Genomic DNA, 144179 nt, shown 5'->3' with positions numbered 1-144179 from the left:
AACTTTTTTTTTTAATTTTGGCATCCTAAAACGATAAAAAGTCACAGTGTGCACTGAGGTGAAAATGTGCCTCACTGAAGATGATTTTGTTCGAAGTGCGCGATATGCATTTTGATTTGAAGCCTGAATATCTTTAACGCTTTCTTTGATTGCGTATTTTACCTAGGTTAAAATTGAGTTATTCTGAAATTGAAAAATCTCAATCGAAATGCAGAAAAGCTTGACGTTTAGGTGTGCTTTACATTCAATATCGGCCCTTGAAATTTAATCACCCTTTATATATCGAGTATAAAAACTAAACTGGTTTACAATGAGGAAAAATTTACAAAGAAATAAAATCTAGTGAATAATACCAGCCATATTTGCATCAGAAAACAATGAGAGGCAATCGATATCTCTGCACAAATTGGGCAATTGCGGCAGTAAAACAACAGCTAAGTTTTAAAGGCCACTTCAGATAACTAATATTTAATAAATTCTCTCAAATGGCAGTGGGGAATAGCAAAATGCAAATTATGATCGACCCTCACATTTTAAACACTCAAACACGCACCGCCTACTTACACACACTCAGCCCTAAGCCATCTTCGGCAATCATTATTTAACCACCAACACTTTAGCAACCGCGAAACAACTCTTGAAACATACCGACAACAACAAATCATGATGTGTATATTAAAACATGGTGGCGAATAGCCTAATATATTAACAACAACAAGGGTCGTGTATAGTGTGAACAGAAACCAGAACCAAAGCAATAAATTCAAGTATGCAAAACTCTACGCTCGTTGCCGTAAGTGTAATAATCGGTGTGTGGCGGGGAGTGGAGGGGAGTGCAGGGTATTACCTAATACTATGGAGAGAAGCGAAATCGATTTTGGTGCTTCTATATGGTTTCAAATTTTACGCTGCTTTTACAGGCTCATGTGCACGTGTATGTGTGTGCGGCATAACCACACTCGAAGCCACTTCAGTGAAAGCCAGCTTTATTACCAACACCCTTGTCGTATAATTTTCAGCATAATTTACGTTTTTATGACAAATGATTTTGCACACCCAAATATTTATATGTGCATTCACGAATTTTGTTAAATGTGGAAATTCGAAAATTCAAAAGTGGTTGTGATGCGTAACGGCCGCATCCGGTATCCACAGGAGGCTGCGGTGAGACGCAAATGGTTTTCAATGTAAAATTAAGCGAGAATTCGTAGCATAAAATACCAGCCTGACAATGAAAGCGAGCTGATGAGTTGCGCATGGATAAATGTATATGTATGTATGCATTCGTGTGTGTGTGCTGGTGTGTGCAGGCATATTCGAGCGTATTGAATGTTTTCGAGCATATTTACTTAGGTTTTGCGCACCACTGCTTCCACAACTCAATCTTCCTTTCGCCATTTCGCCGTTTCGTAGCACAACCACCAGCAGTGGCAGCCGCAAAAATCCTATTCAATAAATATTTCAAAAGTCGCGCCTCATCGCACAAACATAACAAACTGAATGGGCATAAAATAACAAGTACAACAACAAAAGCAATACTTACACAGCTAATGTTAGGCAATAAAAAGCTAATAAAAACAATTGAACAAGATATAAACAAGCTGTTAGACAAAAAGGAGAAATCGACCGCGAAGGCAGTGCAGTGAGGCGGAAATTTTATAATGACAAACTAAATGGCATAATTCAAAAATCTCTGTGATAAATGTTGTTAAACAAGAGCGAATACAAAAGCAAATACCAATTGAAATTGCAAATGATATTTAGGTAAACACTTTATGTAGAAAGCCTTGTTGTACAAATCGCATCGTTGTGATGTTGGAACAGCTGTTGCGCTTCTGTTACTCATTCGCCTCGTTGACCTTGTGGGTGTGCGGTGACCTTTAGATGCTCCATTCAGCTTGCGCAATTAGTCCCTTACTTTGGCTCTTAATATCCATTATGAACGCTTTAAAATCGCACACAGAGAGTTTGTCACGATAAAACCTTACTGAATTCCATTTGAACGCATCCAACTATTATCAGCTTTGTTGGTTCTACTCATTAAGAGCTTGGCTGGCTACTTCGTACTCTACGCATTCAAACGTTCTAAATTGATGTGCCCATATCAATTTCCATTCCATTTGGCAATTAGGATAACCACTACGTATTAGCAATCTCATAATTTCATATTTTACGCAAACAGTGAGCCAAATAACTATGGTACAAGGGACTTATTCACAAGTTTTGAAGATTTATTAGTTTCTTATTGAATTTTAATAATTTTGATATGAAAATATAGCTCATTTCCACGCGAAATCCAAATAAATTAAGGGGTTAGGGGTAGTTAGAATTTTCATTTGCATTTTGTGAAAGTATAAAATCTTAAAAATATAGTGGGAAAATTTGAAGTGAATCCGACAAATACTTTTCGAGTTATTCAACAAGTAACAAAGGGCGCTCGGGCGCTCCGGAATCTATAGCAAAACTTTGAAAGCGCTTTTATTAAAAGTATGTTCTTTGAACTGGTGATCACTGTAACTTAAAACCGGTTGGTAGATTTCAATAAAATGTATACTGCTTTTGAAGAACATAAAGAACTCGTGGACAAGGATTTTTTAATTTTTAAATTTCGCTTGTTTTTAAACTATTAATTGTTTTTTTTTTTCTCGAAAATCTGAAAACAAATATCGATCAGGCACAAGATTATCTATTAATGAAACTAATTTCTCTTCTCCGATTGATTTTAGATGAATCTCCAAGGACTTGTGATGATCACCGCAAGAGACTTCTGGAGAAACGGGATCCACACAAATAGCGATAACTTTCATAATTACTAATTTTTTTTTTTTTTTTGTGTGAAATTTTGCTAAAGTTAAGTGGTGTATTAGTTCTATCTTTTTATTTTATTTGAATAAAGTAAGTGACCAGCAAAAAAAATTATTGAAAATTATCATTTTTTCGGGCCTCTGATTACCCCTAACCCCTTAAGCAACCATTTGAATATGGTTGGTCTTATATAAAACCCCGATATATGAATGCTTCCCTATTAACGTAAAAAAAGCTTGTGCACTAAATTGCTGAGTGCGGTATTTTGGGAAAAAACATCTAATTTCACTTGCATTTATTTTGGAGGCAGTTAGTCATTGGCTTTCTTTTAAAGTCCACCAAGCGTGATCGTTTCTCAAAGAACCGGCCCATATTATTGCAAAGATCAAAATAATGCATTTTTGGTGAAATTAGAAGAAAATTATCCACTCTGAGCTGCTTTCATCCGATAAGTACTCAATTCAAAGCTAAGTTGTCCCTAACTGGCGAAATTGAAGCAGGAAATCGATCAGAAATGGCATGAATTGCCGAAAAGAAAGGATGTTATTTTCCACCAGGAAAGCACAAAGTCACGTATCTTCAACGAGGCGATAGTACTCCGCTACATTGAAAGGGAATTTGTACGGCTAAATTTGAAAAGAATTACTAACAACAAAAGTGTATTTCAATAACTCTTACAAAATAAAAATAATAATTATTTAAAAATTATTTCCTCTAAAAATCGATCGTTACGTCATATTATATATACTTTTGGAATCTAACTTCCATACTCGGTGCTACTTGCTGGAGGAGTAACACCGGGATGCCATTAACTTATCAAAAAATATTTTCATTCAGTGCTGAGATGGTCGCTGGGTGTGTTTTTAAGTATTTTATTTTTGAGGTAGCCCAACAAGAAAAGTCCTTAGGGGTAAGATTGGGCGACACGTGTGGCCAGTATATGTCACCAAAACGGCTTATCAGTTTGTTAGAAAAAAATCGCGCAACATCGCATGGTATCTCTGGCCGTGTGTGACGTTGTACGATCTTGCTGAAGCCATGTCTGTGTACTAAAATAAGCATGTTCTCTCATTATTAAGAGAAAATGAGCGTTCAGTGTGCGCCATGCATGCACTGTCCTCTGAAATGCTTGCCTTCGATGATACCCAAAAAAATTTGGTACATACCAAACCGTCACTTTTGACCTGTGAAGTGGCCGCTGGTATTTCAATAGTACGCTCTGCTCTCTAAGTGACCAATAGCGGTAATTTTGCTTCCTTACACTTTCATTTATATAAGTATTTACGAAAGCAAATACTATCGAAAAGTTATGCAGAAATTAGTGACGCAATTGTAATCGATAGGCTTAAGTGCTTACACAAAGAGGGACGTCTAAGATCTTTTTTCAATTTTTATGCAGAATAGTTTTTGGAATGATTTTTGGCCATGATTGAGGTTCTGTTGTCTTTAAAAAGTCGGATTAATACCACCTCTTTCCAACCCTTTTCTATACTTAGAAAAGATATACATTCTCCCAAAAAATATAGGGAATTGTTCATTAAAAAGCACGCGTTACACATATCGCATCCTAAATACAAAAGGGTCACAACTCAAAATGTTCCACACTCGAGCTTGACTTGTTTACAGTAGCACAGAAAACAAACTGTGTGACATATTACGCTGAAATTTGCCATGTAAGCTTATAACAGTCCTACCAAAAAACAAAAAATTTATTTTTGCCATATGTCATCCGCGGACCGTTTTATTGATAACGTCTCGTTCATATTTGAGCAGAAGGGACATTTTGAGTTGTGACCCTTTTATATTTAGGGTGCATATGTCAAAATATTTTTTTGCTGGAATGCTGTCCTCTATAGTGTCGGAGAGTTTGAGCTTGATCTGTCAATTAGCTTGTTTTTGGCATTTAAATATAACAGTCACCCGCTGGTGTGCTCTGCGATTTTCACTATGGATAAAAATATCGAATAAAGAATTTGTCTTAAATTTTCTGTTTTGAACGGCATTTCGTACGGCGAATCACTGAAAATGTTGCAGAAAGCCTTTGGCAACGAATGAAAACGTCGAGAAAGTCAAGGAAATGGTGCTGGAAAAGCATCATTTAAATTTGAGGGAGGTAGCTCGTGACCTTAGCGTGTCTCACGAAACAATTCGCAACATTTTACACCATCGTTGCAAGAGAGTTGAGTTTCTTTCAAAAAATGCATCGGAAGAAGGATGAGCATTCTTGAGCAAGTGAATTCGGACCCAACGGTTATCCAACAGGTGATGAGACGTGGGTATAGGTATGAAGGGTGGGTTTGACATGCAAACGAGTCAATAGGCGGCTGAACATAAGCCGAAACTCAAAAAACCACGTCAAAGTCGGACAAAACTGAAAGTTATGCTACTCGTGTTCTTTGATTATCATGGTGTTGTGCACTCGGAATTTATTCCAAATGGTTCTACGGTAAATAAAGAATATTATTTGGAAGTTATGCGACGTTTGAGAGAGAATGTGCATAGGAAACGGCACAATTTGTGGAAAGAAAACTCATGGATCTTGCACCATGATAACGCACCGTCTCACAAGGTTCATATTGTGAACACTTTTTTCACAAAAAACTCGACAAATATCATCGAACAACCACCGTATTCACCAGATTTAGCCTCCTGTGACTTTTTCATTTTCCTAAAACTTAAATTGCCACTCCGCGGACGCCACTTTGAGTCGATAGAGGCCATTAAGGAGAATTCGCTGAAGGAGCTGAAGAAGATCTCTTCAAACGCATTTAAAAGCGGCTTTGATGACTGGACTAATCGTTGGCTTTTGTGTATTGCTTCGAATGGAGCTTATTTTGAAGGCACCCAATAAATTTTGACGATTAAACAATTATTTTGCGTTTTATTGAACAATTCCCGGTACTTTTTTGACAGAATGTATTCATCTCATCTTGGCATGCTAGAACTATTCCGCAGCCAGATTATTAATCAGTTACCTTGTGAAAAGGGTTTGTTAAATACAAAATTGTTTGCCTCTTTTAATGCTAAGTTAAACGAAATCATATTTTGTCGAGGCACATGACTGCCCTAATATCCGTTCATAGTAAATGTTAAAACCAGAATTTGTTAAACCAAATTAGAATTACCATATCAAGCCAAAGGGCAAACAAATAAAAAAAACTGCGACAACTTCATTAGTTAGTCTACACAAAATCTAAACTTAATATAAAAATCAGGCTGTTGCTATATAAATCAATGATTCAACCAATCTGATAATATGGACTACTCGTATGGGGAACGGCTAGAAAGGCGCATATAGCAAAAATCTAATGACAATAATCGAATACTCATCGAATTTTGGAAGAAAAATGGTGACATTCATAGCACTTTTAATATATGATCACTAGACGAAGGAATCCAAAAGATAATAACAAAATACACACACACAAAAATCAACAAACTTCTCGAAAGTGAAAGAATAATTCAAAGATGTCTAAAAGGAACTCCACCAAGCGACCTAAGGAATGCTACAAAAGAATAAATAAATAAATGTGAAACTGTTATTATGTTGTTGATAAATTGTAATTATGTAAACTGATTATTGTATTGTATGGCTTTCAAATAATTTTCGTTAATCTTAATTTGTATACCATTTGGCGCTCACCATTAAGCGATGCATATAAATTACTTGCCAAATTTTTAAATAGCTTATTTAATGCCCTCAGACAGATTTACTAGACAAGTGGGGAATAAAAATAAAAATAAAAAAAATCCACACAAAATAAATATTCCAAAACAGACACAGCCCTCCTCCTCTATCGAATATGCCCACCGATTGTGATAAACATCTTCTGTCACATTTCAGTCCAATTTGAAATGCTTTTACTGCTAATTTGAATTTCTTAGTCATAATTTGAATTACCATCGCTCTTCGTTTTTGTTATTGTTTAAAAATCACATTTAAGTTAAAGCAATAGACATTTGAAATGTAATCTTGACAAGAGACAAAGCTGAAATAAATTCAGAAAGATGACAATCAGCAAAATTTAACATAAAAATCTGTCATAAGAGACGTTCCACGCACCAATAGAAATTAAAGGAAAAAATAAATAATTACTAAAATAAAAGAGAAACATTCAAATAAAAAAAGTGTAATATTTTTTTTACAAAAAACAAATGAAAATTACAAAAATGGGACAGAAAAACGCAAGTCAGTAATTTCTCTTAAACAACCACAAACAAACAGATTCATATTAGTGCACACATAGAGATGAAGAAAAAACTGCAAAAATCCAATATTGACAACTTCTGACTATTTATTTATTTCTTTCTTAATTTGATTTATTTTTTATTAAAAAATATAGCTCTTTCTATAACAAAAGCATATTTCAAACTTTGCGCAGGACTCATAAAAACTTGAAAAATATGCATTAATTTTCTTCTCGCATTTGTTACATAACGTAAATACGAAGCGCCGTCAAGGTAAAAATTATCAAAAATTAACAAGGATTTCTGGTCCCTTTAAACTTGCATTTTATTATAATAAAGCTAATTAAGGGGTCTCGTGGTTTATAGTTTTCAAAAATTAAGCATATACTGTTTTGCATACTGTATTTTCGATTCTACAGCCTTTTAGCAGGTAGAGTTAGATTCTTCTCGCGGCGACATCAATGGTCGCCTTGAAGGGTACCCGGTGGTCTAGAGCACGAAAATTTCACCTATTTTCACGATTTTTTTTGCCATTAAAAATTTAAAAAACGGTATTTCAACTTTTCGGGCTTATTAGTACGTTTATTGAGCACACAACATTTTTTTTTTTACTTTTAAAACAATATTTATTATTATAAAAATGCCACAGAGCATTACCCTCTCGAAAAATCGAACCCGGGCGGCGTAGATGATTTCGAGACTTCTACTCATCTGAAACACAAAATTCAAGATGATTCTTAATCAGAAAGAGTGCAGTTATGGTCGGAACTACAAAAGAACAAATCGAAAAAATGAAAAATTGACAAAATGGCGCACTTTTGACAAAAAAGTTCGTAAAATCGGGTTTTTTTCACTAGTTTTTTAGTTTATATAAAATTTTATATATAATTTTGATTCTAGTTCCAACGATAGCGATACATGTTCTGAACAACATATCCAAATTTCAAGAGATTCGGTTGAGTAGTTTTTTTGTTTTCATCCCCGCCGTGCCGAAAAAAATCGTTTCGAGATAAATAAGTTTAAAATTTGAGGGACAGGAGCGCGCGGACCACTCTCTACTTAGTTAATGGGCTGTAGAAGCTATAATATTGAAAATTTCCGCATGAAAATTGCACAGTATATTCTTAAGATACTATACTTTGGAAATATCGGCAATAAAAATCGATTGTTTGAAAATTCTAGACCACCGGGTGGCCTTAAATGGTGAAAACTTTGAACTCAATTATCTCAAAACAACTTTTTTCGGTCTGGTGTTGTCAAAACAAAAAAAGCTATTAAACCGAATCGTCTGAAATTTTAATATGTTGTTCACAACATCAATGGCTATCGCTCGCACTAGAATCATATAAGTATTTCAATTATTTCGTGATTTATTTTTGCGTTAAAAAACTGAAAACAACCCCGATTTCCGAACCCAAATTCAACCGCGCCATTTGGTAAACTTTTTTTTTTTTTTTAAACCAGTAGCGGAACATAGCTACAGTCATACTGATTAATAAGTTTTTTGGTTTTTGTGTTTCAAATAAATAGAAGAGTAGAAATAGATACGACTGTCCAGGTCCAATTTTTCGGGAGAGCCATTTTTAAAATTATAAAAAATTATAAAAATTATTTTTTTTTTTTTTTTGTATGTAAGAGAAGTTAAATAAATCATCAAAGCTTGGCGCTACAACTTCTTGTAAGCTTTGGTCCGCTATACAGTACGCTGTGCAGCTCATCACGTTGTTTTCTTCTTCCAGTTTTTCAGTTTGACTTGCCCTAGACCATCCTTTACTTCACCTATCCATCTCTGTATTGCAACTTTTTTTTGCTTTCGTAGTGTATGCCTTCCAATATTTTATAAGAACGTACAATTGTTGGCGTAAGCTGATGATATTGACATCATCGGCCTTAACAACCGCGCTGTTAGTTCTGCCTTTTCCAAACTGGATAAAGAGCAAAGCGAATGGGTTTGGTGGTGAACGAGGACAAAACGAAGTACCCCCTGTCTTCAAACAAGCAGTCGGCGCACTCGCGTATCGGCACCCATGTCACTCTTGGCAGTTATAATTTCGAGGTTGTAAAATACTTCGTTTATTTAGGAACCACCGATAACAATGTCAGCCTTGAAATCCAACGTAGAATCTCTCTTGCCAACAAGTGCTACTTTGGACTAAGTAGGCAACTGAGTACTAAAGTCCTCTCTCGATAAACCAAACTAACACTCTACAAGGCTCTCATCATGCCCGTCCTAACGTATGGCGCAGACGCTTGGATGATGACAACATCCGATGAAGCGACGCTTGGAGTGTTTGAGAGAGAGATTCTGCGTAAGATTTTTGGACTATTGCACGTTGGTAACGACGAGTATCGCAGACGATGGAACGATGACCTGTATGAGCTTTACGACGACATAGACATAGCGCAGCGAATAAAGATCCAGCGGCTACGTTGGTTGGGTCATGTCAGCCGAATGGATACAAACGCTCCGGCTTTGAAAGAGGAAGAATATAAAATATAAAATAGTTTACAGTGCCGATGGAAGAAGCTCTACTTTTTTTGATGAGGCACCCTAGTACACAAGGTGGCGCAAAATTAATCATCCCATTTTTTCTTAAATAACTCTTGTTACTAAATAAAAAAATAATATATTGTGAGGGATGGAAGTTTTTATTTTCCCCTTTAACGCTTCACTGCTCCTTCGCCCTGTTTGTATGCTGCAGCTGTTCAGTTCACAAGTGTCTAATACGATTGATGTAGAGCGGCATTTGCCTTATCAATACCTTAGTCACTTTACGTATATGTATGAAGTGTGCACCTATAACTTGGCAATTCAATGTGTCATTTCAAGTGCTCGAAGACCATGGCTCCAAACTCATGCTGCATATTTGTTGAACTCTGTGCGGCGTTTTAGCTAATCAGCTATTCAGCTCGGTTGAAATTCGCTCGTACGCTGATAAATAGTCACTAGGAATGGCAAGCCAATACTCCATTTCACATGATAAAGGTCACGCGTGAAGACTGTATTCGGAAGACTTATTCAACTCCCCGTAGAGTACAGATGATGCTACTTTCGACATCCAACTGTTCGGAAGAATTGCGCTTAGTCTAGCTGATTAATACTTCCATTTTTAAAAAGAAACCAAAATCAAAGTTTAGTCAATCGTGGGAAATTTGTTTTAAATCATCAATATTTTTTTTTGTGTACACCCCACATTATAAATTTGACCCGCCCAGCGAAGGAAAATTTTCGACACTTGATATCTAACCATATTTATTTTTCTACTTAAACTGACTTAACATTTTACAAGAGTGTCCCAACCTTCTTACGCTTTTAGAAGCACTTCAAGAAGTAGTGCCATTAAAAATATATAAAAACGGCTAAGTAAATGGGCATACGATTTTTCGTAATAAATACATTTTATGTTAAATTTTAATAAATTTACTTTAATTATGGCGGCGCTCGTAGCCAAATGGGTGGGTGCGTGACAACCATTTGGAAGTGCGCAAGTTTGAATTTCCGTGCATGCAACACCACCTCTCGGCAGGCAATGTTAAACCTCTGAGTATATTTCTGCCATGAAAAAGCTTTTCATAAAACAAAAGCCATCTGTCGTTCGGAGGTGACATAAATCTACAGGTCCCTCCATTTGTTGAACAAAACCAAGCCGCACGCCTCAAATAGGAGGAGGAGCTCGGCCAAACACCCAAAAACGATGTTACCGCCAATTATGTATATAACTTTATGTCAGCCGTATGCACATTTTAATGATTCAAATGACATAGGATGATGCCAAATGATAATTGTGGCAAAGTTTATGACATGAAAAGCGAAAATATTTGTTATCGCGTGTCGCTAACTCGCTTACATTGATATTTTTATTACAACAAATCTACATGCATATGGCTTTTTGGCGGCTTATCTGTGTTTGCTCGCACGGTTTATTCATTTTTTGAATTTATTTTACACTGAACTTTTGTTATCTTTGTTTGTATTTTTTTCTTTTTTTATTGGCAAATGATTTTGGTTTTTGCACATCTCACACATTTTTTAAATAATCCTTATTTCCCTATTATATTGATTTTGCTAAGAACTTTTCAAAACTTGTATATATTTAAAATAATAGTAAACTAGTATGTAACCCCCGAAAATCGGGTGGCCTTTTTCCCCACGGAAAGTAAACAGCATATGTGACACTTTTATATATTAAAAGTTATGATGATTAGAAAAGTTTATATTTGTATTCATATGTAATATGTAAGAACTTATGCATATAACATTTTTTTCAGTTAAATCAGTAATTTTTTTTTAAATTACTTCATTATAAACTACATTCAACGTCAAGTTTTCGTTATTGCCCATTTTAACTCGTATATTTTCTCAGGATCTATCCCGGCTTAACGCAACATAAAGTTGGCCGTGAGCAAAGCAATCCTCCTTTAAATGAAACCGCACCCTTGATAATGTTTGCCCCTGGGCCTTATTTATTGTTATGGCGAAGGCTGTCCAAAACTCTTTCTAATTTGCACTGTTACCGTTGTTTTAAGTGAATTGACAAATTCCAAGTCAATTGACAATTCATACCAATTATTGCCATCACAACAAAATTTTGAAAAAAATTCGCAGCACCCGTTGTGACTATGTTCATGAATACATATTTATTAGTAAAGAGAACAAAACAAAACAATTATTGAGAATCCAAATGTATACAATGCTGTGCTAAACAAAGCAAACGAACAAAACAAAATAATACTATAGATAAAATTTGTTCACTTTGGTGTCGTTGAATGGTGAAATCATTTTTAATAGTAGCAAATAAATTATTTTATAACAAATAATTTATAGCAAATAATTATGTTACTCATACGCCGTGGGCTCTATTCCCCTTCGAATATTTGCACTAATTTCTATGATGATTTCATGAAACTAATTCTGGATGCGCAATAGCGGCGTACATAACGTCAAGAATATCCGGGTCAAAATGCAGTATCTGGTAACACTATTCGCCCTTTGGTGTCGAATTTTGGGAGACAGGGAGGACTGCCACCTGCCGTTCATGGACGCCCAACACGTTTCAATGAGCTGATTCAGGCGGTGAGAGGGAATGTTAGCGAGAACCCATATTGAATTTTTTTCAATATTAATAGCAATTCCCTCAAAGTGCATTGGCGACAGAGTTTGCAGAAAATTTCATTTAAACACTTCAAATTGATTGGGTGCTGAGAGGTTAGTCATCTAAATTATCTGAAAAATTCAAATAGCATATCAAACATCCGTTTTATCTTAATTCGGAGTAATATGTTTGATTATTTACTATAGTCATTAACTATTGTTAGAATTGTATTTGAAATTTGTTTATTTATTCACATTGCTTATGAAATATGACTAAATAGTCGCTCGAATGGTCGACACTGAGCCGGATTTTTGGATACAAATTTTGATGGCTGACTCAGAAATCCAGATATGATACCTGCGAACTTCTTTCTTTGCGGTTATTTGAATAACAAAGTATGTGGCAGCAAGCTTCAAACTATTCACGAACTTAAGGCAAAGATTCGTGCCAAAATCACTTGTATGAGATGCTCGAAAAGTGCAAGAGAACGGAGCCAAAAGGCAAATTTTGCTTTGGCAACCATTTTATTTTGTTTCGGTTTAAAAGCTAGTTCGAATAAATTGAGATGAGCTAAATAAACTGAAAACATCTCATAAATAGACATTCGTTTTTTTTTAATATTATATAAAACTCACATACCCGTGCATATACAAATGCATACAAAGTGGCGCAAAACTAATCATCCAATTTTGATTATGAATAAATAAAAAACTGATTTTTTGAGTGATGGAAACTTTCATATTGATCTTTACGCGCTTTACTGCTTCATTGCTTATCTATTTATATACCGCAGCAGTCTGGTGCCAAACATAATTGACACAATTTTCAAAAACTATAAACCTTCGGATATGATGACTCATTTTTCGCCACCTTATATGCAATGTAATGTAATAGTGATAAGAGTAGAAAAATAAACTTAGTCCAGGTTATCCTAAAATTCAACTGATTAATTTCAAACGACAGCTTTACGCGATTTTCTATTTCGAAGCTAGCGCTTTATAGTTTCCCTTCATAATTTTTCTTCTAACCGATTTCAAATAAGTAAATATTTTTTTCGTATATTTTCTAAAAATAAAAGTGACATCACTGCGGTACTAATTTGAATTTGCATTAGCATTGCTTGCTCCTGATCGATACTTTGTTTCCCTTATTCACATTCTCCCTACAAGATAACATTGCATTACTAACCACATTCGAGCGCATATGTTTAAAACAAAGTAAATCTACACAGGATTTGGAGCCAGCAAAATCTGCCCGCCGTTTACTAGCGCCTACACACTTAAATCTCTCAGTCAAGACTGAAGCATGCAACGTTTAGTTGGAGCTCTTAAACGAAAATTCAATGTAACCGATTGGGGCGATTTCAAAAAACATTTCCGAAATTTGCTCTCCGCTTACTAAATCTTTCTCTACCACAACCTTCTTACAATTCTCGTTGCTAACCAAATAGCCTTCAAACACTCCAGCACAAGTAATCCATTTTCGCCTGTTCATTTGTAATTAATTTCATAACTGGCTTCATTGACTGTCCTTCATCGATTCTTCACCATTCGCAATTGTTTAAAACTGTTTAAAATTGTATCGAACTAGAATTAGTCTTCAATGCTTTAGATTTGGATTTCACCCAATGAAGACCTTCTTTGGCTAAATATTTTTATATGAAAAGATTTTGGAAAAAAACGATCTAAGCGTCACTGCGTACATTTGTAAGCATACGGCAATTTGCACTACTTCACTACATCGTGAAAAAGAAATCTACCAGCCTTTGTTTCCAGAAGATGCGTCTTGATGTTGTTCCACAAATGGAGGAACCTACAGTTTCAAGCCGACTCCGAACGGCAGATATTTTTATGAGGAGCTTTTTCATGGCAGAAATACACTCGGAGGTTGGTGTGTGACTACCATTCGGAATTCACAGAGAGAACATAGGTTCAAATCTCGGTGAAACACCATAATTAAGAAAAAAAATGCTTACTTTTAAGTAATTTTGTACCCATCTGTTTGTAGCCATTATCTTATTTTTGTAGCCAATAAACGAAAAAAACATACCTTTAAACGACACTTCTACAATTTCCGTAATTTCGGGCTATCGAGAAAACCCTAAAAACACAATACTATTGCGCCACTCACCCAATGCGCACATTATAAGCCTATGTGGCATTTATTCGCATACATTCAAATGAATTGAAATGAGCCAGTCCGTAAGCCTGGCACGGCGAAAATTGGCCGCAGCTGCATAAATGCAACATCACTCCACAGTTTTATTACTCCTTTCGTACTATTGCCTGCTCGCCAAATCAAAATAAAAAAACACCTCACTTTAGGATTACATTGATACAAAGCCATCCAACTTAATGTTGCCGCAGCGCCACCTTCCCACGCCACTTAGCCTCATTCATGTGCGCTCCGCACCCCGTCCGAGCCATTGCACAAACGTGAGAAGCATGACGGCATCTGTAAGCTCTTTATGTTTACTCAGCATTTTGTAATTTTTGCTGAAATCGCGTACAATGCAAATATTTATTCTTTCGATTTTAATGATTTATGGGCGATTAATTAAAATTTCATTAAGCGATTTCATACGTAACGAATGAAGCGAAGAAACAACTGACATGATGCTTCACAAGCAGTGCGAGTGATCTGAAAGAGGGTATGGGGTGGATGCGCCAAGCAATGAGTAGGAAAATCAGAGGATAAATAAATGAGGCATTGAATAATTGGAAGCCCGAATAAGTGAAAGGACATTAAAGCTGCTGACCTGTGAGCTCTTTTGCAACATGTTACGAAAGTGTTAACAAACATGCGGTGGGAAAGTGCAGCATTGGATTAGGGTTGTTTTTATTTTGTTTTTATTTTTATACATTTTTATAAAGTTAAAATTAAAATTTTTATTTTTTTTATTTTAGGAATGAAACTAATTTTGAAACAAGAATATGCTAAAAATACTAATAAATAATTATCGTAATAAATTGAGACGTTTATTCATATACTCTTTGTGGCATTTAATATTTTTCATTTTGTTTTTTTTTTCTGTATGTTCTTTTACAGCTATTTTTGAGGATTTGAGGATGTCTCAGAAAATGAGTTTAAAATTAAAAATTTACTTTGCAAATTACTAAGGTGCTTGTTACTAAACATGGACTGAAATTGAATAAAAATTAACTGTATGTGAATTTTTATGCTACCATGACAGCTGGTACTCTTTCAGTGTATTTAGATAGTCGTTTGAGTAAAGCAAAGTCTTTTTGGATTGAAGTATTCTTTGAGTCCAGTAGAGATTCACAAGTAAGCGGGTATGTCCACAATGGTCATCTGGGAATTTCATTTATAGAAACAGTATTTCCGAGCAGGCATAGAGAATTATTATTACTTTATTATTAGGCTACTGCGCACTGATAATTTATAGCGCAAATACTACGGGGCTAATTCGCATGGAGTTGGTGGACAATTCGGGTCACTTCAACTAAAGATTTTTTTCCTTGTTCACTCTTCTCGGGATCATAGGGTCTCTCTTCACGCAAAATATGCTTAATAGTGGTATAGGACTTAGCACCGACCTGCTCCATCCATATATTAATTAGGTGTTAAATAAATCCATTACTTTCTCGGCAAAAGACTGTAGGGATCAATACCTCATAATGTATCAAATAAATAAATTAAGGTTTATGCTCATTACCAAAGTGACATTTCACAATAAACAAATTGCCAACATAGAAAAAATGAGGTACATTTTACAGTTTTTCTTTGCTAAAGGGGAAAATGCAAACCAGGTCGCTGAAATTGAGTATGGCGTCAATGGTACCGATACCGTAACAGCTAATTGCGCGCACTTTTGGTTTCGTTGATTCCGTTCAGACAATTTTTAATGTTAAATATGCACCTCACACAGTCAGGCGCGTCGTCAAAGATGTTTATAAAATCACAAACATAATCGAAGTTTACCGGGATGTTAGTAGCTGCAGCACCGGTCAGGCGCTAAAGATCGGCCATAAGACAGTTTTAAACAATTTGCGCAAAATAAAAAATAAAAATAAAATATACGTTCACTCACTGTGCACGTTAAGTCCTTACAATATCGTTTTGTTTGTTTTTTTTTAAGTTTTTTTATAGAATTTTTTAATATGAAGAATGCTCGTTTCTTAAGAAAGAGCATTTAAAGAGAGATGTGCTCTAACTTGCATTATATTTTTATTTTACTTTAAATTTAATCTTCAAGATAATCCTTTTTATAAAATTTTTCTTAATTTTACTGCCATTTTTAGGGAAAATTATATTATTAAAAAAAATTACAGAGTATATTGCAGTATAGTTTCCTTTTATTTAAATTTTGTCTTGATTTTGCATTTTTTTAATTTTTTGAGGAAATCTTATGTAGAATTTTTCAAAATTAAGAAGGCAGGCCCCTATTTTAAAAAAGATGATTTAAAAATCGGAGAGATGTCTTCCATTTTTTATTTTCAATTTCAATCAATTTCAATTTAAAAATTATTTTCAATTTATACATTTTTTCTCAACTTTACATGCATATTTTAGGGAAAAGCAATAAAAAATTGATAGGGTGTCTTGCAGTATGATTTCCTCTTATTCAAACTTTGTGCTGATTTTCCATTTTTTAAAAAAGATCATTTAAAAATCAGAGAGGTTTATTCTAGTTTTTTTTATTTTTAAATTCAATCTAAAAAAATATAAAAAAAATATTAAATTTTTCTCAATTTAACAGGTATTTTTTTTTGGCAAAAGCATTAAAAAATTGATAGGGTGTCTTCCAGTATAATTTCCTCTTATTTCGATTTTTTGATTTAATGTATTTATTCAACTTTATTCAATTTTTTAAGAAATCTTTTATAGAGTTTTTCAATATGAAGAACGACTTCATTTTAAGAAAGATCATTTAAAAATCAGGGAGGTATCTTCCACTATATTTTTTGATTTTAAATTTCTTCTTCAAGGTAGTTCTTTTAATAACATTTTTTTTTAATTTTAACAGGGATTGTTTTAGGAAAACCATTAAAAAATGTAAAAGATATATTGCAGCATAATTTCCTCTTATTTCGATTTTTTAATCTTCCGTTTTATTTATTTTTTGTACGAAATGTTTTATAGAATTTTTCATTATTACGAAGGCCCACTTTTTAAAACGGATCATTTAAAAATCAGAAATGTATTTTGCACTAGATTTTTTTTATTTTAATGTTCATCTTCAAGATAATTTTTCATAAAATTTTTCTCAATTCAACATAAATTTTTTTTGGTAAAATCATTACAAAAATTTCTGCTGAATAATTTAAATTTTTCGGATTTTTTTTTTTTTTTTTGTTTAAATTTTGCATTCTTTATTTTTTTTAATACATTTTTTTAAAGGATTTTTCAGTATATTGAAGTGAGAAATTATTTTGGTAAAGAGCAATTAAAAATACTAAGTGTATCTACCACTATATTCATTTTTTTTTAACTATTAAGACATTTCTTACTCTTTATATTTTCTATTTTCCTATTTTTATAAATTTAGCGCACATTTTTTGAAAAATATTTTGAAAACCTTAACAGCGTATCTTCTGGCATAGTTTTTTTACGATTTTTTTAGTGATTTTCAGAATTTTTAAATTAGAATGCCAATATTTTTATTTAGAACGCCCTTTTTTTTAAAAAGATCAATTAAATTAATTAGAAAACTATATTTTATTTTTGTATTTAAGTTTGAAGACAATTTTTTTCTTAAATTTTTCTATATACAAGAAAAAAAGTTTTTAGAGCACACTAAACTCCATATGTAGTTGTATAGTATATTTGCAGTATATTGCAGTATAATTTCCACTTTTTTCGAATTTTTGTTTTAAATTTTCCATTTTGTGCATTTTTTTTTTAAGAAATTGTGTTATCGAATTTTACAGTATTTAGAAAGCCCATTCTTGAGAAAGACGATTTGACAATCAGAAACGGCATTGTGATTTTTTTTTTTATTTTTCCAGTTTTTTTGAGATTTGTTTTACAAGGGTAATTTTTTTTTTGCCTAAGGGCAAATAGACTCTTCGGGGTAAATAGACTCGAAGCCTACTGCTTTTGTGGGATATCTATCCAAGTGTTGCTCGAAGCAGTTGTCCTTTTGGATAAGTGTTAGTCCCTTTGGATAAATACCTTCATATTTCTAAAACTGAAAAACCAGGCTTCGAGGAAAAAATTTACTGATGATTATGAAATGAAGTCAGCTATTTTGAAGTTCTAACCTAAACATTTTTCTTAATGAACTTTTGAAAGATCAGGGAAGTGAGTTAAGCTTAATATACATTAATGAGAAAAAATAATTTGACTTTTCAAATCACACCTTTACTTCTACATTTCGGGCCTTTTGTTATCCTCCTTCACACTTGCCGTGTAGTTATAAGAGCTTCTAACAGACCTCAGATCTTCCCCTTTGAACTTTCCTTAACTTTGCTTTCAACTTAAAACTTTTTCGAAAATCCGGTTAATAACCTTTATTTCGAATGTCAATAACCAGCACCAGCACCAGCAAGAACAATTAAAAAGCAACAAAAACAATATTCCACAAAGAAAAGTAAACGTCCAAGTAAAAGCCAATAGGAGCGAACAGCCAGCCAGCAAGCAAGGCGGCTGTCAATGGCAAATGCAATAATAAAAAGGCACAAAATGGAAATGGAATTTTCATTTAAAGCGCGCATTCATTTTCATCCGCAGCTGCAAGCTATTAAAACAGCAACAAGAGTTCGTTCCTCACAATTTTCATTAAATAACGCGGTGTGTAATAAAACGTGGAGATATTCTGCGGAATTAATGTAAATCCTTGTGCCATTGCAGTGCGTGTATACTCAAGCAACTTTTTCATCAATTAAAGATATATCTTTTGCCGTGATTGTTTGTATTAAGTGAGGTTTTAAGCTGACATCCGAAAGCGACAGAAATCGCTCGCCTGCAATAATGTCCGGAAATCATAACAAAATTACTACTTAATAACCACCTGCCGAAGTAGTTGAGTGGGATTGTGTATTATCATAACTCGGTAGGTTCTAGGTTCGATGCGTACTATGAACATGAAGCAGCAAATGGTAGAAAACTGTTTGCTGAACGCGGCCACAACTCGCCAAGTCATGGCATTCCCGGCCACACAAAAGTTTCTCACAGAAGCAACTCCCTTTCAGAGGTGGTTTAAAGCTCCGGCATAAGCGACAAACTGGAGCAGATTCGCGGCCAAATACTTGGAAAAGTATATGCGTGTTAAATATGCATACATATTGTAGTTAAATACTTATAAACATATCTACGCTCGTTCCCAGCGAAATGTTTCTTTATTACATCTGTTTATATCCTGCTTTTACAGGTTCCTCAAACAGGGTGCTCCAAATATATGTAAATTTTACAAAATATTGTAAAATAAATTAAACTCAGTCGGTTTTTGGTATCTTCTTTATATAAAAAAGGGCAAAGCCTACATTATTTATGGACCGCGATTTCATTCAGGTGGCTGCCTTGACTGGCTCTTCCGTAGCACTTAACAAAAATTCAGTGTTCCTAGGCACTGTAGGTGTTTTCTAGCTCTATTTCGTGAAGGACTCTGCACTTAAATCGTTCCTTGATTATCCTCATAGCATCTGCGTTTAAAGAAGCCGTGTAATTGATATCGACAAGAAAGCAGATAGCACGATTGGCAGCAATCTTTCTCGTCGCTTCAATATTGAGACTTTTCTCACTTTCGATATTTTCGACGCCCTAAATCACTTCCAGATTATCTACCTAAAATTGTGCCCTACCTACTACTGTTACTACCCAAAGAGGTCAGATCAAAACTCCAAGGTGAACAGTTTACTTCAACTAGGCTCCGGATAGCGGGATTGCCGACAAGTCCGCCCACCTAAGAACTTCATCGAGAATGGATTTTTTTTCTTTTGAAGATACAAAATTTCATAATTGAATTTCGATCTTGAGAATACTCTTCCGCCACGGCACGCTGCAAACGGTCAACGTAAATTTACACCACCACCTCCGTTTTTCTAACAACTTCACAGTGTAATAGAGGTGCCTAAAATGCGCTAAATCTTATATTAAAATTAAGATAAGGTTTTTACTGATGAATTCAACCAATACTCTGATTACATAAACCGAAAATAAACCTGTTTCCATAATAAAATAATATGTTTATGGATGCATCGAAGCTTCAAAGTCGAATTCTCTCTTGGGGGCGTTTTTATATACAAAAAAAATAAAAGCAAAAAGGCTATATATTTCTGAAACATATAGAACTTATGTGATCTAACCGTGTCAATTTTTGCTTATAATTTTAATCACCTATTTACAGAATTTATTTTGAAAAACGTTCTCTTTCAAACAGGAAAAAAATAAAGCAAAGTTTTGAAGTGGATTAGAAAAAAATGATTTTCAAATTCTCCTCCAATTTTTGAAAAATTTCGGAGGTAAGTATAATATATTTAAACTATTTCAAAGAAATTATAGCTGAAACCGACTGGTTTTTGAATTCGGGAATAACCACAGTGAAAATTTCAAAAACAAAAGTGGATATATCTCATAAATTTTAGACTAGACTGTAATATTAAAATTAAAAAAAGTCTATCTTGAAAATGCGTAAAAAAAATTGAGCAAAATTTACCGTATTTTACATATTTTTTTTCTTTATTCTATTTGCATTGTAACTAGTTAACAATAAAAAGGTTAGGTCAAGTTAACCTGGCTGGTTGAAAGCCATCACATAGACCTATTGGTCCTTATTGGTACCAGATGGAGCTTGACCCTTACGCTTCTTTGTTGTAGGCTTCTTGTAATAAACCTGCGCCTTTTGCGAATCTAAATAAGCTCTGAAGCTCTATCCCCGAGAGATATTCTAGCCTCTCATATTGTACACAGAGCTCCTAAAAATTTCATTCGGGTTCTAGCTAATGCAGGGCAGGAACATAGAAGGTGGCTTGTCAGTATACCTACGATAGTTCTGCTTTCCTTTCTTGACTGGGCTAGTACGAATCGAACGTATTTATCTGCATTCTATGTACACAGGATTTTCGCGGTTTTATAAGTGGCTAGATTATTCCACCCCCTGTTTATCCATATTTAAAGGTTTCAGTATGTCGTTTTCTTGTTAAAATTGTATGTAAACAGCGCTTTTGGCAATCTCATCAAGAATTTCGTTTCCTGCCCTTATGTGCGGGTACCCAACAAATGTGTAACCATCTATCTGCGGCTAGTCTCTGGCTTCCCTGTTCCTAAGAACGTTTTTAGATGAAATTTCATATGAATTGATTGCCTTTATTGCCACTTGACTGTCAACGTATATATTTATGTTGAAGTTGCTCGGTGTCCTTGCTAGTGCTATATCTGCAGCATTTCCTACAGCAAAGATCTCTGCTTGAAAAATATTGCAATGGTCAGGGAGCTTCATTGGCCGCCTGATGTCCAGCTCTGCGCAATAAATCCCTGCACCTACTCCGTACATAATTTTCGAGCGGTCAGTAAATATATTAAGAGTATTGGGGCAAGGTTTGATACCTCTTTTTCACCCCTCTTTTTCTATTATTGTTCGGAATCTCTTCACCCAATTGTATTTCGGAGTCATAAAGTCCGTATTGGTCCGATAACTCATACCTATTGAGCTATGTCCGAATATTTTACAGGTAAATTTACACGTTGCGTTAAGTCTTGCGGCAGAGTAGGTAGGTAGGTTGAGTATTCTTTCAAGTGCTGCCGTAGGAGCAATGCAGTCCATCACACTGGAGCACCATAGAGTAATATCGGCTTTACTACAGCTGAGTAGCACCAATACATTATTGAAGGAGATAGACCCCATGTAACTCCCAGCATTCTTTTACATGCACATAGTGCCTTACTGGCCTTTTTCTTCCTCTACATTATATTGTGCTTCTATGTTAGTTTGCTATCCAAGATTACTCAAATGTAATTTGCGTAGTCTTTAAGAGTCAGTTCTACGCCGTTTAGCTCCGGGGGGTTAACAAAAACTAACTAACGAACAATTTTCTTTGGTGTTTATATAATACAATTAATATGATGATGCTTTGCACAAGACTTCCAACAGAGTTGACTACTGCATGAGACGGATGGCTTTTTGCGTTTCACCCTTTAAAACCATTTGTGTTGATCGGTGAGAGCTGAGGCTTCTATGTTGGCGTAATGAGATAGCCTATTCATGTTAGATAGATCATTTTTTCTAAATACGACGGCAACTGGTTCTATGCCGAGAGCGTGTTAAATGTCGCTGATGCCTACATACCAGGGCGCGTTAGTGGCGCAACGCATGCTCTATTCGGGAATCTTCGGATATTTTACATTTGCGTTCCAGTTTTGCATAAGTGGTGGACGTGACTGTAGATCAATAACCATCCTATTCCAGATTCTTACCCTTGTAGGTCAAACAAACCTTGTAGGTGTCAAATTCGAAGCGCATTTACAATAGCTGCCCCAAGAATATCCTAGCCTTTAGCATAATTTATATTTTTCCTTTTCTAATTAGAAGAGTTCCGAGAAATTGAAGCATGTTTACTATTTTTGGCTGCAGACATATATGTATATAAATATTGTGTACTATGGCGTAAGTAAAATACCATCATGAATCTCAATCAATCTTTTACAAGTTAAAATTTCAAGCTTTTCACTTCAGAAAAATTTAAAAATAAAGTAAAAAAATTGCTACCCAAAATTCATAAATTTTTTTTTTATTTTTTGTAAGTACCGAAATAATCTTATGGAAAATATTTAATTTTTTCCAGGAGCGACAATTATTTAGATAGGTAGGTAGGACGGCTATCGCAAGGACACACTTAGACCTTTCGTAGGTCCATAGTGATACCACTAAAGCTTATCTTTACCCTACATGTTCCTTTTCAAACCATCCGGTAGCTTTAATAAACGAGCAAAGCTTCGTTAGTTTTAGATGCGCTATGTCCGCTACATCAGTTAAAAATGCCGTATCAAGAGTGCACAGCATCCTTATAGCTAAGCTTTCACACTCACAACTATTTACGTTAGAATTAAAAAAAAAAAGACTTATATTAAAAAAATTAAATTTTGATGATCTATTCCTCACGTGCACCGTAGAAGTTAAATGTTCTAACTAATAATTGATGTTTTACCATTATTAGGTTAGGTTAGGTTGAAGCGGTTGTCCTGTGGGACACACTCAGGCTCATAGCCCATTGTGATGCCGCGTGGGGAGCTTGTCCCTATCTCTCCTAAAACCAGTGTGTGTTTTTCAAAAATTTTAAAATATCTCTGATTTCTATAGTACTGAGGTCTTCTAGCTCATTAAAAAATTGTCTACCCAGATTAGTAAACCTCCGCCTGGATAGAGCAGTAGACAGTAGCACAGTAGGTGCGAGATTGTCTCTTCCTCCTCCTCATCTTGACAACTTCTACAGAAGTCATGTGTTTGCACACCCATCCTTTGGGCGTGTCTGCCTATTAGGCAGTGCCCCGTTATGACTGAGATCAATGTGCTAAGACTGTGTTTATTTTGGCTTAGCAGAGATTCTGTGCGTTTAGCATTTAGAGTTGGCCAAAGTTGACGGGCGATTTTGCAGGTTGCTTCATTTCGCCATCTTTCGTTTGCTTTCTTTACAATTTCTTCAAAGATGTGTAGCTTACATGTTTGTAAGGGTATCCCTATGTCATTATCTATGTGCTCGTCAGACAGTTTAGTGCCGAGTCTTGCTAGTTCATCGGCTCTACAGTTACCCTCAATGTCGCGATGGCCAGGAACCCATGTTACCTTTAAGTGAAATGACTCAGTCATCTCGTTAAGAGATGTGCGGCATTTCATGGCTACCTTGGAGGTTGTCGACTGTTTTGTGAGGGATTTTATCGCCGCTTGGCTATCAGTGAAAATGTAGATATCATTTCCGGATATCGCATCACACTGTATCAGTGTCGCGGCTTTTATTATTGCCATCAGTTCAGCCTGAAAGACACTACAGTAGTCGGGGAGCCGAAAACTGAAGGAGATCCCCAGATGTTCAGAATATACACCTCCGCCCACCCTGCCCTCGAGCTTTGAGCCATCTGTGTAAACATGGATGGACTCGCCCTGTCTCACGTCGTCCCGTTCCCACTCTTCCCTTCAGGGTAGGAGGGTCGTAAACGATGTAATGGCAAGTATAGGCGGGAGTGCATAGTCCACCAGTTCGGGAAGCCCCAGAGTGCCAGCCAGGATTTTACCGTGGCCATAATCCGTGTTTGACCACTTGTTTAGAGTGTTCAGCCTTATTGCCGCACTGCGTGCGTTATATATTGCCTGCAGATCTACCGGAAGGAAGTTTAGTGTCGCATATAATGCTTTCGATGGTGTGGTTGACATGGCACCGGTTATCAGAACAGATGCTAGTCTTTGCACCTTGTCAAGTTTCTTGATGTTCACACCCTTCTGAAGGGCATCCCACCATATCACCATTATTAACTGATCCTAAAATTTTTGGTCAGCAATAATAAACAATTTTTGGGTTTCAGTGTATTATTCAGAAATTATATTCATATATCAAGCTATAATTTTTTTTTTTATCGAAAATAATACTTACATGTATTTCGAATGTTTTTCTCGCTCTGAAATAATCACTATTAAATTTTTCAGTTTTTATTTTTCCATCAGAAATAATTATTACTTATTGATTTTTATTAATATTTTATTATATGATACTATTATAATAAGCCCCCAGCGAGTCGGAGGAAAGTATACACCGTGGTAAGGTATGCCTGTCGTTAGAGGCTATTAAAATCCGGCAGGTGAGAAAGGGGATCGACTAAAAAGGCCTCATACACCCGACAAGCTCAGCTCAGCTCAGTAAGGCTGTAAAGCTCATCAGATCGTGACCAGTAAGAGTCTGCCTATAGCACTTTACACTGGAAAATGATTCGGATCAAGCAGTCAAATGAGAGCGACGCCAAATTTTATGATACACCAGGCATTTAAGTCGCCTAAGTGGAAAAATAACAACAAACAAATACCTTTGGGTATGTATAATATATTGAATTGGCGCTTATGCTCTTTTTGCGTGTTCGGTCAAGTCCTCCTCCTAGTTATTTTGTGCGTCTTGAATGTTATTCCACAAATGGTCCCTACATTTGTACATTTTTATGCCACCCCGAACGGCAGAAAGCTTTTGTTTTATGAGGAACTGTTTCGTGATAGAAATACACTCGGAGATTTGCCGTTGCCTACCGAGGAACGACCGCTATTAGAAACAATAGTTTCTATCATTTGAGATTTCATGCCTGGGGCTATTACTATTAATTATTATTTTTTACTAATTTTTTTTTCCTGTTCACTCCTCTCGAGAGAATAGGGCCTTGACATCTAGACTTTTCCATCGTACGCGCTTCTGTGCTGTTGTTTTTGCACCGTCCCATGAGATGTCGGCATCTGCTAGTAGCGCAGTATCGACCTTCTCCAAGTGTTTTTTGGACGTTCACGACCTTTGCACCCTTGCGGGTTCTAGTCCAGTGCCATTCTCGTGATGCTATCTGATGGTTTTCTCAATATGTGACCTATCCATCGCCACTTTTTGCATTTGATTTGCCTAAGGATGGGTTCCTCGTTCGTTAATCTCAACACTGCGTCGATACTGATGGTGTTTGGCCCGAATATTCTGCAGATTATGCGGGGGCATTTGTTGACGAAGGATTGTAGCCTCACGCCAAGTATGTAGATGCTGTAGGTCGCCAGCTGTACTTCGAGTTGGGCTTGTGTGGATGCTTCCCTGAAAGTCCTAACGTTCCATTAAGTATTCGTGTTCTGGTACGTGTGCCAAATGTTGTCATCATGGATGAGATCGTATATTCGAGACTTTGTCTTGCATTGGTTACGTTAACCTATTTGATTTCTGACAGGGTAGGTGATTAGCCTGCCGCTACCAGTTCTAAATAGTGGGAATGCCCACCTGTCGTTAAAATTAGTTTTAGAGTAAATTTTTTTTTTTTGGCAGATTAAATAACCCAAAACGTACGTAAACTTAGTCCAACAGACCACAATTTGTCTCACCTGAACTCTTCACACGTGGAGTGGATCTTATAATTATAGCAAAGAGATTTATTGACAAGTTTCGAGAACTTATTTTTTACTTATTCCATATTAATAATTTTTGTATGAAAACATTATTCACTCCACTGCAAAACCCATACAAATCCGAGCTTAAAATTTTTTGCAAGATACACAAAAAAAATACAGATTTCCATCAAAAGTTTTCAAAATTTTTAATTACAAACCATAGAATTCTGTTATCAAAAAGTGAAAGTTTGAAGTGGCTAAAAATCGCGTTAATTATTAAGAATTTCATTTTGCAGACGGTATTTGGAGCTCATACCCAAAATTGCTCAGTATATCGAAATATTTACAATTTACATTTTTGCAAAAGATTTCCATCAGGCAAAATCAGTTTTTTTACTAAATAAAAAGGTTATTCAAAAACTGAATGATTGATTTTGTACAAAAAATTGCCGACCATTCGTTACATGGAAAAAGGTATCCATTTTCGTATAAAATTTATTTTAAGAAAGACATACAGGTATGCTGGGCAAAGCACAGCACTTATTTTCTATAAAAGCACAGGCTGGGCAAAGCACATCGCTAATCTCGGAAATTGCAATATTCCTTTCAAATTGGAAATATTACATAGTGCGTACTCATCGAGTGTCAAGATTTGTAACAGCAAAAATCTGTCAGTGTTAAGATATAGTATAATTCAGAAAGATTTTTCTGCCTGTGGCCCACCCTGTGCGTGCACTCACCTTTCACATATTCTCGCTTGTATGCAATGGATTACTTCTTATTCGCTCACGTTTACTCGAAAATATCGGCACATTGCCGTCAAGTAATTAATTACAATTTATTTTTGAAATTATTTTTTACCTTTCAGTCCAACGAATGGTCGGAATATTCCGTCAATTGTATTTCCCGTAAACAGCATTTCATTGATCGTCCTTCTGCTGGAATATATTATGCCAAAATCATGTTAAGCAAATGTGCGGAAAAAATAATTTCAACTCAATTTACATTTCGATTTTCATTTTACGACGGAGGTTTGATTCATTTTGGCCATAAGCAGTCATAGTTCCATTGATGGGAAACGTTATTTCACTGAGAATGAAATTACTTTTCGCACCAATTGTTTTCCAGTCGTAATATACTCGTATATTATAATTACAACAAAACAGAAATAAGAAGAAAGAATGAAAACACCTGGCGTAGACTGGACGCATATCGCTTTTAAAATGTCGTATAGTGTTACACAAGACGATGTATACTCGAATGTCGTGAGAAAACTCTCAGAAGCTTTCACCTTTTACCACGCAGCAGCAGAACAAGTCCAGTAAGTGCTGTTGTAAAAAAGCGTGGCCCTATTTTATTCAGACCCAAGTAATACCAAAACGAGTATGCGTAATACCAGAGAAAGCTTTTAGTTCATTGAATACAGTGCAAGCTTGAAGTGGCTGAAAAATCGCGTTTATTTTTGGCAATTTTTTTTTCAGGCGGTCTTGTGAATCCTCTCGCTATAACGAGTGTTCGACACTTCCACTCTTCGCACAGATCAGCAAGAGCAAATTATAATAATTTTTAATTAAATTTCCACCCTCTCCGATTGCAGTTCAGAGTTGAGCGAAACGTGCTGTCCAAGGTAGATAGGCAGATTGGCGGAAGTATTAGTTAGCCTCTAGGGCTTTCTCTCCACTTATCGGGAATATGGGACGGCCTGAGGCAACTTTTAAAAATGAGCAGAAGCCACGGTTTCGGCGGAGCAAGCATTCGCTGAAGCTCTGTTCAAAGTTTCTATTTACAAAGTTCGTTGTTGTACTCCTCTTTATGATTCAACGCAGGGTGGCAGATCTATTATGAATACCCGAACTGCCAGAAAAGTGAGTATCTAATACTAAATACAGAGATTCCCTGCTAGACATGGTCCACGAACCATCCGGGCTTTTTACAAATCCTGGGAACATAGGTGACGAAAGCAATACTTTTCTGAGCCTATAAGTCTCCGTACACGCATCAACTGAGCTACAAAACTATCGTCACAAACTATGTTTTACTCTTTTAAGAAACTTTTTATAGATGCTGAGACTATCTTTATGATATTACCAATCATCTACCAGACCGGCTTTAGCCCGGTTAAAAAATCTGTTACAGTCTTCCCTAAACGCACCAAATGCCTTGCTGTAGCTACTGGTGCGTTTTTCTACTGCTTGATTGAGGCTAGTGATTGGGTTTGCACTGTGCATAGGCGCCTCATTAACTGATTTCATAAGGGTACAATACCTAATCGGTCGTCCTAATATTTTTACGAAATCTCGGAACAGGCGCGGAGTCCAAAAGATTAAACTCAATATACCTACTCGTATAATCTGAGAACGGCTCTCCTTACTAACTCTCCGGCAATCTATTAAGATGGAAGTCTATGCCATCTTGAACGTTGCATACTGGATAATTGAAAAAAAGTGGCGGGGTAGCAGTATTGGAAATTGTGGTGATAGTCAAGCTACACTGAAAGCCCTTGCTAGCCCACGCTGCTCTTCGAAATTAGTGGCTGAATGCCAAGCAAAACTGAACAGTAGGGCGGGTCGATTTAAAAATCGCTCATTGCTCTTTGAAAATCGTATTCTAGGGATCAAAATAAGAAACTTTGCCGAAGGAACCATACCTCTAAACCGAATTCTGATGTCCCCCAATTTGGGTCGAACGAAAAATCCCACTTTGACCCTTTTAGAGTGCTTCAATCGAGTCCAAATGTATGACTGACCCCCACTAACTTTAGACGGTCGATCCACCCATGCCAGTGGCACACCCCCTGGAACTCCCCTGGAGGGTTCCCCATACAATCATTTCAAAATATTACCATTTTTGGCCTTTACATGAGAAAAGAAACTAAAAAGTTCAACCCAAATTGGGGGACATCAGAATTCGTTTTAGAGCTATGGTTCCTTCGGCAAAGTTTCTTATTTTGATCCCTAGAATATGATTTTCACAGAGCAATGGGCGATTTTTTTGCCTCCCCACAAATCGACCCGGCCTACTGAACAGTGTTGCAAAACACAACAAAGTTAGTCTTATTTGGGTGCCTGGACATTGTGGTATTACAAGGAACGGGTTAGCTGAAAAATTGGCAAATGAAGGCTCTATAAGTATGCCTCTAGGCACTGAACCCTTTCTAGGTGTCAATTCTGCATCGATTCAACTATGGATTGGCGACTTCATGAGGTCTACCTCATGGTCTGGTCTGCAATGAACTCGTGCCAAGTGCTTTGTGAAAGAACCAAACAGGAAAATAGCGACCTTTCGCCTAAAACTCAGCAGAAAGGACCTGAGAGTACTGGTGGGTGTAATCACAGGGCACAACGTTTGTGGTCAACATATGGCTGCCATGGGGGTCGTCGACAGCCCGATACGTCTTTCCTGTCTTGATAATGACGGCACTGCAGAGCATTTTCTCTGTAGGTGTCCGGCATTTTCCAGAATCAGACTTAGGTTGTTGGGTTGCGTTATACTGAGTACGGACAAAGTTCATACACTTCCTCTTCAGGAATTCGTAAGATTCATCAGTGAGTTCAAGAAATATGTGGAATAGTGAGCTCAAACTAATTTCTCCGTCTTACCACCCACATTTTATCTTTCCTATCTCTATTCTTTCTGCTGAATTCTATCCAGGTGTAGTACAATGGTCTCCTGCCTGCGTGCTTGGACTAGTCCAATCCTCCACAAATCTAATCTAATCTCATCTAAGAGGGAGATAACATCTGAGGCAAATGTGATATCTAAAACCTCTTTCCTTTCTCTAGTGATGCCCAAACAAAGGCTGAATAATCAAAACATGGCTAAGAGAAGTTTATATTAATTTCAAAGATAAGGTACTGACTTATATAGATTTTTGATCTTAAGTGCCTGACAGCTTCATTCCCTCTATCACATCCAAGATTTATTTCACTTGTGTGCCCTTTTTCTATTTGCCTAAGTAGTTATGACGTCGAGTCTTCGAAAATTACATTTATTGTCATTCATTAGCGTAAATAAAAAGATTTTACGTTATTTGTTTTGTAAGCAAATATTTGTCCGTGAAATATCTAATTAATGCCCAAAAGCCAAAAATTTGCTAATTTTTGGGCCTACTCTTTATAAATTCACAAAATTCCATTATGGATGCACACATTTATGCATACATACATATGTATAAATATTTACAAACATAAATTACGTTGTAACCAGTATCCACACATATATACATACACACATCTGTATGTAAATACATGCCATTTGTTCTCATATGCAGAATTTCATTGTTGGCTGATACAAAATTTTCCAACTCGAAGAACAACAGCGATTATCTGGGTCACAATGTCAAAAGTGTCAGCGCTAAAGTACTCGTAAATTCATAAATATAATGTCAACTCTAACATATGTATCTGGTGTCTATATTTACTTAAAGTACATTTTTGCTTTACATACATAAAAATGTATTTATATATTCTCTTCCATCCATATATAGAACGTAATGCCAGTGAGTTTTGTGCTTTGTTTTATAAGCTACTAACACACAGTGGCGGACATCAAAAATTTAACAGGCACTCTAACCGCGATTGAAGGGTCATAAAAATATTACGCTGGCTTTTTGCTGTCTAATGATTTCTCTGTGTATATGGAAGTAGAGGTACGCTGGGATAGATGAACGAGAATACTAAATTATAAAAAAATTGGGCATGGAATTAAAAATACAGGTTGACAAATATCAGCAGGTGTGATAATACATAGAATAATGTGGGATTGTGTGGGATATGACAAGGCAGGAAACAATAGGAAATAATTTCTTCCTTTGAGTTCATAATCCCCGCGCTTTTTGTAAATTACTTTGATTGAAGGTAAAGACACAAATTAAAAAAATTGTATATCTCAATTGAAGAATTACAATGCTGTTAGCTGAACTATTTTTTTATTCATGTTTTTTATTAAATCCCACAGAATTTCAACTTTTACTTACTTTTCTTCCTTCACTTTTTGATATTTTAAACTTAAACTTCCCGCCTGACCATTAAATGCCAATTGTCAAACAGCTGATGGTTATTTTACCTACTACTCGTACCAATCGAATTGCCAAGCTTGGCGCTTACGCGCTAAAACAGAATATACCTAAAATTGCCAATTAACGGAGCAGAGAGCTCGGTGTGAAAACCCCTATTATATTGCTCTAGTTATATATTTTTAGAGGTCTTTTCATCGAGCTCGGTAGCATTATAATTCAGCACTCGGTTCGGGAAATTATTGTCTGGCTCTGAGAATGCTAAAATTGTTCCTTAAGGGGACCCAGTGGTCTAGAACTTTCAAAAAATCGATTTTTTGTTTTTTCGATATTTTGAAAATTTAGTATCTTATGAATGTACTGTGAAATTTTCATGCGGAAATTCCCAATATTAAAGTTTCTACAGCCCTACAGGGTGGAGAGCGATCCGTGTGCTTCTGTACCTCAAACGAGACATAGCTAGAGTCATACAGATTAATAATTTTTATGGTTTTTGTGTTTCAGGTATATAGAAGAGCCAAAATGGACAACACCGTCCAGGTCCAATTTTCCGGGAGGGTCAACTTCAGCGCCATTTCTAAAATTATTAAAATTAAAAAAATTTTTTATTCATTTTTGTAAGTAAAAGAAGTTAAATAAAACGCCTAAAAAATTTAAATATCATTTTTTTGATTGCAAAAAAAATTCCAGAAAATACCCTACATTTTCGAGCTCTAGACCACCAGGACCCCTTAAGAACATGAAAAATCAACGCTCGTGAATTTCGCGTGTTAAAAATAATCAGTTTTTGCAAGCGATTTAAAATTGCAGAGGATACTTGAAGGGGAATTAAGGGGGGAAGTCCATGTAAAATTAAAAAAAAATCGATTTTTTTTTTTCATTATTTCGAAAGTATAGTATCTTAAGAATATACTGTGAAATTTTCAAGCGGAAATTTCTAATATTATAGCTTCTATAGCCCATTAACTATGTAGAGAGCGGTCCGCGCGCTCCGGTATCTCAAACTTTAAACTCATTTATCTCGAAACTGGCATTTTTAAAAACTGCTCGTGTTGTAACTCACAAAGTTATAGACCGATTTCTTTGAAGTTTTGAGAAGCCATCTGTACATTACTATCGGAAGGATAAACCTAAATTTCAAATATATTACTTTTTGTGGGTTTAAAATGTCAATAAAATAGCGCTAAATTCTGACTTTTTTTTCAAAGGCTTATTTTATAATTAATTTAATACTTGTTTTTTAATCTTATAGGTTCATCCTTTCCGTTAATAGGTTATAAAAAAAACCATTTTCATTTTTTGTTTCAGATCGATAGATTAAGAGTAATAAATTGAGCCTCGCGCCGTAGGCACCCGACAAGAAATGATCCTAAGCCGCCATTTTGAAAAAAAAAATTAAAAAAGTTGTATTTGTACTCTCGAAAGGTTAAATAAAGTTGTGTTATAGTTTCAAAATAATGTAATTATTTTATCACCTTTAAAAATATGTTTAAAAAATGACCGATTCGGCTTCTACATGGACTTCGCCCCTTAAGCACACGAAAAGTTCGAAGAAGGCTACAAGAAGGTTGTTTCCTTTAAAGTCTTCAAGAAAAACACTTTTGGCAAGAAAATGCGCAACAAACATTTGGAATATTCAAAAAGGGGTCTTACATATAGAAATTGGCGGAAATAAGACTTCAGAAAGGTAATATTTTCAGATGAATCCAAATTTAATTTATTTATATCCAATGGAATAGCGCATGTGAACGTAAATCAAATGAACGCTGAGTTGCAAATTAATGTTGAAAGTATTTTGGATATTGTCGTAAATTTTTCTGAAAACTGGTTGTTGAAATGAGTTAGACTGATCGACATAGATTGGTGCCATTGTGAAAAGATTTTAAGAATGAGCTACTCAGCAGGCCGTTATTCGGTTCTAAGCGGATTTGAAAGAATCAGCTGATGGCTAACGTCACTTGCAGTCACCAAGCAGTTTCTTTAAAAATTAACCAGTGACACTTCGTTGCCGTCTGCGAACTACTGACGGGGTGAGTATATAAATATGTGTTTTGGGTGTGTGAAATGATCGTGCAGAATTCGGCTGCCGAATGCACAAGTGACGTTCCCCTCACAATATTATTTTTCATCATAGGTGAATAGCAAATCTACGATCCTTGGATTAGTGTTTAGTACTCACCACTTTAAATATCCAAAGCTGCCAGGATTGTTAATGTGGATGATAGAATACCTGGTTGCCCCTCCCGAATTCACCGTGTCTGACGGCCCATGAATAAACGAACAAAATAACGGGGAATTACTTGTTCCTGAAGAAGAAGAGTTTTCGAAAGCAATGAAAACAACCGAACGCAAGAAATTATACCCACACATATGTGTGCACATACTTTCTTGCCACTGCATAAAAACGAAAAAAATATGCATTTAGAGGCTTTCAAAATTCAATAAGCGGCACATCCCTTCATTAGTTTGTTTAGTTTGGATCTCACAATTCACAATATTAGAAAGCCATTCCCTACATTTTCACCAACATGTAAAATCATGTAAAATCACTTCCCTTAGTTTGTTTTGTATTGGAAAGGGTCCCGACGTCAGACTTGTCACAATCACGAAAAATAAAGTAACTGTTTTGGGAAAGCTACACCTATTTGTACTCAGTTCGCCTTATGTTGTAACTAACAGCCAAAAGGGCAGTCAGTCTTTCTTTTGCGCTGGTAATGAACTGGTTATTTGTGTGTGGTAACAAAGCAATGCCTATTGAATTTATTTATTTAGTTATTTGCATATCTAGTCTATGAAACAATAACTTCCTACAGATTAACTAACAATTATGCTTAAATTCAGATTAACTAACAATTATGCTCGAATTCAGAAAATCAGTAAAAATTATTTTAGGCAAAGACAAATCAAGATCGATAGATGTTGATATAATATTTGGTTAAACTCGAGCGAGAGCTTTTTAATGCGAAATATATTTGCTTCTTTTTAATATTCCTAATTTTTTTTTTTTTTTTTTGGACTAAAACATACTTCTAAGTTTTTTTTTTTTGGTGCAAAGTGGTATATTTCATTCCATTTTTTCAAACTTTTTAGGAAAAACGTTTTTTTCTTCTTATTTCATACAAATTTTTTCCCAACCCCAACGTGCGAAAGTCCAAAAATCTCCTGCAAAATTTTTTTCCCGAACAGTCCAAAAAAATACTGGGTGCTGTTATCGTCCAAGCTTCTGTGCCATGCATTTATTAGGTAATCAGAAAAGTAGAGTACAGGGGTCTAATATTTTTTTTTTGCAATTGAGGATTACACAGGCTGAGAAAATATGATTTACTCTCAGAATCAAGAACCAATGCGAAATTTTCTCAAGTATTCTAGACGTGTTAAACTCAAATCTAACTTCTAACTTTTAAGTGCATAAATATGATTTTTGGTAGTAGTTGTAGAAGAATGGCTTGGTGTGTGACTCCCATTCGATCTTGAACTGATAGAAAGATCGCACCTTGATAGACAATGCCTAACCTTCGAGTGTAGTTCTGCCAAGAAAAAATGTCTCTTAAAACCCCCTTCTGCCGTTTGGAGGCAGTATGACACTGTAGGTCCCTCCATTTATGGAACAACATCAAGGCGCGCGCCACAAATAGGAGGAGCAGCTTGCCAAACACCCAACAGAAGGTATAAGCGCCAATTATAGTATAATATATACGCATATATATTTATTAGGCCGGGTCGATTTGTGGGGAGGCAAAAAAATCGCCCATTGCTCTGTGAAAATCATATTCCAGGGATCAAAATAAGAAACTTTAGCGAAGGAACCATACCTCTAAAACGAGTTCTGATGTCCCCCAATTTGTGTCGAACTTTTTAGTTTCTTTTCTCATGTAAAGGCCAAAAATGGTGATATTTTGAAATGATTGTATGGGGTACCCCCCACTGGCATGGGTGGATCGGCCGTCGGTGGGGGTCGGTCATACATTTGGACTCGATTGGAGCACTCTAAATGGGTCAAAGCGGGATTTTTCGTTCGACCCAAATTGGAGGACATCAGAACTCGTTTTAGAGGTATGGTTCCTTCGGCAAAGTTTCTTATTTTGAACCCTAGAATACGATTTTCACAGAGCAATGAGTGATTTTTAAATTGACCCGCCCTAATATTTATATATAAAATCATATGACTTTTTTTACAAAAGATTTTAAAAGTATCTGCGTTTCGAATTCAGTACGTCAAAAACCTTCAGAAAAGTGCTGCTTGATTGTTGTTCAAAATTTGTGCCGACTTGTGTTATTTATCAGTAGCAGGCAATTTTTTTGAATGACTGTTCTGGAAACAGTACCCATATCAACCCCACGCCATTCGGAATTCACAGAGAGAACGTAGGCTCAAATCTCGGTGAACCACCAAAATTAACAAAAACATTTTTCTAATATTTTTCTAATGGTCGCCCCTCGGCAGGCAATGGCAAACCTCCGAGTGTATTTCTGCCATGAGCAAGGTCCTCATAAAAATATCTGCCATTTATATATATGAAGGGATCGAAGATGTTTGGCCTAATAAACTTACACAATCGCCTTTGAAAATGATGGTCGATTCAATGCCTGATAGAATTACTTGAATCCAGTTGCAAACAAGAAAGGAGGTATTAGAAAATATTGAAAAGCTGGTTGAAAAATCTTTTGATGCCAAATAATAAATATATAATCAAATATATACAATATGAAATGTGAAATAATGGAATTGGCGCATTTGGATGGGACTGCCTTGTTGGGTATATCACTGATGCTTTGAAATTTGGAAGGTTAATTGTAAACGAATACTGTTAAAGACAAAAATAAAAAAAATTATATTTATCTCAATTAGAGTCGTTGTCGTAAATTTTTTTGTTATTAGTATTATTTTAATATATTATAATCATTTTTAGTATAAGTACAAAGGAAAATAAGGAGCCTGTCTATCAATGCGTCAAATAACTAAAAAATTTAATAAAAACAACTCAACTCAACTCACATGAAGATAAGGTTAGCTTAATGATAGCCCGCAGGGAGGGCCCACTTACACGAAAAAAATTTGAAGATAAAATAAATCATGACTCTGCAATACCATTTAAAAAATGTCCACTTTATTAATGATTATTTATTCTGTTTACATTAATTTTCAGATTAAAAATTCTTTCGTTTCACAGAAAAAGAATAATTAACAATAAATATTATTTTTCAAGTGTTAAGATTTTTATGTCCGCTACTGTATATGGGATGTGGCAAAATGTTCACTATGCCCTTCTGCTTGTCGTAGATGACATATTTTGAAATTCCAGCGCAGCTGGTTGCCAACAACTAACATCCGCTATCAACACAATTTCAAGCAGCATTTTTCCGCATTATCCTTTCAATTTAATCCGCCTCCAAGTGCCCTTACATACACGTACCCATGCATATGGCCATGCTTGTAGTAACAAATTTTAACGTTAGCTCACTTTGACATTCGTCAACAGAGCGGCAGATGTGCGATGAATACTTGTTTGGTGTCCTGTAGGAAAGCAAGTGGAGTAGTGAGGAAATTTGTGCAGCTTCTAAGGCGTAGGTAGGTGCTTTAAGATGGAATGTAGAGCTTATGTGGATTTTTGAGTCGAAAAATTGTACACCTGTGTAAGGTCTACAAATAAGATTACGTAGTTTTTTAACTCAAAAAAATCCTTTATTATGAAAGAATTGTCCTTTGACTTTTAGTCAAAATTTTTCCCGTTACTTTTTCGCATAACTACATGGAATTAAATAGGTTAGGTGAGAAGCCTAAAATAATGCGAAATTCCAGGTATTTATTTATTTTTCTAGCGCTTACAGCTAGAATATGAAAGAAATATGGGAGTAAGTTATACCTGCAGCGAGAAATAGCCAATTCCACTAGAAGAGTCAAACAAATTATACAACACTCAAACAATTTCGGCAAAGGCATACATCCTTTTTGGGTGTTTGGCCGAGCTCATTCACCTATTTGTGGCGTGCGTCTTAATGTTGTTCCACAAATGGAGCAATCTACAGTTTCAAGCCGACTCCGCACGGCAGGTATTTTTTATGAGGAACTTTTTCATGGCAGAAATACACTGGGAGGTTTGCCATTGTCTGCCGAGGGGCGACCGCTATTAGAAAAGGCATAGGTAAGTAAAACTTGAGAAAAATTTCATGTGCTTTCATTTGGCGAGAGAATAAAGAAAAAATGTAGATTATTTAAAAGAATAATAAAATTTCGCCACTGAGTTTCCAGTTTTCCGTGGAAAAAAGAATCTGAGATATTTCTTCGAAGGAATGCAAACATGTTTTAGGACCTTCCGTAAAATTTTCTCGATAAGCGAGTTGGTTATCGGTATGTGCGCCATACTGAAGCTTAATTGTATTAAAACTGCATTTTTGGGGTTTTGTTATAATTTTGTAAAAGTCAGGAGTTTCTTCCTCAAAGTCTCACTCTGCTTACACAATTCGAAAAATTACATATGAATATACAAATCTGATATGGACATAAGAATATCAAATGGAAGGAATAAAGAAAAAAAGATCTTTCATTTTCAATAACTCTAGTTTCTAGCCAAAAGGCCCTGAATCAGGCTATAAAATTTGTATGTAAAATCGGTCGCTTAGTCCAAAAATCTATACAACCTTTTTTCTCACGTAATTTTCGAGATCACCACAAAATCGCCAAATAATTGTTCTGGACTAAAGAAACAAATGACTGATTAAAAACAAAAAAGGTTCCAATGATTGGAATAACTGGATAATCAAATCAAATTAAATGCAATTAAATCTATCCATATACTATTTTTATACAGGGTGGCTGATGAATTTTGCTACATTAAGAAACTCAAATAATTTTTTTTTTAGTGTATGGAATTCATTTATTTTTTTTCAAGTTGAAGGTCATTAAATTTTATTAAATGTAGCTTAACTAGTTTTAAAAATAATTGAATTTAAATGCCCCCATTGTTCGTTGACACAAGTGCGGCATCTTAGTAAAAAGTTGTTCATTGCTGCTTTGAGAGTTGCGACAGGAATAGCCGCAATTGTTGCCCGAATGGATTGTTTTAGTTCATCCAAATTTGTTGGCTTTGTTTTATAAACTTCTTGTTTACATAAACCCCACAAGAAAAAGTCAGGTGCAGTAAGGTCAGGCGACCTGGGGGGCCAAAGAAATTCGGAGTTTCTTGAAATCAGTTTATTGGGAAATTTTCGTCGCAACTCTGTCATAACAGTCTGGGCTATGTGAGACGTTGCCCCATCTTGTTGAAACCACACAGAGTTGAAAGGAATTCTCTTTCGGCGTAGTTCTGGATAGAAAAATTCTTTCAGCATTTTCAAATAACGGTTTCCAGTAACCGCAACGGTGAGACCATTTTCTTCAAAAAATAAGGCCCGACAATACAGCGTGAAGAAACCGCACACCACACTGTCACGCGAAGAGGATGCAATTCCGTCTCGTGGAGTATCTGTGGGTTAGAAGTACTCCATATTCGACAATTTTGTTTGTTCACATTGCCGTTTAAATCGAAATGGGCCTCATCAGACATGAAAAGGCAGTTTAACATGTTTTGGTCTTCTTCCACCATTTGCAGGATCTTCTGGCAAAATTCCAAGCGAATCGGCAAGTCTGCTGCATTCAGTTTGTTAGCCGTTTGAATTTTGTAGAGAAATAAGTCTAAATCTTTGTGCATTATTGTTTGCAAAGACTGTCGGCTGACACCAAGTTAGGCAGATAAGCTTCTTGTTGAAACCCTTGGATTGCGAACTGTCCGAACTGGTGGGTTTCGATGATAAGGCTTCTTGCAACTGTTCCTTGCTCAACAAAATTATTCACCAGTCTCATTATGGTCCATCTGCTCGGGGGATCGCCGCCAAACATCCGCCTGTACTCTCTCTGTACCAAAACTACGGACTCCAGTGCGTGATAGCGGCGGACTATCCAAATTCTTGTTTGCGTGTCCCAGTTATCCATTTTAATAAATTTTAAAGATCAATCTGCAAATTAAAACAAAAATGGAACAGATAACTTAAAAAGAAAAAAAGTTATTAAATTTTTTTTTGGTAGCGGCTTTCATCGGCCACCCTGTACTTTATTTTTCATTTAGTTACTTAAACTTGAATGCTTTTAAGATATTTACCAAGTAAACAATTTTCTTTTTTTGGAATATGAGAAATGTTCACTTCACATATTTGTAAGAAATATATAAACATTTATTAAACCTAACATAGCTAGAAAATATGTAAGATGGTAAGGAAAAAATGATCAAATGTGTAAAAAAAGATTCAAAAATCCAATTTAATAAGTGACGAAAACAAAATGAACTTTTGTGATATCATTAGTTAATTTTCCCGGTAGTCAGATACTTGGATAAAAAATCATTTATTATTTATAAAACTGTGTGTCTTTGAAACTTGGGAAAAATTTCCTTTGACAATTTTATCTTTTCATGCCATTGATGATATTCTTTTGGCTTATTTAAAAAACATGAATGATGAAAACGACTATTTCAACTTAAAAAATGTTGTGCTTCGAGCTTTAATTCTACCCTTGGTTCCTACCTGGAACCTTAGAAAATAATATTAATATAATATAAGAACAATACCTATAATATAGGAATACGATACTTCCTCATAGTTGAGGACGAAACGCATTCTCTAATACTCTTGAAAAATTGTATACAGTGTACGCTCTTCTCACGGACACCTCTTTAAGCAGATACCTCCCATGAGCGGATACTTTTTCCAGTCCCTTAGAAGTACACTATATACCATTAAGGGGAATTCAAGTTTACCGCATTTTATGATTACATGGCTCTTATGCTTTTATGAAAATATCAAAGGATTCAATATAAGAATTTCAACACACAAGAATTTTTCACATGTTTCAAAACGGATAATTTTAGATGAAAAGGAGATTTAGCAACATTTCCGTTTCGATATCGCATAAGGTAATTTCTCATTGGTACAGAAGAAGTTTCATTTCGTCGGAGGACATTCTACCCAGATACTCTTTGGCGCTTTCGCCATCGAACAGTATTTCTTTTGTTATTTTGATTTCATTTCATTTATTAAGTCTACGGATACAAGAACTTACAGATAAGAAATACAAAATGACTTAAAGAGAGGACTTAAAAGTAATTTGAATCCAACTTAAATAAGAATAAAAATCTAGAAAGGGGGAAAACAATATCAGGGATTTTAAAAATTATATTAATTTCAATAAGGCAACTGAAAATGGGTGCATAATTTGATTTGAAAATTGTAGTATGCAACAGAAAGTAAAAACGTAAAACTCTTCGGGGAATACTGAAGCTTATCTGATCCAGTAGATATAGGCAATTAATGATACCACAGACAGCATCACTGATAAACCTCAGTGTGCGTCGCAGAAAGCCCATCTTGGAATAGGTCTTAGGAATATTGAAACGGATCCGAAAATTCATTTACTTTCTGAGTATCACAAATGGTATAAGGAATCGAATTTCTTCAATTTCTTTCTCTTACACCATTGGTTAAATTGTTTAAGTCACTTAATAACGAAATATAAGAGTTGCGGGTAATTCAGCTGTAATTTTCAATTCATCTGCATAGAACAGAATTTTAGAATGTTTAAAACAGCTACCTCGGCTGCATCATCACGGTAGATGGTGGAGCAGATGAAGATGTAAACTGCAGGCTAAATAACGCTAGGGCAGTTTTCGGGTAAATGCATACAGTATGGGGGAGTTCACAAATCTCCAGGAGCACTAAACTACGAATATTCGGCTTATGCGTGAAGTCCGTCTTGTTGTACGGAAGTGAAACATGACTGGTCTCTAACACCATCACACCGAGGCTAAAATCCTTTATTAACAATTGCCTCCCCATCATCTGCAGAATATTCTGGCCAAACACCATCAGTAACGACGCAGTGTTGAGATTAACGAACTAGGAACACATACTTAGGCAAATCAAACGCAGAAAGTGGACATGGATAGGTCACACGTTGAGAAAACCACCAGATATCATCACGAGAATGGCTCTGGGCTGGAACCCTGAAGGAAGCAGAAGTCGCGACCGACCAAAAAATACTTGGAGAATGTCGATGCTGCGCGAATTAGCAGATGCTGTCTCATGAGACGGTGCAAAAACAATAGCACAGAACCGTGTTCGATGGAAGAGTCTTGTCGAGGTCCTATGCTCCCGAGAGGAGTGAACAAAGAACAGAAAACAGATACAAATGCCATTAATAAAAAGCACAAATAATAATGGGCCAAGAATGATACTCTGATGTCTGATGATCTGGATATACTTTTGTTGTGTTGAACATTCATCCTTAATCACGCGCTCTAAGGCTTTAGGTCCTCCACATTGTGTAAACTTCTACAGAAGTCATTGCGAGGTATTCTCAACTTGGCCCCGAGTAAACAATACTTCTAAAACATATACGAGTTTCTTTCGCAATCCTCAAAGTGCATTAATTCTTTAAGACAATGCGCAGATAATAAATTTATCTTTTTCTTTTCCATTTATGTTCTTTGTTTTGGAAGTTCTTCGAAAGGGCTATAATATCATATAACATGGAAAGGGCTGCTTGCATTTGCATCACCGGAGCCTCTACATGCTCCGTGCCGCGTTTGTTTTCGTTTTGCACTTACTTCCCATCGACTTTTACGTGATCTCCATCACTGCTCAAAGTTCAACCAGGTTAAAGGAGATTGGCCACTGGAGACAATCTCCCAAGGTACATGGTAGCATTTTCGGCCAGTTAACACCGTATTTCTCCAAACTTCGTACAAATCTTTCAATCCGCAAACTGGTGTTTGAGGGTCGTGCCAGGGCAATCTTTCCAAATAGGCAGGATTGGATCGATGGGAAAATCTGTACCGAAGCTTGCACCTCTGTCTTCACTGACGTCTCCAAAATGGAGTCGTGAGTTAACGCAGTGGTTTCCCCTTAATCAGCCAATTTATCTATCTCCTTTGAACTGCCGAATACTGCTAGTGTTTTTCGAGCAGAAGTCTTTGCGATCCTGCAGGCATGCAAAATACTTAGAGTACGCGGGAGTGGGGGAGATATTAACATTTTCTCCGATAGTCAAGCCGCGATAAAGGGTTTGACAACGCCATGGTGGAGATCCAAACTGTTCAACTCTTGGGTGTGCAGGTAACATTTGTCTGATCCAGGAAATAGGAACACAGAGGGAAGTGAAATGAGCTTGGCAGGAAGGAGTCGACGGAATTGGCCTCAGGGGTTTCCTACCCAGACATCGGCATCTCCTTGACTGTTGTTGAAGAGGAGCTGCACAGCTTATTTCTCAAAAAAACGCAGGACATTTCTTCATGTGCGATTTCGAAAACCCTGTGACCCCAGTACAATAGACGGAAGATTCAGAGAGTCCAGCGGACTACTTGACATTCAATTTCTTAACTTGTAACTGTGTTTACCGGTCAATAGACAATGGGCACACACGCAGAAAGCTAGGTTTACCATTTAGTACCCATTGTAGAAGTTTTGAAGGCCTTTCAGAGAAGGTTGCTATTGAGCACTTCCTCTGTCAATGTCCGGGTTTGGCTGCCAAATGAATAAAGTTACTGGATGCTTCTTTTTTCGGACTCTGGCAGTGCGCCAACCTAAATCCCATCAACCTAAATCTATTATATCAACAGCTCTGGCTGGCTGTAGATGTATGCCTGTTAGAGGTATCAAAACGGCGTTTAAGTGCTGCTTGGAGAGGTGCCAAAGTGGTACTTCAACCATTTCGCTTACCTACTTGTTTATTCTTTTTGAAAAAGCTCAAAAGAGCCGAATTTGAACAAAAATATTTTTCATTAACTAACGAATTGATCACTTATTTGAATGAATATCTACAAACAGGAAATTTTAGCTTTATTGAATATCGGTAACAAAGCCTATGTGGCAGAAGTAATCACATTTATTAATGGTAAATTTTCCTACATGGTATGTACCGTTAACGTAAATATGTGTTTAACAGAAAAAATGCTGCAGCTTTGCTTTAAGTGGGGAAGGAGCATAGCATTTGGATGAGATCGCACGTCATATTCCATAGACTTCTTCTGTGCGCCTTTTATTTGAACTAAATTTTCACAAAGGGAAAACAAAACAAAAACTGAAAGTATTTTCATAGCAAACACACAACGGGGCTAGCAGTACAGAAGCCTGGTTGAAAAGTGAATTGGACGAAAACAATTCAATGAAATATAAGACGCACTTTATTCATTAAACTGTCACAAGTGTATGCAAACATAAACACACACACACACACACACACCCCATACACACAAAGCTACAGAAGTCGGAGTTAGGGTTTAGTACGTAGGTGTACTGTTTCGCAAGTCCAGTTTAGTAGTAATACTGACTGTGCGTGGTCCCGAATGAGGTGCACCCTTAGCGATCAGTATGAATCGTGCATGCCATCTATATTGACGGTATCTATGTAAGATTCCCCCTTCGGATAAAAAAAAAAAAAAAAAAAAAAAAAAAAACACCCCATACACACGCGCCCACACACAAATCCAAGAAATTGAAAATGCACGTATGCAAAAAAGGATTATAAGAGACGCGGATGCGGTAAAGTGGAGAAAATGCCAAAGTGATGGGCAAAAGATTCGGTGAATCCTACAACCGTCAGCTGCTTTGCAAATGTAAAGCAAGAAAAAACGCGAAAACAAACAAAAAGCACAGCTCAGCAGACAATTTGTCTGCCAAATTGATATGATTGCGGATAAGCGCACACAGTGTCACGCACCCGCAGAAATGCTTCCTACATATTTACATACATAAATGGTGAAATGGTGACATGCCATAAAAAAATTTGTCTGTACACACATATATGTACATAGTATATATGTACGTATATGTCTATAGATTGTAGAATGTAGAATGACGGCCGAGGGCCCCAAGCAGCGCACTCATCATTTCCCGCCATTTGTTTCTTTTTTCGCGCGCCAGCAGTGTTTCCTCCATAGCAGTCAGTATGTCAAACGTTTTGCCTTTTGCCAGGATTACCAATGTTCATACACACATACGCGCGCATTTATGTACGTGCATAAAAGTCGCCCACACATACACGTACACACACATACATACACATGCAAACACATTGACGCGAGGGCATAGCCGCATTTTAGACGATGAAGCGGATTGTATGTTCGCTTAACCCGCAGTTCCGTTAAATTTTTTCCACTTGATTTGCTGCAATTTATAAAAAGCGTTGTTATTTAGAACGGCATAACCAAGAATGAAAATAGGATCAAGAAAAAGAAAGCAAAGACAAAAAAGCGCTACAGCACCACATCTGTGTGTGCCACTGTGTCAAGATCTACTTTCGCTCACTCTTCCTCTCTTTGTCGCTGCTCCTCTGCAGCTAAACCTAATAGTGATATTAGTCCTCCTCCGCTACTTTGACACTCCCTTCATTGTTTTTCAACCTCAACAGCCTTACAAATTTGATGCCATTTATTCTATTCACAATTTATTGTATATTTGATGGTGTTACCAACACTTCGTTACCGTCCACTTCTATCCCCACCTCCTTGCAATGCTTAGATTATCGACATAAAGAAGTCTTTATTTTTATTTATCTCGCTTGACTTTTGACATTTTTATTTTGTTATTGTTGAGTGTTACAATCAAATATTTGTATTTCGCTTAAATGTGTCACAATCTATCTAACTACAGTCAGCGTGTGGCAAGTTGTTGCTGCATGTCAGTGTAACGAGTACTGCTGGCTGACAAGTAAAGAGTAAGCAAGTCTATTGCTAATACCACTACTCTGTTTGAAATTCAAATACTACCAGTGTCACTATTTCAGGAGGCACAGCATTGACAGCTCATAATTTTGACTTTAGAAGAGGTGAGGAGAATATAATTTTGTTTAACCTTTCCACGCGAAGCGCTTTTAGAGCGTTTTGTTTGAAAATATATATATACATTTTTACTTATTTTATACATCATTTGAGATGGCATAAAAATATATTGGACAGGATAGCCTGGGAAATAATACAAATAAAAATAGAAAGTAATTGTATATGATAGGATAGGCTAAGGCAGACAAGGTTAGGCGAGTGTAGGATAGGGTAGAATATAATAGTTTAGGGATGTAGAAGACAAGATGAGATGAAAATGCAATATAAGTAGAATAAAAAAGGCTAAAATGGTAAGTGAGATTTACAAATTCCTCGAAAAACTAAATATTTAGAGAAATTTTATTTACCCAGCGATCAATCTATTTTTCCCAAACGTCTGGCAAAGTGACAGGCATAAAAAGAAGTGATCGTCCTCGGCTGGTTCTAACCAGTACAGCCAAAAAAGCCGTTCGAGAAAAAAATCACATAAATCCCCTTAGGAAGCAGAAAATCATGCCCAGAGCAAATAAAATATAGGTAATATCCATGTTCAAGTCTCGACTTTTGTCTAAAGCTACAAAGTTCACTATGTACAAGACTCTTATTCGACTCTTAAGGTTGATGATTGTGCTCAGATTGCTCGAATGGAAAGAAAAATTTTAAGAAAGATCTTTGGCCCAATAAGAATGGATGATGGTACCTATAGAACCCGATTGAACTCGGAACTGAACGATCTAACTCAGAACGAGACAGCTGTGCGTTTTGTTAAAGCGCAGCCCATAAGATGGCTAGGTCATGTGATCCGTATGCCTGTTGACTGTACCGTGAAGAAAGCCTTCACAGGAAAGCTAATGGGCGTGAAGGCCAAAGGCAGACCGAGGAACCGTTGGATAGACGCAGTGAAACACGATCTTAAGAAGCTGGGAATACGTAACTACGAAGCAACAGCTCAAGATAGACCGCTTTGGAGGAGCATTTTGAAGGAAGCTTTGCGTTGTAACGCTATGAAAGAAGAAGAAGAATATCCATGTCAAGACGAATTAGCGATAATCTCCACATGAAAGTCGTCCGTCGCTCAACTGGTCAAGTTTTGAAAACACACTTGAAGAAAATTAGCCTTGACCGGTGCAAGCAGCTCCTTCGGTTGCACGCGATCAACACATATGAAATTATTCTTTCCACAGATAAAAAATTGTCACTGTTGAAGAAGTTTTTAATAGGTAAGTAAAATTACAAAATCTATGTTAAAACTTCTAAAGACGCAAAAAATCTTATTCCAATTGTTCAGCCTCCGCAATGGTTTGGTGGAGAGTGTCTTGCAAAGGCGTTACACCTCTTCATTTTTGCGAAAAAGGGATTAAGACCGGGGCAAAAGTGTACCAGGAGGATGTCTTAGAACGCCTATCGAGGACAAAACGAAGTATCTCCTGACATCAAAGGACCAGTCGGTGCACTCTCACCCGTCAGCACCCACTTAATTCTTGACAGTTACGGTTTCGAGGTTGTAAGAGAATTTGTTTATTTAGGAACCACCATTAACACCAATAACAATGTCCGCCTTGCTGCTTTGGACTAAGTAGGCAATTGAGTAGTAAAATCGTCTCTCATCGAACAAAACTAGCACATGCCCGTCCTCGTCATACCCATCCTACTAATAGCAACACGACTTTGACGATGACATTCTCCAATAAGACATCCCATGAAGTGTTTGAGAGAAAGATTCTGCGGAAGATTTTTGGATCTTTGCACGTTGACGACACCGATTATTGCAGGCACTGGTACAATGAACTGTATGTGCTTTATGCAATATGGACTTAGCGCAGCTAATAAAAATTCAGCGACTTCGTTGGTTGGGTCATGCCATCCAAATGGATAGGAACGCTCTGGCCCTGAAGACATTCGATGCGCTACGAGCTGGTGGTAGTAGATGAAAGGAAAGGCCTCGTTTGAGTTGGAAAGGTCAGGTGAAGAAGATCTTGACGTGCTTGACTACTTGCGTGCTTTGTTAAATATTGCCGAAATCGCGTGAACGGTTAACGCGCTAATCAAGAAGAAGAATTTTTTAGAATTTTTAAATTATAATATGTGAGTCTCGAGGACTCAGGGAATATTTATTAGGCAGTGCTATAAGATTTACGATTCGCTAGTGTGCTGAATTCAAGTTTGTGGTCAAATTTAACAATTCAGAAAAGCGGAAGTATGACAAATTTTTCTTATTTAATATTAATTTGGGAAAAAGAAATCCTATATATATTATTTTAACTCTTTGCGCAAATGGTTTAAAACTCTTTTATGGTCTATGTATAGCTCCTGGGCGATGCTACTAACATGCAGGACCACTTCGATTATTTCTGTGATTTTATCGACTTGTTCGACGACGCGAGGTGCTGACTGTACGAGGTGCATCTTTAGTAATAGAAACGGAATCGATGAAACCAAAATTGTACGTAATTAAATTCGTTGATCGATACTTTACGAGGTATCGATCACTACCTTAAGAGGTTATATACTTTAGGTTATATAAGGCGTTTTTCAATAGGTGCGCTTCAATTTTTTTTCGATAGGGAGGGCGAACGACGCAATATTTTTTTATTTTTCGCTTGTCATTTGTAAACTTCATTAGTATACATTTCATCATGGAACGCTACACACTTGAGCAACGATTACAAATCGTGCAAATTTTTTATGAAAATAATCGTTCTGTTGCTGCTACTTTAAGAGCATTACTTCCATTTTACGGCCCATTTAACAAGCCGTCCCGTTTTGGGGTTATATGAAGTCATTGGTCTACAGTAACAAGCCGGCGACGATTTGTGAGCTCAGAGCCCATATTGAACGCGAAATTGCTGAAATTTCGGCCGATTTATGCAAAAGAGTGGTCGAAAATTGGGTTCAACGATTGGACTTCGTAAAACGTGCACGCGGTGGTCATGCAAAAGAAATCGAATTTCATACTTAAATGTATATGTTCAAACTCGATAATAAAAAAAAATTAGTTAAAAAAGTCAAACCGTTTGTGTTTTATTAAAAAAAAAAGTTGAAGCGCTCTTACTGAAAAACGCTTTACTTTGCACCAAAAACACGATTTTTAGGGGTTGAAAAATTAAAAAAAAAAAAAATAATTCCAGCGAACTATGCAAATATTTATAAAAAGTGAACCGTTCAGATTCACGACTTTATAGCTTCAAATAATTTAAAAAAAGTTTATGCAAATCGGTCAAATATTTTTTGATAAATAATGATCACCGCGACGGTAATTAAAAAAAAACACGACTTCGAGATAATCGCGTCTAAAATTTTGCGTGCACTTCATTTATCGAAAAGGTCACGCGCTTCCACGGTCTGTAACTTTCGTTCTAGTGCTCCGATCTTTATGATTTTTTGAATTTATATTTTTAAGATGATGTACTTTTAGAATATGCCATAAAAAAATGTTCGATTTTTTAGTATACCTAAGACAAGGTATATAACCCCTTAGGGGCTTTTAAAATTGCGTAAAATTCGTAATCAGCAACTTCAAAAACGTTTTCGATCTGAAGCACAGAATTTCAAAAGAAAATTTGCTATGTTTGTCTACGACGTATTGAATTTGTCAATTTTAAGCCCACATTCGAGTTTTTCACATTTTGTGTAAACTTCTTTCCCCTGCGTAGCCGCTGAAGGGTTAAAGAGAGTGTCAGTAACTCCCTAACGTATTTATGAAAAAAATATTTCTATAAAATATCCAAGTATTTATAACTAAAATAAACAAATTTTAAATTTCCCATTATCCAGTTATTTTTGGAATTACTTTTGCGCGTGGCTGCAGAGTTGTAAAGTTATATTGGGCGCATGGTAAGGTGAAGGCAAACTGAAAGCGAAACTCAACTTCAGACAAACGAAATGGCAGCTATGGATCTCCATAGAATACCTGTTTTACATGTATAAATACCTACATAAATGCATGCGAGTATGTGTTTTTTGTTTATTTGTGGCTTGGCAAACCCAAAGCAAATTTAGCACAAAAACACAATAAAAATTGTGTTAAAAAAACACTCACCAAAGTGAACGAAGAATTGTATTACTACAAATAAATGGTAAACAGAATGAAGTGGTGGTCCTGCAGCTGCCCTGCTGCTACTACTCCCAAACTTATGCCATGAAAATGCTTAAAGTTTTATTAGTTTGTTGCGAAAGTTTTGCATGTAAAAGCTTGGTACATTTTCTTTATTCCCACACACACATACACGTGCATACGTTCACACCTCTTACACTACTCACAACCCCATCCATACTCGTGCCCTTTGGCAAGGCTAAACTTATTTATCTGTTTTCTTATTTACTTATCTGTATTTCAGACGCTTTGTAGGTGAGTGCGTGTTTCCTCGTAACAGCTGGTACCCTCGGCGGCCAAAAAGGCAAGTGTGTTGAGTAGAAAGGGCTGACTGACTTGACTACTGCCTTTGACACGAGAACGAGTGGTGGAGTATTACCACCAAAAGAACAAAACAAAATACACACATCCATTCTTATATTACTAAGCTGCCGAAGCAAGCGTGTGGGTGTTCGGGTGTGCTGTGCAGGTTAAGTGCTGGTCAGCATAAACGAGTTAACAAGTTTTCCTGCGCTCTTTGACAAAAAACACTAACCAAAAGAACCATTTTCGTATAATTTCCTTGTATGAATGCCTGCAGTCTTTTTCTGCTCGCTATTTGTGGTGTTTAATGGGCAAAAAATATGCATCATCAGCCAAATTATTCGAAGTTAAATTAACAAAGCAAAAGTTTTTGCATATAACTACAACTACATACATAAATGATTACTGGCAAACAACTATGTATGTACACCTACATTCAAAATAATAGCAGCGCGTGGTATATGACTGTTTATTTATTTTCATATATTTTAATTTTTTTGACGTGATAACGTCTTATAATTCGATTTAACAGGCTGCACGCACGAAAAAATGTGTCGTTACCTTGCTCATTAGTGTTACCTTGCTCATATGTAGTTACCTTGCTCATTAGTGTTACCTTGCTCTTTAGTGTTACCTTGCTCATTAGTGTTACCTTGCTCATATTAGTGTTACCTTGCTCATATGTAGTTACCTTGCTCATTGCATTGAATGAACTGCAAGCGAAAGCGCGGAAGGAACGACAAAGCAAACAAAGCAAACGAACGGCAACGTTCGACATCTTGCTCTCTCCTACTTAAGTGAGCGTATATATGTATGTATATGCGCATATGTACATATATAAATTCACGTATTTGTATTGGCATATGCCTTCTTATTGATTATTATTAATTTGATTTACTTGAAGAATTTAAAATAAGACCAAGTTTGTTAATAATACCAGTTGTTTTAATGTTATTATTATTATTTTTTTATTATATATGAAGGAAAAAATGTATGGTAATATTTACCATATCTATACTAATATTATAAAGAGGAAAACTTTGTTTGTTTGGTTGTAATGAATAGGCTCAAAAACTACTGGACCGATTTTAAAAATTCTTTCACCATTCGAAAGCTACATCACGAGTAACATGGATTATATTTTATTTTGGAAATAGGGCTCGAGATATAGGTCAAAACGTGGACCCGGGTAACCTTCGGATGTGTATGTACAATATGGGTATCAAATGAAAGCTGTTGATAAGTGCTTTAATACGGGGTAATTTTCATACCTATTGATGACTAGGGTCTGGAAATATATGCCAAAACGTGGACCAGCCGTGTCTTTGCACCGAATTAAACCAAACTTCCACACATTGTTAAGGAGGTATTGAAGATGGTTTCCGTATAGTTTGGGTACCTATTGGTAGATATGGTCTCGAGATATAGGTCAAAACGTGGACCCGGGTAACCTTCGGATGTGTATGTACAATATGGGTATCAAATGAAAGCTGTTGGTGAATGCTTTAGTTCAGAGTATTTCCATCCGTTCCGTGACTAGGGTCTCGAGATAGAGACCAAAACGTGGACCCTAGAATGTGTTTGTACAATATGGATATCAAATGAAAGCTGTTGATAAGTGTTTTAATACGGGGTAATTTTCATACCTATTGATGACTAGGGTCTCGAAATATATGCCAAAACGTGGACCCGCCGTGTCTTTGAACCGAATTAAACCAAACTTACACACATTGTTAAGTAGGTATTGAAGATGATTTCCGTATAGTTTGAATACCTATTGGTAGATAGGGTCTCGAGATATAGGTCAAAACGTTGACCCGGGTAACCTTCGGATGTGTATGTACAATATGGGTATCAAATGGAAGCTGTTGGTGAATGCTTTAGTTCAGAGTATTTCCATCCGCTCCGTGACTAGGGTCTCGAGATAGAATGTGTTTGTACAATATGGATATCAAATGAAAGCTGTTGATAAGTGCTTTAATACGGGGTAATTTTCATACCTATTGATGACTAGGGTCTCGAAATATATGCCAAAACGTGGACCCGCCGTGTCTTTGAACCGAATTAAACCAAACTTACACACATTGTTAAGTAGGTATGGAAGATGATTTCCGTATAGTTTGAATACCTATTGGTAGATAGGGTCTCGAGATATAGGTCAAAACGTGGACCCGGGTAACCTCGGACGCTTATGTACAATATGGGTATCAAATGAAAGCTGTTGGTGAATGCTTTATGATATGTTATGTTATGTTATGTTATGTTATGTTATGTTATGTTATGTTATGTTATGTTATGTTATGTTATGTTATGTTATGTTATGTTATGTTATGTTATGTTGTGTTGTGTTGTGTTGTGTTGTGTTGTGTTGTGTTGTGTTGTGTTGTGTTGTGTTGTGTTGTGTTGTGTTGTGTTGTGTTGTGTTGTGTTGTGTTGTGTTGTGTTGTGTTGTGTTGTGTTGTGTTGTGTTGTGTTGTGTTGTGTTGTGTTGTGTTGTGTTGTGTTGTGTTGTGTTGTGTTGTGTTGTGTTGTGTTGTGTTGTGTTGTGTTGTGTTGTGTTGTGTTGTGTTGTGTTGTGTTGTGTTGTGTTGTGTTGTGTTGTGTTGTGTTGTGTTGTGTTGTGTTGTGTTGTGTTGTGTTGTGTTGTGTTGTGTTGTGTTGTGTTGTGTTGTGTTGTGTTGTGTTGTGTTGTGTTGTGTTGTGTTGTGTTGTGTTGTGTTGTGTTGTGTTGTGTTGTGTTGTGTTGTGTTGTGTTGTGTTGTGTTGTGTTGTGTTGTGTTGTGTTGTGTTGTGTTGTGTTGTGTTGTGTTGTGTTGTGTTGTGTTGTGTTGTGTTGTGTTGTGTTGTGTTGTGTTGTGTTATGTTATGTTATGTTATGTTATGTTATATTATGTTATGTTAATGTTAACTCATTCTCTATATCCATACAAAATATCTATCAAACAAATAAAATTAAAATTTTCTTTTGAAAAATGCAACCATTCAATCAGTATTTTCTTATGACGTTATCACGTTAAACTATCGTCAGTAAACCGACTTTACAGACAACCTCTTTTTTTTTACTATTTTTTTTTTTGTTTTTTGAAAATATAATAGCATACTATAACAAAATACATATAACTTAAAATTCCAAATATTAACAAAAAAATGTTGAAAATATCAAAAAATGTCCATCAAAATGTCTACCTCTTTAGACCAGATCTTAGGAATAATTCTACGTACGCAGATGGGCTACGAATTCAATATTAATATAAAGTTATGATAGTTTAAAGTAACTTTGATTTTTGCAAATTTTTGTTGACGGTGTTAACCATTTTCTTGCACATAACGAATATTCCAAATTTTTTCTACGACGAAAATGCACAAAATCGGCAGCAAAAAAATAAAGTGTCAAAAATCAATGCGATTTTTAAGTCACCTTAAACTTACACACGATTAATAAAAATAAAATGAATGAGCTCAGCATCCTAAATTCTTCTCAAAATTCTGATTGAGAAGTGTAAAACTTTGAAACTTTGTCGATTTTTTTAAATTTTATAAAGAGTTTGCAAGTCTAATTTATGTGGTTTTGTTGTAGTATACAAGAGTCTGAAGAGTGGTGTGAACCTGGTTCTTCGGCTCCGAAATGAGCTCGTGTCCAGAAAACGGCCAAGAAGGGGTTAGAATCAGTATTTTTGGGATGCGTAAGGAGTTTTGTTTGTGGATTACTCGCAAGCTGGTAAAACAATAAATTCTGAATATTTTAGACCAGCTGAATGCAAATAGTCGTGAAAAAAGGCCCAGTGTGCTAAAGAAAAAAAATCGTTTGTGTATTTTAAACCATAAACTTGTGTTTCTCTTATTGAAGAACCTTATTAAACAATATTAAAAATTAAAAGAAAACAAGTTTTATAAAAAATAAAAAATAGTCAAAACTTTGCAATTAATGTGAACATAAGTGTACGCGAGTAAAGCGTAAGGCAAGTAATGTAAGTTGTGAGAAAAGTCATCGATGAACATGAATTGGGAATTACTCAGATCGCATGGTGACCAGTTTTCCATAGAATCTTAAGCTACACCCTTCCGGCAACAAATTAATTTAAGAAGTGAAGCATGCAAACAAGGTGCCGCAAATTTACAAGTTGGTGTTATTTATTATTGGAAAGGCATGGAAAACTGATCTACAGCATGACAATGCTCGGCTTCACGTTGCCAACCCCGTTAAAACCTAATTGGAAACACTGAAATGGGAAATCCTACCCCACCCGCCATATTCTCCAGATATTGCGCCGTCCGATTATCACCTGTTCCGATCGATGGCATATGGTCTAGCTGACCAGCAGTTCCATTCATATGAAGACATCAAAAAATGGCATGATCCGTGGATAGCCTCAAAATATGAACAGTTTTATGTGTACGGTATGCGAGATCTACCAGAGAGATGGGCAAAAGTAATAGCCAGCGATGGGCAATACTTTCAATGATTCACTTGTAACCATTTTTTCAGAATAAAGTTGTATTTTCTTAAAAAAAAAAACAGCGAGAACTTAGTGGCGCATCTAATAATTAATGCAATTTTTATACCAGCCACAAAATGTACCATTTATTCACTATTTATTTTTCTGTTCTGCTCTCAATCAGTTATTCCGTAGTGATAAGAAATATTAATTGGATGTTAAGAAAATTAAATCGAATTTATGCTTTCGACGAATTTGATTACCGATTTCGTGACCTTAAACAATCGAGGAATTGTTTCTTAGACTCTTAACTAATTGCAAAGTTTCTAGTCTAATTTCTCCCAAAACCAAGTTGAGCTTATTAGAAAATTTAAATATTTCGGATATCTATTGTTCTCTAAATTAGTAATTAAATTCGTTGCCAAGCTGCAGATCTGTTGCCGAGCTCCAGGCTATCGGACAGCTCACAGGTTGCGGATAGTGAATTGTCTTCTGCTGCGAAAAAGTTGTTCCTAACAACTAAGTTGTCTCGGACAAGTAGTGTGGATGATGGATATGGACGTAGAAGGTAGGATAATAGGATATGTACCTATAACCGTATACAACTACAGGGTCAAATCGATCACCGACAAGGCGAGAAGGTGCCGCCATTCAATAAAAATTTAGCCTAAAATTGCGTCTATCTTGCAGCAAGCGATCGGAAAAAGAAACAAAAACCATCAGCTAAATGTAAGATAGCAACCTCATCATGCGGATGGGAACCCTAGGTTAACAACCCATCGCTCCTGATTAGAATTTGTTACTGAAACCGTATTCGGCAGTATGCGCCCAAAGCCGGCGCGGTAGCAGCTAATAATAATAAATAAGGCCTTTGCTCATTGGCCCAAAAGCTGCATAATAACTTGCCTTGCTTATTTGCCTTGCCACTATTTGTATTTTTGACGATGCTATTGAAGTAATAGAACTCGGATAGAACAGGATTCAGTCCGCGTTAGAATCTTGCGCTCAGCACACCAGCTACCATTTACTTTATTGGAAGCTTTTCAGATCTGTAGAGTTTGTAAGATTTCAGCCAAATCAATTTCCAATTTCAAGGACTCAGCCGATTGAGATGTATCATGGCTTCCGTAGAATTGCAGTTGTTTTTTGTTTTTTTTGAGAAATTCTATAGCCGCCGGAGCCACTTTACCAGAGTCACAGCTTTGATGAAAGACACTGCAATGTTCGGTAAGGCGACAGCAAAAGAGAATCCCAAGATTTATACATATCATATGTATATTAACTAACAAGCAAAATGCTTAGAGTTTTGTCCATAATTTTATGGCCATTCTCTAGAACTGCAGATATATTGTTTACTCCAGGTGATTATTGGGCTTCTTTTGTTTAGATCTTGTCTTCCAATAGCTTAGCTCAGGCTGTATTGAAACTTCGCCATGGATATCCTGTTGAAGTCTATCCATGTGCGACTTAGCATACTTTTGTATTGTGGCGGCGACTGATTCGATGCCAAGATCGCGTTCAAGGCCGCCATAGCCTATGCTCGTATAACAAGGAGCATTTACGGCGCACCTTAATATCATACTTTATTCTGAAATCTTTGAATCCGCATCACATTGCTGGAACATGAGAAACCCCAAAGTTGTATTCCATATGTCCACACTGGTTTGAGAATTTGCTTGCACAGCAGGACTTTGTTGAATATTGATAACTTAGACCTTTTGCACATGAGCCAATAGAGATTTTTATATTTGATTTCAAGTTCCTCTCTTTTCCTGAAGATGGGTGGAATACCCACCGTCGCTGTCCAACTTCGAGGCATCTGTGCAACACCATTCCTTTTCCACTCTTCCGCTGGAAGATTGGTTATGTGGAGATTTACACAAAGAGTAAAAGTTACAGCACATATCATGTTGCTACTTGAACCCCCTGTTTATTGGTTCAAGCTAATTGGCAAAAGAGTGCAAATGTATTTGTGATACAACAACTGCTGTCAAGTTTTTCAATTTAATCCATTTGTGTCAATTTGTGGCTTCCTTGTCGACTTTGATGTTAACAGTTTGCGCTTATAAGTATACATCACAACTTTAGCGTATATATGTATGCACGTATATATGTAGCGGGTGTTTTTTAGGAACTTGAGAACTTAAAATGATAATTCAAAACAGAAATATTGTTGAAATGCTTTTTTTTAACATTTCTTTATTTATTCATTTCATGATCTAAAAATTCAGTATTTCTTGCAGAAAATGAAAAAGGGATTAATGCTAAATAATTCAATTAAAAATAAATTTAACTTATCATTTTCTTATTTCATTCTAATGAAGAAAATGTAACAATTCTTATTGTTTAAAGAGAAGGAATATTAGCGAATATTTAGAAATTAGTTAAATAATTCATTTAATAACATTTCGAAATTGTAATATACTTTGTGGAAGAAAAATGTAGGCCAATATGATTTGGAAACGAATTAAATCCTCTCAAAGTTCCAGAAATCGGACAGCTTAATTAGTTCTGACCATCCCTAACCAGAAAATACCATGATTTCGTAAGCTACGCTGAGAATTATTGAAATTAACTTTCTCGAGTAGCGATGGGGAGTCAATCGTCTCTCTTATCATATCGAAAACGAAAGTGAGGGGGAGAATAATCCTCTGCAATCTAGTGTTTTTAGAATAATAAGCAAGCACCGACTTTTGTAGAATGGAATTGCATCAGTGAAGCTTAAAGAAGGCAAAGCGAAATGCACAAAGCTTTTCTGGACACGTTCATGCCTACTAAGGTGCGTTTCATAATCGTAAGACATCCCTAGTTTTTCAAAGTATTTTAATTTATAAATTTTAGAGGAAAATACAAATTTTACACACCGATTAAAGTAACAAAAGATATCTATTTCATTAAAGGATTTAGAACTTTTTTTAACACATAAAGAAAATTTTTAGCAAAAACGTATTTCGAGACGGTTCAAAATGATAAGACACTGTTTAACTAAAAATATCCTTTAAGAAAAGTAGACTTGTTTCGATTTGTTTTTCTGTCGTCTAGAATATTTTAGTATTCTATGGAAGCACTATTCGCTTGAGCGACCCTCTTTTCATCGATTTTGCTAACTTTTTAAATAAATTTACAACTACAAAAGCCCATTCTTCCTTAATTGCCGCTTTAAGCTCGTTGGTGTTGTCAAATTGGCTATTGATGGTGTAAACTCCTCTGACTAATATACCCCAAATGTTTTCTATTGGGTTTCGCTCAAATACTGCCTTGTTTCCGGGCACTTCCGGATTATCCTGAATAAAAGGGAACGTTTTATTATTCATTATTCATTCGCGATGACGTACCTAAACTGTATATCAAGAGTTGCTTTTGATGTAAATGTACCCCAAACCATAACAGAACCTCCACCGAAGATGCGCTTGGAAAATAAGAGGGGCTCCTGCCCAAATCTCTCCAATAATTTAAAAAACCATCGGGTCCATCAAGTTTCCATTTTTTTTTAATGAATAATAATAAAAAATAATATGAAATTGGGCAACATTAAACGTATTCTAAATATCTTCATGTGTCCCAGTTGGTGTCTAGGTGTTTTTCTGCAAACTGTAGACGCGCCAGCTTGTGGGGATCCCTTCTTTATTTTTGATAATTTTAAATGATTGCCCCTCTGTAATGCGCACCAAACTGTTGTTTTTGAAACCTTATTTTGAACAACAGCGAACAAGTTGCCGCAGGACTTAGTCGAGTTAGATGCTTTTCCTCTGATTGCTCGATGTTCTCGACTTGATAGTGATAATTTTCTTATAGCGGGCTTCAAAATGTTGTAATTCTTAGGACTCCGTAAAAAATTTGGGATAACACAACGATTTCTGGCCGTTTTTGTTTGCAATTAATTTGATTGGCAAGCCTGAATCCTTGTAGGTTAAAATTTTTTCACGCTCCTCTTGTGATAATGTTGAACCCCTCGGCATTTTAGGTTAAATTAAAGTCATCCAAAACAACAATCAGCACCTTCTATCTCTTCAGAAGCTTTTTTTCGACTATTGTCTTATCATTATGACTCGCCGAAAAGACTAGCAAAAGTGCAGCTTCTTGGAAAAAGATAACGGTTCTACAAAATAGAGCGAGCTTTCGCACCAGAAACTAAACTAAACTGACGCTAAATAAAAACTACTCCGGAAAGCAAAATGGTAGCTCAAAGTGTGTATACCAAAGGTGTCTTATGATTATGAAACGCACCTTGATGTGACAAGTATAATATCGTCTGTTGATAAGGACGGCATATTCCAGCTTCGAATACTCAAGAGAAGTCTGCGTATGTACAACAGCTTTAGAGTGTATGGATCAACAGAACAACTAAAGCGTCGAATAAAAGCAAGTACGGAATATGACTTTTAAATGGTGTAATTTGCGAATTTAGGAGCGAATATTACACCAAGATTAATAATTTCACTTGGATTGGATTAAGGGTGCCGTGTGGCAAGTTATGCTGTCTTGTTGAAACCAAATGTCGCCGATGTTTAGCTGATTCATTTTTGGAAACAAAAATTTAGTCACCATGGCTCGATAGACATTCACCGATACGACAGCCTTTTCCAAATTTCGAAAAATATAAGTACCGAAAAAAATTAAAAAAATCGAAAGAACTCTTTAAGTGATGTAGTGCACGTTTTAGGTCAAGACCAGTACGACACAAAACTGGGTTTAGAAAATTCAAAACACCCTCAAATTGATTGTTAAAAACCCGATTTATGGTGTTTTTGATGAAGTAAAAATACATAACTAACCCATTTTCCAACCGATTTTTTATTTCAATATGTTCTTGGGAAAGGGAGTGCATGTGTGTTATGAATGTATGTAATTATAAGATTAAACGATTGACGTTCAAAAGAAATTTTCAATAACAAACTCTGATTTGTGCAATTTTTCCATGTTTTTTTTTTTTTCAATGTGATGCAATTTTTTGGCCACTATTCTCCAACGGGCACCACAAATATGTATATACATATTTATGAACTCAAATAAAATGTGCTCGAAATAAGCTATTCTTGATCTTCAGACATTGAAAACTGTAAAAGTAACGATTTTTTTTTCAGTTTTTTTTACGAGAGAAAACTGCTTGACCGATAGTGCTTTACTGCTCATTGTGGCTAATTTTGAAAGACATCAATAAGTTTACGTAACTATGAATACATCTGACATATCAAAACTCATTATAACCCAAGCTTACCTAATCCAAAATGACCAACTGAAGCTTGCATGACACAGCAGAACCATTTGCAATTTGCTGGTGAGCATATACAATTTAATGAGTGTGAAAAATCCTCACTTTTGAATGATCAAAACCTATTAAAACTTAGCATAAGTGCATCTAACCTAACCTAACCTTACCTAACCTTATTTAAATTAAACTAATATACAAATAGAATATGATAGGTAAAGTAAGATTAGTTTGGTTTGGGTAAAATCAGGTTAACTTAGGTCAGGCCAGGAAAAGTGCTAGGCTAGATTCGATTGAGTTGGGTTAGCTCTAGGTTAGGTAAGGTGTAATCTGATCAGGTCAGAAAATTACAGAAGTTAGTCAGCAAATTGCGTTATTTTTTGCATTATTATTTTTTTTTTTTTTGACGTTATAATATTCTTCTCGGTCTCTGTTCAACTCGAGAATGTTCTGTTTTTATTTTATTTCTACAAAAAAGTTCTTCACTTGGACAATTTCTTATAAATTTTGATGAAATAACGCTTGCTAGATTCGGAATGGACAGAGGTACGAGTAAATATACGTAATTATATACGTATTTCCGAATAATAATGGAGAACCGCATTAAATTTGCAAATATGAAAGTAGTGAACAAAACTTTCAGTTTATTGCTTTTTGTTTTGTTTTACAAAAAAATCCGTTACTTCGACACTTTTTGGTCAATTTTTGAAATTAAATGCTTTTTACGTTCGGAATAGACACAGCTATAAGACTTTCTACTAATAAATAAACCTTTAATTGCAATATTATCGACAACATCTCGATAAACTCGCAAAAATTTGAAAAATTGACTACAATTTAAGTTTTGCGTTGAAAAATCAGTGGTTATTTTTGCTTAGCGTGAAAAATAGAAGACATACGTCAGAAGGACTAACATTTACCTCAACAAAACTGTTTTAAGATTGGAAATCGGATAAAGTGCAGACGAGCTACAAATTTTTAAGTGTCGGAAAACACCCAAAATCGGTTTTTTAACGGTAAATAAAAAACTGAGGGTGTTCAAAACTTTTTGGCAAGATCTACAGTGGTCATCATGTCACTTCAAAAGTTCTGATTCACTGTAGCACCGTGTAATGTGCTTTATTCAGAAATCAGTTTGCCATACACAGCTCTCCAACCATAGTTATCGATATTTAAAAGTTCTCATGCAACTAAAAAAACACCCGATATATCATATACATATGCGGCCAATTTACTATACAAAACTATCACATAACTATACATCTGTTTATCGAATAGTGCATATTCAGCTAAATAAAACTACTCGTCAACAAAATGTTTCCCAGAACTTTTCAAATCAACACAAATACTCACACCGGTTTGTATAAATGTACGTGCTTGTATCATACTACCACATACGTACATACACATACATATTCAACTAAGCACTTATTTGTTGTCATTTATGGCGCATAAATATTGGTGCGATGGCTTTGCTTTAATTTTATTATTCCATCCATTAGGAAAATGCGCGGAAATAGCCAAAAGTCAAAAACCAAAGGGCACCAAACATTTTCCATATACAGTAGATTACATAAGTTCGTATGCATGTATGTATATTTCTATTTGTGTGTGTGTATATATATTAACGCTTTCGCCAATATGGTTGGGTTTTGTCTGCTCTGTCACTCGGTCCATGTCATGGCATTCATATTGCAGACATTGCCGGAAATTGAAACGCAAATGACAAACCATTTCATCAGCACTTTTCTGGCGACTTCTACCCACAGACTAAACAAATCTCTGCGCAGACATGGCAATGTGCTGATTGTATGAAGCCCTGCAGGCAATTACACTATTTCAAAGCGAGCACAAGGCCGAAGCCATTTCTAGGCAACACTGATTCGTTCTTTATTCGTAGTAGATATTTGCAACTGGTTGCTTTCACATAGCAATGCCATTTTCATCTACACTGAAGTCATTTTAATTCTGCCTTTCAGTATCTTAATAGAAGTTATGTGCAATATAAAAATTAAATACTTGATAACGACAAAGTTTTGGATTAGTTGTCACCAACTGTCATATAATTATACTATAATAGTCAGTTTGTTCTTCGTTTTCGAAATAAAACACCCATCTAAAAATTACTTATGTCCTGTCCTATTACGCCCGGCTTATATGAATTGTCTTGTCTTAAATAGTTACAAGGTGATTACATGTGGAAGTATCTAGGAGGATTCTTCTACAAATGGTCCATGCAGCTTACAACTTCCGGGCTTCGCCCAAGTATCCTCTGAGTAGCTCCCGAATATCCGTTCGAGGGCGAGCTAATGTGAGAAGTCGAAGCATCTCAGGATAACTGGCTGTGCGTAGGATTTGGAACCCTCCGCATAAAAACTCTCCTAATGAAAAATCAAAAACCGTCTCGCACCAGGTACGTAAGAACTCTTTACAGACCAGACGCCACTATCCTACTGGTAGATACTCTCGAGAAGTAAAGGGGTTTTCACCACGTCTACCGAAAAATGGGCGCAATGCGCGCAACGTTTGCGTTAATGAACACTCATTTTGATAATAAAGTTTTATCATTTGAACGTACTGTTCAATCGTGTAACTTGCCATGATGATTTGGCATAAACAACTGAATAAAAAACAAAAGATTTGACAGATGTCACCAAAACAAAATGGCTGCCACAGGGCGCCAAAATCGACCCGCGCCAGTTGAAAAACCCTTTACAAAGCTGACATCACCGCACTTCAGGAAATGCCATGGATAAGGAGTCCAAAAAGTCTTCCTATGATATCTACTATAGCTGCCATGCGGCGAAGCACGAATTTGGAGTTGGATTTGCTGTTGGACAGAGAACTCGCCACCTGGTCAGCGGTTTCACACCGCTTTCACACCGGTGGACGAACGTCTAGCAGTACTCCGAATCCAGCCTCGGTTTCACAACCTTAGCTTTACGTGCACACCCCGATGAACGAGTAGGACGAGTAGGCCAAAACTAGCTTCTACGAGCTCCTCGAACAAGCATATGATCGCTGCCCCCCATGATGTAAAAATCGTGCAGCTAAACAAAAAATTTAAAGTTTATTTGTCAGCATTTCTTTCGCTTTCTAGTAATATTTGTACTGCGTATGAATAACTTGTAAAACTGAAAAATAAATGCGGGCAAAAGAGTCAAAATAATCAAAGCAAGCATAGCCCAAAATGTGCATCGGACAGTTAAGCGGGCACTCATTGCTCATACTTCCGGGCAATTTGAAAATGTGCGAACAAAATCGAGAACTCTACGTTTCATACACCAATAAACGTATCGTACTCACCAGCTAATTCTTCTTCTTCTTGATTGGCGCGATAGCCGCTTACGCGATATTGGCCGAGTTTAACAAAGCGCGCCAGTCATTTCTTTCTCGTGTTAGCCGGCACCAGTTGAACACACCAAGTGAATCGACGTCCTTATCCACCTGATCTTTTCACCACAGAGGAGACCTTGCTCTTCCTCTGCTATCATCAGCTGGTGCCGCATCGAGTACTTTCAGAGCCGGTGCATTTATATCCATTCGGCGACATGACCCAGCCAATGTAGCCGCTGGATCTCTATTTACTGCGCTATGTCTATGTCATAGTAAAGCTCTTATATCTCATTGTTCCATCGCCTACGATACTCGCGGTCATCAAGCAAATGTACAAAAATCTTCCGCAGAATCTTTCTCTGAAACAGTCCAAAGGTTGTACCGTTGGGTATTATCATCGTCCAAGCTTCTGTGCCATACAATAGGACGGTCATGATGAGAGGCTTGTAGAGTGTTACTTTTCTTTATCGGGAGAGGACTTTACTACTCAGTTGCCTACTTAATCCAAAGTAGCACTTGGGGCAAGAAAAATTCTCTGTTGGATTTCAAGGTTGACATTGTTATTGGGGTTAATGCTGATTCCTAGATAAACGAAGTCACTTACAACTACAAAATTATAACTGTCAACAGTGACGTGGGTGCCGATACGCGAGTGCGCCTGTTTGTTTCCTTACGATGCTTAAGTTAAGTTTACTCTAGAGTAATTAGTCTTTAAGTGTAGTTAAGTTTAAGCTTCACTGCATATTACACATAGCTAACTGCATTCTGTGTGAGAGTCACTAAAAGAGAGCTTTGGAGCTTTCATAGAACATGAACTGAAATGGAATTTGGACATTTATTTTAACTGATTTTATTTGTTTTAAAGTTTATGAAATGTAAGTATTTTACAGACTTTAAATAATAAAAATTAATTAAATGCAATTTTTGACAGTAATTAAGAGTAAACTATAAACAGTATATTTGAAATAGACTATAATCGATCAGCACTACTCAACCTAACGAAGATAGGCTTTATTAAGCACGAGGTTTACCTAAAGGAAGAAGCCCCATTATTTTTCTAGAGAAAATATTAATTTATTCATTAACTTCAATTGTGTGCCCTTCAAAGAAGTCCTTCATTCTCCTAGAACTTCTGCCAGAGTTTTTTAAATCTATGAATAACTTTTGATATGCTCGCTTTTCTACGGCCTTAAGCTTTTCGAGCGATGCGGTGTTTACTTCTTCAATTGTGGCGAATCGCCTTACTTTCTCTCCTTAAGTTCAGTTTTGATAGTAGAAAAAAGTCGAAGAGGGCCAAGATATTGTTGTTGTGTTATTTGTTGCCAAAAAATACAGGTACTTTGATCAACTCTTATATCTGTCAAAAACCAAGTCAAAATGGAAAAGGGCTCAAAATATATTTGGAAAATGTGTACATAGCTCTGATTTCTCCAACACTTATGCCCCGAAAATTTTGTATACGGCGTTTGTGCGCCCTGATTGAGATGCATAGATGTTTCATGTTCAGAAGATCGCCTATTGAAATTTTTATTTATTAATTATAAGCTGTTTATTTCCCTATTTATTGTTAATGCCTATTAATTTTAAAACTGCGTATGTCAACTTCATTCAGGTATTAAAAACTACATAATAATCACATTTAAGAAATTCCGCAAGTTGCCTAAAGCTTCAAAGCAGGCATTCTGAGAGCCGCCATCAACGGCTACCACCTACGACTGAGCAAAATATTCATTCACTTTCTGCTCTTCTAATACAGCCGGAGGAGTGAAAGTTTGCTGATATCTGCACTACTTTTGAACCAGTTAGCTCTCAAAAGTGCGCCAATTTTTTACTGCAGGTTATGCATACAAGTGTGTGTTGACGTCCATTTATCCCTATCGACACACCAACTCGCTCTTCTTTCGATTTGTAATCCTCACTCCTTGCTTGATTCTTAAACGACCAGCCACGACCGATGGCCGACGACCGACCAGTTCATCCATTAAGGCTATTCGCGTCAATGGCTATCGCCACAAGTCCAACAAAAGAAGAAAACAAAAGACTAAGCGCCTCAGATATACCATATATATAGTATATATATATATATATATGTGTGTGTGTGTGTGTATGTCTGGGTTAGGATAGTTGGGTTCCCTTGGCCAATTTCGCCAACACCAACTATTTCAGTTACATATTCATACATATAAGCATCCTACGAGCTAAGCGTGCAATGCCCGGCAGCGTAGCCGAAAAAACAAACCGATTTTCAAATCAAAATTCCCAAGCTATGTGCCACAACGCGTATGCTTCAGCGATTATACAAACTAACGCAAATTGGGTTCTCAGCAGCAAAAACATATGTGCAGGCGTACATACAAGCATACATACACACCCATACATGTGCACATCCATATATGAAAATATTCAAGCCCACATTTTTGCGAAGCAAAATTAAGCAGGGCCGATTTGTAAGGATTCAAATTGATTTTGTGCGCGAGATGTACACGAAACCTTAGGCTAAGAACCAATTATAAGCGTCGGAATCTTGGAGCTGCTTGCCATTGTAAAGAATTATTTCTTATCTTCTATTCCTTTTGGAAGGAGAAATATTTAAAATTTATTTTATTCAGTTTATTTTAACCTTGACAACATTCAAAGGAATAGCTTTTTTCTGTAGCCAGATACTTTCTGTAAATATTCCAGCCGCCATAGCCGCCGAGTGTGGTTGACATAAAACATCAACAAGTTTTCCTTGGCAGCAGTTGCTTCTCGGAAGACACCCAAGTGCGTTTATTTTATAAAAATTAAAGGAAAAACGCAAAGCAACATATAAGTAAAACAAGTAAAACTAGAGCTCACTTTTGTGTGACAATATCAAGATGGTACCGCAAATTATAGCAGAACCTTGGTCTAACCAGCTTTCAAGGCTATAGGCATCAGCCTACTATTTTTTTTTTTTTTTTTTTAAATGAAAATACTTTATTTGCAATCTATCTTAGAATACAGATATTCAGCAAAAGAGATCTTATTACCTAATGACAGCATAGTATTTACACTAGTGCAAAACTACATAGAGAACTATAGAATTTTTTCTTTTTACAATTCTTATGCATATTTTTTGTTACTAGATTTAATTTTTACTCGAAAATCGTATAACTTACTTCATATATAACTTATATTAGAATTTTAAAAATTATTGGAGCATTTTAACAATTTCATATTTAGCTCTTTTTTTTTGTTTTTTCTTATTATTATTAAATTGACAAATTTAAAGGAATGGCAAGTCTAAGACATGATTGTTCGCAAGGTCTTTGACTGGTAGCGTTGTAAAATCTCCACATTGGACTTGCTTGCAGTTCCCCAAAGCTGTATACCGTAGGTCCATATAGGCTTCAATATAGCTTTATACAATCTAACCTTGTTTTCTAGACTAAGTTGAGGCTTCCACCAAGTAGCCAGTACATTCTCTTGGTTTTATTTTTAAGCTGTTGATGCTTAGCTTTAATATGATTTTTCCATATGAGGCGTCGATCAAGATGCATTCCCAAGTACTTGACTGTGTAGCTAGTACGAATTTGATGACCATTTAAATACACTGGAGGACATGGTTCTCTTCTTAGTGTAAATGTAACATGAATAGACTTTTCATGATTAATATTAATTTTCCATTTATTGAGCCAAGTTTCCAAAGTGGGTAAGTGATTTTGTAGCAGGAAGGAGGCCTCTGCAGGGGACTCACTAGATGCGATAAAGGCTGTATCATCAGCAAAATTCGCCACTTCTACCTTTTCTGTTGTCGGCATGTCGTAAGTAAATATCGTATACAAGACTGGGCCTAAAACGCTACCCTGAGGCACACCTGCGTTGATACGATATATTTCAGATGACGCATCTTGGTGCTTTACATAAAAGTGCCTGTCGCTTAGATAAGTGTTTCTCACTCACTTACAATAAAAAAAAAAATATAATTATGCTTCATTATTTTTCTTAAATTTTGAAAAATTTAGCTCTACGTCAATTATGCAATAATCATATGATTGGGCAGTTAAAATTTTGAGTCGCACTAATGTTCTTGTATATATAAGTATGTGCTCGTACACTGCCTTAAATAACTATGGGCAAAATAAAAAAAAAATAATAAAAAAACTTTCATCACAATTTCTCATTTTTAAATCAGAAAAATTTTTCTAAATTCTAGAAATTTCCAGAAAAATTTGTCCATAAATTACGGGTATATATTTTAATAGTCCATTGAATTATTATGTAATAAAGTCCGATTGGGAGTCCTTTAAAATTTGTCTATATAAAGAATATTCTATAGAAGAAAACGCCCCAAGCTGTGACAAAAAAAAATAAAAAATAAACAAAGGGATTTTTGGGCTACATCAAACTTGTGTTTTATTATTACAGAATTCAGTAGGCTATAGGACTGCACACTTTTGTTGGAATTCTTTTAAATTTGCACAAAGTTTAAAACCTAAATTTATATGGATTTTCTAGAATGTAGTGTATGTAAATTGCACATACAGGGCCCGACACTAGAAGTGTCACCAACTTCAGACCGCTCGCGCAGCTGTCTGTTAGTTGGCTAAATGACAGTGCAGAGTATTGTAGCATTGTAGAGCATTTTGCCGGGAGTAAACGCGAAGAAAGAAAATCAGGAACGGATTTCAAAAGTAATAGTGCGATTGCACTACATTTGGCTGACAAATCAGAATCAGCTATTGTTCTTGAGCTCGAGCACCTTAACGTAAATCAAGTTTTTGTTTATCGCAACATTACTTGTTACATCGCTAATGGTAGCATTTCAAAACGCCATGGACGTGGTCATCAAAAGACTGCAACGTCACGTGAAATGGTTCAAAAAGTGAGGAAGCGAATGGCGAAAGAACTGAAAAAATGTGACCGTAGCAAGAATCACATACTGCAAAATGAACTCAAAATCAAGCCTTACAAGATCCAAAAGACGCATGATCTCACCCCAAAGCAGCGACAAGTCAGACCGGAGAGAGCGAAGGAGTTGCTTCGGTTGGACGAAAGCGGTATTTCCGAACATTGTATTTTCTGACGAGAAAATCTTTCAAATTGAGCAAATCGTAAACTCCCAAAACGATAGGGTTTATTTGACCGACCGTTCATACGAGAATTTGAGCAATTGATTGGCCACGATGAGGCAGCACCCGCCACAGGTAATGGTTTGGGCCGCTGTAAGCGCAGATGGGCGCTCTCCAATCGTTTTCATCGAGCCTGGCGTCATTATCGAGGAAGTATTCTGAATGTTGCTTTGAAGCCGTGGGCAGACAAACATTTCGGTGTCAGACAATGGACGTTTCAACAGGACTCGGCACCATCTCACAAAGCTCCAGTGAACTAAAAATGGCCATACGACAACGTTCCGAACTTCATAACGTCCACACAAGGGCTCTCAAATTCACCAGACGCGAATCCGATCGGTTATTCTGTTTTGGGCATTTTGGAGAGCAAAGTCCGGACAAAAAGATTGACCAGTCTCGAGGCGCTGAAAAAAGGCATTATCCGCGAGTAGGCTAGAATACCTGCAAGTCACATTCGGGTAGCTTTCGATTCGTTTCGGGACCATCTCAAGGTCATAGGCAAGGCAAAAGGTGGTCATATCGAGCAAAAATAAATTGATTCTTAACTCTGTTTTATTTTCAAAAATTTTTTGCTTTGAATTGGATAAACGGAATTTTCGAAACTAATTTTATGGCCTTTTTAATTGGTTACACTTCGGGTGTATGTTCATACTGGTGCTCATTTTTATAGCTATATGTGTGTGTATTTACGAATATTTCTATCGAATATTTTTATCTACCAATATTTATACAAATGCACAGACTTATCTTTGTATGCTTTCCAATTTTTGTTTTTTTTTTAATTTACAAGCACATAAAATTTTTCGAAAGTGGAAAATCAATGCTACTCGAGCTGTGTCAAAAACAACATTGAGAGGATATTGTAATACAAAATTTATGAAGTGCCTATGTATGTATGTAGATACAAATATGAGGGTATAAATATATGAACAATCATAGCAAATGTAGCTTGGGAGACATACGCTTGTACATAATTACTCGTACATACATACAAATGCGAAGAACTCTCCAATAACTGCCATGGCCTTCATGGCATGGCCTTCGCCTTTTTAAGTAAAATAAATATTAGTTGTTCGAAAAGTAATTTTGTGTTTTTTGTGGTGAAAATGAAAGACGATCTTAAACCTTTCAGCTGGTCATACACAGTTGAATTCGATAAATTTACCCTTTCACCGATCTCACATGTTGTTACTCGCCGGTTTGCACCTTTATCGCGTTTTTACCAGCTTCAATCGGCCTTAAAGAACGTGGTGCATCTTCGACTTTAAAATTGCTGAATTAGTTCTGGCATTGGCGTATTGTTAACACTACTTCTCCTTACACTTCGGTTAATTTCTTTCTGGCTTGAACAACATATTTACCTTTTCTATAGTAAAAAATTAAAATATGACGAAAATGCTGCTTATTGATCTCCTTATTTAAAAGGGCGCCGCCTAAAAACTACTGCGTAAAATCAATTGAACTTATTCACACACAAGCCTTACTATATCAGCTGTCAAAACATATAATGACAATGCGAATTAAGTGTGAAGTTAGCTGTGAAAAAATACAATTAAATCCTCTGTCGGGAAAAAACGAAATTACTTTCCGAACAACCCAATAAGATTAGCCATCATCACTTAGTATAATCATTATCCCTACCATTACCCTTGTCATTAATATTACCATTCCATTGCCACCACCATTACTATCGCCGTGCCCTACATTCAACACCTTTACTCTGATCAACATTACTACCACTACTACTACCATTATCACCACCATTACCCTTAGTATAATCATTAGCCGAATTTTGAACCTCAGCTTACGCTATTGAAAGCGTTTGCTACATCAATTGTGGTAAGAAGATCTATGCTTCTGGATTGAATACTGCCCTGCTGCGCTGCTTTTACGCTATTTATAACAGTTTCGATTGCCCCTATTGTAGACTTTCCGCGTCTAAAGCCATGCTCTTGCTGAAAGTCCTTCGGCGTTATCTATGGCTGCGTCCAGTCAAGGCTTGATCCATCTTTCAAGGGGCTTTTCTGCTGTGTCGAGCATGCATAACGACCGATATGCTGATGGTCAAATCTACAGCATATTCGGCGTACCTACAGCACGTAATTAAGAATTATTGAGGAGATCACAAACTCCTCTATCAAACTCCAGAGGACCCTCAATCTATACGCGTCACATCAAGAGCGGCACAAGGATCATCAACTACGACGAGATATTCAATATAGAAATGCCCGATAATACATTTCTTATCGGATACGCAGACGATATCGTAGCAGTCATCACAGTACGAAACCATGAAGAAGCTTAAAGATAACTGAACCAAGTTATGATAAGGACACAAACGTGCCTAGACTCACGTGGCCTCAAATTAGCTATAGAGAAAATGGAGCTAATACTTCTAATCATGAAGCACGTACCGTTAGCAGCTAGCATGCAAACTTGCTCAAATACGCGAACCACAAAAAAGGCTCTAAAGTACCTTGGCTGAAGATTGGGCCCAAGACTAACCTTCTGGGCCCAAATAAAACACACAGCACAGAAAGCCGCTAAGTTGGCATCCCAAATCAATAGACTGATAACGAACAAAGGCAAACCAACCCAAAGGAAACGGAAAAATAATGATGGCTACCTCGCTCGCCGTTCTCCTATATGGAGCTGAACTGTAAGCAAATGTGCTAGAAGGCAAAAGGCAGCGGTGCAAGCTCTTAGCATCGGTACAACGAACGGCAGCTCTGAGAGTTGTGTAAGTCTACCGCACAATATCAGGGCCAACTGTTAAACTAAGAAGCGGTTCAATACCGATAGATTTACTAGCCTTTGAGAGGAAAAAATTGTGTACATTAAAGAACGAGAAGATGTAAGAAAGAGCTAGCAAACTTGCAGCGCGCGAAATAAGACTATGAAAAGGCCGCTAGAAAAACAAAACACGAGGCAGATATACGGCCACGCTAATAAAAGACGACGTTACATGGTAAAGCAATTTTTATACAATCCAAATACTTCGGGGCCGTAGCCGAATGGGTTGGTGCGTGACTACCATTCGGAATTCACCGAACGTAGGTTCGAATCACGGTGAAACATCAAAATGAAGAAAAACATTTTTCTAATAGCGGTCGCCCCTCGGCAGGCAATGGCAAACCTCCGAGTGTATTTCTGCCATGAAAAAGCTCCTCATTCAAATATCTGCCGTTCGGAGTCGGCCTGAAACTGTAGGACCTTCTATTTGTGAAACAACATCAAGACGTACACCACAAATAGGAGGAGGAGCTCGGTCAAATACCCAAAAAGAGTATACGCGCCAATTACATGTGTATATAAATATAAAGGATGGTTAAGTTTCAAGGGCTGGTGTTGGTTTTGAATAAAATACAATTTTTTTAAGAAACTATTCTTATTTCTCTTTATTATGATAATACTGGTAGGGCTCAATTACGCATGGCACAAAATATCGGCCAAATAGCCGCCGCGGCCTCGGCGGTACACCTTCATCCGATGGTCCAAATTTTCGATGACGCTGAAGCATAATTGAAGTTCTATGCCGTTAATATGCCGAATTATCTCATCCTTTAACTCTTGAATTGTTGCTGGCTTATCGGCATACACCTTTTCTTTCAAATAACCTCAAAAAAAGAAGTCCAACGGCAACATTGGCCCTTGAAATTTAACCACCCTTTATATAAATACTTTCGGGGAACGGGTGTTTCCAGAAATACCTGTTCAAAATAACGAAAAGCGAACACTCAACATGCAATTGCATGCAATTATTTCATGCTGAAAAAGCGATTCCTTCTTGAAATAATTGGTAGCTGGTCATTAGAAGTGGATTACCTAAAACAATGTGAAATGCAAAAGTTCTTGGTCCCGACGTGATGATTTATCTCAAGCGATTTAAAACCGAACTTCACTACCTTAGTGTGTTTGAAAGGATGTGGTGTTTCTTAAACTCGGATGAATACTGCTCCCAACTAGGTGGTATTAAAGAATCAATCATCCAGAAATGTCCGGCGCCCATTAACCAAATATTCTGTGATTTTTCACAACAAACTGTTGATGCTTATTTACGTAAAAAGTATTTTCTGCATACTCTCAGACCATAAACTTTTCAACATTATTTCGATTTACATATTCTCTTCTTTTTATGTTTCTCTACTACTTTGAAAAATTATTTTTCCGGTATATTTTCTTTACTGTTCTCTGCTCTGTCAATCATGAAAACGGCGGTGTAAATTCCTTGGTGTGTGAGGTGTAAAAGTGTTAACTGCGATTTTTCATTTACTGTCATTTTTCAAGCGGACGCCCCCACATATTTTGATGTCCTTACACATGGATATGTACACATACAGCCACATATACATCTACATAAGCGGAGTATTTGCCAGTGTGTGCGAATGTATACTGGGAACCACGCCGCAAAGCCCATCAATAAAGTGAATGTATAGCCCTGCACCCATACATACACGCACATCCTAACCTAACTGGTGCAGGGAGTTTACATTGCGTGGATATTCATGAATTTAAAACGCGAACGCAATGCGGAAAAATAGGCAGGAAGGAGGACCAGTGAAAAATCTGTGTATGCCACTAACGAGCAGTGAGCTTCTCATATGGACAGGAAGCGCAGTGCAGGACCTACACACGGGATAAAAGTGTGTTTAAAGGGAATTTATGTGATGTTCGCTACTGGGAATTTTCAAACACACCAAATTGAAGATTGATCAAGCTCCCTGATAAATGGCACATATGAGTATAACTGGAATTCCCACACTGCTCCAATAGCCGAAAAAAATCGTTAATATAGGTGCCAGAATTTACACATAATCGTATTCGCGAGATAAGCGGACGACCGAAAAGTTTTCTGCTGCAAAATGCCGTATTTTTTATTAAAATAAATTACAGAACTCATGAGTGATGGAGCGCCATGGAGGAGAATATTTTTTATATTCGAACATTTTGCAATTCGCGATTCCTATACTTAGTGCTGAATTGTCAGTGAAGGGTGCACTTTGAAGAGCGAGCTAAGAATTTACCAGTGCCAATTTTCCATAAAAAAATATGTTACTGAAAATCTAAAACCTCTGAACTTTTCAGTGGAGAAAAATATATAGAGAGCTTAGTCTAATAATACTAAGTACACGCAGATTTCAGTGCCCAGTTTGATGTATGCAGATTTTATTCGATTTTTGCAAGATTTTTTTGAGAAATGAGCCTTAATGGAAAAAAGTTATTGTTTAACTGCCAAATCAGCGTAGTGAAAGCGAAAGTCGTAGCTATGTTGTACCTGTTGTTCATTACACTGTGATAAAAGGTAAGTAAGTACCATTTTTGACATCCAAATTCCGAGAATTCGATTTTAAATAATATAGAATATACACAGGACGGCAATACCCGAAGCTCAAGTTGTGCTCATAAATTTTGGCATTTAATTAGTCAATTTAAATTTCCTTAATTTCTAAAAAAAAATGCAGCTAAATTTTCAACGAACACTTTATCAGAATTCCACGCTTTTACAAAATTTACAAAAATTTATTAAAATTTCCAATCCATGATCAGAATTTTCAGAAAACTTTTGAATATGCAATTTTCTAGCTCATTCAGTTTTAGTAAAATAAATGAAGGCCTAAAGGACCTCAAAACTCGTATTGACTTTTATCAATTTTTTGAAGTGAAAACTTCTTTAGAATCGTTGGGCGTGATTTGAGACTCGATGAAACGAAAAAGCGACACTACGAAGCGTTATATGTTGATATACGGATATGTGTGTGGCTGCGTACTGCTGAGCCACGCTAGTATAGTGAGTATTGTAGTATGTATACTACACTGCCTATTACTTGCTTTGGTGTTTAGTTCAAGCGTCATACGTATGTGTGTTTGTATGTATGCTAGTACGTATGTCTGCGCGCCTGCGTATTACGGAGCCACGGTGAGCGAGAAGGCATTATGTATACCTGTACTACACTACCTAATACTTGCTTAGATCAAGCGTCCTACGAATGTTTGTGTGTATGTTAGTACGTCTGTGTAATATACGCGTTACGACGCTCATAATAGCAACCGCGTGTGCTGTATTGCGTCCGTATTTTTATATTCGTAAATATTTTCATTTTTAAATATTTACCGCAATTGCAGGCGGTGTTGTAATATACCACAATCAAAATGACGGTGCTCGTATTGTAACTCCACAGATAGATCTGAATGCACAGCAACTAGAATCACTGACTGTTCAGCTCTCTAAAGTGGGAGAAATATGTGCATAGGAAACCAGATTGAGCAATGGAAAAACAGTTTTAATTGTGGCAATTTATATTTCACCGAATCAATCAATAAATAGCATCACGGAATTCATTCACGAAAATTTAATAAAGTATACACCAGAAGTATCGCGAATACTTAGAAAAGATTACGATAAAGTTCCAATGATTTTAAGTGGCGATTTTAACGTAATTTTGCATTGGACACAGCGGTTCCTTTAATTGACTTTCTCAATACAACATTCAATTTAAAAATGTGTAACAATCACACTGAATCAACAACACGATCAAAAACAACAATTGATGCGGTATTTCAAAGATATGTTGATAACATCGAAACCAAAGCATTTGTATCATATTTTAGCTATCATAAGCCACTCGTATCATTTGTTGAAATTGAAAACATTGAGGATGAATAATAATAAAATTAAGAAAATAAAATATGAACTTTATAGCAATATTATAATGAACCTATAATTATCCCGCTCCAAATGCTGCTTTCGTCTCATTCTCTCTCAGTTTGTTTTACGGAAGGTTTCACTTATATCGCGTCTAACCGTTAGACTGGTATTTTTTTATTGATGACATTGTGCACATTTTTCTAGGTAAAACTCATTTTTCATAGGAAGGGAAAGTTCAACATCATAGACAGAAGCAATTTTTGAGACACTCCAAATCTTCACTTCATTGTAATAAAACTGATTAGACTATAAAAGGGATTGAACTCCAAGGTTTCTTAAAAACTCTAATGAAAAGTTGGAAATTTGTATGGAAATTTTGTGAATCCCTCTGTACTTCGTACAAAACTTAAAATTTTACATGTACATATATTTTAGGAGAGTAATTGAGTTGCACTACTTCTTCTTTACGTTACAAATTATCACTCTAATATCAGTCATATCATAATCAAGCAATTATTATGTATGCAAATACATACCAATCGTAAAGCAAAGTACCTATCGAAGCTGTTTGATTTTGTTCTCAAATCACAACCATTTAATCATGTTAATTCCTCAATGTCAAGATCTCAGCAGGGCTTCATGCCACAAAACCCTACTTGAACCAATCTTTCACTAAACGTTAACAAAATAGAAGATATAGTATTCAAACTAATTTTTCCAATGCCTTCCAAGTTGACCACGCAATCCTTATAAAGAAATTATTTGCTTACGAGCTTAGAGAAAATATCTTAAAATTGTTCCATTTGGAAGTTTTTTGAAAAAGTAGGAACATCGTTCGGGCATACCTCAGGGGTCGCATTGTATACCACTTTTTTATTAATGATTTATCAACACAGTTTCAGAGAGCTGAACGCTTAATGTTCGCCGATGACGTCAAGCTATTGAAAATCTGAAATTCGACCGATTTCAGCGATTTTCAAAAAGATCTGCAGAATTTTCCCGCAAGGTGCGCAATGAGTAATTTAAATCTTAATTCTCAAAAGTGTTATGATGTTACATAAACAAGGAAAACTAGTCCATGTATTTTAATTACAAGTTGGATGATAAGACTTTAAAACAAAAATATTGGTTTAAGAACTTAGACTTGATTTTCGATTCTAAATCAACGTGTGTGAAACACGTAGATCATATTCTGCCAAAAGCATTTTCAAAGGTTGCGTTCATTCGTAAAGGTAAAAGTAATATTCTCCTCGGGTTTGCTTGAACCAATTTTCAAAGCACTTTTGGCACTCAGAAGTAGATACCTGTATATCCAAAATCAGCTTTTAAAAAGCTTCAACAACTTTTTCAGACATTAACTTTTATTGGATTAATCTCGCCTTGGAACACCCGTACTGCAGATTACTGTTTTGTTTCCCATTCATATGCATTGATCTAAGATTCGTCACCTGCTACAATTCCTTAGACGTGCTTTGAACCATCGCGCCTGAATTTCTTCAAAATTTCGTTTCACCATTCGACATGAGGCCTTTTCTGGGAAATTATCAATCTTGCGGTATCAACTGAGAACAAATATTCTTAATGATCAAATGTTCATTCAATGTTTAATGTAAGCTTCGCACAGCATCGATTGTTTTTGGCACAGCAACCGTTTTTGGACGACGAGATTCATTATGTAAGGATTGACGGCCGCGTTGAAACTCGTTATGCCAGAGTTTAACACTGAATTAATGAATGCACTCCTATTATAACAACCCACATCGAAAATCGTAATAAATTACACTGTGCGACAATTTTGGGGTCATCAAAATCAAACCGCACCGGACCTTTTTTTTCTGAAAATATACCTATTCAATAGCAAAACCCTCGCTGTGTTTTTAAAAGTTAGCTCGATTTTTTTTTTATAGCGTTTTGAAGTTTTCTATTTTCATGAGATTTTGGAGTTTTACCTGTACGCTAAATTTGACTTATAAATCGACCTTTGTTTGATTTAATCGATTTATTTTGTCATAGCTTGATGCAGAAATTTCGTACATGTACAAATAAACTTATTTTGAGAAGAACCTATATCTCAATACGCAATTTTGAATACCAAAATTTCGAAAAATTGTATGTATTTTACCATTTTTTACTGTAATTATGAAAATAATTAAAATTTCTCACTATTTCTTCTAGCAAAAATGTTGCAAAATGTACTAAAAAAGTCATTTATAAGATAAAAACATAAAACTGAACTTTAAGTTTGTTATTTTCTAAAAAAATAAATTTTTAGCAAGATTTTTCTTCATAAAAATAATTTGTTTATACTCTGCTTTAAATTTTTTTTTAAATATCTAAAAACTCTGTAGGTAAAAATATTAATATAAATAGATTAAGTAAAAAGAATATAGACCTGAATTCTTATAATTTTTTTTTTTTTATTAAAATAAATAATTTTTACGTACTAAAACCTTAGAGATGAGCTTTTTTCGATAATGATTGAATTTCAACATCATCATTATCAGAGTAATCAGATTCATCAGTTAAGAATTCCATGCAAGACTGCTGCGATCTTAGAACAGGTAAAATCGTTGGGAACAAATTTTGGAATTTCTAAAACAAACATTTCCTGATAAGACAGACTACAACCTTCTTTATACTTTTTATTTTGGAATGTGTGCTAGCCACTTTTCTATGTACTTAACAGGCTAAAAGTCTTGTGAGACCAATCTTGCTTATCACTACTCACGATCACATTTTGTTACATCCAATATTCATTGGAAAACCGTATCTGGAAAAAATACTATATTAGCAAAAATAGAAAAATCTGAAAATGTGTATAACGGGTGGTTACGTATAAAATTATTTTCATAATTACAGTAAAAAATGGTAAAAACATACAATTTTTCGAAATTTTGAGATATAGGTTGTTCTCAAAATAAGTTTATTTGTACATGTACGACATTTCTGCATCAAGCTATGACAAAATAAATCGATTAAATCAAACAAAGGTCGATTTATAAGTCAAATTTAGCGTACAGGTAAAACTCCAAAATCTCATGAAAATAGAAAACTTCAAAACGCAATAAAAAAAAAAAATCGAGCTAACTTTTAAAAACACAGCGAGGGTTTTGCTATTGAATAGGTATATTTTCAGAAAAAAAAGGTCCGGTGCGGTTTGATTTTTGATGTCGCACTGTGTTATTGGACGAAAATTTTCGCGATTTATTTCTGTTTATTCTTTTAGGCGAGATTGATTTCTCAACTCACTGAAAAAAGAACAAATGAGCTCGTAAGTAAAAACATCACATATAAGTTTATGCTACAAAATAGCAAATATTTTCTTAAAAATATCACTTCACCAAGGCACAAAATATCGTCCCCTTAGTATTAAAATAGCCTATAAATTTTCTGATGTTTTGAGAAAATGAATTTCAAACTTTTTGTCGAAAGTAGCTCTCACTCAAATCTCGTTATGTCTGTAAATATTTATTATTTTTTGACTGACGTTTTGACCCACTTTGTGGAACTAGAATTTGACAAAATTTTGACCACATATAAAATCGACGATGGGGAATCTAAAAATTCAATAAAAAAATAATAGCCTATGAGTGCATAGGCTATTGTTATACTAAGGGGACGATATAAAATCAACCTTCTTGATTAAAAACTATGCCGGTTAACTCTTTGCTGTAGTGCTTTATTGCTGGCAGTTATCAAAAGCCAAAACAGGTAACTCTACTGGTGACACATATATTGATCAGAATCGTTTTATATATCCGGGAAGTTTTGGATATTCATGAAAGCCATATAAATATATTTTATGCGATAGGCCTGATTGATGCCGAGGGCTGCATAAAATGTATCCGCTAAAAGTGCAACATTTGATCTTTTGTACACGTGTTACGCACACCTACGTTTGATATACACTATGCTAAACAAACTTTGTTAAAACAAAAATTTCAGATGGAGACAAGAATATGTCTCTGTTTAGCTCATGTCGCAACATGAACTGTCATTTCTTAGTTTGACAAATCACCTTAGCAGATTTGCATACGAGCTTAACAAACTGATTTGTTTGGTGACACTTTGATAATGAAATGTTAAGAAGGCAAAAGAAAACAAAATTAAGACAACAAAGTGACAGTTGTGGATGATGGAAGGGGTAGATGTGGGGCGTTGGCAGTGCGCGTTCTTAATTTGTTTCGCCAAGTTTTTCTGTCAAATTAGAAAAGAAATTGTGTGTTTTCTATATTTTTGAAAATAAACCTTGTCAGAGCACAGATAATCTTTATGTGATTTTTTAATTTTTTTATTGTATGAATAAAGAAATGAGTTTAGTGTCGAAGGAGTGAAAGTGCATGGGATTATTACGAACTCTTTGAACATCTGAATGTAATGACCATCAAATAGAGGATGAATGCGAAAAAAAGATGGAATCGGTTTATTTATTTATTTGCTTTACAGCTGGGTCTATCGGCTTGAAGTGTTAAAATATAAAGCAATCGATTTGATATGATTTCAAAATATAGAGAAAGCATGGAAAATTCTGATAGTTTATCCAAGGCATCCCAATCTGCATTTATCGCTCGAAGTGACTGATTCTTCTGCTTCTCCTCCACCTTTTCTTGTCCAAAAATGATAGAGCAAACTACTTAGCTGCCTTATCTCAGCGTGTTTTCACGCGAACAGTATAAGAATGGGTGTTACTGGGATGGGTGTAATGGTAATCAGTTCATCCCAGCTTCATAATACGCTTGGGATAGAAAACAATGCATAAATGATTGGAAAAATTATTTTATAATATAATTTAATTTTATGACAACAGGTCCCAAATCACAGATCAGTTAGGCTGCTATAGAAGAAGCAGTAAGTTCAATCATCATAACGTCCAAAATTGTAATGCAGTGTATAGATATAGAGGAACTCAGATCGCTCAGTCAGTGGCTCGATATCACTCGAATATGGATCCCACGCCATATGAATATCGAAGATAACGATAGGATGGATGAGCTTGCTGGGATAGAATGTTGCTTGAGCTCGATTGAACTGGAACCAGTACAAGTTCCCTTCAATTGAATTAATGCGGAATTGGAGTCTTACTATTATAGTATTGCAAGTAGACGACGGATGGGCCTACCAACCTGTGCAGTTACTAGAAATACATGACCTGATTATAATGGATAAACGACGAAACTCCTGCTTCAGTATGGTCGGGCCCACATCTCAAGACTAATCGCAGTTCTCACAGGACACTGAAAGGTAGGGGAGAAAGCGGTGAGATTAAGCAAACCACACGACTGCATATGCCAGAGTCGAGGCTTAAATAAAATAAATTAAAAAACTATTTACTTATATTTAATGAAAAAAATGCTGGGAGTTGTTTAATATTCAAAACTCAAAATATTCATTTTTATTCAAATTTATTCTTCCGAAAGAACACACAAATATCATAGATAGGAATAATACAATTATCAAAATTTTCAAACGCATTTTCCGGAGTCGGCTTCCCTCTGTATCACACATTTTAATTCGTTTTCTGTCGCCTAAAAACTGGTACTTCAAAGAAGAAAGTAGCAACTAGTTCTAGAGTGCGGTTTACCACTTCCCAAGAGAACTGTACAGTGGAGTTTGGCAAAGGAAGGCTTGACAGGTTATTGTCCTGCGAAAAAAAGCTAAACCTGGCTAATGATGAATGTATCCGAACCACAAAATCAAACATTTGCCAAAAAGGTGCATACAAAACATACTCAAGAGGTGAGAAATTATTAATAAGTGAAAAGAATGTGACTAAGTAATGATTAGTATAAAGTAATATCCCCTTTGGCGGCCGCCGTAGCCGAATGGGTTGGTGCGTGATTACCATTCGGAATTCACAGAGAGAACGTAGGTTCGAATCTCGGCGAAACACCAAAATTAAGAAAAACATTTTTCTAATAGCGGTCGCCCCTCGGCAGGCAATGGCAAACCTCCGAGTGTATTTCTGCCATGAAAAAGCTCCTCATAAAAATATCTGCCGTTCGGAGCCGGCTTGAAACTGTAGGTCCCTCCATTTGTGGAACAACATCAAGACGCACACCACAAATAGTAGAAGGAGCTCGGCCAAACACAAAACAGAAGTGTACGCGCCAATTATTTATTTATTTATTTTTTAATATCCCTTTTTATACTATAAGGGCGTTCCATCTGAGCGTGAACTTATGAATTTCATATTTTTTTGATACTTAATAACTTTGTGGTATTTGGGGTATATTTGAGGTGTGCCATACTGGCCCAGCCAGCCATATACCCAAATATTCACAAAATAATTTATCGATAAAAACAAAAACATCTATTTGTATAACTATCATTTCCGGTGGCCGCCGTAGCCAAATGGGTTGGTCCAAGACCAGCATTCCGTAGTGAAACCCAGTGTTCGCATGAAACACCAAACGATAGAAAGGTAATGGCGGCCACCCTTAAGAAGCAATAGCAAACAGCCGGGTGTATTTCTGCCACGAAAAAGTTCCTCATAAGAACCCATCTGCCGTTTATAGGCGGCATAAAAGTCTAGTCTAGTCTGTTTGAGGTACAACAACAAAGATGCACACCACAAATGGGGAAGAAGTTCGGCCAAACGCCTATTAGAGAGTATAAGCGCCAATTTTATATTATTGAAGAAACTTCAAATTTACTCAACATAGATTGATAAAATATGATCAGATTGAAGGTACTCTTTCCAATAGGGGTTTTAGACAGATCACGCGTAACTACTGTCAAACTAAATACACAATTTTTTTCAGTATTCATTGGCACTTCCCCATGTAAAAACTTACGAATCAACAAACGTTCACAAAGCCTACAATTGTGTTACGAAAATCGACACTCTGTGAAAAATGTTCATCGTGTACTCAGGCTAATTTATGGTGATCAGCGATGACGCCCATTTTTGGCTTAATGGTTACGTCAATAAGAAAATTGTTTTAAAAGTTGTCGTCTAGTCAGTGAATTGGCCACCAAGATTGTGCGGAATCACATCTTTGTACTTTTATTAGTGCGGTATGTAGAGGCCTCGGTATGTAGCGGACCTCGATAGTCTAGCGTAAGTTCACTAGCCTGCCATCCCAGAGGTTGTGGATTCGAATCCCACGAAAAGCACGGTCCTCGCACTTTCCTAAATTTACGTATTTTCCTTTTTCTAAAAAAAATCTTATTCCTCAAACCCAAAACCTTATCCATTCCATCCTTTCCCCCGCACAACAGTCAGCGCATTATTTGCATTGTGGCTGCTAGAAGAAGCAAAAAACAAACAGTTACACATTGCATCAGTGGCGCCAGTAAGAGGAAACGGGCGATCGCGATAATAGCGCTGACGCACTAAATGTAGCGAAATCTTCAAGCATCTGCGCGATCTTTTCGCAGAAAAATGTGAAACACAGATGGCGCTCCAAGGCGTTCTTCCTAAGCAATGACAGGTGGGCATTTCTAACGCTTAGGACTCTACCCTGACAGGCATCAAAATTGATTAAAGAAACCAACGCTAGACTGAGTCTTGTCGAGGTTCTATGCTCCCGAGAGGCGTGAACAAGGAAAAAAAAATGTAAAATCTAAATAATGTGTGGATAAACCAGCTTCGATTGAAGTATTAGAGTCCAGCATTACTAAAGTTAGTCACGAGATACCGGCCGAAGTCTTCCAAAATTGGTGTTTCCGGATGGCCAAATGAAGGCGCCATAAATGGCATGAATGGCTCTACACAAACATAGTAAATATAGCCCAATCAATTTGAATTTTCGTTGTTTTATTTCAATTTTAAATCCGATATCTCTAAATCGATAACCCCTTATAACTTTTGATTATTCCCTTGGGGTGAGATAAGAACAAATAAAAAGAAAAAAAAAAATATTATATTATTTGAAGCAAATTTTTTAGAAACTAAATGCAGTTATTTTTTAAAAATGTGTTAGAAAATTTTAGTTAATTTCCTGCATTTCTTATGAATACTTTTTTTCCGGAACCAACGCATTTGAAGATAAACATTGCTTAAAAAAATAGCTTGAAAGTTTGATTAGCAATAATTTGCAAAAAAATTGCAAAACAGTTTGGCACAGTTCAAATGCACCACAAATGCAACAAAACTACTAAGCAGCAAAAAATCTGAAATTCAGAAGTCGACAGGCAGATGGAAGATGCTACACTTTATGTATATATATTATTTCTATTGATCTTCTGCTGCTTTCTAATTAATTGTTTTATATTATCAATTTGGTAAAACAAATGAATTTTTTGTATTTATTAATTTAAGGCGAATACTTCCCAATTGCTTTCTATTTTTTTACTATAGTGCTTTAGTATGACTTTTGTTTTTGTTTAATTTGCACACACTCTGCTTACAAAGCCACTTTGCTACATTTTCTCACAGTATTTCCTTTCCACAACATCATCAGCACAGCCGTACTTATTGGAAGTTGTTCTTTTTCTACAACAATTACGCCACTCTGACACGCATTGACATTTGCCTGAGCCGGAGGATTTTGTGTGTATTCCCTATACTTACTTCGTCTTTGTGTTAAACATAGCAAATATAACTTAGGCTCATCAGACTTTGTTAGTTATTCATTCGCAAAGTCGTATATTACAATTTGTTGACAGTCACTATCGTTTAGTTAGTTATCTACAAAGGCATACCCCTTCAGCTGTCAGAGAGCCATTTTCTCCAACAAAACTTGTACATTTTCATTAAATATTTGAGTTGTCTGGGTTGGCTTGTCACCAAAAGGAATGGCTGATCTTCTTTGAATAAAGCACCGATATTATTTTATAATTTAAGGAAGTATAAGTAAATGAAGAAGAAGCATGAAGCTATTAAATACAGATTCAATTAAAATACCCTTAGGTAATATTTTTGAGAAAACAAGTGAGGGAAGCAACATAAATAAATTGTTTATGCTTACCCTAAAATAAGATCATTTAAAGCCTTAGGCTTTAGAATGTCCGATAGAAAGGATTGGCAGACTGGAATCATATCGGATGACAGTGGTTCATACTGACGGATAAAAGATGAACATTCGCACTGCAGCGGGAGTGTACTCGAAAAGAGGAAAGAATTTGAAAGAAAGATATTGTTCCTTTAGACTCCCGGACCGGTGTAGCGTCTTCCAAGCTGAGACCTGCGCTACAGAAAAACAACAAAAACAATAAGGCTAATTGACTTATCTCCGACCAAACTCAACATTTTTGTTGACAGCTAAGCAGCGATCAGAGGAGATGAAATCTCTTGGGTGCGCAGGTAACATTTCTCTGATCTGCGTTCCAGGACATAGGAAAATAGAGCAAAATGATATTGCTTATGAGCTTGCCAGGAATGGGACTGAATTGGCCAAAGAGACGTCCTTCCCGGTCATCGGCAAAGTTTTTAAAGGCGCATTTCCTCATGCGCTATTTCGAAAACACTTTGTTCCCAGTACAATATACAAAGGACTCAGAAAAATCCAGGGGCTACATGCCATTCAATGTCCAAATTCGTAGCGTTCGAACGATCAACACACACGCGTAAAAGCTCGGATTACCATTTACCGCCATTGCAGAAGCTGTCGGGACCTTTCAGAGAAGAAGACCGTTGAGCACTTTCTCTGTAAATGTCGGAGTTTGTGCACCTAGACGATTAGGGTCACTGGAAGCTCCTTTCTTCGACAGCCTAGGGCAGTGCGCCAATCCCATCAATCTTGTACATTAAACCAACGGCTCTGGCTGGCTGTAGATATCTGCCTGTTGGAGGTCTCAAAATGGTATCAAAACGATGTTTTAGTGCTACTTGGGGAGTGCCAGAGTGGTACTTCAAACATTTCACCTACCTACCTAAGCAGCGATCACGGCACTGACCTCAGCTCGTGTCAATTTTAGATGTGCTAAAAAATGTAAGAGGTCACTCTGACATATCCAACATTGTGTCTTCGGCCGCACTGGAGTGGAGGGAAATAAAAAAGCGGATGAGTGTGCAAAGAAAGGCTGTGCGCTTGACCTACAGCGAGTGGTAAAGGTCATTAGTTTGCTTAGTCATTTAGGCTTTCCCTTTTCTCCTTGAAGATCGATATTCTTTCATTCTTTTTAATAATTCTTAAGCCGTAGATGTCCCACAGAAAGGCCCTGCACTGCGCCACCGTCGTTGAGCCTCACGTTACGCGGAAGCCAACTTCTTCTTTGTACTCACCCCACTTCAAGTTATCACAGGAACCATTACAAAGTTTGATACTTATGGGATTCGTTAAAAAAAATTGTGCGTATGAAATAAAAGATTGAATACTTTCACATTTAATATTACATTACGGGCGGCCGCCGTAGCCGAATGGGTTGGTGCGTGATACCATTCGGAATTCACAGAGAGGTCGTTGGTTCGAATCTCGGTGAAAGCAAAATTTATAAAAACATTTTTCTAATAGCGGTCGCCCCTCGGCAGGCAATGGCAAACCTCCGAGTGTATTTCTGCCATGAAAAAGCTCCTCATAAAAATATCTGCCGTTCGGAGTCGGCTTGAAACTGTAGGTCCCTCCATTTGTGGACCAACATCAAGACGCACACCACAAATAGGAGGAGAAGCTCGGCCAAACACCTAACAGAAGTGTTCGCGCCAATTATTTATTTTTTTTTTTTATTACATTATGATTAATAAATCTAATTTTTTCTAGCGTAAATATTAAAAGATTTGAATCATAAACCAATTTTACGTAAAATATCCTTAAGTGTGTATATATTTACATATTTGACACTTATGTTTATGTCGTTCGACTGAGAGGCTCTTTGTACTAAAATTGAAGGGGCTACAAAATTGCATGCCTAGAACTTTTCTAAAAAATTCGATTTAAAAAGCTGAAAACAGTGATGATAATTTTTTGGAAATTTGTCAATTTATTATGAATTTTGTATAAAATTACGAACTTTGATTTATAAGGTTTTTGTATTCAATGAACTACGCATATTTGTATAAAAAGTTAACGAAAAAAGGTTTACATCAAAAATATGCGAATATTGTAAAGTGAGAAAAAACAAATTTGTCTTATATTGCAATAAAATTCATTAGGCAACACTAAATGAAAATATTTTTTTTTTATTATAGCTTCTTAAATATCTTTCATATGTTTCGTTGAAAAGAAGTGTTTATTGAAGTAAAAAGAATTATGTGACAACAAAAGCAAACATTTTTTTTTTTTGTTTTACAGCTTGCTTAAACACCTTTCATTTGATATTTATATATATATATTCAAAAGAAATTTGTCCTAAATTACAATAAAAAAATTATGTGGAAACTCCGTATAAAAATATTTTTTTAAAGTTTGCTGATATGCATATATCAGTAATCCAAAGAAATATGTTCTAGCAAAAAAACCATGTGGCAACACCAGATAAAAACATCTTTTTAAAGCTTTCCTAAGCACCTTTCATCTGATGTCCATATAACGGTATTCCAAGGATATGTGTCCTTAAAAAAAAACAAAATCATGTGGCAACATCGGATAAAAATATTTTTTATAGTTTGCTTAAACACCTTTCATGTTATATATTTCAGATATCAGTATTTTATCGAAATGTGTCCTAAGTTGGAAAAAAATCATATGGCAATACCAGATAACAATTTTGTTTTAAGCTTTCCTAAACACCTTTCATCTGATATGCATATAACGGTATTCCAAGGTAATGTGTCCTAAGTTGCAAAACAAAAATCATGTGGCAACATCGAATAAAAATATTTTTTAAAGCTTTCCTAAACACCTTTCTTCTTACATTCAGATATCAGTATTTTATCGAAATGTGTCCTAAGTTGGAAAAAAATCATATGGTACAACCAGATAAAAATATTTTTTTAAAGCTTTCTTAAACACCTTTCATCCTATCTCCAGATATCAGTATTCAAAAGAAATTTTTTTTAAGTAGGTAAAAATCATATGGCAACACCGGATACAAATATATATTTTTTTTAGTTTGCTTAAACACCCTTCATCTGATATCCAGATACCAGTATTCAAAAGAAATGTGTCGTCAGTTGCAATATAAATAATGTGGCAACAACACCTATACAACTTTTCATGCCTGTAATTTAGTACTAAAGTTAAATTTTATAAATAAATAAAGGATTAAATTAATTTTTTTTAAATACAAACAGGTGGCAACGCTCCACTAACACGAGTGTTACACAAAAACCATCTAGAGTTAACAAGTTTTCGAACGCAGGGGAGAATGTTCAAGTGGGGGCAATAGCTTTTGAGTGTACATCGATGTGTATACATATTGACTTATAGAGATGTACACAGATATCAGATTATGAGAAATAGGTGAGTTTACCGAATGTCAGTTAAGGCCGCGGTACTTTGAATGTTCAATAGAAAAATTTTCCAAAATTCTACTTCCTTCTGCTCAAGAGCAAAGATCAGCTATAAAAATAAAATTGCATCCAAGCGCTTCCGTTGCTCTGATTCGAAACTCCTAGTATAAAACACTAAATTCTATAAAAAGTTGTTTTCTTCCAGCAGTCGCTCTTCGACAGGCATTGGCAAACCTCCGAATGTATTTCTGCGAACAAAAAATTTTTCATAAAAATCAATCTGCCATTCGAAGGCGACATAAAACTGTAGGTCCCTCCATTTAGGGAAAAACATCAAAGCTGCATACCACAAATAGGAGAAAGAGCTCGGCCACATGCCCAATGGAGTGTGTAAGCGCCAATTTTATATATAGTATATGTGTATGACAGCTGCAGAATACAAAAAGACAAGCAAAGGTCAAAATAAAGACCTCCATTACTCAAAATATTCTTTTTTACTCATTACACAGAAGTTATTCAAAAACATGATGACTAATTTTCCGGATAAAATAAATAAAAACTGTTAAAATTATTTTTAATTAATCCTTTTTCATTTTACGTCGTTCCGATAATTTCCTAAATCAATTAAAGTGATTTCTGTTAACGAAATACCATTTTCAGCATCACTTAAAATGCAATTCCCACCACAGCGTGATGAAGCATTAATTCCCAGATTCTCAATGATTAGTTATCGTGTTTATGGCAAGTTTGGCAGTGAGCTTTCGCCGCTAGTCCGAAACGAAATCGTAGATAACTTTTTCATTAAAAATACAATTTCGTTTTCTTCCACCGCACAACGAGTTTTCAATTCCTTTGGGCATCAACAACTTTACAGATGCCGTTCGGTTTGCAATGGGGCTGAAATGCGCGTAACGCTTTTGCTTATTCATTCAATAGTTGGTGTTAAGTTTAGATGTGTATGTATGTGTATGTCTATTTATCCAAACAATTTTCGCGTTATTTTTCCAGCATATTTTTCTATATTCGCCAATTTACCTACATTCATCTATTTAACAGTCGAAGGGCTGAGGCCAGCAGTTGGTCAAAACACTATTAGCACTACAATTTCCGTAATTCAAACTAGCTTTTCATTCGTTTTGTTGATTAGCTTATTTTCTGGTACGTATGCGCACTTATTTCCATTCCTAGAACAGAAAAAGCACCAACAATTCTACCCTAAAATACTACGATGATTTGACTAGAAAATTTCACAAATTCCATTTCATAAATTTTGTGTTATCTGTACCAGTGCACCTGCCCCTACCAACTCTCTAGGGATTTCTACATCTAAAAGCAGGCCACACAATTCAGTGGCCGTAATTAAGTTCTATACTCTACGAAGCAAAACAAAGAACATTCACACCAAGTAAATTTATTTCTAAGTACTCGTATGTATGCACTTATGTAAGTATGAATGCCTGCCTCTACAGTTCATTGCTTTCGAGAAGTTTCAGGAAATTGCTTAACTCAGCATTTCTGTGTTGGCTGAGAGAGCTGCGGTAAAGTAAATGATGGGTCTGACTGGGTACATGTGTCTGTATGTAAATATGAGCACTCAAGGTGCATTGACACTAAACGCCTAGTCATTGACAATTGTTTCTTAAGTTACATATTTGAGCTCTTGTTGAGATATTCCAACTTTTGGCAAAGCCTACACAATTTTGGCTAAAAAAGAATGCTAGGTAAGTTCGCAAGTAATTTCAGGTGGTTTGTTGTTTTAAGCTACAGATGATGTGTAAAATGTAAAATGACTTGAATGTTTGTTTAAAAAAGGTGAATCACAAAAATAAAATTACATGAAGGGTAAAAGTCGAATGCGATTGATTGAGTGAAGCAGAATACAGTGGAAGGCATTGTGAAGCAATTTTGAAAAAGTATTTATAAAATTATTTCAAATTTATACTTATTAAAACAAATTTTAGCCTAAGAATTTTTTTTATTTAGTTATACTATATTTAGAAGGTTACATACCACAATTGAAGAGGGGGATGACACAAAGGTATGAAGTCTGAAATAGGGTTTTTCATATTGACACAGATGGCTCTAAAACTTTGGTCCAAGAGCCATTTACTGCTCAAAACTCGTGATTAGGCAGCCAATTAAGCCTTCAGACCAGATAGCAATAACCTCAATAAAACCAATAACCTCATCCAAAAATGTCCAGCAAAGCAGGGAAATCATAGAAAGGCTAGCCGTAAACAGAAGGCTTCATACCTATTGGGTACCTGGTTACAAAGGCAGTAAATCAAATGAAATAGTAGATGAGGTAGCTAAAGTGCTGTTAGACTACCATTTAAACAAGAGAACGACATACGAAAATCGCTAGATATAATATACGACGAGATGGACGACTACATGAAAAGGAAAGTGAAAGCTAATCTGAACTAATCTGATCACATGCAAAACTGCAATAGTCATCTGTAGAATTAATGATAAAAACTGACTCAATTCATGCTTATACTCTCACGAAAAGACTGCACAACTATTATAGATATGCTGCAGGTCATAATCTATTGTTGTAAATGTTTACAGAATAGGGATTGCAAGCAACAACAAATGCAGGAAGTGCAGAGAGGATATGGAGGAAACATGAGACCACCTCCTATGCCTTTGTCCGGCATTACCAAACACGGGAGGCCCATAGTTGGAGGGTCTGGAAGATATCACAAAAATGGATCTTGTCAATGTACATATTTTAAATATTAATAGAGGTTAGTCCCCATCTGCTACCGCTAGGAACCAAAATGTCTATGCGTGGCTTAATGCCGGCCGGGTTAACCTGGCTTATTGGTTGGTTGGTTAGAGCGTTGATTCATCCAGAATCGCTTCCGCACCAATTTGTTGCCACATCCTTGTTACCAACTTGTTTAACGCCTATTCACAGCATGACTACATCCAGTATGTCCCGTTTAGGAACCTTATTAGGCTGTTGACGTCTAAGGCAGACCATCGAACAGCGGTTTGCCCAAGGTTAACATTCTGTCCTTCCATAGGACAGGGCATTCACAGAAGAAATGGAAGTCTGTTTCTCTTTTCTCCGATTGTTTACATCTATGACAGTATGTGTTGTGCGGGATACCCATTTTGGCTGCTTGTTCTCCGATAGACCAGAAGCCAGTTATGACTGTCGTTAGTCTACAGGCGTCCCATCGTTTCATGTTTATCAATGTCGATGATTGTTTGAGGTTGTAGGTGGGCCATAACGTTCTGCTAAATTTGCATTTCGTCTGGTCTCTCCATCAACAATACGCGATTCGGAGGTATTTTAGGGAAATTGCACTCTCGACTGCACCTAGTGGTGTGAATACCGATTCTGCAAGGGCGTTATTCATGCAAATCCGCCTCTTGCCAGTTCATCTTCGTAACCTTAAATATTCCGATGTCTTGGGACCCACATTAAGGTAACATTATGGTTTTCAATGAAGATGGAAAGGGTACTCCTACTTTGTTCCACCGCCATAGAGGTTGTTGTATCTGAATCTGCAGCTTGGCTATCCGAAAGAATAGCGATATTGCGCTTAAAAGAAAAATCTGCGATTAGCAGCCTACAAGCTTCACCAATTTCGAGTATGATAATTCCACGAGGAAGATGGGGAGACGCGGAGATTTTTCAATTTTTTGTCTATGAAAATATATACCAGCTCCAACACCACAATCCAGTTTAGAGCCATCTGTATAGACTGTAGTGGCGAAGTTGTTTAGTGAAAATCCCTTATTCCATTTCTCCTTAGATGGAAATAGAGTGGCATAATTCATATTAAATGTTACCGTCGGGACGATGTAGTCAGTCCGCACCGAGGTTAACTGAGTTTGTCGCAATAATAGACTGGCATTGCCATACGTTTTTTCTTTCCAGCGACCCGCTTCATGGTTGCCGTCTTTTTAATATGTATGTTTAATGGAATAACATGTCTCAGTGCGTTGAAGGCCTCCCTAGGATATGATCTGAATGCACCAACCGTTATTGCACAGGCTGATCTTTGTATTGTGTCGAGTAATTTGGGATTGTACTCTCTCCCTACAGCTTTCCACCAAACTACCGAACCATACGATAAAATTGGCCGTATAACCGCCTTATACCGCCACAATGTGGGCTTAGGTTGAAGACCCCATCTTCTTCCACGCATATGTTTACAGGCATATAAAGCTATTTCAACTTTCCTTACCCGTTCTTCGACGTTTAATTTCCAACTAAGTTTGCAGTCCAAAATTATCCCTAAGTAATTTGCACCGGGTGAAAGTGAGAGCGTTTGTCCATTAATATTTGGTAGGGTAAAGGGTGTGTGTTGCACAGTGTAATAATATAACTTAGTACTAAAAAAATGGCATACTCATAATAATTGCTCATACTTAATAGTAGAGGCGATGCGTAAAAAGTGTGTTTAATCCATAGTCTGTAAATGTCGTGTCACCCTAATGTTAATCGCGCCTACGAGTCCAGCTATGAAAGTCATTGTGCACGCCTCGTTTTGCTGGAGTATTGTTCACACAGTTAACTTTACTTCTGAATAAATATTCTTTGATTGCTGCAATCAGAAAGGACTTTTTCTAGGACTACGAGGTAGTCCACACGATTGTAATTATAAACTTATGCAACATTACATAGAAATACTTGTACAATAAAGTGCTAATAAAGGGTGTTTTTTTTAGAGGTTAGGTTTTCAAGTTGGCACTACTTTTTTCGTAGATGGTCTTTTTGACAGCTGTCACTTGATTTATGCTCAGTTTGGTTTGCCATTTCATAATGAATAGACTTACACCTGAACAACGTTTGCAAATCGTGCAAATTTATTACGAAAATAATCGTCCATCAGAGTCACTAATTCGATTAACCATGGATCGGTTTCGCACCACGTTTGCTCTAGTGGATAATACGCATCCTCAGAGACGTCGTACAGTGCGCACCGAAGACGCTATTGCTGCTGTGGAGCAGAGTATCGAAGAAGACCCGAATGATTCCATCCGCCATCGCGCGCAGCAATTGGAGATGTGCCCATCCACTTTATGGAAGATTTTGCGGAAGGATCTTGGTTTGCGGGCTTACAAAATCCAACTCGTGCAAGAATTAAAGCCGAACGACCATCAAGCGCGACGCACGTTCGGTGAATGGGCCCAAAACGATATGGCCACCGATCCCGATTTTCACAAGAAAATTTTGTTCAGCGATGAAGCTCACTTTTGGTTGAATGGGTATGTCAATAAGTAAAATTGTCGCATTTGGAGTGAACATAATCCACAAGCCATTGCTGAGACGCCGTTACATCCTCAAAAAGTCACTGTTTGGTGTGCTCTATGGGCAGAGGGAATCATTGGTCCATATTTCTTTAAAAATGAAGCCGGCCATAATGTTACAGTCAATGGAGAGCGCTATAGAGCCATGATTAATGACTTTTTCGTGCCTGAATTGGACGATGTTGATGTGGACGACCTTTGGTTCCAACAAGACGGCGCTACATGCCATACAGCCAACGCAACAATCGATTTATTGAAGGAAACTTTTGGTGAGCGCATGATCTCGCGCCGTGGACCTGGGGCGTGGCCTCCAAGATCGTGCGATATAACACCGCTGGACTATTTCTTGTGGGGCTATGTGAAGTCGCTTGTCTACGCAGATAAGCCCGAGACGATTGACGTCTTGGAAGAGAATATTCGGCGCGTTATTGCTGACATACGGCCTCAATTGCTGCAAAAAGTGGTCGAAAATTGGGCCGCGGCGGCCACTTGCCCGAAATCATTTTTAAAACATTATGGCAAACCCTTATCTTTATAATAAAGCTAAATTCTTGGCCATGACATTAAATTATATACGTTTTATTTCATCTTGAAAACCTAACCTCAAAAAAAAACACCCTATACCATTCTTCATATTTTGTTCTCTTTTCGAACTCAGAAACAAAAAAATATTAGCGCGACCACCAGCGCCAAATTTACGTTCGCGAGGCCACCAATAAAAAAAATGTTATTGTGTATGTCGACTTCCGATTATTGTACGTATGTTATAGTATAATTCTAAGAGGATCATTTTTGTTAAATAGTCTAACCCTCTGTCTTCCGTTTTGAAGGGTCAATTGGACTCTTTTCTTAAGAATGTTTCAAAAATCTTATTAAAATTGGATTCTCGAATATGGAATATCTGAAATGTTCCATGCGCATGTCACAGATAAAGTGAAGATCCCGATACCCCAATCGTTAACGACGGAATGGCCATTCCGCTACCCGACCATGACGAGGTGAGAATAGCGATAATACGGCTAAAGAACAACAAAGCCACGGGCGCTGACGGACTACCGGCTGAGCTATTCAAACATGGCGGCGAGGAGCTGGTAAGGTGCATGCATCAGCCCCTATGCAAAATATGGTCGGATGAAAGCACGCCTGCCGATTGGAACTTAAGTGTGCTCTGCCCAATCCATTAGAAGGGGGATCCTGAAATCTGGGCCAATTACCGTGGGATTAGTCTTTTAAATATCGCCTATAAGGTCCTAGCAAGCGTATTGTGTGAAAGGCTGAAGCCCACCGTCAACCAACTGATTGAACCTTATCAGTGTGGCTTTAGACCTGTAAAGTCTACCATCGACCAAATATTCACAACTCGCCAAATCTTGGAAAAGACCCATGAAGGGAGAATCGACACACACCATCTTTTCGTCGATTTCAAAGCTGTATTCGACAGTACGAAAAGGAGTTCCCTGTATGCCGCGATGTCTGAATTTGGTATCCCCGCGAAACGAATACGGCTGTGTAAGATGATGTTGCTCAACTACCGGAGGAAACGGAAACAATCTTCCACTTCCCCTGTGAATTCCCTGCCTTATGGAAGAACAGAATGTTAACCCAGGGCAAACCGCTGCTCGGGGGTCTAGAACAATTGTCTGCCTTAGACGTCAATCAGAATTGGGAAGGATCTCTCCGAGCCGTTTGATAACCAACGAGGTTTCAGACAGTCCCTGTCGTGTGACTTCTTTAAACTGGTGTTGGAGCGGATCGTACGAGCCGCAGAACTTAATCGCTCAGGCACAATTTTTTATAAGAGCGTACAATTGTATGCTGATGATATTGGCATCATCGGCCTTAACAACCGCGCTGTTAGTTCTGCCTTCTCCAAACTGGATAAAGTGGCAAGCGAATGGGTCTGGTGGTGAACGAGGACAAAACGAAGTACCTCCTGTCTTCAAACAAACAGTCGGCGCACTCGCGTATCGGCACCCACGTCACTGTTGACAGTTATAATTTTGAGGTGGTAAAAGACTTTGTGTATTTAGGAGCCAGCATCAAATCATATAATAATGCCAGCTTGGAAATCCAACGTAGAATCTCTCTTGCCAACAAGTGCTACTTTGGACTAAGTAGGCAACTGAGCAGTAAAGTCCTCTCTCGACGAACAAAACTAACACTCTACAAGACTCTCATCAGCCCGTCCTAACATATGGCGCAGAAGCGTGGGCGATGACAACATCCGATGAAGCGACGCTTGGAGTGTTCGAGAGAAAGATTCTGCGCAAGATTTTTGGACCTTTGCACGTTGGCAACGGCAAATATGGCAGGCGATGGAGCGGTGAGCTGCATTAGCTTTACGACGACATAGATTTAGCCCAGCGAATAACGAGCCAGCAGCTACGTTGGCTGGGTCATGTCGTCCGAATGGATACAAACGCTCCGGCTCTGAAAGTATTCGATGCGGTACCAGCTGGTGGTTGCAGAGGAAGAGCAAGGCCTCCTCTGCGTTGGAAAAATCAGGTGGAGAAGAACTTGGCTTCACTTGGTGTTCCAACTGGCACCGGTGAGCACGAGAAAGAAACGACTGGCGCGCTATGTTAAACTCGGCCAAAATCGCATAAGCAGTTATCGCGCCAATTAAGAAGAAGAAGAAGAAATGTTCCACGAAAATATCTTTTAGACAATTTCACTGAAAGATATCCAAGGCACAAAAGATGTGAATGTAAACGTTTAGTTCCAGTTCAAAAAATAGTGTGATAGTAACAAGCATACCACATCCAATTATTTGCTTCGCTAAATTTTCATTAGCACCCTTTTTGTAAGTATCTGTAAGCCCTCAAATGAGCAACCCTAACATTTGAAGCACGATAAGCATGGTATAATTGATTGATTTAAAGAACAAATTTCTGAATAAAATCCCTCAAATCTAAAGTTCTTCCAAGCCTCAGCAATCTGTAGCGAAAGAGCCACCAAAAATCGACATCTTGAAGCCATTAAAAAGAAACTTTCTTCTTGACTTCCTCAAAAAAAAAAAAAAAAAAAAAAAAAAAAAAAAGTTTAATCTGCTTTACTCTTTTAAATACGACTAAGCATTTATTCCCGCTAACATCATTAATAGCATACCACGAAATTCCTTCATTTTCTGCGTTAAGTTGAAAAAACTTTTCGTTTCATTTTTAACAAATCTTATCAACTCCACTCACCATTCTGCATAATCAGCCGTTTGGTACATCCAACAAATGCTTGCGTATACCCGCGTAATCAGCAACATCAAATTCAACGAAATTTGTTTACGCTTAATGAGCACAACAATTTTGCTGAGCTAAGCTTTAGCCATCACCGCTTTGACATACTTCTAGGCGGTTTACCAACTAAGTTATTTTCTGGCTTTGTTGCTTCATTACATACAACTGCCAGCTAAATATCACTCACTCACTACATACAGCGCTTAATAGGTGCACGTTATCCTTTCGCTGTAAAACTTTGTCCTTGTTTTGCAACTCGTTATCCTCTTCCACAAAATTTCCACCTAAGCTGCCTCAAGCGGGTTCGCCGTGCACGAGAATTATCAGTGTACAAGCGCGTTATAAAAATGTCTGGATGACAACGCAACAGAACACAGTTACATACTTAGTTGTCAAGGCGGAAGATTGCCTACTCCCAGAGGTTTCTATCTTAATTTCCATCAAACAGTCCTTTTCTCTCATAATTCTGTTGCACACAATTTTCTTACATTCCAACACAACATCTTAATGCGAGTACTAGTAAACGCGTTATTTGAACTGTCTGGCTGCTTGCTCGCCTATCAAATTTTACTTTTTGCAACCCTTCTTCTTGTTGCAAATGTTGTTTTAGCTCTTTCACTCGCCTGCAGGAGAGATCCTTAAGAGCATTTCGCTGTTTGTTATTTTACATCTGTTTTGTCTTCTCTGGTTTTCTATGGTCTCTCACGTCGCACGCTTGGGCCTTTGAGTTCATTTTCTTAGAAGGAGGTTTTAGGCAGCGCACAAGCCAACACACATCATTGCAGGTATTTTAGGAGGATTGTATGTTAGCTTTTCGGCCACCAACTAAGCCGGTGGTCAAATGGGCGATGCACTCATCCACGTCTCATTTTTTTATTATTATCTGCAGAATTTTTTGCCTTTCTCGTCATAGTCCTTCTTTGAAGGTCTAACGGAAATTTGTGTGTGTTTTAATTCCTCAAATAACATAAAGAAAGACACAAACATACAAAACATTGAAAATGGGAAAAATAAATTTGACATTTTTCGTTATTTTCCGATTTTTGGTGGAACCCCATTCCGCTTGTAACTTAACTATTGTTCATTTTTTATCTCACATATTCTTCATTGCATGACGATTCAGCGAAGTTCAGTGCAATACTATGTTTGTTTTTTGTAATATGGGATAAAAAAGCTATTGGCGCCACAAAGGGCTCATAGATTTTAGTTTAATAATCCACAAAAAAAGAAATCGAGTAAAATCCACCAAAAAATTATCCACGCCTACTTTGACTTCTCTATTTCGAGTTGAGTCTTGATTGAATGATTGTCCTCAAGGACATTAACTAACTAAGGCATGAATTCTAATGCATCCATTGCGATATCATTGAACGGATGTAGGCGGAAAGCAAAGAGAGGCAGACGAATATGTAAGGGCGATATTTAACCTATCACGAACTTTGGTAGTAGCAGCCTTCCTGGACATTGCTGTTGTCTTTATTAATGCTCTCTGCAGAAAATACTCTCGGCGTTTTTAAGACTGCAGCTGATCTGTCAATAAGATTACTGGTACGTAACCCATTAGTTAGGCAAAAAATAATTTCTAAATTACCTGCTTCTTGCAGTACTCGCACAGTTCAGTCAGAAGAGCTCCTCAAGGTGGTGTTAATTCTCCACTTCTGTCGAACCTAGCCGTCAGCGATCTGCTTTATTGGTCGTGGCTGTAAATCATTTACTTACACAGACGACATAGTCGTTTTCACATGTGAAAAATATTTTTCAGCTTAAACGACCGCAATCACAACACTCTTAATAAGCTACCTAAATGGGCTATAAATAGCGGTTTGGGTGTGAACCCTCAGAAAACAGAATTCGTGCTGTTCCTGGGGAAATATAAAATTGCACAACTTCTAAAGTCATAACTAAATGGTGTAAGGCTAGAAGTAGGAGCTTGCGCTAAATATTTAGGGATAATCCTCGACAAGAATATGAATATAGAGGATAGAATAAGGAAAGTTGATGTGGCTCTACTTTTTTTGTCAAAAAGGTCGTATGGTGCAGGTGAAGTTTTTCTCCGAAAAACACACACCGACTGTTCAGTACCGTAATCAGACTAAGTCCTTGCGGGATTATAGCCTGCCGGACGACTCTCGACAAGACAACGATTAGAAAGAGGTTTCAGAAAGTTCAACGTATGGCCACTATACATACCAACGGCACTCTTAAAGAGTTACCTGGGTTTCGCCGGGTAAAAAAGGCTTATTTTCAACATATTTTTTTCTATGTAAAAAATTATTTATTTAATTCAAACTTTTTTCTGTCTTATAGATACATATTTAAAGAATAATTAATTTAAATTTACAAAAAAAAATACAAATTCAAACTTCCCCATTGTGACGTCATTTCCGGTGACCCCTCGAAAAAAAGGTGCGTCCGCGTAGTCAGCATAACTCTTGACAGGATCATCAAAAATGAAAAAACAAAAAAAAGTGTTTTAGTTAAGACCATAAACTCGTGCTTGAATAAAGAAAAGAACAAAAAAGTAAAAATTGGGATTTTGGCAGACATTTTTCCAAAACTATGAAAATTTCGGTCAAATTTGCTTAACATTTGGTTTTTTTTTTAAATAGTTGTAGTTGAAAAAGAGCCAAATCCTTCGTCCAAGCATGAGTAAATTGTATCTCGAACACCTGTGTAAAATTTCATCGAGATCGGTTGAATAGTTTTCGAGAAGATTTGACAACCGACTTTGAAAACACGGTTCCGAGAAAAACGCGTTTAAAGTTTTGAGTAACAATAAAAGTGGCTTGGAGCGCACATCTTCCAAAGACTGTATCTCCGAAACTATTATTCGGATCGACTTGAAAATTTAAGATAATATTCTTGAGATATTGTAGAAATTAATAAGCCAAAAAAATCGATTTTTTGAACCCACGAAACCCATGTAACCCCTTAAAATCAGAACCTTTTATGTACTCTTCTTACCTCCCCTTGACTTCGTTGATAAACAAACAGAATGGGGCTAACACCGCTGCTCGGCTTGCCGCAAGTAATCATTGGCGTGATTTATGTTACGTGTTAGTTACTCGGTCATAACACTTGGCCTAGGTCGAGCAAATCCTGTCGGCTATTGTTTGTATGACCCATATTTTAATAGGTTATTTCGTACTAGAATTCCACTAGACGTGAGTGGGTCGCCAATATACCTGGTCGGAGAAACTGCTTACGGTTCTTCACTGATAGCTCGAAACTTGGCAATAAAGTTGGATTTGGCGTCTACTGTAAGAAGCCAAAAGTAAGCGTTTCAGCGCATCTTCCTTATTACCGTTTTGTATAAATGAGTTAGCTCTCTGGTTAGGCAAAAATGTTGCTACCTTTAGAGAAATGTTCTGATAGCCAAGCAGCGATTAAATCTCTGGGTGAGGTTGTCACTAATTCTACCTCTGCAAGTGCCGGGAATCTCTTAACGAGTTGGCGGAATATTTCCGCATCCACCTGATATGGGTACTAGGATAGAGCGACTTACAAGGGCATTTTAAGGCAGACGAATTAGCGAGGGAGAGCACTACCATTCGTCTCCTTCTTGGTATGGAGATTGCAGGTGATAGAGATAGTGTGATAGTATGATACATCTGATAGTCTACAAAAAAGGCACTCAAAGGCACTCAGGCGCTCAAAGGCACTCGGTGAACATAAAAAAACATCTCTACATTAGTTGCTTTAATCTCAGGTCACTGCCTCCTTGGCCGATATGCTCAAAGATTGAAAGTACCTCATTTAGACTATTGCAGAAGCTGCAAGAATCAGTAGGAAGAAGAGAATGTCAGACAAAAGTATCTAGGCTCATAGTTATTGAGTGATAGTGATGACCTTATGGATATGAGTGTCAGCCAAATCAATGGGTTTGCATTTAAAACAAAATGGTTTAACGAGGAGTGGCATCACAGTGGATTGGTAGCGTTCTAAGTGAATGGCTTAGTCTTAGCCTTGCAAAAGTCGTGCGGCTGAAAAACTCGAAGTTATGTGAAGTCTCACCGCACGGTTACCTAACGAACAATGGAGATACAAATGCAGAAGAAAACGGAGATCCATCACTATCGATATTTGCGGCTTCTTAGCTTTGGAAGCTCATACAGTCGCCTGTGATACACGCATGACTAAAAGGACTTCGAGGCTTTATATGTATGGATGTTAGCTCCCTGACAGGTAGCAAAGGGGATCTCTACTCTCTCAGTTCATAGAGAAACTGCCTCACAGGCACTCTGCCTAACAAGCTCATCAGTCTTGTAGTTTATAGTAATGACCTTGTAATCTCGTACTCATATGAGCCTCATACGTGTATAAAAGTATTTATTTGAGACCGAGAGGGAAGTTAGGCGTTTTACAGCGAATTTTGGGCACACCAGCAGCAAATCATAAGCTGTAACTGTTTGCCGCTTGATTGGCAAAATAAATGTATATCTCTTAAAATGTTGCAAGACTAATGAACAGCCGCTCAGACTCGTCTCTGTTGGTACATAGCATCCACTTGGAACATACTAAAAATAACCAGAAAACCTAAATTTTAGTTAAGTTGGTCACATCCAGTATAACCCTCCACCAATCTTTACGCTCAAGGTCGAGCCGTCCAAGAAAAGATTCATCAAGTCCCGTTTCGTTGTCGAAAATATTGAAGCAGAATTTTGAATGGAAAGTGAAAGTGCTGTGGTGAGTTATCGCGGCGATGAAGTCGAAGTTTCTTAAAAGCTTCCCAGCAGTACCTATGTAAAAGTGGCGTAGAATTGAAAAAATAATTCAGGAAAACTCAGTTTAAACCATTACATTTGTGGTGAATATTCGGTGATATTGAAAAGATTTACTAGCACTGCTATGAAGGCCGTGAATAATTAATGAAAGCAAAGATGCCCTTGAAATGAACTTTCATTTCAGTAGAACCTGACTGTCCTTGGTATGAATAACTGGTGCCATCTCACAAAGGCAGCAGGCAACTGGAGAGGTTTTTTCTTTGTTTTCAGTTTAAGCTGATAAACGGTTATAGAGCTGTATAGGAAAAATAAGAATAAAACGAGGAGAAAATTTACACTAGTCCCACGAAAATTCAGCCATGAAAATCGAGTTTATGGAAGAATGATTTCGATCCTTCAGAAAAGCGCATTACATTAAATGAAAATCAAATTGCGCTGGTAAGTATATCGAATACTTTTTCCTATTTTTGCCTACAACTCACCTGACCCCATATTAAGCTTATTTACTGATTTTATTCACTGGCCATACAATGCGTAAAAATATATCTCTATAATCTTTTCAATATTGTTTCATTGTATTTTAAGTCGTAAAAACATAAATAATTTGCGACCTGAGCAGTCATAAAAAAGTTTATTGCTTGTTTATTGAATACAATTTAACAACAATCAACTCCGTCCTGGGTGACTTGGAAGCAGAAAGGCGTTGGCGTAGCCTTCAAATCCCAAAGGGATACTTAACAACAAATACAGATTGTACAGACAAGCAAGGAAGGGTTACTCGTATTGATTGAAGTGCGGTGAAAAGTGCTGATGATTTCTTGTATAGCGACAAATTTGTGGAACGCTGGGAATTTAAGTAAAATTACCATATTTGCAGTTGCAGATTTAGATTTTTATGCGCAGGAGTTTACAGCGTAGATTGCACTAACAAGTTTCAAAAAGATTTACTAAATAGAAAAATCACATTCACATACTTTTTTTAAACTAAATTAACTGCAGCTTTTTAAGAATTTTTCTACCCATATCTTCAGTTCCACAAAAAAACTTTTCAACGCAATTTCTTCACATTTTTTTACTGCACTTTCTTTCTTAACTAAAAAAAATAGTTTCGCCACATATCTGCATACATATACACATACATACATACCTTTATAAACATGTATTTACCGAGATTCACTTTTTTATGGGCTACAATAAAAATTGCAAATGCACAACTGTGCGTAATGCATGGCAAAAAGTCGAAAGGGTGCGAACGGGTGTGGGAAAAAAGATTGAAAACAAAAATTCAACCGAGCAATAAAATTTTTTATTGCATCAAAAAGAGGAAACAAAAAATTGCTATAAATTTGATGCAGCACCAAAAGTGCGGACACGTGAACTCGTCTTTGGTGCGAGGAAAAACCTAACGATTGTGAAGAAATAAAATTTTAATGCCCCATTACAGATATGAGCAGAAAATACCGTGCAATTGAAATTCTGGCAAAGAAAAAATAAAGATATTAAATCACGATTCTGACAGGTAATCACTACCTTACATGGGAAAGTATTGTAAATGTGAATGTGTGCATGCGTATGTGTGCAGTGGGAGGAAGAAGAGGACCACCTCCGCCTTATAGACGCGTTTTAAAGGACAAGAAATGCAAATAAATCTTCAAACTTCGATAGGGTTTAAAAAGTAAAGTATATTACCTTAAAAATGTGACAAGTACAAGGTGGCGCAAAATTAATCATCCGAAAATTTATAATTTTTGCAAATGGTGTCGTGCGTCAATCGCATTTGACAGCTGCGAATTACACAGCAGCAGCATACAAATAGTCAAGCAATGGGGCGCGAAATGCCAAATCATTTTTTTTTTTATTTTTGTATAAAAAAAAACAGTAATTAAAAAAATAGATGATTAATTTTATGCTATTTTGAGTATCTTTTATTTGAAGCGCCGAAAATTCTCCGCTAAGTCTTACAAAATTGTGCTTATGTCCCTATTGAAAAACGCTTTACTTAGATTTTTATTTAGTAAAAAACGTTTTTCAAAAACCAAAATTGGATGATTAATTTTGCGCCACCTTGCATATAAACTTTTAAAGTTTTTATTAACTACTCTACATTAAAAACTATACTACAGGAGCTTATTGATAAGTTTGGACAAATTATTTGTTTCTTATTTAATTTGTAGGTATAACTCTTTTATGAAAATAAAATTCGTTCTCCAACAAAAAAAGTTGAATTTTTAAAGTGTACCTTAAAAACCTGTACCTGTAAAATATTATGGCATTTTTAATTTGATAGCCAATGTGTGAATAATCCTTAGTGCAAAATTATCAAGCGGATATAAATAAACAGGGATCTGCGTTACGACAAAAAAGTGAGAATGCAGGTTTCAAGTGAGAAAGGGAAGCCACAGGTTGAGATTGCCAATTTGGCGGGATATTTGCGGTGAGCAGTCAACTGTACTATTAAGCGATTTGCAGAGACAAACTTCCACCTAATAAATTAAAAAGTAGAAGAAAACGCCGCACTAGTGTACGGGAAGATCGAGAACTTATACGCGGGTCTCTCAAGGATCGTACAAAATCCTCTTCTGCCCTTGCAGCTGCTCTGTCGAAATAAATTGAAAATTAGTTAGTGCTCGAACAGCTAGAAAAAAGGCTTCTGGAAGCAAGTTTAAAAGGGGGCAAAGCCCGAAAGAAGCCGTGGCTTTCAAAAAGAAGTAGGAAAAAACGTGTAGAAGGGGCTCTTTGATAACAACATTTTACGGTAGGTTCGAGCTCTAGACCACCGGGACTCCTTAATTTTAAAACTTTACAACTAAAACCCATGGAGAACAGGCAGCGGACATTTAGCGGCTGGCTCTAATTTCATAAAGAAGCCCATCTTCAGTGATGAAGCTCATTTCTGGTTAAATGGAAGGATTAAGAGGTAAAGGAAGGCAGATCTAGCGCCACGAAGACTTATGGGAGCTGTAGGTGCCTCTGCACTAGGAAAAAGTCGCAGTTTCTGCTATGGATTATGGTTCGGTAATATTATCGAACAGTATTCTTACGATAATGCATAAGAAGCTCACCTCACTATCAATGCCAGCTGATACTGGGCTTTGAAAGCAAACTTTTTGTGATATAATATGGATAATATGGATCTCACAAGCCTGTTCTTTCAGCAAGATGACGCCACTTATCTTACTGTGCGTGTAAAATTGAATCTATAGGTTAAGAATTTCGAGGATAACGTCAACTCATGTGGTGATAACAGTTACTTGCCACCGAGATGGCGGGAATTGTTGAATCTGTTGAACTACGAGAGATCTCTGGTCTACGCAGGCAAGCCACAGATAACTAATGCTCTGAATTCCAATATAACGCACATTCTGCAAGAACTTTAGCTCCCTTTATGTACAAAAGTCCTCCAAAAGTGGTCCAAAAGTGGTCCACTAGGCACACAACTTGAAGCGGAGTCACATTAGGCATTATTTCAATAAACGCATACAAAAACAAAAACTATTGTAGGAATATAACTAAAACTATTTGGTTTACTTAAACTCAAAGCTCGCGCGCTCTTAATGAAAACCCCTATACGTATGTGAGTAGATACCTGATTATTATCCTACCTCATTCAACTCAGGACCGCTGCCTGTTCCCCTATTACTCTCTGTCAATGATGCATAATTAGATTCACAACGTATTTGTCTGAGGGTAATAGGAAAAATAATCATAACAACAACAAGAATATGAAAGTATGCATAATTCAATAATAATAGCAATAACAATGGGGCAATGCGAGCAATTCAATCAAAATTAAATTATGCAAATATAAATATAAATCTAAGTTCAGCTGGAAGAGCCCTCAGATAAATAGTATTGAAGGTAAAAGAAAGATGCAGTACAGTGAGAGAAACGCAATGAAAAGAATAAGCAAAATAAATGGGAGATTTGAATTATGGAAACTGACAACTATAAGAAATTGCAGCAACCTTTTAGGCGGTTAAGCAGCCTTTCGATAATTCTGTTTAGAAATGTAATTTTCTCTAACTCATTGGTAATTTCTATTTATCATACAAATAAGCAATAAATATTTAAATTATAGCTTCCATTTCATATTATTTTTTGCCTCTTTCGCATATTCAAACTAAGCAAATAATTTTTTTACATTTTTTTTTTTTTGTGCTTCTGTGTTTTTGCTTAGATTACGATTTCAAGATGAATTCGTCATAATTTGCATAATTCTCTAAAGAAACGTGTCTAAACCGTAAATGCGTAGAAAAGGTCCCAGGGGCGTACCGGAATTTCGTAGAAGAGGGGGTCCAAGCTCACGGCAGTTAAAGATGCACTAATGCAGTTGAATTTCGCATTTATTATTTGTTAGCCAATGTGATTTAGTACCTTCCACTTTGGTGCGGCCATTTCTTTCGTGCTAGAAACATTCACAGGTACTCAAGATCGTACTTTCATTTAAGCAAATTAATGTTTTTGTTCCAAGTGAGTTTGAAATGAAACCAGTTGTTTAATGATTTCTAACTGGAGGTCCAGTGATTTGAAAGAAATATGACTAAGGGCATAGTGTTACGGGAAGCACATTTTCAATGCCAAAATGAGTGACACAATGACAAGGTTTGACTCTAATTTTTGAAAATTAATTCTAATTAATATTTAAAAACAAATTTATCGTTACATAACAAAAACCACATAAATTCAAGTTCCGAACTCTGTGCAAAATGTTTCATATACATCTAATTTCCATCAACATTTCACACTTTTTATTCAGAATTTTTAGCAAATTTTTGTATAGGCGGCTTAATAGCAAATACATATTCATGTGTGCCCAGGTAGCGGATCAGGGAATGCCTTGTGTATTGGCGGGGTAGGTGAGAAATAAAATACCAACCACGGTCTAAAACAACCACACACCTTAGCACACACACAGCTTAGAGGCGCAGATAGACATCCTTTAGCCAAACCAGGGTAGACGCGCTAGCAACCTATCCATTTGCACACCTTTTCCCAACAAATCGCCTCTACTGTCTCTAATAAAAAAAAATTAAGAAAAAAGAAATGTTGCGCTAAGGCTGAACAATCCTCGGTTTAAGTGAAGTACAGGCGAATGCCTTTCCCGAATATGATCATCGTCTTCTTGTACTCTGGCAAACCTCAAGGCAGTAAACACAAGTCGGAAGATGGTACCCTTCTAAAGCAGAAGGGAAGAGTAAGCCTTATGTCATGGAGTCCTGTATCCGTCAGATTGCTGTGGGTACGTTCTAAATCCAAAGTGAGGAACGTTTTCATCAATGCTATGCGCCAGTGGATGGGGCAACCGAGAGTCAAAAAGGCTATTTGTACAGTCAGTTAAATGCTGTTTACGACACCCTTTCTCGTGGCGACATCATCTTTTTTAGTGGTGATTTGAACGTAAAAGCCGGCTCTGATAATATCTCCTGGGAACGCATTATTGGAAAGTAGGGGTTAGGCACACGGAACAAAAATGGCGATCAATTTTTTTGCAGTGCAAGAAGCTTGGTCGTGGGAAGTACCCTTTTTGAGCATAAGGATTTTCACAAGATCACGTCTGCTCATCAACATTGTACCGCGAATCAGATTGCCCACATCCCAGGAAGCTATCGATATAAAAACAGCCTGCTTGACATAAGGAATAAACGTGGTTACTGGTTTGGTCCTTGATCATCATTTTATCATTGCTAACGAAAAAAAACTCGCGCCAATCAAGTAACCGAAGTATAATATTGAGAGGCAGAAGGTAACCGCTGTAAAAATTCATTCCTGGATGTACTAACCGAACAACATCAAACGTTGCTACATAACGACGAACCAACAGAGGCGAAGTGGGATGTGAGATGCCATATGCTCTAATAGGAGTTAAAGGAATAAAAAGTATGATCAGATTGGAGGTACTTTTGTCAAACTAAATACATAAACTTTTTCAGTATTTATTGCCATTTCATTACAGAAAGACTTACACCTAAACAACGTTTACAAATCGTACGAAAATCGATGCTCTGTGAAAAGGTATCATCGCGCGCTGAGGCCAATTTATGGTGTTCAGCGATGAGGAACATTGTTGGCTTAATGGCTACGTCAATAAGCAAAGTCGCCGTATTTGGGCTGAGAGCAGCACGAAGTCATTCAAAAACAGCCACATTCATTGAAGACAACCAAACGGTGCGTCCTATGGACTGCGGGAATCATCGGTCCATACTTCTTCAAAAACGAGGTTGCTGCCAATGTAACAGTGAATGGCGAACGCTATCGCGCCACGATAAAGGACTCCTTAATGCCGGAAATTGAGGCCCGAGATCTCCACAACATTTGGTTCCAACAAGACAGAACTAATTTCAGTACAGTCCGTGACACAATGGATTTACTGCGTCGTCGTTTCGGTGTGCAATTAATCTCTCGTCTCAGACCAGTCGCCACAAAGATCATGTGATATCACACCTTTGGTATTTTATTAATGGAGGTATGCAAAGTTTAAATGCTTTGTGGATAAACCAGTCTTGATTGATTCACTTGAAGCCTACCTTACAAAAATTTTTCCCGAGATACTGACCAAAGCCCTCCAGCGAGCCGTTCAAAATTGGTGTTTCCCGATGGCCAAATTTCAGCGCTGTTGCGGCCAACATTTGAAAGGGATTATCTAAAAAAATAAATATCGTGAATGATTCTACACAAAAATAAAAAAGATTAATGCAAAATCGTTATTTGGCGATATCTTGAAAACTACATGACAGGAAAAAAATTAAGTAAATTTTCGAACTCAGCTAATTTATTTTACATATGATGATAGTTTGGCTTTTGCGTAAAATACTATTATATTAAATATTTTTAAATCAGTGTTAGGGAAGGATAGGATAGATTAAGATTATATGACTACACGAGTACATCTTAAACCGTCAAGAAATTTTACCAATTCATTTAAAAAACATTTATTTTAAAAAACACTTACGCACATTTAAAGGGACAACTGATCCCTCTGTCGTTTCCTAAGCACACCTTTGAATGAATATAAAATAATCGCCTGCCTCCAATTTTCCAACAAGCACTTTTAGCGAAGAGGGACAAAGTTTGTCGCTAAAGCGAAAGTGGTCAGCAAATACAGGCTTGACTAGACAAACAAATTTCGTTTTCTGAAAATTCAACTACACAAATAGTATTTATATGAAGGATTTATGTTTTATTGATGTAATTTAGCGTGGCGTAAGGTTGCATGTATTTGAGGTACTCAACTTGCGTGCGTGCATTTGCATAACGGTACAAATTTAAGAAGCGTTGTGGGAGCGCGACAACCTTAAGTGGGGACACCCCCGCCTGAACTCCAAAGGTTCTACTTTACAGAGTTTTTCTTTTGCAGAACGCAACCTCGAGAAAGTGGAGAATATGTTGTGGGCACCTTCTATTGTGTTTGCATCGCAATAGCGATTGTCGTCGTGGTTTAATCTGTATAAATATGCACTTAATCAGCTCTGTCCACTTAAGAGCTGAGTAGATAAATTTCTGATTCACTATGTGGCCTCATCAGCCAAAGCTTTAGATTATGCATGCATTTTTGCGTCCAGCGCCCTTTTGTAGAATTATCCCACCTTACCAGCCACTCATCGATGCAGTTTCCTCTTAATGCCACAAGAGCGGACGGGAAGCTCTTATTTGGGCAGGTGCCAGTAAGAGAGCATATAGCTCAAATAGCATCTTGAAGATTACTCTGTGTCACTACTACTTGGAACTGAAGAAATAAATGCAGATATTCCTTCATTCTAAGAACGAAGCAAACAGATCTTTCATGCTTAATTTATTTTCGCATAGGAATTAGTGAATATTGTTCCCCACTTCAAAACTCGCACCAAACAGTCCCACTTTCAGAATGCATTGGCTTCTCTAAGACTACCGGTTATTAGCATAACCACGGAGATAAAAATGTGCCTCATCTGAAAAATATATTCTTTGAGTAAAGTCTTTCCTTTGCCACAAAACGGATCCACGGATAAAATGGACAAAAAATAAAGAATACCAAAATGTGGTATAGAAATTGTGAAAGTGGAAGAGCTGTAAAATATTACACCATTTACTGTTTTGTCTCTAAATGTCACAATTGTTTTACAGAGTACTGAAGTTTTCTTAGTTTGGACAAAAGTTGAAAAAAAAAATTTATAAAACTGCATTTACCAATAATATTTTCATTAAGACCCAAGACAATGTTAATGGTAAATGCACTTTTATACGAGGGTATTCCTTCCTTGGTTAGCTGGTTGGTTGAAATAGGGGTTCTTCAAGAATTCAATAAGTGTTTCCGCACTATCTTGCTGACCCATCCTCGCTGGCAACAAGTTATAGGGTTACTCCTTCACGACTATATCCAGGCTGTGCGATTGAGAAACCTTATAAGGTTATTTACGTCTATGCTGACCAGCTCTAGGTGCGCGGTTAGCTCGAGGTTTTCAAACAGCGGGTTGCCAAGGATGAATATCCTCGCTTTTCATTTGGCAGGGCTTTTACAGAGAAAGTGGAATGTAGTTTCCGTATATATTGTAAGGGATACTCATCTTGGCTGGCTGATCTCCTATGGACCAGAAGCCAGTTATCACTGCCATGAGTCTCCATGCCTTCTTTTTATGTTTTTCGACCTCCCTCACCTCAATTAATTCGCACCCCTACAATTTTTGTTCATTATAAACACACCACAATTTCATTTTATAAAATATATAGTTCAAGTTACAACAAAAAGCATCCTCTTCTTCTTCTTCTTAGCGTCACAGACCATTGCTTCCTTCACAGCTTCTTGCCATAGATCTCGATTTACCGACACTTCCCTCTAACATTGCACGCGCATTTTCCTAAGATCAGCTTCCACATCTTCTAGTCACCTTTTCCTCGGGTGCCCCCTTTTTCTTTCTGCAATTGAGCGAAGATCTAGTGCCTTTCTCGTTGTTCGCTCCCTTGGCATTCTAGCCACATGTCCCAGCCATCCAAGCCGTTGAGACTTAATAAATCTTATTATAGTTTCTTTCTTAACTATGTCGTCCAGTTTGACATTGTGCCTAATGCGATAAGTGCCATCTGCCAGTCTAAGCGGACCATAGATCTTTCGGAGCATTCTTCTTTCAAAGCACATTAGCTGTTTTGTCTCGTTATCTTTCAGCGTCCATAGTTCACAGCCATATGTAAGCACAGGGCATATCAGTGATTTATACATTCTTAATTTTTGTTCACGCGATAATATTTTAGATCTGAGCAATTTTAGATTAGCGAACTCATTTACACATTGGAATGTAAATGCCCCACAGTCCAGATCATTGGATACAATGTGTACCTGTATATATATATATCGGTCCATATATTTAGTTTTTTCTGCATTGATTATCCGTCCAGGTAGATGTATTCTTTCCTCACGCTTTTTGAACGCAGCTTGCAGTTCATTTCTAGTTTTTGCCATTAGTAGTATATCATCCGCATAGGCGCACATTTGGAATGGCTTGTTGTAGATGCTTCCATTGGAGCTCATGTCGTTTAGTATTGCCAGCCAGGTTAAATATCAGCGGTGCGAGGGCATCTCCTTGCTTTATTCCTGAGGCAATAGAGAACGGTTCCGTACATTTTCCTTGCGCTATAACTTTTACTGTCGCATTTGTAAGGATCATAATAACAATTGCAATAAGCTTTGTTGACATGCCTATAGAAATAGAGTAATTCAAATTAGAGTTAAAAGTGTGGGTTGCTTGATATAGTAAATATTACAATCATTCTATTGGCAACTACCTATGTACAGAGGGTTATGAAAGTGAAGCAAAATGCATTCCACGCTTTTAACTCTAATTTGAATTATTCTATTTGTATCTTAATTTTTGTTATAATTCTGTTCTGAGGTAGTTGACTATGACTGATCCTTCGATTTGCTTTTACTTCATTATAGGTCCCTTTGTCATTAAAATTTATTTTCTACTTTTTAGTTCGATTAGCAATAAAAGCGTGTTTTTTAGCTTTTTAAACTATTTTTTATTTATGTATCGGGACAATAATGCTTGTCAACCATTCTGGTAAGGTAAGGTGTAACCAACACCTTTTTTATTATTAGGTTGTGCAGATGTTTGGCCGCCGTAGCCGAATGGGTTGGTGCGTGACTACCATTCGCAATTCACAGAGAGAACGTCGGTTCGAATCTCGGTGAAACAACAAAATTAAGAAAAAAAAAACTAGGGTCTGTCAGACTCACGCACGGTAGAAGTGAAACTTCTAAGTTGGTTGTTCCATGCATGGGAGCCCCGGTTTAGATCTCTCCCCCCTCTCTCGTGTTAAATTCAGGTTTTCATTTTTTTTTTCTATATCACTCCACATAAATTTGTACTATTTATTTTTGTCCTTATTAGCTTCAAATTTGACACTTGGGTGCAGTGTTGCACTTGACGCTGACATTTCTTTGCACTACCAATGGTATTTTTTGCCTACTTTTGGCGCGTTAATCAATTTGCTTTGATCACCGAAACGGTTGAAATGTCATTTTACAACCTTCTACTTCAACTATCGTCACTCGTTTGGCAAACGCACTCATTGTATCGCTTCGTCTCCTCCATACCTACCATCTATTTACTTCACAGCAGTTTCTTATTGCTTTCCCGCTTACACACATTCAATCGGCGCTTTATCTGATACTCACACACAGCACTCATTTGCACGGGCTATGGCTATCTATAATACCCGTTGTCGGTTGTCGATTGTCGGTTGCCTGCATGTCGCCAGTCTACTTCAAAGCTTACTTGTGTGCTATATACATTTCAGTTCATATTATTTCGAAATTATTCGCTACAGGGTGTGCTAGAGACGTTTGCATTTTTGCACTGGTTTATCTTCTAGAAGAGAGAGCGACAGAGAGAGCGAATAGGCGAGAGTGGGAAGGAGCAGCTGCTCCTTGTCCCCGCCCATTTGACGGATTTCGGTAACGCTCCGAACTTACCGTTTCACTCGCCTATTTTCAATCTGCCTTGGGGCCCCCGACGCGCCTAAAGAAGTTTCACTTCAAAAACATTTTTCTAATAGCGGTCGCCCCTCGTCAGGCAATGGCAAACCTCCGAGTGTATTTCTGCCATGAAAAAGCTCCTTATAAAAATATCTGCCGTTCGGAGTCGGCTTGAAACTGTATGTCCCTCCATTTGTGGAACAACATCAAGGCGCACACCACAAATAGGAGGAGGAGCACGGCCAAAAACCCAAAAAGGGTGACGTGCAGAATGAATTTCATATGTCCGTGGCTTTTATTTCTGTACGGTGTACGCGCCAATTAATATATATAGATGTTTGGTCACCTCGTATCACCTCTATATTTCTGTAGTTAGTCCAATCTTAATGTATGGAATACTTGTATGGTGGCCATCTGCTCAAAAGGCGACTTACGCTAAAATCATGAGTAAGGTACAAAGAACAGTTTTTTTATGCATCTCTGGCGTTTTAAGGACTACTCCAAACAAAGCGCTGAAAGTGCTAATCAATTTACATGCCCTAATTTGGTAGGGAAACACGTGGCCTCCGCCTCGAGCTCAGACTCAAAAGTATGGCGCTATGGAAAGACCGGTGGTTTGGCCACGCTTCTATTTTGCACTCTTTGAATAGTCACAAGCAAGAAATAGACTACTCTACTCCTAGACTCACCTTCGAAAGGCTCTTCAAGACGAGTATACCGCCAAGAAAGGAGTGGCAGACACCAAGGCCATGGAGAAGGGGATAATTAAGTTTTATACAGATGGTTCCAAGCTAGATGATAAGGTTGGCAATGGAGTTTTCTCTAAGGAATTAGGACTGGAACTATCCGTTCGACTACCAGATTATTGCAGCGTCTATCAGGCAGAGGTACTAGCTATAAAAGAAGTGGATACATATCTAAATACGCACGCCGTAACAAAAACGGATAGCCAGGCGGTCAACAAATCAATGAATGCGGCTTTACTAAGATCGAAGAGTGCACAGGAATGTCGGGCAGCTATAAATGATATTAGTGACGTATTCAAGGTCAGCCTTATTTGGGTTCCGGGAGATGTATTGATGGAAACTGTAAAGCTGATGAGACAGCCAAAAAAGGTACTGCTCTCCAACTGCTCAGTGATAAAAGTACCATTGGAATACCCATGGTCACGAGTAAACTAATAATAAAAAACCACTTTATCCAAGAGGCCAATAGGTCATGGAGAGATGAAGATACGTGTCTAATAGCTAGGCTAGTATGGCCGCAAATAAACAAAAAAAGAACAAAGGAATTGCTTAGTCTCTCAAGAGACAATATCTCTAAGGTCGTGGCTTGTTTAACCAGTCACTGCCTATTTGGCAGGCATTCCTCGAGACTAGGAGTTTTCGCACATGAATATTGCAGAAGTTGCAGAGATGAGGAAGTGGAAGAAACAGTCGAACACTTCCTTTGCAATTGTCCAGCCCTAACTAAAATCAGAGCTGGTTGTCTAGATAAATACTTTCTTAATTCTCTTACAGAACTGTCTGGCGTGGGGTTGGCATCAATACTACGTTTCACAAGAGCGACAAAATGGTTCCACAAAGAAAGATAAATGAGGTTCCCGTGCAGCACAATGGTATCACAACGAACCTGTAAGGTCTAAGTGAGTTGGTCGTGCAGACCGACTACCACCATAACCTAACCCAACCTAGATGTTTGGTCAACTCTATTTCACCATATTCCAAAATTTGAAAAAAAAAAATTCAATTTTTAACCAGAATTTTTATAATTTTTGGCTACACAACTTGATAGCTCATTGAGTTTTAGTATTAAAGTGCACTAAAGTGTTCGTTTCAAGTCACTACAAAATAGCGTTGATTTTTGAGAAATTCGCTGCATGCATTTTAAATGAATTTAAAAATTTAGTAAATCTTTTTTTTTTAATACATCAAAGCGAGTAAAAACTTAACCTTTCTGCATTTACCTCCCTTTAACCGCCATTTTAATGCAGTCATTCTGAAATTTCTTTTATATCCATAATTTCTCTGAAATTAGCAGCTGTTTTCTTCCTTTGTCCTTCTTCTCCATTCGCTCGCACGCACATTTTCTTAACAAAACACTTTTCCTATTAGATAAATTGCATAACTTAATCTGCCCTGATCCAAATCTACGAAATATTAAATTAAATACTTCCACACAATTCGCTCGAGTGCCGTTTCGATGTCAACGTCAACTAGTTGGACACTTGCGCTCATATACATACATATATACTAATGCGTGCATACATACATACATATATAAGCATGTAGCGCATTGCATGGAATAGTCACGTCGTCGCGCGAAGCTACAACTTACAGCAAACACACGATGCTGATACAGCGCATTCCTCTATGGCGTACTTAATTCCATCGTTCAGTGGCCACTTCAGTTTCCTTCGTGCACCGGCACGCCATTGCTGTCATGTGAGTGTAAATGTCCACTGGCAAGTTGGTAGTTAATTTTCACACGTCCACGCAGCTTGTTGTCGCATTTCCGTCCATGCTCGCCTGCCCGCCATACTTCACCGTCTTTCCTTTGCCTGCCCTTCGAATTTTATGTATTTTCATTACAGTTTTATAAGTAACACGTACTGCTTACCGCCGCTCCCCGATTGCCGCCGTCACCTGCTTTGTACGTCTTTTAATTATTGGTCTTTCCCAGATGCACACTGTCTGACATCGCAGCGAGACCAGAGCAAAAAGCGAAAGAAATGCTTGCAAATTGAAGTTTGTGTACTCCATTTCATCGACTACACGACGACGACGACGACGACGACTCTTGGTGGTTGTTGACTATTTCGCTAACTGGCTTCCTGACTGCTTGGCTCATGCTAAACGCATGTATGAGTGTAAATGTGCATGTATGTATGTGTGTGCATGGGCGGGCCAACTGGGGTTTTAGTTGTTTGTCGTTGAACGTTTGCTGCCACTGTTGATGACTGTTATTATTATTTTGTTACAGTTTTTTCTGTTTCCTTTATTAATATTATTTTTCTGTTACAGTTGCTTTGCTTGTGGAGTCTCATTTGTTCTGTATTTTTTTTTCTCTTTTTTACGTTCTGCTACGTTGCGCTATTTGTTACTGACTGGAGATTCTCTTATTTTTCTTTTTAGCTTATTTTCTGGTTTTACTTTTAGGTCTGGATTTCATAGTCAGCTACTTTCTTTGGCATGACGAGTACAGCAACAACAAGTACTGATACTCACTCAGCTTACTATTACAAGTATTTCTTAATGCTTTTAACTCTTTAATGTTTTCATGAAAGAGTTAGCGATCTTATTGTCGTACGAAATGAGCGAAATAATAAAGGAGGCTTGGGCGCGAACAATCTTGACAGGCTCAGATCGATTGATGAATATGAATATCTTCTAGACCAGATGAGAGCTGGTTTTGCTAATAAATTTTTGTAAGACGAGGCTTGCTATGGCCTGCCCGCTATTAAAAAAAAACTATTTCTGTCATTTGTTATCTCAAGTACAAAGAGAGTATGGATCAATTGAATGAAAGGATGTACTGGGTTTACCAATAACAGGTATTATTTTGGAATGGATTACGCTATCGAGAGATGATTGACGATTATTATGGCCGGAATTGGATGTTATTGATCCGGACAACGTTTATTTTCAACAACACGACGCTACGTCCCACACAAGCAACGAAACCATTGATAATTTACGAGGAATGTTTCCGGACCGGGTTATCTCTAAGAGGGGATCACAATTGGCCACCGAGATCTTGTGATTTAACACCTTGTGACTTTTTTCTTTGGGGTCACTGGAAAAAGAAGGTATACGGAAACAGTCCAGGGTCGATTCAAAACCTCAAAGTCCCAAAGGTTACGGTGGTATGGAGACGTTTTAAGAATGGCTTGCGAAAGAACGACCAAAACAGTGCTTGGAGCAAGCCCTGAAGAAGCAAGAAGAAGAGGCCGGCCAAAGAGACGATGGTTGCAAGATGTACAAGACGATATACGAAAGATGAAAATCTCACAACATAGAGCTAAAGCGGACTGTTGAGAAGAATTGGGGGCGTATTGTAGAAGCTGATGACCAAAATTGTACTGTTCGTTAGTTTATTTGTGACAAATCTCAGTGTCAACAAACATTGCTATGTATTTTATATTGCATGTTCTATATATATGTTTGAATTAAATAAAAAAAAATAAAAATAAAAAATATTTTTATCATCCCATTTTTTTAAATTATTACAAGCTACTATCGGGACTGAGAGGATAAGATCCTTTTTTCATAATCCAACTTTAAGCGATTAAGTAGGCTGTGGAAGTTTATGTGAATAAATTTGTGTCGTATTCATTATTGAAAGTTTCTGTGTCAGTGAGCGGAAAAATGCTGAATATATCGCAGTCGTAAATGCATCAGCCTGATATGAGCTAAATAACTATAGCGCTAGAATTAGTCAACAAGTTTTTTAACATTTGTTTCTTTCTCATTTGGTTTTAATACATTTTTATAAAAATATAGTTCGTTCTCCTACAAATACCATATAAAACCAACTTTCAAGTTTGGTGCAAATCCAAAAAAAAATTAAAAAATTTTTAAAAAAAGTTCGCAAAATTCTCATATAATTTTTAACTTTTTAATGTGAGTTTTTGGAAAAATTGCATGTATTAAATTTTAGTATAATAAAGAACAAGTTTAAAGTGGCTGAAAAGTCACATTGATTTTTGACAATTTTTTCTGCTTACGGTATTGGGTGTTTTCTTCCATATAAGAAATGTGAAGTAGGCGCAGAGAAAATACACAAGACTGCGACCGAAAAAAATTCTCAAAAATCAGTGCAATTTTTGACCTAAATAAAATTTACCCTTTACTACACCAAAATTTAATGAGCTACTAAATTGCGTACTTGAATTTTGTTTTAAATCAGTGCTGTCCATCCCATAGATCAATTGATCACACGTATTCTTACTCTCCATCGTTCAATCGTTAGCAAACCAGCAACGAATAAACACCAAGTTTGTCCGCGACGCTTAGTGTATGCAATACAATGCCCTGTGAGAACTTTTTTATGATAGATGGTGTTTTTGTTAAAAACATTTGTCTAAAAATTTTTCAAAAAATGAATCTTGATACAGAGCTAGTTAAAAATATACCCATATCATATCCATATGATATTAGGAGTTACATAACGTTCCAAATTTTCTACTCCAATCCAATATTTATTTATTTTGGTTTAAATTTCCTACTGGGCTGCTCCCATTCTCTCATTCTCACTTATACACTCCCATTTTTCATTCTGGACAGCACTGTTTTGAATTTGAGAGGAATCCCCAGCTTCTTTGGAGGAATCCCGCAATCCCTTGAAAAGTTTAAGGATCTTAGCGTTATTTAAATTTGCATCCAAATTTTTTATGTACACTGAATTTACTGATACGTACACCATAAAACTGATAAATACCTTTTGTTTGCTCCTATTGATAGAATAGGGCGGTTGCAGAAGGTGTTTGTAAAATTTGCCTTTCGTTAATTGTGTTGATAATACTTTTTTCTATACTTTTCTCATAAGGGGACAAATTGCTCAGTCCCTTAGTTGTCTGATTAAGCCAAAGTACACTGCATTTCTTCATATCCTTAGAGTATGCGTTTCATATTTCACATTGATTAATTTCAAAAATACTGGCAAAAGTTAGAATTTATAGTAATTAGCTTACTTTAAAAAACTATTTATTAAGGTTAAAAGTTTCTTTACAAGAATAGAGAGTAAGTTTTAAAATATAATTCGAGTTGTCATAAACTACGTACCTGTAATAATAACTTTGATGACAGCCTCCAATAATTGCGTAACTGGATAATTTCTAATTTATACCTTTTCACTTTTTTCACTTAATAACCACTACAAATGTCCCTGAGCTGTTGATTTGACACGACAATAAGGAATCTGAAAATGGTGAAATAAAATAAATAAAATTGTTAGTTCTCATCAGATTTTGGAACAGATATGCAAATGTTTATTTTAAATATAGTATCGACTTTTATTCTAATAAAATCAATAATAACCGGTGTTTATTTACGCAAGTTGGCATTAGGTTAAGTTAAATAGCTGCCCTTGCATGGGGCCTCATGGACAAATATTCAAAACTAATCGTTGGTTGGTGGTTGTGATACGATACAGGGATACGATATAGGGAAGAAGGGGTCTTGGGATTAGAGGATGATGTCCAGACACTTACGATAACGCCGACGGTGGCTACTGGTGGCCGCTTCAAGCTACTGATGAACTTCACCAGATGTATGATATTTAAACCCGCTACATCAGCAGGTGTAGCGAAAAAGTGAGAGCCCAGTTGTTTAAACCTTAGCCCGATGAGAGCAGGGCAGCTGAGAAGAAGTTGCTGAGATGATTCCACTTCGTCCTCCAGACAGTTTCTGCAAAAGGGACTTGAAGCAATGTCAAGCTCCACCGCATGAACACCTAACGGACAGTGTCCGGTGAGGATACCCACCAAATTCGAGAGCTGCGGCTTTGTTAGTCTTACAATTTCTTTCGAGCGCACCTGATCTACCCATGGTCAGAAGGATCTCGCGGCTTTATACGTTTGCACACCAGCCTAGTGCTTGCTGAGCAGACGCGAGGCCCATCTTCTCAGGAGCAAATCACAGATTCTCAAGGGAACCCGAATCTTCTCATTCTGCGACGATGCCGTTTCCAAAGCTCTCTGTCTAGCTAGCTCATCAGCCCAACAGTTTCCCTCTACAGGTATGTAGCGAGTTGGCATCACTACTGGTTATAAGTTATGTAAAATAGATAACCATGTAATTTAGTGTATCGTTAATTGGCTCCAAAGTAAGTCATAAAATAACTTTATTGTTAGGAAACTGAAAAAGACTAATTTTCCGGTACCATTTTGCCGACAACCATTTGTGAGTTCTTTTTTTTTTGACTCTTTTCTCCGTTTTCACAGCTGACTATGAAATCAAACTACCCATACATTACTACTACCTTACTGAGTAAAAAATAACAACAAAATTCTAAATTTCTTTATTGATTTTGAATTATAAAAAACAAAAAAAGTAACACGAAACGCAATTTACTAAAAACTATGAAAAACGTATTTAATAGTCGGACATTTATATAACTGCCTTTTAAGAATGAGTTCACTGTATACGAATCCGAAGTCAGATTTTAAAGTTTCAAAATAGTGACAACGATCGAATTATCTTCAAACTCGTTACTCAAATGTCTTCAAAATACTACGTTGTTAAACAAGTTCTACGGTTTGATAAGAAAAGCACAATTTTATGGTTTTAACTGCACTTTATTTATCAGTATAGTATCGCTTAACTTCAATATACTTGTTCCAATGAGATCCAATTTATGAATTCCATCTCTGAAATGAGAGTCTTGAGGTCTTCCACAGCTGTTATAATCTCATTATTGGACGGAAAACGCTTTCCAAGCATGCATTTTTTTAGGCAGAAACAAATGGAAGTTCGAATGTGGTTTTGTCCCATTGTTAGCGAATGCGGCGTTCATTGCGCGTACAGCTTTCTCAAACCCAATACTTCAGTAAAAATATTGCTTCCAATGAGATGTCTAGGGCTTCTACTAAATCTTTTTCAGTCATTCGACGATTTTCCAATACGATTGCCTGTATTTTTTCTACGGTTTCTGTTGCTGTAGCTGTTAGTCGTTGTTGGCGTAGATCGTCTTCAAGGCTTGTACGCTACCTTTTCCAACAGTACTTTCGAAAATAGCAAAACGATTTTAGAAAGATCCATATGGACTTTAAAAAAGTGAAATGTGCTTTAGAAAGCGTCTAATTATATTTTAAATGTATTTTTATTTACCTAAGTTAACCTATCGGGATTGACGCTCACAGTTTCAAGTAAAAACTACTGAAGTTAAAAATACTTTATGTTTACCCTTAAATCAGTTAGAATTTAATTGTTTAAATATTCGCACAGCATTTTTTTATTAATTAAATATATTTTTGGTTGATTCAAAATTCTTTTGTACCGATACGATACGAACGTCAGCGGCGTAAACTTATGAATCGATTTCAAGCCAAAAGTTGTTTTATGGTACTTTATTTATAATACGGACATATCTCTTAGAGTTTTGAATGGAATGCTAAAAAAACAAAAGAGTCCAGGTGAGTCCACTCTCTTATCTATAATATCTTCAATAAAAGTAATGCCATGAAATTTTCTTCTCTTTGAAATACTCAGTAAGTTCAAAATTCGACATTTTTTTTCTTTTTCCACTCTATTTATTATATTTTAGCTCTAACCCGCGGCTCCGCTCGCGTAGGAGTAGTTTTGAGGGATTTAGGATATATATACATATAAAAAAATAACAAACAATAATTTCGTAGAAAATAATTTAATAACCGTAATATTACAATACCCGGAATCCGTTGCTATGCCTCGTTGAATAAAATCAAAACAACCAATCAGAAAAACATCAAGCAAAATTATTTTTATTAATTTTCTATCTCAAACCGTTTGTGAACTTTGCATTTGGGTCATAGTTGAACAGCTTATGCGGATTTGGAAGTCTAGAGTGTGCTATAAATAGTGGGAAAAAGGAAAAGCTAAGATTTTTTAGATTAAATTTAAGCAAATATTCGATTATTAGTGACGAATGAGAGTGGTGGCCCGGAATGGGGGCTGTGGGAAGGGAGTTCCATCATAAAAACATGCCTATGCCTATGCCCCAATGAAGGTTGGGTTAAAATATGAATATATAAAAATTTTTACGTCATTTGGCGTTGTCGTTTCGTAGTGATGCGCGAACAACGTACAGACATTCACCTTTATAGTATAGATAATCTGTCAGACACATAATTTAGTAGTTCATTTCATTAAAATTTAGAGAAGATGCCACGTGTAAGAACTCCCAATAGAGTCCATTACTTAAAGTCTACATTTTAAATCTTTATGGCGGATCAGTAGGCATAAAAGTTGTAAGTCTGCCTGGGACGTTGGTTTGATGTGATAGGTTTAACGCGCGATGATTTGTATGGTTAGCAAAGCGGTTGTTATATCTTATGTTTGTGCCACCAATTCCTTCATGTACCGATAGCACTCCATGATCACGATGATCAGCTTTTAGATCGCGCAAATCAGTGTATCGGGGCCTGATGGGACTATTTTGAATAAATAAACTCCAAGTTATCAGAAAAAAGCTCCTGTCGTTTCTATTTTAGCTCAGTCTTGTCACCTTGTACTTGGATGTTCAGCAAACATTTTTCCGATTGTTCTTTGTAATATAAAAATTTGCTTAAAATTTCGAAAATTTTCTCTCGTTTCTACAAATGCAAGACTTTGATAAAAGAAATATTCGTCCCTTTGTTCGTATCGTAAGAGAAACAAAAATGTCCCTTACAGAAGCTCAAGCCAAAAATCGTGTCGAGCGATGTTATGCTTATTCTAATTTCAAAAGCCCTCATTTCTTGTTTTTCTCAATTCATTTTCAGAGCTAACACGCACACACCTACAACGAAGAAGATCTCCAGCATTTAAAGCGCGCAAATAGCAACCCAAGAAAACAAAAGAGAACTAAAAGCAAGTGGTAACTTTTAAAATTTTTACCTCAAAATTAGCCGCTTTCAAAACTTTTTATTTAAAGTAAAACAAGTAAAATGTGTAGCAAAAAACGCACTTGCCTAACAAAGAAAAAGTTGAAACGCGTAGTCTTCCGTCCATTAAAGCTATTTTCATTTCGCAGCAAACTTAATTCATTTCGAATTTTTTGTGGGTTTTCGGCTTTCTATAAGTTGAAACGCCAAGCCCGCCCAACCACCAAAATTGCTTGCAATCAGAAACAAAAGGCAAAAAATAGAGTAAAATAAAAATTAAAAACAAAAAAAAAGAATCAAAACAATAGCGCATATCTTTGGCAACTATACTTCCATAGTTATTTTTTTACTTAAATGCTTAAGTGCATTGAAAACAATCGGTGCGCAGCCGGTAGTGTTGGAAAGCGCAGATAAACACGAACTTTTTCAATTTTCAGCGTACCATTGAGGAATTTTTTCTCCTATGCATTTCATACCTTTTATTTTGAGAGAACTTTTCCTGCACAAGTAATTCAATATTCGCCTTAGATGCAGTTGCATGCCGCAAAAGAAAAGTTGTTCGCTTTTATTCTAGAGAAAAATAGGAAGCTAAAAATATATGAAAAATAAAAAGCAAATTCATTAACCACCAATGGCTGAGAGACTTATTTAATACTAAATGCCAACGCTGCTTTGTAGAAATGATTTTATAAAGTGGCGCAAAATTAATCAAACATTTTTCCTTTTAAATAACTTTAACTAAATAAAAAAGAATTTGAGTGTTGGAAATCATTATTTTGAACTTTACGCGCTCTATTGCTTGTCTGTTTGTATTCTGCAGCTGTCTGGTTCACAGGTCTCAAATGTGATTGACATACGCCGCCATTTGCAAAAATTATAATTCCTCCGATAGGGTGTTTAATTTTGCGCCCAACGGAGGTGAACAAGGTGTCGTTGATACGAACATATTTTATTAGGAGGACAACTTTGCTTCAGCCATTTTCAGGCGAGCAGATGAGCGATACCTTATCAAGTGGTCTAGGTATTTTGGACATTGTCGCCAAATCTTCTAGAAGTTGGTTTATTTGTATAAACTGTCATTAGTGATGTCATCTAAGAACAAGAAATGAGCCTGCAGCTCCCACTTGCCCAGCTACCCAGGGATGATATCACTAAAGTCATCAAATTCGAAAAGAAGCTCAGAATTGAAGTGGACGACAAGATAAACTGGAGTACACCTGCATTTGAAAGTTAACTCCTGGAGAGTATCCTGCACTGGTACACAAGGCTCGAAGACACAGAAGGCATAGGCGTATAGAAGATATGGCCCCCGAACTAAGCATTCTGTGTCGATGGGTAGGTTTCCAAGCATCTCCCAAACTGAGATGTATGACATACGTCTATGTACAGAGATCAATTTAAACAGACATTTCCGGAATGAGCGAATTGTCATTCTGAAGGACAGTCAGGCGGGACTCAAGACACTGTCATCCGGTGGGATTAAGTCCTCAGTGATATTTGAGTGTATCGAGAAACTGAATCTGTTAGCAACACACAATCGGATACGGCTAATTTGGGTATCAAAACGCAGGGGTATAACAGGAAACGAAGTCATAGATGCATTGGCATGAAAGGCTACGACCTCGTTATGAATAAGACACAAGACCTTGCCTGCTATGAGATAACACACCATCAAGGAGAAGCTTAGAAGTAAAAAGCTAGAACTAAGGGAGCCCCAAACTAAGGGGCTACGCCAGGTGAAATACTTACTGAGGTACAACCGAAAAAGGTTTCGATAAGCTGAAAATGCTAACGGAAATCGTCAAGTGCATTTCAGATTGCGCATTCATCTGCACAAGATTGAGATATGGTCCACTGACTTTTGCCGTACCCCCGACCAATCCCAGAAGACTCCAATGCACCTTCTCTTTGAACGCAGCGCTATAGTGAAGAGTACTATAAGTTGAGACATCTCTTCCAATTACAGCCAGAAGAAAAGCACATATAGTACGCTCAGTCCAACGCAGCTCTATCTTGAGTTTTATAAGGGAGCTGGGTCTGGATTAGATACTGCGATGAGTAGAGGGCACAAAACCCCTTGAGGTCGAAGTGTAAACCTCAAATCTAATTCATCTATAAATTATAAAATAAAAAAGCAAACTGAAATAAAATAAATAAATAAAAATGTATTCAATACTTTTTGAAGGTAAAATAACTTCGATTTTTTTTTTAAATTTTTATACAATAATTTTTTTAATTATTTCTTGCTCATATTTGAAAAACATGTCCCTTTGACATTTTCCCCTCCCAGCGTACTTCTGCCAGGAAAAAACTACTCATAAAAACCCATCTGCCGTTCTTAAGCGGCATGGAACTGCTGCGGAAAACAGTAAGACACACACCACAAATAGGAGAGAGAGTTCGTCAAAGGGTCTGGTACTATAAGTAATTGTATAGCAGATGCAAAACAAAGTTTCACCAGAGTAGACCAGCCCTTTTGCTTTAATTCATTTAACCAATGCAAAAAAAAAAAAAAACCAAATTAATGAAAATGTCACTTGTGAAATTCAGAAAATGCATTCTTCGGAATCTTTTATGAAGGAAGTTCATCAGCCACAAATACTAATGAAGTTCATTTGCTCTGCACTTCTGCACTGCGACAGTTTTGATATGGAATTAACTTCTCATAAGCAATCCTAAAAACAACTTATCAATAAATAAAAGTCGTAGAAAGTGAAATAGCAAACCGTCAAAACAGGTTTTGGAGACCTTAAAGTTCATCATAAGAGCGCGCGCTCATATGCTCCGTTGATTGCTAAAGCCAACGCTAAACTCAATATTCACGCTACGTCCAATACTAAGCACACTAGCCAACCAAGCAGCCAGCTAAGCCATTAGCTCGGCGAACGGCATCAGCGTTCAAGCCAAATTCAGCGACTCTTCGTGCTGTGCAAAACTTTTTATTCATCATTCATTCAACGTCAAGAACTCGGATGAGATTTGTGTGTGATTTTGTATGCAGGCCAAGAGCCGCGTAAGCAAACCCAGCAACCAGCAATCCAACTATTCATAGCCACACTCACAGTCATCATCTGCATCAACAACTTTTTCTATTGCCATTTGGCCTTCACTGGACAAATTTGCCTAGACTTTTCTGTCCTAACAAAATCGCTTTTTCGTTTCTTCTCGGCCTACCCTTCAAGTCTCACTTTCATTTTGTTTTTGTTTCGCAGAAAATGTATGCCCTACAAAAGCTATTTTAGGTGTCAGCTAAGATCTCGAGTTTTGAATAGTTGCAAATGTCGTTTAAGTGTGTAAGTCAGTAGGTGCATGTGTGTGTGTGTGGGTATGTGCCTATGTATTTGTTGTTTGCGAAAGACGTTAACATTCTAGTAGTTTGCAAGGAAACAAATTTGGAAAATTCCACTCACAACATGCCGTCAAAGGATTTTTCGTGTATTTTTGTGTGTCTGTGTGCGTGTGTGTGTTTGTGTGGTGCATGTTTTGAAAACAAAAGCTGATATCTGGTGTTTGCAGTTAGGCTGGGCAAATTTGAAAACTTGTTGGTGGCAACTCTTTCTCTGTGACTTTGGCATGTTCTGGTACGCAATTAATCTTTTAGTATTTTCAAGTGCGGTGATTTCGGAGACAAAAAAGGGCATTAAGACCCATTAAAGCTGCCTGATATCAGCACTTTAAAAATGGTTGGAAATCTGCATATGTCGCGCTGGTTTTGAATTAAAGATTTTTGTATCTAGCACACAGTCGCCGTATCCGAATGGTTTATGCGTGTTGAACATTCGTTGGGGTCTGGAAGCCAATACCCTTCTGCATTCGCTTGAACTAATTGCCACACCACTTTTGCAACTCAAATGTGGATAACTCCAAAATAAGTTATTTGAAGCCTTCAGCAGCCTTTTGAATGTTGACTTCGCATTTAGTGTTTGATGTTCAGGCACAAAAAGTTATCATCAGGTGCTATATCAGGGATGTAATAACAATAATTTAATAATATTTAATCTAAAACAGTGCGCCCTCTAACTCGGTTCGCTGCTTGTTGGCGCTAGTTGGTTATACCGAGTGCTGCCAGGTTATGCCTCACTTGATCTCCGCAACGGAGATTGGGTCTTCCTCTTACTCGTCGTCCATCAATTCTCTTTCGAAGGACTGCCGTACCTGAGCACTTTCATTCACCCTCGAGCCATAGCAAGCCAGCGGAGCCGCTGTATTTTAATACGCTTCACTATGTATACATCTCGGTGTAGCTCAGACAACTCGCTGTTCCATCGGATACGCCACTCATTCTCGCCTACGCGAGGAGTACCAACGATTTTTCAGAGAATTTTTCTCTCGAACGTTTCCAGTTCTCTCTCATCAAGTGTCGTCATCGTCCAAGCTTCTGCGCTACAAGGACGGGGATGTTTAAGCTTTAATACAGCGTTTTTTTTTTGTTTTTCTGTAAAGAGATCTACTTCGCGATTGCCTACCGAGCCCAAAGTAATACTTGTTGGCAATAGTTACCCTTTATTTAATCTCTAGGTTCCTAAATAAACAAAGTCCTTCCCCACTTCAAATTCGCGGTTGCCAAAAGGGATGTGTTGTCCAACACGCGAGGACTCTTAGTATGTTGCCAGCAGGTACTTTATTTTACTCTGGTTCACTTGACCCACTTTTTTGCTCCCTTTTCCGGACTGGAGTATGCTGAACATGCGGAGCGTTTGTTCAGGCCGACAATATCAATATCGCCAGCATACGCTGTTAGATCAGATATGTAAGACGGATGCCAAAATCGGGGCGATAAGTCTCAAAACCTCTCCTGTGTGAGCCAATAAGTCAGAGCTTGCGTTGTCTTGGTGAAGGATGGTTCATCTTCGGCTGTCGGTTTTCCCTAATTCTCCGAAAACTTCTGGCAAAAAATGGTTGTGTATCACTCAGAATTAACTGTTTTAAGTTCCTCTATTAGAACAGTTGCGACAGTACAGGCTTTTCCGCAAAAATAGACGACCATTTGCTTTGAGGTGCTTCTTCTGCGAACAACTTATGTTGCACTAAGCTCGTCATCTATTACGATCTTTTAGACATGCATTGAGTCACCGTGGCTGAATTTCCTCAATATTTCTTTACACCAATCAACACGAGACCTTTCTTGGGCAATTGTCGAATTATGTGACATCCAATGAGAACAAATTTTCTTGACGACGAAATGTTCATGCAATATTGAATGTATGCTGGTACCATTAATGCCAGAGGATGCATCTATCTCGAAATATATCACATGATGATTTTGCGTTATCTATTAACGCACTGCATCAGTTTTTCTGGCACACCAATGGTTTTTAGAATGCTTTCACGAAATTCACCCTGCAAGGATCTACAGCTTCGTTGGAACTCATTGTACTAACATTTCACAGCACCTAAGTGTGGTGCTTCAATGCCCAGAATCCGAACAAGTTGATCAATGCCCTCCTGTCTCAACAATCCATATTGAAGATCGTAATAAATCATTGCACGAAAATTTTTACGTGATAATTGCATCTTTTGGGGAAATAAATTTTTCGATTCTTTGAAAAAAGAACCAATTAAGCTCGTCAATGAAAAAAATATGCGTAACCCTCGCATTGTTTCATTTTATTTGTTTAATAATAAAAAAATGTCCGAATAAAATGTTATGCAAGTCGGATCACGGTAAGCGTGCCATAATAAGTGTATAAGCAATAGCAACCTTCATCGTGATCTTGGATGACCAAATGTGAATGAAGTAATGAAACAATTTGCCATAGCTCACAAACTGACCGACTTCAGCTGAGTTCTTTTCAAAGACATTTAAAATGAACAACTTTATGGAGAGCAGACCTAATGGAGAGCAGATCTTATGGAGAGCGAATAGTGATTATATTGAAAACTGGTTCTTAAAACAAGTTAAGTTGTCAAATGAAAATTACTTATTAGTATCCTTTGTACCAGGTGAAATTGTACAAAGTTTCTAAGCACCAAATAAGAGTCATAAACAAAAACAAAATACAGTATACATTTTTCACAGTTCACTTGTTTTGTTATGTTACTCATTAGACTTCTTCATAAGGCCCTGTAACTACAGTATTGGTGCTTCATATTTAGTAAATCTGCATTTTTAGTTTTTTATTAACTAAAATAAAATAAATAAATAATTGGCGCATACACTTCCATTAGGTGTTTGGCAGATCTCCTCCTCCAGCTTGTGTTGGGCGACAAATGAAGGGACCTACAATTTTAAGCCGATTCCAAACGGACGATGGCTTTTTTTATGAGGAACTTTTTCATGGCAGAAATACACTCAGAGGCTTGCCATTGCCTTCCGAGGGTTGGCTGCTATTAGAAACAAATTCTTCTATCATTTTGCTGGTTGATGCACGCAGATTTTAACTTACGCACTCCCGACGGCCTTAACAAATAGTCAGGAGATTTTCGAAAGAACAATAACTTGTATTATAATACAATATATTTTGCGAAGTTTGAACAACTCAATGAAAAAGAGCTCTGGTATTAATGGAAAGAACTCGGAACAGGATTAAACACAATTTTGTTTTCAATTATCCTTTTCCAAATATGCCAAAAATACCTTTTTAAAGCATTACCCTTCAAGATTTTTAGTTTGGAATGCAATTCGAAGAATCTGAGCTTAATTCAAACCCCCATACATAATTATGATTTTTTAATTAGTATTTTCAGATTTATTCCTTGATTCAACGCCACTGATATACATCGATGGCAGCTTCATTGTAACATTTAGAAATTTGAAACGTAAAATTGTTACAAAGGCATTTTATTTGTATTTTTGCATAATCTTAATAATATTCCAAAATTGGGGGTTGCCCGAAACAAGGAAGATAATATAATAAAAAACTTTATTCTGAGGAGCTGAAGACGCGTATTAAAAGTTAGCACTGCAATAAAGAAGATGTTTTGTTGCCACAAGCAGTTTTAAGGTAAGGTTAAATAGTGATGGTTGCCCAAAAAGTGGGCCCGCTTCGACGAAAGAAGTTTGGTTCACCCTTTGCGATACCATTGCAACAGGGGAAAAAGAGGTAAAGGCTTCCTTATTACAAAGTAAATATATTGGAGGTTGAATTAGTTTTAAAGGTGACACACAGATGGCGCTATTTATCACTTTATCGCGTTTTCAATACTGAATATATATTCATGACAAAGCCTCATCCCTAGGCTTTGTTTATCAGTATCTGTCATTTCGCTGAAGTATAAACAACGCAGTGTTTTCGTGCTCCGAGTATGTCAACTTTCGTGCCGTCGAAACGCAATTTGCGGGAAGCTTTGCTTTTCTGCTTCAATTTGAAAAAAAAATACAGCCCAAGCCCGTGAATTGCTGCAGGAGGCCTACCCAGACCATACTCCGTCGATTTCAACATGTGAGTACTGGTTTCGACGATTCAAAAGTGGTGATTTTCACACCGAAGACAAGGAGCGTCTTGGCCAGCCCAAAAAGTTCGAGGACGCGGAATTGGGGGAATTGGTAAACGAGGACTCGTGCTAAACCCAAGAAGCGCTTGCTGAATCATTGGGCGTTGATAAATCAACCGTTTGCAAGCGTCTAAAAGCGATGGGAATGATCCAAAAGCAAGGACATTGGGTCCCGTACGAGTTGAAGCTGCGCGACGTCGAACGGCGATTTTTTACGTGCGAATTGCTGATCGAGCGACAAAATCGGAAGGGTTTTTTGCATCGGGTGGTGACTGGCGACGAAAAATGGATCCACTACGATAACCCAAAACGCAAAAAATCATGGGGTTTGCCCGGCCACGCATCAACGTCGACGGCCAAGCAGAATATTCACGGCAAGAAAATCATGCTCTGCATTTGGTGGGATCAGGTCGGTGCCGTATATTTTGAGCTGCTCCAACCGGGCGAAACAATCACGGGGGATCGTTACCGACTGCAATTGATGCGTTTAAGCCGGGCATTGAAAGAAAAACGGCCGGAAACGGTAAAAAGGCACGACAAGGTTATTTTTCAACATGACAACGCTCGGCCGCATGTTGCTCAACCTGTCAAAAAATACCTTGGAACGCTTGGCTGGGAAGTGTTACCCCACCCGCCGTATAGTCCAGACATAGCTCCCTCCGATTATCATTTGTTCCGGCATATGAGTCTCGATTTGGCGGACCAGCGGTTCTCCTCGTACGAGGCTACCAAAATATGGGTTGAGTCATGGATAGCCAAGCAGCGGCCAGAATTTTGGAGAAACGGCATCCGGAAATTGCCCGAAAGATGGGCGAAAGTTGTAGCTAGCGATGGCCAATACTTCGAATAAAATATTTTGTACCGTTTTTTCACAATAGAGCCTCAAATCTTCGAAAAAAACCTTTAAAACTAATTCAAACTCCAATATTTGCTTGCTGGACACAACCAATGAAATTAGACGATTAAAGCGCAATTATGTCTTAGACTTGCCATTCCTTTAAATTTGTCAATTTAATAATAATACTAAAAACACAAAAAAAAAAAAAAAAAGAGCTAAATATGAAATTGTTAAAATGCTCCAATAAATTTTACAATGCTAATGTAAGTTATACATGAAGTAAGTTATACAATTTTCGAGTAAAACTTAAATCTAATAACATAAAATATGCATAAGAATTGTAAAAAGACAAAATTCTATATTTTTCTATGTAGTTTTGCACCAGTGCAAATACTATGCTGTCATTAGGTAATAAGATCTCTTTTGCTGAATATCTGAATTCTAAGATAGATTGCAAATAAATTTCTCCATTAAAAAAAAAAAAAACAAAAAAAACATTATATTATTTATATTATCTATGAAAATGCAAGCCCGAAATTTTTCTGAAAATTCTCAGTAAAAAACCGAAAGCAAACAGTCTCGCCTGCTAACTTTTAATTAGTGAAAGTTTTCACTTCTATGTCTTTGTGTACTTTTTTTTAGAATTTGATCTCAAATCAAAAATAGATTTCCCAAAAGCACCTCACGGATTTATTAAGTAGCTTACAGTACCTCTAATTATTGCTTTATGATTATTTATATTAGTATTTCCTAAGGCCTTTAAACTTAACCTAGAAGTCTTTGAAATTTAAACCTCTTGGCCTTGCGAATCTTTACGAATATAAGGCAGATATTTGAACGAAATCACACTCCATACATACTAGAATTTATGAGCCTTTGAGATAAAAAAAAAATTGAAATTCGTGAATACCTCACACACAAATTTCTTCATTCCATTTCGATCTGCTTTCACTTCAAAATCATATTTCATCCCATTGCCTAGGTGTATAACTAAAACGCACTACAGTACCTTAAAGTTTCATTGATGTTGTGGTTAGTTGTGGCAACAAGCGTAGAGATTAGGCGCGACTTTCTTCGCAGCTTATCAAATTTTATTTTACAAGTGATGGTTCCCTTTAAAAAAAAATTAAAATAATAACTAGCGAAGTAGTTGGATGCAGCAAATTTTATTATTCCAGTAACTGAAAGTACTTCGAAATGGAATAGAAATCCTCAGAACCTCCATAGAGAGTGGAAGTAAATATTTTAATACTTCATAAAATTATATATTATAATCCAATACTCCGCAGCATATACCTCTATTTACATGTGAAAATATACCTCAATAGAAAGTAAACAAGTGAAGAAACTAACAAAATTAATCACTAAAAATAAAAAAATCACTTAGAGGCTAAGCCCTGTGTTTAAATTTATATTTACTCATTTCGCTTATTTTTTCCAAGTCGCTGCTAATGCCTCTGTCGCTTCTACTCACCGCTCATTTCATCCCATATTATTTTATTTAAGCCGAGATGAAAATGTATAAAATCAGCTCACTGCAAACTTAATACAAAAAAAAAGTAAAAATAAGAGGAAAGAAGATAAAAAAAAGCAAAAAAAAAATGAAGTATTAAAGTAAATTTGTAAAATAGTAACATAAAGTAATGAGCAGCAGCAGGAAGAATAAAAAATAAAAAGCTCACACAGAAAAGGCGAAGTGCCAACAACTTGTGTCAACTACCAACAACATTGGCACTCAGATTAGCTGGCGGGCTCAGCAACACCGCTAATACATATACTCAGATCACACAAATACACACACACACACACCTACTCACTCACTGACACACACACCACCAACGCCATTGCCATCGTCACCGCTCACTATTACCTCAGGTGCCCTGCGGCACAAAGTAATACAACGCATTAACGCGCAGGCGACTCGGCTGCAGACAGACAAGCTGGTGGGCAGGCTATGGTGCCAACGCCTCAGCCACGAGCGGAAAGCAGCACTTGAGCTCAATTCACCGAACATTCATTTGTAGTTGCGCGCCTTCGTCTCACACCTACCTTAACATTTTCATTTTCATGCATAAGTATGTGTCTGCATGCTGCCTGGTCATCTAAGCCACCGAGTGTGTGTGTGTGTGCTGTGCACGTGGGCGCCTATGATAGCACTGGTGAACAGATACAAGTACTTCATTACCGTCGCCACCGTCATGTACTTCATTAATATCCTGATTATCATTTTCGCCTGTTGGCATTTTTACAGGATTTACTACTCTCCACTAGCAACTGGATGGATACAGGCTCCTCCTTGCCACTTGTGTGCCAATTGCTTCTCGTCTTAGTGTTGCAACAGCGAATTCGCTTTTTTAATTTAAATTTGAGACGAAAAAAATAAGTAAGAGATAAAAAATGGGAGCAAAGTGTGCAAGTAATGCATAAAGCAGGAAATTTTCTGAAGGGAGAGAAGAAAACGAAGAAGTTAACTTGATGAGCTAAAACAAAACGCACAGAAAAATGGAAAATACTAAAACTATTGTACTTGTAAAACTCTCGGTGCTTACACGGCGCTTAATCCAATTTCATTCTACGGCAGCTCATTTGCTGTTTTACCTCATAATTCAACTGCATTTACAGTTTATCCCAGAGATGTACCTGTGATTGTATGTATGTATGAAGATGATTTACATACATATATAAAAATTGTGGAATGTGCAGCTAGGCGATGGGAGTCTTATTTTTAAATATTTGAACAAGGATACCTATACATAAAACAACGTGGAATCTCTCAGCTAAAGGAAAAAGTTATCGCTAAAGCTTTATTGTCACAAAAAGAATCGTTAACTTTGTAATCACAATCACAATTAAAAAACTTGCATGATTGAGTTAATTGATACATTGAGGGATTTAACGACAACAGGTGTCTTGAATGGCTTGCTCTCTCTTTACCAACACTTATCCATCTGGATAATATAAAAATGTTTATGAAATTATACAGTCTGTCTAGTAGAAGCGTTGCCGACACAACTTGGAAACTGTTTGACCAATTCGATTCGAACACACTGCATTGTATGCGCTTATAATATTTATTATATGTATTAAATTTATTATAAAGGGTTGTTAAGTTCAAGGCGGGTGTTGATTTTGAATAAAATACATACAATTTTTTTTAGGAAATTATTATCATTTCTCTTTATTATCATAATACTGGTATGGCTCAATTACGTATGGAACAAAATATCGGCCAAATGGCCGCCGCGGTCTCGGCGGCACACCTCCATCCGATGGTCCAAATTTTCGATGATGCTGAGGCATAATTGAGGTTCTATGCCGTTAATGTGCCGAATTATCTCATTCTTTAGCTCTTGAATTGTTGCTGGCTTATCGACGTACATCTTTTCTTTCAAATAACCCCAAAGAAAGAAGTCCAACGGTTTCAAGTCACATGATCTTGGCGGCCAATTGAGATTATTCGATCATCAAATTTTTCGCGCATAAGAGCCATTGTTTCGTTAGCTGGGTGACAAGTGGCACCGTCCTGTTGAAACCACATTTCGTCCGCATCCATATCTTCCAATTCGGGCCATAAAAAGTTCGTTATCATCTCACTATAGCGAACACTATTCACAATAACTGCCTGACCGGCCTCATTTTGGAAAAAAAATATGGCCCAATGATGCCGCCGACCCATAAACCGCACCAAACAGTCACTCTTTGTGGGTGCATTGGTTTTTCGGCAATCACTCTTGGATTATCATTCGCCCAAAACCGGCAATTCTGCTTATTGTCGAATCCACTGAGGTGAAAATGAACAGAAGATGAAGTGCGCGATATGCATTTTGATTTGCATACTTTTTTTTTGTTGTTTGCGTGTGGTTGGGTCTTCGCCCCATATGGTAACCGTCGCTGCTACGTGTGTGGTGGTTCCACTAAAAATATCATAATATCCCTCCTCTTCTCTCGGATTTTTCCTTCCGACCCGGGACTGCTTCCGCATTGCTTCGAGGTAGAGGTCGCAGACGGCGTCTTAAGAAGGGCACTTACTTACTCACCCAGGGTCGCCTGTTTTGAAAACCCTATGCCCATCATCTGTGCTCCGCATCATCATACTGTGTGAAGTAATAGTTAACTTCACCGTGCTTTCTTTCTACCCACTTTTTTAAATCGTTGCACATCTACCCTGAGCGTTTGAATTCGGAGAAGCATGGCCCAGTGATTCCTGAAATCTTTCCCTCCCATCTTCGGATCAGCAACGGCATAAGTGAGCTGGTTTAAAGACCGACAGACACTTTCACCTATCTACGTAGATACCTATTGTATAAAAGTCTATCAGCGTTTGTTGATGAGCTAATATCAAATCTGTGCTATTTTCTAAAGCATTTTATAGACTTTCTCGCAAAATTCTATTATGTAAATTAGCCTTGCTTGGTTTTTATTCCGTTTTTTTTTCAATGGTTGAAATCTTATTTATCCAATCGGCAATGTGTGGTAATGCTCGGAGCCTCTCATTGTTACTTCAGACGTTCCACAGGGTAGTACTTTAACGCTTCTATTTTTCATTTTATTTACTAATGATATTAGACCTTTTTCGTTTGCCAATTTTCTAATATATGCCGATGGTTTGAAAATATTTTCTGCGATGCTGGTACAGTAACTCTGGCATCTCTTTAAATATCAAGAAATGTTTTCAGGCTACTTTCGCCAAAACGTAAAATGGTCGACCCAGGGATGATCTTTGGGTCCAATTTTTGTAAATAAGCGTGAGCACTGGAACAAGCCGTGATTGACGTTTTCTTCCCTCACCGTGCAGGGCAGCTTTGGGAACTGTCATGGCCAATGGAAGTATTTTCTAATTTCTCCGGAAAGCGCTAAGCCGGTAGACGACTATTAGTTACTATTAGTTATTTATGGTCAATACTAATGCATTGTGGGATGATCCCAGATCGATGTGGCGTACAAAGAGACCGAGCTGACTACCCTACTATATAGAATTCTTTTGCTATGTCAATGGGCATCGTTGTTTGGCAATATTCGTGGCAGACATTACTGCATACTCGATGCCTTCTACGCAGTATATTCTAGGTCTAAGTCTAAATGATCATCACCCTTCGGAATTTAATAGCGCGTTTTGAATTGATAGTTACAGCCCCAACATTTACTTCCTTAAAAATTTAATGGGCCTAAAACTGATCTTTGGAAGCCTTTACTAACACGTTGTACTCCTCAATGCCTTTGTCGGTTCTGAACCTTAGTGTCTTCTTCTTGATTGGCACTATAAACGCTCACGCGATTTTGGCCCAGTTTAACAAAGCGCGGCCGCCGTAGCCGAATGGGTCCATTTCCATCTGTTGATTTGTTATGGTGCTGCTCACTACTCTTTCGTATATAAAGGGTGCTTATATTTGAAGGGCCGATGTTGAATGTGAACCACACTTAAACGTAAAGTGTTTTTCTGCATTTCACTTGACATTTTTAGATTTCAGACTAACTCAATTTGAACCAGGGAAAGATACACAATCGAGCAACGCGTTAAATTTATTCAGGCTTATTATGAAAACGGGCGTTCAAATCAAAATGCATATCGCGCTCTTCATCTTCAGTGATGAGGCACATTTTCACCTCAGTGGATTCTTCAATAAGCAGAATTGCCGCATTTGGGCGAATAATAATCCAAGAGTGATTGCCGAAAAACCAATGCACCCACAAAGAGTGACTGTTTGGTGCGGTTTATGGGCCGGCAGCATCATTGGGCCGTATTTTTTCCAAAATGAGGTCGGTCAGGCAGTTACTGTGAATAGTGTTCGTTATCGTGAGATGATAACGAACTTTTTATGGCCCGAATTGGAAGATATGGATATGGACGGTGCCACTTGTCACACAGCTAACGAAACAATGGCTCTTTTGCGCGAAAAATTTGATGACCGAATAATCTCACGTCCCGGCGATGTCAATTGGCCGCCAAGATCACGTGATTTGACACCGTTGGACTTCTTTCTTTGGGGTTATTTGAAAGAAAAGGTGTACGACGATAAGCCAGCAACAATTTAAGAGCTAAAGGATGAGATAATTCGGCACATTAACGGCATAGAACCTCAACTGACGCTGAGGTCAGCGAAAACTTGGACCATCGGATGGAGATGTGCCGCGGTAACCATTTGGCCGATATTTTGTTTCATGCGTAGCTGAAACAATCCAATATTATCATAATAAAGAGAAATGATAATAATTTCCAAAAAATTGTATTTTATTCAAAATCAACACCGGCCCTTGAAGCTTTACCACTTGAAGTTTAACCACTTACTTGCAAAGCAACACATGCCGACCATTTGCTACTTATTGCTTAGAAAATCCTTAAATACTAAACTGGTCTAATGATCATAAAAGTACCTAGTTAAAAAAGTGTTGAAATTGAACATTCCTTAATGTAAAATCTTAGTTGAATATCAATAAGCTTAATTTTGAATAGCAAATAAAAATAAACACCCAAACAAAAGGAGCGCGTTAACCTTTTAGCAAAAATGCCTTCCTCCTAAGCCGCTCAAGGATTTGCCTTAATGACATTTTTTTCTGATAAGAAACTTTGCATAATCACCAAGTGCAAAAAAAATATTTAAGATACACGCGAAGTCTTTCAAATCTGCGCTCTCAACAAAGCCTTTCAATTTTCGTACGAGTCATCAGGTGACATTTACTGTTGACAGTAGCACGTTTTCCTCGCAGGTGTTTTACTTAAAATAAACGAAATTAAAATAGACGAAGGACAACTATGGCGCTTCGCAATTACTGGCAACAACGACCCAACGACCTAAGATGATGGAGGGTGTGCGAAAAAGCACTTGACATTTGCGTGCAATAATGACAGCAATGAACGCGACCGCATTTCCTAGTTCTCGGCTTGAGTGCAAAACAGAACAAAAAAAAAACAAAAAAAAAACAAAAAAAATACAAACAAAAAAGTTAAAAAAAACGAAAAAAAAATTAAGAGCAGATAAGGAATAAACGAAGACAACATTCAACTACATCGGCTTTTGTTGTTAACCCTGTCACACTTGTGAAAAGTTGTACTTAGCATAGAGATGTATTTGTGTGAATGTGCATGTATGTAAGTATGTCTAGTTGATGGTGATTATTTGAATAAGTTTGCCTATGAAGATTTTGTACTAAAAAAGGGGTATGCACCAGGTGCAGTTAGCACGAATCCATCCATCAGCGCGGTGTATGTAAGTGTGCGTAAGTACATATGTATAAGTATGTGTATGTGTATCTTCTGTCAAATGCTAAAAACAATTCGAACAATCAGTCAACAAATGCTGGGACTACAACAGAAGCAATAGCACAAGTTTATGATGCAAATGCCTTGCTTGTGTATGTGTGTGTGTGTGTGTGTTCTGGCACACATTTGCCTAGGCAAACAATTGTAATCCAGCATTTACTGCATTTTAATGAGGTTAAACTTTGGCTTAGTAGATTTTAACATTTCAACGTTGATATTTTTCTACCTCTTGCTGCTTATTCTGCCTTATTTTATACGTAGCTTCTTTCGCCTGCTTCGCTCCGTTTGCTTACTCGTTCGTACGATCAATGTTAGGCAACTTGTCGGATTTGTGTTTGACTAAATGTCAGTCTTGGATTTGAGCTTTTGCTGGCAGGGCATTGTTTGTGCGAATTTAAACTGAATTTCCTTGGTTGTTTGTTAGCCTTTGTGTTTATTTGAATTCTTAAGGATATTCTTTGTATATTTGCTTTTCTGCTGACGGATATCAAGTGGAATATTTTAGCCAAAGGCAGCGAAAAAAAAAATGGTAGCAAGTGCTGTAAGATATGCGAGTATAGAGGCACACATCTACGAGCATAAACTGCAGTTTAAATTTGGAGAAACAGATAACAAGAAAACATAAAAAAGGTGACTAAATGAATTTATCCGCTCAATCACAAATATTCCCGGAGAGTTGTAATCAGTCGGATTTCATTTTAATCGAGAAAAATATCCTCTGATTTCACACTCTCGGGGAAAAGATTTTTCTCAGAAATATTGGGAGCAGAAAATTCGAACTTCGTGAAAACTAAACTCTACATTTTTGACAGTTCTTAGTAGCGTGAACTGTGTTAAAATTTAAGTTGTTTCAATAAAATTTGAAAAGAGTGGAGGGGGTTAAATTATAAACAAGAGGGAGAAACTGAGTTTTCCAACTTCAGAAGATTTGGTCAACATAATTCGACTTTTGGCGTTGAAGCACCACACTTGGCTACTATGAAATGATGTTAGGCAAAAAACTTCACCAATTCTAAGCTCCCAGCATAAAGATTTTTCCCAGAAATATTGGAAATAAACTCTACACTTTTAACAGTTCTTGGTGGCGTGAACTCTATGAAAATTTAAGTTGATTCAACTTAATTTGAAAAAAAGGGGAAAAAATATGATAAAATTATTAAATAAGCGGAAGAAACCACTGAGTTAGAGCCTCAGGTACAGGCAACAAAAGCTCTAAAAAGACATATTTGTGATAGAACAAAACCTCTTGATTTCCTGCAGTCCTTACGGGTGCTAAACATATCTGTTAATACAGTTTCTACAAATTCTCCATCTTGCGAAAATTGCATGGACGAAATACTTTTAGCTATTGTAAAATTGTACGACGGTCGCCTTGTATATTTTGCGCCTTTGAAACACTACGTTATTTTACTGTGTTTTCACATTTTTATCGAAGAGTTTGATATTTTATAATGTATTGCTATTTTAAAAACCCTTTGGCCCCAGTACAATAGAAAGAGGGCTCAGAAAGTCCTGGAGACTCCAAACAATTCAATTTCCAAACTCGTTGCTGTGTTTATCGGTCATTGGACATCGGCACACACGAAAAAGCTATTTTTTCCATTTGACTCCCGTTGTAGAATCTGTGGCGGCCTTTCAGAGAAGCAGACTGTTGAGAACTTCCTCTGTAAATATTCGGGTTTGGCAGCCAGACGATTAAGGTTACTGGGTACTTCATTCTTCGACATTCTGGGGAAGTGCTCCAATCTAAAAACCATCAACCTTCGCCTTTACATCAACAACTCTGATTAGCTGAAGATGTTTGCTCAGTGGATCAATGGTACGGAAACGGCACTTTAGTGATGCTTGTGAAGTATCGAAGTAGTACTTCAACCATTTGACATACTTAGATATAGATATGAGAGCACCTCGCGATATTGTATTGGCAGTATAGACTTGAGCTTTTGGAGAAGCCTTTCGTACCTCGTGCCAAACGGCTGAATACACTTTTCTCATTTCCATAGCGCTTCCGACTCTGTGTAATGAGAGTTTAATAATGTTTTCTGAAACCACATTGGTGAATAGTAATCAGACGTTTATTTAGAATGAATGCTGGTAACAAAGATATTTAGCTTTAAGAGGAGGATGGTTCCATATGTAGAAGTACATTCAAGTGGAAAAAGTCACTGATTGACATTCACTTGGAAGTGACCAGGGCAATTCTTCTGCATACGGCGCAAGTAGCTCACAACTTTCGGGCCTCGCCCGAGTATTCTCTGGGTAGCTTCCGAACACCCGTTCGAGAGCGAGCTAATATGAGAAGGCGAAGCAGCCTAGTAGAACTAGTTTTGCGCTGGGTTTGAGACTCGCCACGTAAAAACCCCCGCAATGAAAATGAAAACAAAGCCTCGGATGAGAACTACCTAAATCGATGACAACCACTGTGAAGGAACTAAGGATTACAATTTGAGGCATGCCCCTTGAATCTCCAGTTGCTTAATGGGTAAAGAGCCTCTGCCCAGGTGATTGATGGATTCGTAAGAGCAAAAACTGACATCACTGCCATGCAAGAGATGTGATGGATGGGACAAGCCAAGAAAACCATAGGACCTTGCGACGTCTGCTACAACTGCTATGTAAAGGAGTGCAACTTCGGTGTTGGATTTGTAGTGGGAGAAAGACTTCGCCGCCAAGTACCTCGTTGGGTAATTTATCAGGCTTAAGCAACATGGTAACTCTCTTCATTTGGCAAATATCTTTTTTTTTTTCTTTTTTACTCCTTTCATGTCCTTTAGTCACAAATATGTTCGTCGTACACAAAAAGTCAACTTCAAGTAACTATTTGCCAAAAAATTTTTGAAGTAAAACTTCTTTAGAATCGTTGGGAGTGATTTGAGACTCAATGAAATGAAAAAGCGACACTAAAAAGAGACATACATATAGATCTTATAGTATATAGGTGCGAAAGAATGAGATAGAACACAGTTATACAGCGTTCCCTATTCTCCGTCTCCTCTTTGTGCGGTGCTTCGTAGCCTCCCCACTCTTGGCTACGAAGCGTTATATGTTGATATACGTATATGTGTGTGGCTGCGCACTGCTGAGCCACGCTAGTATAGTGAGTATTGTAGTATGTATACTACACTGCCTATTGCTTGCTTTGGTGTTTAGTTCAAGCGTCATACGTATGTATGTTTGTATGTATGCTAGTACGTATCTGTGCGCGCCTGCGTATTACGGAGCCACGGTGAGCGAGAAGGCATTATGTATACCTATACTACACTACCTAATACTTGCTTAGACGAAGCGTCCTACGAATGTGTGTGTGTATGTTAGTACGTCTGTGTAATATACGTATAATAATAAAGTGAAGAAAATAAAATATGAACTTTATAGCAATATTATAATGAACCTATAGTTATCCCGCTCCTAATGCTGCTTTCGTCTCATTCTCTCTCAGTTTGTTTTACGGAAGGTTTCACTTCTATCACGTCCAACCGTTAGACTGGTATTTTTTTTTTTTCGTCGACAACTACGTGTAAAGGTGGCCAACGTAAGTTTATATTTAAATATCATAAAATTTATTCAAATTCAAAAACCACCAAAATTTTAAATTTAGCAAATGAAAGGTTTTTTAAGGTCAAGGAGCAGATGATGGTTAAAAAAGTAATTGTGGCAGTGTCTCTTAATTTAATGGATCGATCACTCTTATTGAAATCCCATTTACTTATTTTGCATTTCTACTTAGTTTACTTTCACAAGATTTATGTATATCCAATTGAACGCGAATTAAATTCAAAGCATTGGCAGAAGCGGGCATATTCAAGTACACAATTAGACACACAACTGTGGGCCTCTGGGCTTTGCTGTTAGCCACTCGTGCGCTCATGAGAACACAATGCGAGTATATCTATGCATGTAAGGACGCTGTTATTTATACTTTTCGAGCACAAATTGTTTACCATCTACTCAAAGGAAGGTCCTTTATGCTCTGCACCGCTTGTTTCTTTTTCTATTTTGCTGTTTTGCATCAGCACCACTTTATTTTATGTTTTGTATGTCAGGGCATGCACGACCAGTGATACGAAAGGCTTTTTAGAGATTTTTATTTGTCTTTCTTATGTTTATTTTGTCTGTTCTATTTTTTTTCTTTTTTCTATCTAGTGATTTGGTGCTATACTTTGTATAATTTCTTTTTTTCTTTTAGCTGAGTCACGCGCTCTTTGTGAATTTACAAAACCAACAAATTTTTCGATAACCTCTTACTCGAGCCTTTGGGTACCTCCTTTTCTACTTTAAAGGAATTCATGAACTCCGTTCTATATTTTTCTCATATGTTTTTCTTCTAACCCAACAACTAACTGGCAACTCACTGTATGTTGACAATTTATAAACATACATACGTGCGTACGTATATATTTTTCGATATACTGCCTTTTTTGCTCTGCTCTACCTTTCTCCCCTTCTACGGTTCTTGTTAACTTGTTTGCATTTTAAAGAGGCATGCAGATAACGGTCGTCGAACCGTCATCATTTCCCTGAAGTTGTGTCTACACCCTTCGAGGTTAACTACATCCATTCATACGTGCATATATACTTAAGAATTTGCTTGCCATTTATCGCTGTTGACTTGTCAATCGATGTGGATCAATGCATTGCTTTTGAATAGCCAATAGCTGATTTGTATTTAAGTATGTCGTCCGTTATACGGGCAGTAAAGCAGCTACCATTCTTACGCCGAATCCTTCGTCTGGTGGTTCAGCTTCCACTTCTGACGCAATATTATTGTCATTGCTCATATTTGCCCTTTGCTTACTCCCAGGCTTCAGCACACATACTTCGATTCGTTTGTCCTCCTTCTAGTCGACGGTCGTCGCAAATATTTCCTTTTCATATTTATTTGCGCAATGTAAACAACATCCTTAAACCCTTTTTTTCTATGAAATTTTTTTCTCAATCAGTCTTCTTTACCTTTGCCATCAATTTCTGAGCGTATTCTTATTCAGTGAGTTCTTTGGAAAGTTCAAATTTTTTTGGCGGATAATGTGGGTAAGCAAATGCATGCTACTTATGCCATTACTTACGTAAATGCAAAGCTTACTTGAGTAAATTTATACTTACGTACTCACTAGGTATGTCAATCCCGGGATTGTTAACAAATGATTTCGAGATTTTCGCGATTTATAAGTTATGATTACTTAAATATTACCCACTATGTATGTCAACCCCGAGAAACTGGGATATATCTGACTTTATTAAGTCCCGAAAATCCCGGATTGTTAACATATAATTGCGGGATTTTTGGGATTTATAAGTTATGCTTACATACGCACTAGACATGTCATTCTGGGATTCCGGAATCTCTGAATTTATTAAGTCCCGAAAATCCCGCAATTATTTACCAACAATTTACTAACACTTCAGAGATTTTCTCGATTCATATGCTATACTTTCATACCTAATCAACCGTCACACTCCCGGAATTGCACAATCTCTGACTTTATTTACTGTTGTCAAATAATTCCGGTGTTTTCGGGATTTGTAATTTCTTACAAAGTCCTTGAAATGGAGACAGAAAATGTATCTTTAAAAGCAAAAAAAGGAACATTGGAAAACATTTTGCGTTCTACATTACTTTGTGAAAGAAATCAGCAGAATTTTTTGAGTTAAATATTCAACTCTTCGATTGACTGAAGTATTACAATAATATTTATTTTGTATCAACTAATATTAAAATAATATGGGGCAACTTCACTCCAGGTATGTATGTAAATATTGCAATTAAGTACTGCCTTTCAAAATATAAGTCAGATCAGATTAATAGACAGCGAGATAGGAGATAGGAGGGAAAAGAGACTCTAAACTTCAGTGAGCGAACAGCAAAACGTGCAAACACCCTCTGAACAGACTATAACTTAGTAATACTCGTATAAATCGCATGAAAATGCATTGAAAAATACAGTATCCAATCTCAACAGCACAAGAGACAAGTACAAATATTTGAAAGAGTAGAGATCGGAAAGTGACGAACATTTACGACGCACAAATGCCAACATCACGAACAGGGCCAATTACTCCCAATTACAAACCTCGTATAAGATTTATAAAAACTCGATGAATACTCATTAAAATCTCAAACTTTTAATCTCCCTTCGTCTCGACTGGCACGGTAACCGATTACGCGATTTTGGCCGAGTTTCACAAAGCACGGCAGTCGTTTCTTTCTCATGCTAACCGACGCCAGTTGGACACACCAAGTGAGACCAAGTCCTTCTCCACCTGATCTTTCCAACGCAAAGGAGGTCTTCCTCTTCCTCTGCTACCACCAGCTGGTACCGCATCGAATACTATCAGAGTCGGAGCGTTTGTATCCATTCGGACGACATGACCCAGCCAACGTAGCCGCTGGATCTTTATTCGCTGCGCTATGTCTATGTCGTCGAAAAGCACATACAGCTCATCGTTTCATCGCCTGAGATACTCGCCGTCACCAACGTGCAAAGGTCCAAAAATCTTACGCAGAATCTTTCTCTCGAACACCCCAAGTGTCGCTTCATCGGATGTTGTCATCGTACACGCTTCTACGCCATACGTTAGGACGGGTATGATGAGAGCCTTGTAGAGTGTTACTTTTGAACGTCGAGAAAGGACTTTACTGCTCAGTTGCCTACTTAGTCCAAAGTAGCACTTGTTGGCAAGAGAGATTCTACGTTGGAATTCCAGACTGACGTTGTTATTGGTGTTAATGCTGGTTTCTAATGAACAAAGTCTTTTGCTCGATTATGAAACAGTTTACCATCTACCATCCCGAGTTCCGAAAATATTTTTTATTTGTCATTTCATGCGAAATCATTGGAAATCCATTATTATTGCATACAAATTTGCACAAATGGCTTGAAAATGTTTTATGGTCGATCTTTAACTAATGGGCCATGCTACGACTACTAAGACTTCGAAAATTTCTATGATTTTATTGACATTTTCGACATTTTCCTTAACATCAGCAATGCCTGAACGGAATCGACGAAACCAAAATTGCTCATAATTAGCTGTTAGCCATAAAAACCGTTCACAATTTCTGCTGCCGTGTTTGCATTTTTGCCTATCTCAAAGAAAACCTCTAAAACGTACCGAATTTTCTCTTTGTTGACTTCCATTCTTAACACCCTGTAACTTACAACTGAATGGAACAAACAAAAAGCAGAAAACGATTTTTTTTAGTATGAAATGTCGGGTATAAACTTTAAATTGTTTGATCGGCACTTTACGAGATATCGATCACTACAGTCATCTACCGAGACAATTATGAATTTATTTTCCGTAAGCAAACAAAACAAAAGACTACCGTTATATACCAATGAAATGAGATTTTCAGCTATTAGTACATAGACGTCGGGTAGGCGTATTTTTAAACCTTCCCAAATGTCTTATTTTTTTCGTCTGCCATCTGTCAACAATATTCAGTTCATTGTTTGTTACCTTTCATACAACAATGCATTTTTGTCGCTCTTAAAAATGTCGAATTTCGTGCCTTCAAACTACGATTTGCGGACATCGTTAATTTTCTGTTATCAATTAAAGAAAAACGATTCTCAAGCTCATAAAATGCTTATAGAAGCTTATGGAGGACATGCTCTAAGTAGAGCACAGTGCTTCAGGTGATTTGAAAAATTCCGAATTGGTGATTTTAGCGTGGAGAACGAGGAAAAGTTTGAGGACGCCGAATTGCAATCAATGTTGGATGAAGATGATGGCCAAACGCAAGAAATGATGGCAGAGCAGTTGGGAGTGACCCAAAAAACCATTTCCAAACGTTTGAAAGACATGGGCATGATTTTAAAGGTCGGAAGATGGGTGCCGCATGAACTGACAATGTGACAATGAACCGCCACATCGAACAAGAGCGACCCGAGAATTGGTGGAGACGCACGATTGGGAACCGCTGCTGCATGTGGCTTACTCACCAGACTTGGCGCCTTCCGATTATCATTTGTTTGCAGCGATAGGCCACGCACTTTCCGAGCAGCGCTTCAATTCTCACGAAGAAGCCAAAAAATGGCTCGATGATTGGTTTGCGGCCAAAGAAGGCCAATTTTTTTGGCGCTGCATCTACAAATTGCCTGAGATGGGAAAAATGTGTCGCTAGCGATGGCTTTTATCTTGAAGATTAAATGTGTAACCATTTTTTGTTAATAAACGTTTGAAATTGAAAAAAGTCTCATTTCATAGGTCTTACCGATCCAGCCAAATTTACTAAATAAATAAATAAAACGGAAAAATTCGGAATAATTGCAAAAAATTTGTTAAAAACAATAAGTACTCTTTGCTTTACAAAAGCGCTAATAAATGCTGCAGGGTTAGAGTTCTACTCCCAGGTGCACTAATGCAGATATTTTCGTAGTCACTCTTTGGTGAAAAAAATCAGCAGACATCTGGCAATATTTTGTTTTATGTTGGGGCAGTTTCATCAAAAAATACTAAATGTCGCGAGGGAAAAATGCGGTAAAAAATAATTACGCTTCTCTACGCCTAATGAAAAAATATTATTTTGAAAATAAGCCACAGCCACAAGGCAAGCTCTAAACTCCCCCCA

This window comes from Anastrepha ludens, chromosome 3, assembly GCF_028408465.1.
Source record: "Anastrepha ludens isolate Willacy chromosome 3, idAnaLude1.1, whole genome shotgun sequence".
Taxonomy (NCBI): domain Eukaryota; kingdom Metazoa; phylum Arthropoda; class Insecta; order Diptera; family Tephritidae; genus Anastrepha; species Anastrepha ludens.
Note: the sequence above shows the minus strand (reverse complement) of the source record.